General features: G+C 36.3%; 3 protein-coding genes across 7 annotated transcripts; 2 read left to right on the forward strand and 1 right to left on the reverse strand.

The window, feature by feature from the left end:
• Positions 1 to 847: 847 nt before the first annotated feature.
• On the forward strand, positions 848 to 87,933 carry LOC149417130 (uncharacterized). Of its 3 annotated transcripts, XM_089641245.1 has the most exons (23): positions 848 to 1,244; positions 53,638 to 53,736; positions 56,498 to 56,650; positions 57,722 to 57,934; positions 58,550 to 58,735; positions 59,948 to 60,088; positions 60,740 to 60,931; positions 61,381 to 61,602; positions 62,709 to 62,921; positions 63,467 to 63,609; positions 64,126 to 64,396; positions 64,920 to 65,127; positions 65,850 to 66,046; positions 67,489 to 67,670; positions 67,947 to 68,142; positions 74,083 to 74,229; positions 74,405 to 74,611; positions 74,699 to 74,884; positions 75,548 to 75,802; positions 77,396 to 77,716; positions 79,635 to 79,861; positions 80,532 to 80,705; positions 85,594 to 87,933. In XM_089641245.1, the coding sequence occupies exons 2-23, from the start codon at positions 53,664 to 53,666 to the stop codon at positions 85,849 to 85,851; spliced, it is 4,365 nt and encodes a 1,454-aa protein (XP_089497371.1). In that variant the 5' UTR covers positions 848 to 1,244; positions 53,638 to 53,663; the 3' UTR covers positions 85,852 to 87,933. The 3 variants fall into 3 exon arrangements, with proteins under 3 accessions (XP_089497371.1, XP_089497369.1, XP_089497370.1); XM_089641243.1 differs by lacking the exons at positions 848 to 1,244; positions 53,638 to 53,736; positions 56,498 to 56,650 and having other exon boundaries at positions 57,725 to 57,934; positions 85,594 to 87,932; XM_089641244.1 differs by lacking the exons at positions 848 to 1,244; positions 53,638 to 53,736; positions 56,498 to 56,650; positions 58,550 to 58,735 and having other exon boundaries at positions 57,725 to 57,934.
• A 3-nt stretch (positions 87,934 to 87,936) lies between these two features.
• LOC149417131 (uncharacterized) lies at positions 87,937 to 92,875 on the reverse strand. Its single transcript, XM_089641379.1, has 4 exons — positions 92,472 to 92,875; positions 90,519 to 91,445; positions 90,161 to 90,345; positions 87,937 to 87,989 (listed from the first exon to the last, which is right to left on the reverse strand). Exons 1-4 carry the CDS (start codon positions 92,624 to 92,626, stop codon positions 87,937 to 87,939), a joined length of 1,320 nt encoding a protein of 439 aa, XP_089497505.1. The 5' UTR covers positions 92,627 to 92,875.
• Positions 92,876 to 105,159: 12,284 nt separating this feature from the next.
• LOC149417132 (uncharacterized) lies at positions 105,160 to 131,971 on the forward strand. Of its 3 annotated transcripts, none has more exons than XM_089641247.1 (9): positions 105,160 to 106,566; positions 108,961 to 109,099; positions 109,840 to 110,031; positions 111,315 to 111,386; positions 112,644 to 112,748; positions 128,530 to 128,765; positions 130,134 to 130,253; positions 130,931 to 131,177; positions 131,833 to 131,971. In XM_089641247.1, exons 1-8 carry the CDS (start codon positions 105,716 to 105,718, stop codon positions 131,157 to 131,159), a joined length of 1,944 nt encoding a protein of 647 aa, XP_089497373.1. In that variant the 5' UTR covers positions 105,160 to 105,715; the 3' UTR covers positions 131,160 to 131,177; positions 131,833 to 131,971. The 3 variants fall into 3 exon arrangements, with proteins under 3 accessions (XP_089497373.1, XP_089497374.1, XP_089497372.1); XM_089641248.1 differs by having other exon boundaries at positions 131,809 to 131,940; XM_089641246.1 differs by lacking the exon at positions 131,833 to 131,971 and adding an exon at positions 131,634 to 131,771.
• The last annotated feature ends 3,451 nt before the right edge of the window (positions 131,972 to 135,422 follow it).

The following is a 135,422-nucleotide window of genomic DNA, read 5'->3' on the forward strand; positions in this document are numbered from 1 at the left end:
TCGAACATGGACCCGTCTAGATTGTAAGAAGTCTCACACTTTTCCCAAAGAAGCACACGACTAAGTTGTAATAAGTTTCACAATTTTCCCAAAGAAGCACACGACTAAGTTGTAATAAGTTTCACACTTTTCCCAAAGAAACACGAGCCAAGTTTCCCAAATAATCAATCAATCAATCAATCAAATACAACACGTGTACCCATATGGGGAAAGCAGTTAGTAAAACCAAAGCGCTGATTGCTTGAAATGGATATCTATGCTATGTTTAATGATCAGATCTGAATATCGAAGTTCTTCCTAACCTTTCCCTTCCCATCACGTCGCCTCACAACATACTCCAAATTAGGGATACAATAGGACCGCAGACTCCAGATTCTGTGTCACGTGATCAAGTCAGTGCCATCGAGAATGGACGATATACAAATGGCAACAATGGTTGATGGTAGGTACTGCATATTCCGCATAAATTCAATTAGTCAAACTGTCGAAATGATTAAATTTCTATGTATATTAATTTGCGATGATGCGGACTTTAACAAATTACCGACATTTTCAACGATGTTTACCAATCGAATGGCGCATTCGATTTTACAATAAACATAACGCGTACGCAACTTTTTCTTGAAATAATTTCTCCTCGTTTCGAAATTGCCTTCTACGAAAACAACCTCTCGTGTTTCTGAATTCTGATTACCGTCGGTACCTACCGTCTACACCTACCGATATTACTGCTTTTTGTGAGGTGAATCACATCCCGGAGAGCGCGGTACCACTGTATGGGCCTCGCGGCGCGGGGGTTTCAAACGAATTGGAGGGAGATTGGACAACATGGCCGCGTATAGTTTCAATTCTCCGCTCCGCCAGTTTGTATATCGACTGCTCTCGAGTTGAACGGTTGGATCGTCGGAATCTACCGAAAAATAAAAACACCAAACTGAATACTTGATTAATTAATTCAATTACTGCTGAACGAAAGCAGACCCAGTCGTATAATTTATTGCAATTAACGAACAAGTGCGCGCGAACTAGCATTAAACCTCGACAATATTCATTATTTATTGCAGTGAACAGTTCGTTGCGAAGGTACCAGAATAATAATATTAGATATTTAACAGTGTTAGATTTAAAAAAATGGCTTCAATACTTACATGATATTGTTTCAAAAACAGTTATTATTGTTGGTGGACCAGTGAATTTTTGTGTTTTGTGATAGTGTCGGTGTAAAAAGGATTTTTACTTATAAGGTAAGAAAAAACATTATTACTGCGTGTGTATTTGTATTTGTAATTTAAATGAGAATCCACACGAGTAATGTTTATTCCCGCAGTGCGTATTTAGTTTATTAATTTAATATTTGAATCCAGATTTAATTGAAAAGGTACTTACCGGAGAATGCCAACGACATGTTCTTACCATTGACCATGGCATTATAAGAGTTTTTTATCCATCAAGGTTTTCTGCATTCCTTCCTACACACTGTGTATCTACTGCATGTGAGAGAATGTCAAATCGGGTACTTATCAGTTAATTGATACGTGCATTATTGATGGTCATTCATTAATATCTGAAATAAACAATTTGGTGAGTTGCTCTGAAGACAGCTATATACTCGTAAAGATATCCCCTTTCGCTAAATAATGCTATTATAGAATAGTAGCGCTCGCATCCAAACAAATATGTTTTAAATCAAAACGAAAATTTCATCTGAAATCATAAGATTTGTACGTAGGTACTTAAATATCTACCTACCAAATTAACAGAAAGATGAAATGCCAAATGGTTGAGTTTACAAAACGTTCTCACTAAAATCATTGGAGATTTAAAAAATGTGTTCTGACCATTCTAATTAAACAACTAAGCGTGGAGAGAATGAGAGTCATGTAGCGAATTCATTTTTAAGTTGTGTGTACTTTCCTAAACATTTTAATAAGTCTCCAGAGTCTCTCTGATTAAGGTATATTTTTGCCTCAATTAAGGTAAATAATTAACGGAATAATGAAGGAGAAAGTATGATATAAATTTAATGTTAAAAGCGTTTATTAATTAAGGTTTACCTCCGAGGTTTTATCCAACTGACTAACCATCACGCCGTTTCCCCACAGCGATAGGCAGAGAGGACGAACTACCAAACAACTCGGTGTTGGCACACATTCCTTATCTTATTCACATTCATGCATTGTCTCATACTTACTCTTCTGTTATTCTGACTCTTGACATAGCCCAACTCGTATTTGGTTCACTTGATCGTGTCACGTCTTTCTTAACCATATATTCCATTTACACTCATCGTTATTTATTGTGATAAGTATGTCGACATTTATTCAAGATAAGAGAGTTCACTGGAATAATGAACTGCCGATAAATGTTTTCAATAGAACTTCAATTTCTTTCTTTATGAAATAGCCGATCAAAAAACCTTGGCAAAAAGCTCTGGAATTCGCTCAACACTGTAAGACAACTCCATCTACAGTTGTTGTCCTAGAGTTCTACAGTGAATAGGATGCCAGCACGTCTACCTTGTGTGCGATGCTCGGAGTGCACCTAACCAAATGCGCCTAGAGTGCGTTCCGCTACTTTCTTCTTTACCAATGGGTAGCATGCGCTATAATAATAAACGTCTGACCACGACTTTCTATACGCAGTCCGCATCGCTCAGTTCCGGAATATATCAACTATCAACACTTATTGTGTCATCGACACCACATTTATATCATCTGCTTAGTTTTTCCCTGAATCTACCTTTGAACTAATAAATCGTTTTATATTTCATAACTCAGAAAACGGCGTTTTATAGAATTGTAATCTTTAGAATATAGTCGGAATACTGTCATTGTAATTTGAAAATGGTTCTAGGAACTTGCGTCATTGATCCCATAGTGCATAGTCGGGAACCGCGTCAAACGCGGGACTAACCATTGGCTGACATTGCCATAAACAGGTCATTTATATGTTTTGTTCTTGAGTTCAACATCTCGACTTGGAACGACCTGCCGGAATCTCTGTTTCCCCCTTTCTACAACATGAGTTTTTCTACACTCCTTCCTTTCCTGAAACAGATGTAGCATCCTCAAAGATAACAGGCGTGGAGTTATGTGAAAAAAATTCGCCAGTTAGGTGGAAAAACTCATTCTGATATAGACAGTAATTAAATCATTTAATATTATGGTAAACTAATAAACCAGTAAAAAATCACTGACTATTATAATTATAGATTTGTGAATCAATTGCAATGGAGGATAAAATAGCAACTGTAATCATGGCGTGTGAAGTGACCGATGCAGTAATGTAGTCATGCCGTGTGAAGTGACCGATGTACTAGTGTAGTCAAGCCGCGTGAAGTGACCGATGCAGTAATGTAGTCATGCCGTGTGAAGTGACCGATGTACTAATGTAGTCATGCCGCGTGAAGTGACCGATGCAGTAATGTAGTCATGCCGTGTGAAGTGACCGAGCAGTAATGTAGTCCTCCGCGTGCAAAATCATTTCTTCTCCAAGCTTAATCTTTCTAATAAAACGTGTGTTTATCTGAATTGATCTATCAAGTTCAAATTTTAAACAAAACAAATACACATTTCAAATAAAAATAATATTGACTTTGGTACCTACGATATTATTTATATATTTATTACTCCTTAAATAACTTTACATAACGAAATTACTGATTTTTAAACGAATAAGGAAAGGTATTTGTTAATTATTTTGGGAAATACGAGTATGATGTATCATTATTATTAATTTGTAACCGCCTTTGTTTCGAAATATCTTCAGTCAGAGAGTTTCGTCTTCTTAATTTATAACATATAAGAAGTGAGTTTCACAAGTCTCTTGTGTTGAAGGTTCTACTCGTAAATGCGTCCATGAGTTGGTTTTCCCGCTTTATTTAATAGACCGAGTGACCGATGCAGGAGTTTGGAAACGTGATATATCCGGCCTGCGAGTTCTGAAAGAAACTCACCAAAGAAACCTTGCAAAGGCGTCTAGTTCAATATTTGTATTCAGTGCGCACCCTTTTCTAAAATAATAACAATAAACCTACTTGAATAAATTATACGGTGTCATTTTTTGTAAAAAGTGTCCTCAACGATGGCCATAAACAAGGTCTACGCAGACTATGCGTCATGGAATATTTTAAAAATCAGGTTAGCAAATATTGATAAATAAATTATTAGAGAGCGACTTCATTTGTAGAGCGGTGAGCTATTTGGTTTTGATCCGGTCACGGGTTGGTCGTATTAATTTTTTTTAAATTTGTATCCTAATGAAAAGTATTAAGTTGTGATGTATGCAAAGTTTTTTAAATTTTAATTAATTAAAATTACGCCAACAGAAAGTTGGCTGTTATTGAAGAATACGAAACTGTATTTATTTTACATTTAATTAGGGTTATATCACATGTAGATTTGGAATAAAGTGGACGATAATCTTAGGACTCCGAATACTTATTTTCCACCAAATTATGAAATATAACAGTGGAATACTTTTTAACGCAATGTCTTTTACATTTGGGAGTCGAAACGAAATTATATGAATTTCCCTTGAAAAAAGAAAAAAAACATTAAAAACACACCTCGTTCTGTTGTATAGGTATGAAAATACAATTTATTTAAATGCTACTTTTGATATTTTTCACCCTTATACACAATGTCCGGAAACTCATAGTACAATCGGGAAACTGGTGAATCTACACACATTGGTAGTCGTATTGCACCCTTATACACAATGTCCGGAAACTCATAGTACAATCGGGAAACTGGGGAATCTACACACATTGGTAGTCGATTTGCACCCTTATACACAATGTTCGGAAACTCATAGTACAATCGGGAAACTGGGGAATCTACACACATTGGTAGTCGATTTGCACCCTTATACACAATGTCCGGAAACTCATAGTACAATCGGGAAACTGGGGAATCTACACACGTTGGTAGTCGATTTGCACCCTTATACACAATGTCCGGAAACTCATAGTACAATCGGGAAACTGGGGAATCTACACACATTGGTAGTCGATTTGCACCCTTATACACAATGTCCGGAAACTCATACTACAATCGGGAAATTGGTGAATCTACACAGTCGATTTTTTGGTGTAATTTGTTTGATCTGAGCTTTCATTTTCATGTACATCGAGTTAAAAGTTGGAATTTTTAAAATTAAAATTCAACAACTGTCTCTAAGAGGTAATCAGCTTTTATAATGTATTTGAAAATGCGTCCAAGCATATTCTCGGCTCAAAAGTTTTTAGCTTTTAGTTGCTCGAAATGCTCAGATCGAAAACAAAAGGTTTCAAATTCCCGCTTGTACTACGACTTTTAGACACCTTGTATAAATGTTTTTTTCTATATTTCTTCTATTTATTGCTATGATACATTTTTTTATTTATTTTATCTTCGATAAAATGCCTTATAATGAACACCTTTAAAATGATATATTTTAGTTGAATGCTTTTAAAAGAGAAATATTTTATTATTGTTTGTAATAAATAGCAAAAAAGATAAATTAGGAACCACTAAAAGAATTTTTAACGAGCCTTATTGTCATCAATTATTAGTGAAATTATTGACCCGTAGCGTCGCGAATAAAAGTCAAGGCTACATTGAACGCTGAATGCAAAATAATACCTCTATTGTAATGTTGATTAAAGAAGTAGTTAAAGTCGTGATTGTATTGATAAAACTAATAATAACTAACAACCATATTCATCGCTCGCTCGCGAGAAATTTGTAATATCACTGTCCATCGTCCGGTCAGCGAACTGCGGCGTGCGTTTATAACTTATTGGAAAGTGGACTAATTGCTGCTGGCTACTTACCTTCCTTGGGCGGCGCTGGCGCTGGCACTGGTGTACTTGCCGCCCACCGCGCGATGCCTTCGCCACATCATCAGCAGGCCCGCCCCGGGGGTATACGTGAGGCTTTTACGTGGATACATTGTTATAGGCAAGTTTTACAGGAGTAAAATTATAAGCATAATAGAACATAACGTAATAATCTGAGTGTGAGCCATATAAGCAGGTACAATACAAGTTGTCATAGAGAGTTCTTTTGAACAAAGGAGTTCTATAGTTGTACTGCTCGTATATAATACCAATACTATGAAAGTAAAGCGCTCTTTGGTTTGCTGTCTACATGGAGTGTTTTAAAACAATTATATAGTGATAAAATAACTATTTTTAGTGGTAGTTTATTTGTTAAGTTAAATGTTATATTAAGCGTATAAATATGTATTATTTGTTTTATGTGTGTAACGATATGATAAGTTGTATAATTAAGATGTTTAAGTAGTACTTGGAAGGGAATGGCCGACAAAGATGTCGATGAGGTTCGCTATCCATCACATCGCCAACCCTTCGGTGGCGCAAAGAGGAGGACGGAACGTGATCAATGTCGAATTGGTACATGGAACATTAGAGGAGGAATGGAAAGAAAGATGAACGAACTGTGTGATACTATGGTGAGCAAATGTTTGGACGTACTTTGTATAACAGAGAGTATGAAAAAAGGTAGCGGTACAATGCAGCATAATGATAGGCTCGTCATTTGGTCTGGGAGACCAGATACGGAGAGGGCTTGTCAAGGTGTTGCAGCGCTACTGTCTCCCAGAATGATTGAATGTATGTTGCAGTATGAATGTGTAAGTCCGAGAATAATGTGGATCAGATTTAAAATCGGTTTGACAAGGGTGTTTCTTGTTATTTGCTACGCCCCTGTTAATTCTGAAAGCGATGAAGTGAAAGATGATTTTTGGACTGGTGTGAATGTTGTAATGAGACTAAAAAATATGAACGAAAGGATTATAATGGCAGGCGATTTGAATGGGTGGGTGGGAATTAGACGTGACGGATTTGATTCGGTCTTAGGTATGTTTGGGGATAAAAGAACGAATGACAACGGGAACAGAATGCTTGAAGTATGTTTAGAGTGGAACCTGTTTGTGTCGAATACTTTCTTCGATCATAAAGGTATCCACCAATATACGTGGGAAAGAGGAAATGAGAGGTCAATTATTGATTTTGTAGTAATTGACTCTAGGTTGAGAGCTGTTACCGAGGACACAAGAGTTTTCAGAGGGGCTGAGGTCGAAACTGACCACTTTCTTGTAGTGTCGAGAGTAAACCTCTTTCGCGGTTGGCGCTCTAAAGTGAAAACGGTACCAACTCCGACAAGAGTCAAAATAGAAAAACTGCAAAACGATAATGTGAGAAGTAAGTATGTGAATTGTGCAGAGATAAGATTGAATGCGAAGGAAATGGATGGTCTAAGCATAGACGAAACATGGAACCACATAAAAGTGTGTCTTTGTGAATCTGCTAGGGAGGTTTGTGGAATAAGTACGCAAGGTAGGAAGAAAGGTGATGCATGGTGGGATGATGAGATTAAAGCACTGGTCTCAGAAAAGAAGAAAGCATGGTTGTGTCTGATTGCGGCTGGCAGTGCTTCCAGCGAAGAGAAGTATCGAGCGAAAGAAGTATATAAGGAATGTAAGAAAAAAGTAAGAGTTGGAGTGAAAGAACGAAAGAAACGCCTGGAAGAGGATGAAGGAATGAAAATGACAAACCATTTCCAAGAAAACATTAAGTTGTTTTGGAAAGAAGTCAAAAGGTCCCGGAGTGGCCCAGAAAACGGAAGCATGAAAGTGATAAAATCAAAAGATGGAAAAATGTTGACGAATGAGGAAAAAATAAAAGAGAGATGGATGAATTATTTCGAGGAAGTCTTCGAAAGCGAAGTGAGTGACAGTGATTCCAGTGGCAAATCAGATATGAATGACGATGGAGTGAATGTTACCGAAATTAGCATGGATGAGATAGAAAGCTCGATTAAATGTATGAAGAATGGTAAGGCTGTTGGGTTTGACAATATTGCTGCTGAATATTTTAAAGGAGGTAGCCGTGTAATTCTCACATGGTTGTGCAATCTTTTTAACCAATGTTTAAAGGAAGGTTACACGCCTTTAGATTGGAGAAGGGCTGTGATCATGCCATTATACAAAGGTAAAGGGTCACGTATGGAATGTGGGAATCATAGGGCTATTAGCCTGCTTAGTTCAGTTGGCAAGCTGTATGGTAGAATTTTGATTGAAAGAGTAAGAAAGGAAACAAAGGATAAAATATGGGATGTGCAAGGTGCTTTTATGAGTGGAAGGGGGTGCATGGACCAGATCTTCTCATTGCGTATGCTCACTGAGAAGTTTCTGGCAAAAAACCAGAAACTTTTCTGTGCCTTTGTAGATTTACAAAAAGCATACGACCGAGTCGACAGGAAAAAGCTATGGAAGGTGTTGTCCAAGTATGGAGTGAATACGAATCTGATTCAGGCAATTGCGTCTCTGTATGAGGGAAGCGTTGCATGTGTTAGGGTAAACGGTGGTTTTACGGGGTGGTTTAATATCACAAAAGGTGTTAAACAAGGCTGCGTAATGTCACCGTGGTTATTCAATCTATACATGGATAATTGTATGCAAGAATTGAAAGAGGTGGGATTGGGCGCGAATTTGAATAATTTGAAAGTATGTTGCCTGTTGTATGCTGATGATGCGGTGCTGATTGCTAATAGTATAGATGATCTACAGTCTCTCGTGTCTAGGATGAACGAAGTATGCATGAAGAATGAGTTAATGATGAATGTAAGTAAGTCTAAAGTAATGGTGTTTGAAAGAGAGAGTACGAAAACAGTGTGCAATATAATTGTGAATGGGGAATACTTGGAGCAGGTGGATGAGTTTGTGTATTTAGGAAGTATGTTTACGAGAGATGGGAAGGCTGACAGAGATATCGAAAGAAGGGTAAATGCAGGTAATTCCGTTAATGGAGGACTAAACGCCGTAGGCGCTAACAAAAAATTGTCCAAAGAAGCGAAGTTAGCAGTCCACAACGGAGTGCTGGTACCTACCTTGATGTATGGAAGTGAGGCATGGAACTGGCAAAGAAAGGATGAAAGTAGATTAAATGCTGTTGAAATGAGATCCCTGAGGCGTATGTGTGGTAAAACCATGTTTGATCGTGTGAGGAATGTGGAGATCCGCAAAGAGTGCAAGGCTGATGTAAGCGTAATGAGTAAGATTAAGAAAGGGACGCTTAGATGGTTTGGGCATGTAGAGCGAATGAGCGAAGATAGGAGTGTAAGGAGGATATATGATGCAAATGTGAATGGTAGCAGAAGTCGGGGACGCCCGAGGAAGACATGGCACGATCAAGTGAATCAGATACTCGAGTCGGGCCATGTCAAGAGTCAGAATAATGGAAGAGTATGTATGAGACGATGTATGAATGTGAATGAGGCAAGGAGTGTGTGCCAAGACCGAGTTGTTTGGCGGTCCGTCCTCTCTGCCTACCCCTGCGGGGAAACGGCGTGATGGTTAGTTAGTTTTACTATGAAAGTAGTTAGAGAGCAATGTATGGTGACTCTGTTGATATTTATACAAATAAACATGAACAGTTTGTCGGGAAGCATGTTTGTATTTAGCAAACCTTTATTACGCCAGATTGGGTGCTTTACAAAACATAGCTAATTTAATACAGCGATAAATAAATAATACATCATATAGAGAATAGAATGTACATGTATGAGATAGCATACACCGTATTTTACGCTCAGATCATGAAACTTTTGTGGTGATTGATTATTCATAAAACAAATCAGTGCCCAAATAAAATGTTTATTATTTTTGTGTGGTTCGTATAAACACACATTTATAATTATTAATTCTTCCCACTCGGTCAGCTGTTCTATTTAAGATTTGATATGTGAGGGTGGCTTTCTTGTTATCCGAACACGCGCATTACTTCGTGCCACGAAACGTGCCCACATTGCATTTCTTGTTCTCATTAATTCTTTGTAAATTATAGTGTCACAGTTTATTTTTTATATTTTTGTACTGGTTAAGTTAGGTGAGATTTAGTAGGTTGGGTTAGGTTAGGTAGCTAATGTAACGAATATAAACCGCCGATATAGTGAATAAATTCTAAAAGGCCGCCTTGTTGTTCGGCGGCCCGCGTGCACCGCACTTACCACATTTACCACACATCAGTCAGTCCGTATCCTCGCTTTACTATACCACATTCTTCGCTCAAATTTAAACTGGCTAAATCGGTTGATTGAAGTGGGGAACTATAGGCCCAAAAATAATCTGCTGTCGTTGAGATTTTGATTTTGCTGTTGATGACATTAGACGGATGACGTTAGCATAGATGTATCACTCACGTAGACAGTACTTTAGTTTTACAAAGAAAAGGAAACACAGACAAATAATAAAATAATAGACAATATGTGTAGTATTGATTTATTTATTCAAACGCCATATAATGGCTTTTACAATACAGTGATAATCGAATTACAAGCGTACAGTGGTAAACAGGATAATAATAGCAATAAATTAAAAACAATTATGTGTAAACAAAAACACTATTGCAAGTGATGCAGTTAAAAATTAATATTATTAATATAAGTGCAGTAAGACAATGCATAATTCAAAATAAATATATACCAGTGTAACAATAGGATATATATATTTATTGCTGATATCTAGATTTACGACCTATACACGAATCACCTATGAAGCTGCACTAAGCTCGACATTCCAACCAAGCCGAGCTTAAAATCAACTGATATACCGGGCCTATTTACACTGTCTATGCTCACCACTTTCTAACTCCCACAGGCGAGTTGTTCTTTCTAGTGCCGTCATTGGGTGACGGGTTTTCCGTCCTTTCATAATCGGCACTACATCCTTGGAAACTAAATAACAATTAATCTATTCAGAAATCCGTATTCTATAAGTAACATAATGTATTCGTGGATGTGTAAGCACTTTCGCAACTGTACAGTTTGTGCAGAAATGAATGTCATTTTCTTTTCGAGAGATTTCTATCCCGAAGTGAGTCGTTCTTTAACTTGAATACCTATATAAAACGGTTAAGGTTGTATGTAGTAGATTTTGCTTTTTATAATTCTCCTCAAATTTCATGAACATAATTTCCCAATCGTATTGCTTTTCCCTGAAGCTAAAACCTCTCTCTGGGCGAACGTTCTCATTAGTTTTCTCCCTCAAAGCCGTGTTTCCCTTCAATAATCCACCTGTCAAAACCATCTCCATTTCTTTTGTTAAATCCACTTTAAAAATGGAAAATATTCAAATACGAAAGGGAATCTTAAAATAAGCAAACCTCTAGCCGAATCTCAGCACAGAATTATTATAAAGGTAGAGAGAAATGTTATTTATTCTGATGACTCTGTGACACTCGAAATCCTTCGGGTGACATATTTATATTTACTTACCATAGTGGTATCTACTTCTAAGCATTTCAAAATGAGGATTTCCACAATTTTATATTTTTTTGTGGTATTTTTTTTGTAGGACGTTGTTACAGAAAAAATATTTTCAATTTAAAAAAAATTACAAATATAAATGGTGCCGGGAGGAACGTCACGTGATGTATTCGTCTGTTATTCATTTATTTGTCTATCTCACTCTTGTAGCTAGAGGACTGGGACTTGGAACTATGTCAGCACTATGACAATATATTACTTATAATAACAATACTAATTTCGGTTATCTGTGCGTTAGTCCTGCGTGAAGTCTGGTTCAATGAACTCATCACTTCAGGGCAAATAAAATCTAGAAAATGCAAAAAAATATCTTCGATTACACATCTGCCTTGATGATGGATACTGTAATGCTTTTCGAAAAGTTGGCTAAAGGAGGAGGTAAATTAACCAAAAATAAATCACTAAATAGTAAAACAGTTTTTTTTAAAGATAAAATTAACACTTTATTTGACAGAATTACCAAAAATATCTTCATTTTCTTAATGCATGTTTTTGGCTGCTACATACGTGATTGCAATATAGTACTAGAATAAGTTTTTCCACTATGAAACTATTAAAATCATTTTTCTGTTCTATATTTGAAACGAGTATTACTTGGGATTGGGTCAAGGGACTACGGTTATCATTATTTTCAAGAAATCTTTATTTACTAGGTAACTGAGGAAACAAACTAGATTTCTCAAAGATAAACCGATCGACAGGTAAACTTCTGATGGTCTCTCTAATTGGTCTGCGCAGATCTATATCATTAACAAAACACTATTGTTTAGGATCGTGCTTTTCAGAAGTCCTTACTTTGTGTCTTGCTTCAAACTAACAATGTTTCTGATTTATCGTAATCGACTTATTAATGATTTGATTGCGAACTGGTCACTGATCACTGGTCACTGGTCACTACATTAACTGGTGCAATAAACACACATTAAATAACTAATAAATAAATTGTGTTAAAATGTATCGAGTGGAAAATAAAGCTCACCGGTGACACAATCAGGGTCAGTTTCTCACTACATGTTTATAGTAATACTAGCGCAGACCCGTCAAACATCACGAGATAGTCTGAAATCTTGGCAAAATATTATGTAATTTACAGGACAACCGAAATTAATGTTTGATGATCCTTTAGCGCAGACCCGCGAAAAACCATGGGATATTTTGAAATCTTAACATATCAATTCCTATTTTGAAAAAAGACAATTTGATGTTGTTGTTAGTAAAGGTAGGTACTTTACGCTTGTCTGAATTCTTCACACAATCAATTCCAATTGAAAATGACTCTTAACTTCAAAGCAAATCCGATTTCATTGGACTAGAGTTACACTAACAGACAGACCCACACCCGAAATAAGTATTTTGATGATTCGATTTAGCGCATTTGAACGATTAGGTGTCTAATTGAACTGTAGATCTCTTTTTATCTACCTATTTAATAATTCAATCTAAACGTGATAATACGTCATGAAGTACAGAGTGGAAGATACTCTCAGTATCGCCCTGGTGTAAGACTAAGACTTTGGCCGTGTTTGGTTACCAGATCTGAATAGCCAGGTACTTCACTATCTTCCTCTTCTCCTTCTCTTTCCCCGCATCCTTCTTCAGCCTTGCAACATACCCCGATTGGGGATGCCTTAATCTCACTGGCCCACTCTTGTACGTATTAACATAACAAAAAAACGAAAGCTTAGAACAAACAAAGAGGACATTTTTTTGAGAAAACTTAATTTTAAATCTGAAAAACAACATCTCCACTTATCCAAACACCTCTTTGCCTTACAATTTTCAGTAAAAATTCATATTCCATCCTCAGCAGTACCAATTTACGCCCATCAGGGTACTGATTTTCATAGTGAGGTTTTCACAAAAAAATAATATAAGGAACATCATTCATAATCTAACTTTAACAATCTGGAAAGCATTATTAGCTTTAGTAAATAAACAGAAAATAGGGACACGATTATTACGCAAATTTTATTTAAAAACAAACACTTTGTACCAGTAGGATAATAATGAGCAGCACGACGGTTGTTACGTTAAATTTAAAATCTATTTAAATATTGAAGACAATATTAGTGATTTTTAAACGCAAATCTGAAACAGAAAAATCAGAAAAGGAAACGGTCACATCTGGGACTCGAACCTAGGACCCTTGTCTTTCCGGGACAATGCTCTACCAACTGCGCTAATGGGACCCTATCCTCATCGGTCACTTTTAACTGTATCATACTTCGAATAAGAACTACCAACGTTGTCTTCATTTTTTCACCGCACATTTTTATTGGCAACTATCTTTTATGTATGATCGCAAGATTCAACCCGAACTAAATGCAATCCTAGACAGCGTCTTATAGATAAACCTATCTTATTGTTTTTATTTTTAATGTGCGACATCTATTGACTTTTTCTGCAAGTCTAGAAAATGAATTATTATTTTTCGGAATAACTTATTGAGTAAAACCTCAAATTATAATATTTAAATATTGAAGACAATATTAGTGATTTTTAAACTCCTTTTCTGATTTTTCTGTTTCAGATTTGCGTTTAAAAATCACTAATATTGTCTTCAATATTTAAATATTAAAATCTATTGTTCACTTGGCGGCTGTTGTTGTAGATGTCAATGTGAACCTATGATCCTAAAACAGGTTCTTAGTTTGGGTTTAGCAAAAAATACATAGAAAATATCCTATGTCAAAACATGGCGTGAAGAAATTAAATCAATTTATCCGATTTTTTTAACAAAATATAGCTAAATAAATGCGTTATTTTCCATTTCCGGAAATTGAAATACTTCTTACTCGGAGAAAGCTCACCGATATAAAGTATTGTTGATTTATTAAAAATCTAGTCAAATTATTCGTTTTCTTGTTAAAAACGGGACTGCAGGTCTATAACGAATGAATTGACAAATTTCATTAAAAACTATCACTATAACACGAATATGTTAAAAAGAAGTCGGAACACGTTTTCTTAAAAATAATGATATTTTCACATCTCGTCCATCATATTTATTACCTGCATGAACACGTTTCAGATATATTCTGAATGACTAATGTTTTATTAGGAAATGAGCAAGCAGTCAGATTTTTAACATACTTGCTTTTTACTGTAAATGTTATTTGCCATGTTTCCGGAAGCAACGTAGGTTGCCACTCAAAAGCTCTTCTGTAATCTGATATATCTCGTTGGTCACTGTTACCTAAAACCAACCCGGACCCGGATGCTGACCGCTGTAATGATGCCCGAAATGCCGTGTTGAAAGGTGAGAAGGAAAGATCGGCATGTAGAAACTGTAAAATGTATTCTGTAGTGTTGTAATATCGCAGCATCCGGAATAATCCGGTCCAGATGAATCACCGCTTCTTTATAGCTGGCTGCAAATGTTGCCGTAATGATCTTGTTTGAGAAGATGCGCATCACTTATTTCTCTATGTTATTGTTAAATTATGCATTTATGAAAATAGGTGTGAAACACATAAAAACCTCTGCACTAATGTTATGTAGGCTAGTTTTAATCCCAGTTACTCTAGTGTCCAGTCGCGTGTGCGGTCTAGATCACAGATTAAATCAGATTATATCGTTTTACAAGGATCGCAAGGAATGGCGTCATGGAATTTTGATAACTTATCTATATTGTTTTTGTTAAATCAAAGAAAAACATTTAAGTGAAATTACGTTCGCTGAGGACTTGTGCCACAGGAAGAACTATAATCACAATCACAAGGTAGGTACAGAACAGACTCTATATATTCACCGTTACGTCTTCCGTCTACGATTGCACTTTCGTACACTCAATTTGCGGTACAAAATAAAATGCTAATTTGTTTTTTTGCTACGCCTACACAACCTGTTTACGATTAAGGCCATCTGATTTCATCACGGATATTTTGTGATGCTAAAATCATCAGGTGGTTGTAATACTGGTTAGCCTGTTCAAAACTGCAACTGCAAGATTAAAAACGTAACATTTAAAATAATATTACATAGGAAAAACTTCACTGCAGCGTAATGTATACATTTCCCTTTTTTAAATTTGGGCGGGGGGGTGCTTGGAATATAAAATAATTTAACTAGTTATTATTATTTAGTTTCAAGTCTGAATCAAAGCTAAAATGTTTTTTATTTAAAACATTTGTCTCTAAATTGCCTAAAGTGGATACCAGTTTCCTTGTTCAAATTTGAATATAAAGATGGCGTAAAACAGAAAGAAATGCTTGAATAAAAAAACAAAATTGCATTTTGTTTTATTAGGGCAACGAAAAGCAATCAGCATTTTAACATTTCATGGTAATATTATGAAGGTACCCAATCAGTATTATCATAATATAATATTAAGTATTATATAGCTTTTATGTATTTTAAGATTACGTATTTATTTTGATTTCTAAATTTATTTAATGATGCTTACACAAATATTATACAGGGTGTATCGGCACGTACCCGACAAACTTTAACCAGCTATTCCTTAGCACATTTGGAGTAAAAAATGTTATGGGCACTTTGCTGTCCGGTAGCATTTTTTTTCAATTAAAAACAAAAAAATTAAAAATTTCCACACTACATCATTGTCATTGGCATTGCTTTTCGTGTTCAACAGCTGTTATAAGCAAGTATGTCGAAAAGCGTCTTCGCTCTTTCGCACACACTAAATAATAATAGTTAAAAATGAGACGAATCGTGCCGTGCCATTTCGTTGTGATTGTAAAAGCGCGCCAATATAGGTACACACGTACATTATTCAACGGAATTCGAATAAAATATTGCCAGATGGGTTTTCAAACTTTGACAAAGGATAAAACAGTGGTGACATGTGGTGAAAATATGAATAATAATTTTTTTATTAAAAAAAAACGTTACCGGACAGCAAAGTGCAAATAAGATTTTTTACTCCAAATATGCTAAGGAATAGCTGGTTAAAGTTTGTCGGGTACGTGCCGATACACCCTGTATATTGTCGGGTACGTGCCGATACATCCTGTATATTTATAACAACTTTTCGGAGGCGGGTTTGGGTACCGCCGCCCTGGAACCATTTATTGGACAGCCAAAACCTCTGCCGTAGGTCATCCCAAGTGATTTGCTACGTTTGGTGATGTAGTAGGGGTGCCCGGGTTCATCTGGTGAGGTGTGTTCAGGATGCGCCTACTCTATATAGATATCTAGATTCCTATCCATCCCTCATACATTTTTACTTCCCAAAACTCCTCTCCTTCCTTTCCTTAAAAGGAGCCTCCACATAGCATCCTCAAACATGATAAAGGCCCAGGGCTTCCTGTGTGAGGTTGATGTAAAAAAAAACTTAAAAAATTTTTGGAATAAAATAAAATAATTACATACTGTTTCGGGATTATTAAATAAAATCACAATTTTAACTGTGAACAGAATTAGAATTTATTTTGGGTATAATCAATTTACAAGTATGACACGTAGAAAGCAGTTAAAAAGTTCAACAGTAAGACAGTATAATAAACTTTTGCAACCACTATTAATATGTTCCCTTAACCCTTTGTTTTACTAAAAAGGTTTCAATGAGTATTTTCTCTCTCTGGGTTAACTGAACTCCCAAAGTCGACGGTTTACTAAGCGTCGCACATAGATAGATTTCAATGATTTAGGCGGCCAAAATTATTTTTGGGGTTATTTTAGTTCTAAGTTCAATTAAAATAAAGGAAAGGTATATATTTATAAAAACATACATATATTTGTCAGGTTATAAAGAACAGTAATATATAACAGAGCTAAATTCACTAAAAAATACAAATGAATGGAAACAGAATTTAACAAGTTTTCTTTAAATATAAAATTACATTAAAAATCGTTATCTTCAGGTCCAGATGTCTCTACTGACTCTGTGTTTGGGTCACCAGGTAATAAAAGTTTAACCGTTTCAGGTAGAAATGCGTTACGTGAAGGTTTTCTTATTTGTCTCAAGCAACTAATGAAGGGATCTGAACTTAACAAAAGCCTATAATATACATCTAAGTTACATTCTTCCCTAGAAAACTTTCTGGCAAAGTTTAGCCGGTACGATCGGAAATGCTTGTTCCGGGCTTCTGCAGCTTCTTCCGATAGCTGTCCAATTGGAAGGAGCCCCGAACTTTTTATGATTTGGCTTCCATGTACCAATATCTTGTGCATAGTTGGCGTCATTGGGTCCCAACCATACTGTTCTACGTACAATTTTGCTGTGTCGTACGCATACTTATCATATTTTTCAGCATCAATTTTATGGCCACTAGAAATAGTTTCTAAAATAACCTTGAATCTGTAAATCAGTTCAAAGTTAATACCTGTGATGGCTGAAGCCAATTCGGGGTTTTCAAAAAACCTCCGGCTTGTGTTGCCATCATTGGTGTTGCCAAAGTTGGCCTTTGGCATGTCAATAAGCAAACCGGTTTCATTTCGAAACCTCTCCTGAATTTCCAACTTCTTTTGGGCTTCTAATGCCTTGTCTTCTTCGGTTTTTCTTTCCCTGTATTTTTTTACTGGCAGTTTATACGAAAGGTGTATAATGCTTTCGAAAATGCGGATCCGGGCGTGTAATACTGACAAGCCGAATTCCAAAGCTTGAGGGTTTACACTATTTTTCTTCGATAGATCATTAAAGGTTTTCGAAGTAGCTCCACAGATGTAGCACTGGGATGTTGACTTTGTGTCTGTGGCTGCGTTACACACCTTTCCGTCAATCATAGTCATTTTGAGTTGGTGCCCAAACGAAAACTCCTCTTCATTCAACGTAACAACTGTTTTGTTCAGTTGCTTAATGGACTCCTGCACACATTTTATCTCTTCTTTAGTTATGTCCGTTGTTTCTTTTACAAATCGGAATCGAATCGGACGGCAAAACCTTGACGAAGAAGGAGTTGGATTCTGCCAAACAATTTTACTGCCTTCTTTTCCACAAACAATGCGCAAAGGCACAAAGGAACTCATAAAAATGTTGGCATCGGAATCAGTCTCATTATCGTAAATTTGTTTAAATTTGGATTGCTGAGAACCGTCACAACACCATTTGCAGATTATCATTAACGACTTCCTTTCTTGCTCGTTAAGCCGGATTATCACATCTTCTAGGTATTTTGATAATCGTGTTACGGTTAGATCCATTAAGCACTGTAGATTACTTTCCGCGCAAGTAGCCGTAATTCTTAGGGATTCTTTCGGCGGATAGCACTCTTGTTTTGCTTTCAAAACAAGATCATAGCAAGGAAAATGTTGTGGATTTGTTGCCCTTACTATCTCATACTGTCGTCTCGTAAAATCAGCTTCAACGAACATCTTAAGTGCTTGCAGAGGCGTCAATTGAGGTACCTCATCGTTGTTGGTAACTCTACTGTAGGCTTTTCTATATTTACTAGCCCGTGTTGGGGAGTTCGTAATATCTTTAAGCACTTTCGAGGCGGTCCTATGTCCCGTTGTCTGCAACACAGATGTAGCAGCGTGAACAATAACTTCATCACCTGCGGAGGCCCTTATTTCTTCCGTTTTTCTTCTTTTACTACGCTCACTTAGTTCTCCAAAAGACTTGGGTGGTCGACCTTGCGAGGAGGCTGATTCAATGGGAATCTCGAATGTTCCCTCTAACCATGATTGGTTTATTTTCAGGAAAACATCTTGGTGTTTATTTGCCTTTACCCATCGTTGCTTAATTTGTGATTTTACATAAGAAAATCTTTTTTTAAAGTCTTCTTTAGCCTCTTTGTTGTGCCCATAGCGCATAAGGAGAAAATTCTCATAATAGTCAAGTTTTTCATTTAAAGTTGGTAAATTTTGACTCTGTAGTTGGTCAAATATGTATTGACGAGTCACTACTTTAGTACCCGAGGTAGTAGGTAGACCTGAAACAAATATAAAAACAATTTTAATACAAAATATCGCACACTCAATATTTCCTATATTTGACAAAGAGCCTTTCAAAAGGGCTTAGCTCAAAAAAGCGCGATTTTGCGCGGCTATTTCTTATGGAATTAGTTAGTTACATATATGCACTATATAGTATAATGAAAATTAATACAGGGACGGACTCATAAGTACATTAAAAAGGCACTCGAATTTAAATATATTAAAAAAAAAAAAATTTGACAGAGTGATGTTTGTCGTTTTAAAAATGAATGACAGAGAATGTTAATTAAATTTTTCTGTAACGAAAACAAATTGTTCTTACCTGTATTATCGCAATCCATCACAGTTAAAACGGAAATATTAGCTTGAAATGAATAATGCACGTTTGGAAAGTTATAAGTTTAGGAGAGCGCCGAGACCCGACACGTACACACTTGTTCACTATCGAATTCCGACTGATCAAAGTCGACTCCCGCTCTTCCAAGGAGGGGGGAGGGGATGTTATATTGTACATAGAACTGTTGACTCGCCAATTAAATAGATACCTTACCATTATATTGATTTAAAAAAAAATACTTTTGGCCGTCTAAATCATTAAAATCTACGTATGTGCGTCGCTTCGGTCAGACCTGCCAGAGGTTGCCGAAGTTAGGCAACTAAACTTTAGCAAACACATGACCTTGTATCTGTCATCGCAGCTGTGACGTACCTTCCAGGAGACACATTTGTAAACCTGAACGGCGAGGTGAAAAACTAAACAATAGCATTCCTCTTCCTAATTAGTATGAGAAAGTATTCGAGATTGAGAGCTCGGATATCCAATAATAATGAGATGTTAGTTATAGTTCCTAATATAGATAATATATTTTCAACTCTCCATGTGGTACACCTAAAAGCCAAAAGCGTAGAACAAACCTAAATGTGGGTATATTTATTTGGGACAATCTACGAAAACAAATAATTACATTTGTAAGAACCCGTCGTCGTTTAAATTTAAACTCTTACAAAATACAGAAAATACACGCATTTAAAAACCCTTACATCATTTAATGATGCCATTTGTCATGACACAACGATGAATGATGACTCTGTACCTACAAATAATATTCCGCCTTTGTTTACTCTGTAGACTTATATTGTTGAGCTGATGTAATTCTCAAAGGAATTATAATTCTTTCATTCTGCCTTGAAAATACCAGACTCTATTTCATTGTGTCGTTGCGGGAAGACGAAATTATTGTAAATAATTAGAACTTGTGTTCTTTTTATGATTTTTCTAATATCACGGAATTCGCAACTTTCGGCCAAATAACGCGATTTTTGTATTTTACATTGTGTCGTCGCGGGAAGATGAAATTATTGTAAATAATTAGAACTTGTGTTCTTTTTATGATTTTTCTAATATCACGAAATTCACAACCTTCGGCCAAATAATGCGATTTTTGTATTTTACATTGTGTCGTCGCGGGAAGATGAAATTATTGTAAATAATTAGAACTTGTGTTCTTTTTATGATTTTTCTAATATCACGAAATTCACAACCTTCGGCCAAATAATGCGATTTTTGTATTTTACATTGTGTCGTCGCGGGAAGATGAAATTATTGTAAATAATTAGAACTTGTGTTCTTTTTATGATTTTTCTAATATCACGAAATTCACAACCTTCGGCCAAATAATGCGATTTTTGTATTTTACATTGTGTCGTCGCGGGAAGATGAAATTATTGTAAATAATTAGAACTTGTGTTCTTTTTATGATTTTTCTAATATCACGAAATTCACAACTTTCGGCCAAATAACGCGATTTTTTGGTATCATCAAAAATATTAATTTCTTAACATTACCTAAAATTAAAATAACAACACTTAACGTTGCAAAATACAACCTCGTTTCGAGAAAAAAAGCACAAAAAAAGGTAATTTCCATAATTCAAGAAATAATAAAGTACTCACGTCCGCCTAACTGGCTTATGTCTGTTATGTATACCGAGCCTTCAGGAGGGTGTGTCTCTACTTGTAAGATCAAAAGCATATCAGGAGATGTGATGGAAACAATCTCCGTAATTTTATTAAGAGGGGTATTTCGGTATTACGTGTTCTGGGAATTCGAATTTAGTATCTCAAATTCTCCGGTAGAAGGCAACATTTGAGGCTCACATTTACATAAAGCTTTTTTGTATGGATGATGCACGTATAAAGTAATGAGTATTTTGCTCGGGGATGAACTCAGTACCTAAATAAATATTATGGCGGTTGGAGTATTTGGAAATGAATTATCCTAGTAAATATTACTTATTTTATTACCAAGGTCCGTGAATTCGACGTTATTTTCTGTAATAAGGACTTTAAAATAATTTTGTTAGCTGTTTAAATCGTGCCATTCTATTTCAATAACTTATTCGCTGTTTCTTTTCTTTACTGTCATCTTGTGTAATTTTGATCAGTAGACTAGGCACAGGCAGCTAGGCTCTCTGGGTAGACTAAAGACATACCGCTGATAGATCCATTGTAACTTCTCTCTCTTTCTTATAAACGATGCATTTAACAGAAAGAGGGGTATAAAGCACGTACAGGAATGCGATCACCCACACGACTTGTCAACCTCAGGATCATTCAATGAACCGATTGTTTTTTAAATCCGTCTATAATTCAATTGTCTCTCTCATTGTTCATAGACATGAATCTAAATAACAATCCACTGATTCGTTTTGCATATATAATAATCATAAGTCGACAGCACGGCAGGTCCCACATAGTTATTTGGTTTGAAAAAGAAAATGGAGCGCATCGCGGCTATTCTGACCTGACATGCAATCTGCTTTCTCCAAATTCCTCTCCCCCTGGCAATCATTGTGTTCTATAGTTGTTGCCTCCTCATTAAATACTATTGGTGTCGTGCCAACTTTTCCCTGAATGCCTCCGACCTCTTACAACCTCCACTTTCACACACGCAAGTTTTTTCTTCGCTGAACGTTAATCGGTGCTCTAGTCCTGTTGAATATTCACTTTTATCCAACATACAAGGTCATTTATTATTAGATTAAGAATTTCCACCACCATTTCACTGATTATTGGTTTTTATGAAATTCAATACAATTTACTCATCCATATAAGGGGTGCGTAAATAGGTGTTGAATCACTAAGCCACACAATAGGAGATGGTATGTAATTCGTCATAGTCCATGAATATGGATGCGAACAACAGTCCTGGAAGGTGTGTCACGAGTCACCGAGAGTAATGTATTCCGAGGCGCTTTCATTCCATACCTGATCCCAGACCAACCTTCAGCTGTACTTGCGACCAACTAATCCACTGTATTCATATGTCATTCAGTCATCTGACTGCACTATGGATATAGAAACAATATCAAATGGATTATATTAAAGGGTTTGGAATAATATTACAACACGCCCAGTTGTTAACAAAACAGTAACAGAATAGAAAACACAGAGAGCCTATTATATTGTACGTCTAAAGCCGTATTAAACCACTTCCAAATTGAAAAGTTGAAACAAACACAAAGCGGGGGAATAACGATTGCTTAACGGAACACAAAATGGATTCCGGAAAACCACAGTAGAGTTGCAAAGATCTCAAAAAGCGAAGCCTTTAGGGAGATAAAACTCGATTAAATAAATACTTATATACGTCATGTAATATTTTAATTTAGAATGAAGGTCTAAGCTTAGCACTAGATTGAATAAGGCCTAAGAAAAAGAGACATATTATGTTCATTGTATTATTTTCGCAATTTCTTTTTTCATCGCTGTATGTTTGCATAGTAATCATATTATGTCAATGCCAGTTTGGCAAAATTTAAATAAACCTTGGATATTCTAAAAGCCTCATTACTATTTCCGGCAGCGATATCATCACAAAAACAACAGTCAAACTTCTCGGTGTCAATTTAGATTCAGACTTTTCGTTTAAAAGTCAAATAAATAGGACTGTAAGCACCGGTTTTTTCACCTAAGACAACTCAAGTCTGTCCGAAGAAACCTTCCTTCAGAAGCAACAAAACTACTTATCAACTCTTACGTAGTCTCACGTCTCGATTACTGCAACGGCATTTATGCCAGCCTTCCAAAATATCAAATTGACAAATTTCAATCAGTGTTTAATGCAGCAGCACGGCTCATAACCGGGGTTTCAAAATATTCGCACATTTCAGAACACCTTCGTAACCTTCACTGGCTCAAGTGCCCTGAAAGAATCCAGTACAAACTGTGCTGGATGGTGTTTAAATCCATCAATGAAATGGCCCCACCCTACATCTCTGAACTATGCTTCCCGGAAAACACTGGTCTGAGGCAGTCAACGCTTAGATCAGCAACATCAGCAGCTGTAGGCAGACTGATAGAACCTATGCGCAAGCCAAATACTAATTTTGGTGATCGCGCTTTCGGAGTATCTGGGCCAAAGGCTTGGAATAAACTCCCTCCGGAACTAAGATCCATAACAAGTCCAACAGAATTCAGGTCTAAACTAAAAACTTACCTTTTTAAGCTGTCGTACCCTTAAATTAAATATACCAATCCTAAGAGAAAGTCCAGTTATATTCAAGTCCTAAATCCTGTATCTAAATTTCGCCAATAAACAATTAGATAATGTTAATTAAGTGTTAATTTCAAGTGACCTACCAGGTAAGTATTGTACTGTATATTTTTTCCATAAATAGTTAAGTAATAACATAGATCACTGTAGAAATGTATTATAAGTTTGTACAGCGCCCTTGAGGTGTTTTTGCACAAAAACGGCGCTATACAAGTCATCCAAGTATTATTATTATTATAAAGCCTATTAAATAAAAACAGATATTCACAGATACCAAATTATTTGTGAAAGGCACATTTGCTTCGAAGTATTTTTATAACGGTGCTATAAAAATGTTCGCTTTTTATTATTTAGCAAATGATTTTTTTAACATTTTCTTTCATTTGCCTTTTTTCTCATTACATAGTGTAAAGAAAATATTGGTATCATTTCGTCAAATGAAACGCATTTTGATTTTTCAATTTTTAATATTTGCTCGAATATTTAACATAGTTGACTCTCCAAAAATAAAAGATTCTTTCTTGTTGGATCGACAAAATATTTTATTTGTTAAATGTATTTTCAATAATAAATAAATAAAACAATATTTTATGAAATAACAAAGACAAAAAATCCCAATTTTTAAATGACACACAACAACTAGGTATCTTTAATTTAATTAAAAAATTAATGATTTATCACATAAACAAATTACGTTATTATATTACTACAACAAACACTTATCAAAATCCATTGCACGTCTTTCGAAATATCTTTATTAATTTGGCTATGCTTGGTAAAACATCCATTTTAGGGTAATAAAGGTTTGCTAAACACGAACATGCTTTACAAGAAACTGTTCATGTTTATTTTTTATTAATATCAACAAGGTTCTACACATTGATCTGTAACTACTTTCACAGTACCTTAAGTATTTATTTTGCACTTTTGTTATTATATAAAATTTTTGAACTCCCTGGTACAATGGGAACTCGCTATTTTACCTTGTGTTGTACCTGCTTATATGGTTCATACTCAGTTTATTATATTATATACTGTACACTTATTATTATACTCCTGAGAAACTTACCTATAAAAATGTATACATAAAAACATTCAAGGCGTGAGTAAATAAATAAATTTAAAATGCATTTGGAGTGAGTTTCTCAAGTCTTTTTTTTAAACTGCTATTGTTGTACTTTTTGTCGAAACCTTTCCACACGACAGCAATCCGTCACGAGGGTTAGAGGTTTTATTAAAATTCCTTTCGACAAATCATTTAGTGTCAACACGTACTATTATTTCAATGGCCCTTTGTATGTTAATATGAACAGTTAACCTTGGATTGCCGTGGAGAAGTGTGGAGCATCTCTGCCCCAAGTTGCTGCAGTCAGTAGTGGTGTAGTGTGAAGTAGTGATGTAGAAAGTTGTGTTGGTTGCCTTCAATTGTGGGTCGATAGCCTCCAACGTGATAATATAATATGTGGATCGTAAAGTGTTCTCGTTCCTCCATTCTCAAGGGGTTACCGAAGTCGTCGTTAATGTCATTGCATCCATTCATTTTATTTAAGGTCTGGAGAAAATAATTCATTAATCATCCATATTTTTATAGACAATAGCGTAGAAAGTAACATGTATCTTTCAGATCTCTTATTGTAGCTTAACGATACTGGAATAGTCCAATCTGTCTTCTAAACGTCTTATTAATTAGGTTCTTACACGCCCGTTCAGCATTGGTGTTGTAAATCCGGCCTCGAGCCTAGTAAGTCAAAATTTACACTATTTTGAAAGGCTTTAAGTGTTTAAATATTCAACATATACTATGCCTTATTCCAGTCCTATTTTTAAGACACGGTATCATTGGATGGGGAAGTTACCTTGGAGGTACCTTACAATTGGTTGCAGAAGGAAATTATGAAAATTATTGTATGTAAGATTATTATTAATCGTTCTATATATGAATTAGAAATACTTTTATGCAAATGAGATTTTAATTGAAGCTTTAAAGGAATAGGTTAAACCTTAATATTATTCATTCTGGTAAGAATACATTATTCTCAACCCAACTAAACCATCACATCACACTTGCTTATAAAGATTTTCATTGCTTTTCTATCAAGACTCTCCCTTTCGAACTAAAAACTATTGCCAATATAGAAGATTAAAAAAATATTTAAAGATATGGATATTATTGAGACAGGAAGACGTAATATAGACGCCATGCTAAAACCAAAGAGAGGTTAATGCTCTTCTAATTAACATTTTATAATCTTTAGTTTATTCATTTTATTTTCCATTAGTTTACTCTTTTTATATGCAACCAAATTGATATTACCATTATAACTACACCAATGTCGAGTATGGCATTAGAACGGGGCTCCCCAGTAAGGCCATATTTTCTTCCGTTCAATTCTCTAAACTTTAAACATTTTGTCAACATTCCTTGGGTTTTGTCAACCTTCTTTAGATTTGTCAACCTTCTTTGGAAATAAAACCTTTGACAAAAAATAGCCACCTGATGCTGTGCGTTACGTATAGCGCAAAGTTTGTCCCTTTTGATGTCCTATGTTACGTACACGTAGAGTATGTCACGTACAAAAAACTCTGTTTTTTTACCTACTGCAACTTACTGGAATTATATGAAGCCGCGGGGAGACATTTGCGAGTAATTGAAAGAAATATACTTAAAAATTCAACCTTTTAAATGAGAATTCCAACTTCTCGTGAACTTTTTAATTGGAATCATCTTCTCGGAATAGAAAATATTCATTCAAAAAAAGAGTGAGAGAAAGTAGACCGGGTTACGAATAACCTCACAATATACGAATTCCTCTTACTTCAAACATTAACCGTAAGAGGAAAATGATGCTTGCGCAACGGTGGAGGACTTCTCAGCTAACAGAGGATTGAAACCACGATGAATTGAAACTTTTGCCAACTAGGCAACCGTTATGCTATTTAAATAAATGCTTTTTAAACCAAGCAATGACACTGAAGAAAGAAGCTTTTGAACTGTGGAATAGTCAGAAATTTGAAAGTCCGACTTTGGTCGTGAGATCACGTCGGGGTCACCACTCTAAGAGTCAGACTAATAACCGTGGCTCCATACTTTGCTGATAGCCCGGAGAACTATTAATGATATTCTTATACCTTGTAAATTACTCTCAAATGTTAAGTGTTATAAATATCCTTCCAACTCATACTAACTACATCTCATTCCAACTATAGTTTTCACTCTCCAATACAACGTTTACACAGTCTTGGTAACAAATACTTAAATAATATAAATGTATTTGACAATAATTTGAACTTGGCCAACTTTAAACGGAGTATGTGCGAACTATTTTTACATACTTTGTAAACTATTGTTATCAACTAATTTTATACCTTCTTATTAACATTATCGTTGATTTGGAGGATTTTGGCAAATTTTATATTTTTTGTCGCACTTATTTGCACTCTATCATACCTAATTTTTTAAACTCTTATATTTTATGTAACCTATATTTTGCTAAATCTGACATTTTTATATGTATTTTTTTTAATATAAAATGTATAACTAAAAAAATAAAGATGTACATTATTATATGTAAAAGCCCTATGGGCGTTTAAATGAAATAAAATTTAAAAAAAAAAAAAAAAAATTTAAAAAAATTAAAATTAAATATCCTAGTCCCTGTTAAATTTACCCGACTCCACCATCTTTTCCACTGTCACTGTCACTTCACTCCCCACCAGCGCAATTTCACCTAACTGCCAATATACGAGTATAAAGGCATTTTCGACATATTCAAATCCTCTCCGTCCTACATCAAAGCAAAAGTAATTAGTTGTGAATATAACTGATATGTTTGTAAAATTAAAAGTATTTATTGTACTGAAATGTAAAATAGTTTGTAAATTTTCGACATGTATAATGTTCATAAAATCCTTACGGTCGTTCATACATAAATAATTCAACACAGTACAGAGTTACGGAGCCATGACCGAAGTCCTATTATATACCGAAATGTCGCGATCGAAAGATCGCTTTGATTAATTTAGGAGTTATAAATTGTGTAAACAATTACATAATAGAAGAAAACTCCAGTACATGGGGATATGTGAAAATATTATTCAAAATACTCTTTCTTATTCAAAATACTTAACTCTAAATTCGACTGTTGTGAACTCCTGCAACTTATAAACATACATACACCCACAGTAACAACACGACAAAATACAATATTCTACAGCAGCACATAATATAAGCGTAACTACATTGCCCACTCTCCGATACAACGACTTCACACCATGGGAAATCATTACTTGGGTGATGTTGACATATTCAATACCAATTTGGCAAGTTTTGTGGATCATTTAAAACATTTATTTCAACAATACTCCTAAACACATCATGTAAACCTACAAATAGCTGTAATTTTCTGTTTTTGTTTCTTGTGTTTGTATGACTTGTTGCATAGCTTTTATCAAATGTAATTTTATTATTATTTTTTATGTTTCAAAGTATCTGTTAAATTAAAATTATACTACCAACCATGTAAAAGCCCTCTGGGCGTTAAATAAATAAAAAAATATGGAATTAAAAACCTATGAAGGGATTGAAATGCATTTATCATTTATTCACAAAAAAACCTCTCAGGTATTTCTCAAACAATAAATCTCAGAAATGATATAATTTTCCATTCATCACAATCTCCAGAACAGTTTATTATATTTCATGGGAATGTAAGTTCGGGTTCGCCATTGTTTATCCGCTGAAGATATATTTTTATTGCTCAGAATTTCATAATTTCCATTGTCACGTCCGGAGTTCCTAACTGCATCTGGAATTTCGCCAAATTTATCTCAATTCACAACCACAAGAATAGGTACTTCCAAATATTAACTACAGAAACAAAAAATACCACATCTTGCGACGCTCTCAATCTCATGAGAATTTAAACTTTATTTCGCTCTATTTTGGAGGCACATGAAACTGTTTTTTTACCCACGGCCACGCTTGTATACATTATTTTAAAATTAAATTTTACGAGTTCACGAGTGAGAAAATTATGATATTTATCATAAACATTGATTGATTGCATTCTGTGATAGGTATTACCCTGGTGCGCGAAGGCATTACCCGGTACGTGGGGGTATTACCCCGGTACGTGGTAGTATTACCCTGGTACGTCTGAGTCCGCAAATAAAAAATAAATCTTTTACATCGATATACAACCTTAATAGATGTTTGTTCCTTTTCCGTCCGTACCCGAATCCTCACACCACAGCCCGCACGTTTAAGAGAACATAAATGCTTTTACGATGGAAAAATAAATGTTTATACATAATAAATGGCTACATGCAGCGAGTTAGAAGATATAGTTTACTATGATAATTCTGCTATCGGCTTCATCAGAGTCAAACAAGTTGTTCTAAATATATTTTTTAAGTGAAACTTCTTTACGCGCGTTATGTATTTTCGAGGACCGGAGTAAAACCGACCCATGACCGTCACGAAAAACCGTGATCATTTCGCTATAGGAGCCTAGCTTATATTATAAACCTAGTTTAGGTCACTCTCCAAACTCAGCTTCGCGGTCTAGAGGCAGAGCGCGCGACTGTCGTCGTGAAGAACCGAGGTTCGATCCCCGCTTTAACTATTTTTTTTCTTCTTTTTGTGATTTTTTTAATACGAGGAAAAGTGATAAAATGCTCTCGTGCTGCGACTTTGTCAGGCATACATATAAGAAGATATCTACACGATTGTTGTCAAAAATGCACATTTATATATTTTTTATTGAGTAATTTATTTTTAGAATTTTTGCGATCGAACCTTCTAATTCTGTTTGAAACGATCGATTGAAGGATGCGAATTTTGTATCGTAATATAATATCATATACAAAATCCGTTATAAAAATAAGCGCGGGACAAGTCAATTGAGGAGTACACGTTGTATACGCGGTTCTCGTTGCGCGAGATACCTTTCCTCGCGGTCTAGAGGCAGAGCGTTCGACACTCGTTATGCAGGACCCGGATTCGAATCCCATATTTTTATAACTTTTAATTTTTTTATCACATGCTACTTATAAATATGTCAATATTAGGAATCTAGTTAAACGTTCATTTGTTAACAACACGCCTATAAATAAATTTATACTTTTTAAAACTATAATGTACAGCATTCTGAATAATAATAATATGAAATGAAAGGAGAGAGAGAGAAGAATACTTAAAGTTTCACTTCCTTCGTGCGTAGGCTTGCCACACACTGTATTTTTCTTACTGATAAACGATGACCGCTTAGAGCTGAAAATAGTAACAATTACTGACCGTAGACATCCTGATGTCTATGATATTAACCTAAAATTTCTAAACGAAAAACTGTTCCATTTTCACGACGCACGCGCGACGCTCTTAAGCGCCGTTCGAGCGTTTTCAACGTGACTCACAAACAGATTGTTGATTTATAGATAAGTTGTTTATACTATCAAGTGTGAATTAACTGTGTGAATTATCAGCCTTCGGTACTAAAATTACAAAATGGTTATTAGACTTAGGTAGGACAGATTCCGAAAAATTATTAAAAAACGTAGTCTGAGTAGATTTCTTCGATTTTGTATTTTGTATTTACCTAAAAAATATTTTTTTTATTTTTCTTTCTTACATTGATATATTATATTTTTATTTTATATTTTACATGTACCTATCTGGATTTTATTGTTTATTACTGCTAAATTGTATTTTCCTAAAAAAATATTTTCTTTCTATTTTTCTTTCTTACATTTATATGTTATATTTTAATTTTATTTTATATTTTACATGTACCTACCTGGAATTATGTACACGCAACCTGCCAATTTGACTGTCCTAAAACGGGAAACTTCCTAGTTGGACAGTCAAAGCTTCCTTTTATATTTGTATATATTGTATGTAATAAATATAATAATAATAAATAAATAAATAAATAAATAAATAAATAAAGTAATACTCGATGTAAGATACTGTATGCCAAAAATATGAAATTTAGATAACCAGATTGTATTCTTCTTCGTTGGTAGTTGTATCGTGGGTGTCAGAGAGCCAGTCGAGGGCCTCAGACGCCCTGTGGAACTCATAAATCCCGCCGGGGAATTAATGCAGCGGGCGTTCTTTCACCACATGTTTGATAGTCTGCACAGCACCGCATTCATAGCAGCCTGCGTGCATCATAGGGCAAGCGGCTGTGGGAGGACCTTATTTTGATGGCGGACCAGAGTATACGAGGCAGTGAGAATCCAGCCTGTCTCTCAGTGGGGTCGTGCACGAGGTGGGCATTTCTCATGTCGGCCGATTGCCGCTCAAGTTTCCATCTATCTTCTGGAGTGAGAGGTGATCGGAGGAGCCTCTCTCCTTCCATCCAGAAGGGTTTTCGGGACTTCGGGACTTGGACTCGGGGCGAGAGTGGGGTTATATCTTGTGGGGTTACATTTGCAAATACGGAGAACCAAGGGAGAGGTTCGCATTGTGGCATCAAGTTGAAGTGTGTGCGCTTCTAGCCCATACTGGGGCGCAGTATTCAGCTTTTGAGAAAACCAAGGCAGTGGATGCTGTTTATCAGTTTGTATGAAAAAATGTTTTATTGATATTTGCAAAAATTATGTTCCTTTTCATTAGTTGCACACTTATTTTTTGGACGCCCGTGAGGCTTTTACGAACATAATACAAGACGAAAATTTACAAAAATTTTATAGAAAGTAATTTCATAACCTAAATAATATAATACAATATGTCAATATGATCTTATTTATTTATTATTTATTTATTCATTTATTTAACGCCCAGAGGGCTTTTACATGTAGTTGGTACAATTTTAATGACAGTTTTAAAACATGAGATAGAAATATTAAAAATAAAAGAACATAAATTAAAAAATACAGCGATTTGACTGGCTTACAAAAATATAGCTTCCATTTACGTAATCCAAAAAATTCGCAAAGTTAATATAAAATATATCGACATCACCTAAGTATTGGTTTCCCATAGTGTGAAACCGTTGTATTGGGGAGTTCGCAATGTAATTGCGCTTATGTGTGTTGCAGTGGAATAGTGTATTTTGTCGTGATGTTATTGTAGGTATTCGTAAGTTTATGAGTTGCAGAAGTTCGCAACAGACGAATTTAGAGTTAAGAATATTGAATAAAAAGTTAAGTCGTTTATTTTACGCCTGCCTTCCAATGTGTGTATTTTTAAAGTATTTAATAAAAAATTATATTGTAAGTCTTCTAGTGGTTCTATAGATATAGATTATAGATTATATTTTTTGTCCGGGTTAAATCTTCCACATAGGAAAAACTAAACCCTTCCACACACTTTTCCACAAATGATTATCTAGTCAATCAACATTATGCAAGTGCATTATATAAGCAAAATAAATACAAAACAATACAAGAACAACAACACGTCAACTCACCAGAGATCAAATGGGAAAATGATTCACCGACTCCAGATATTTTCATATCAGAGGGTTCGGCTCGGTAGAACTTCTAACAGGGCCTATAAATCCTACTGATTCCTCAACATAAATATTTAAAAAATCTTTCGTTATCCTACATGTATTCAAAATGACCGACTTTTGCATCTTTATATATAAATTTTTTGATAGATCTAATACGCCTAAATTTTTAATGAGAGAGCTAGGTATAATGCCAGTAGCCGAAATAGCAAATGGTAATATTTTTATATTTTGAGAATGCCAAATTCTTTTTATCTCATTTCCTAGATCAGTGTATTTTCTTATTTTTTCATTAACAGATTTTTGAATATTACAGGAATTTGGAATTGCAACATCAATGATAAAAGTTATTTTTTTTAATTTTGTCATATAAAACTATATCGTGTCTATTATGAGTATTATGACTAATCGTTCGGTCTGTTAGTATAGTTTTATCATAATATATTTTATAAAATTCGTTTTCTAAAAATGAATTTGGTTCGTATTCATAATATGATATTATATTTCGGCAGTCAATCAAGTTATGTTTAATTACCAAACTTTGGTGAATTATTTTTAAAACATGATTGTGCCTAAATGTATACTCGGACGGTGCTAATACAGAACATCCCGATATAATATGTTCTATAGTTTCCGGAAAAGCCAAACATTTTCTACATAAATCATCAATTTGATTTGTATCTTTGATTATATGCTTCCTATAATTTTTAGTATTAATGACTCTATCCTGAATAGAAAGCATTAATCCTTCTATTTCTGCGCTCAACTCTCCAATACTCAACCATTCGTTTGACGAAAATTTGTCAACATACGTTTGGTTGAGATAATTGAAGTGTTTTGCGTGTAAAATTTTATTTGACCAGGAATCTAATAATTCCTGGTTGGGATTTATAAAAATGTTGGCATTCTCATCTCACAAATTTAAAGGTGTAATATTTCTATCTGCCTTGCAAATTATTTTGTGCATTTCTGAGCTATGAGCTTTCCTATGGAAAAAAGTTCTTAGCATTTCTACCTGATTATGTTTCAAAGAAGTTATTTAGACTATACCTCTGCCTCCTAAATTTCTAGGTAAATCAATTCGTTCTATAGCTGAATTTGGATGATGGCAATTAAACTTTGTCAGCGTAGTTCTAATTAATCTTTCTAAGTTATCTAAATCTGTATTAGACCATTTAACTATGCCAAATGAGTACGTTAATAGAGGTATTGCCCAAGTATTTATTGCTTTTACTAAATTTTTAGCAGATAGATTGCATTTTAAAATTTTCCTGATCCTAGTTTGAAATTTAATCCTAATATCATTTTTAATACTAGTATGGTCTAATCTATTTGATTGTGGGTATCCTAAATACTTATAAACCTCATCCCTTTTCATACTAGTAATTTGGAAATTTCTAAATATACTCTCGTCCCCATCTACAATTTTGCCTTTCTCTATATGGATCATTCTAAATTTATCTAAACCAAAAGTCATTTTGATATCATCTGAAAAGTTTTTAACTACCTCGATCATTTTCTCTAAATTTTGTTAAGAATTCGAAAATAATTTTATATCATCCATATATAATAAATGCGAAATTGTACTACTCTCCCTTGTATTACCCTTAACTTTTATTCCAAACTTGCTTTTAATTAACATTTTAGATAGAGGATTCAATGCTAAGCAAAACCAAAGAGGACTCAATGAGTCTCCTTGAAAAATTCCTCTTTTTATTGAGATGCCCGGTATTACTATTTTCTTACCTTTTTAATTGATAAGTAAATTGCTATTCCAAAAGGACATAATATTTTCCAAAAAGTTAATAATAATGGGGTTAATTTTATATATATTTAATACTTTGATCAGCCACGAGTGCGGGACACTATCGAAAGCCTTTTGGTAGTCTATATAGCAAGTATGTAAATTACGTTTACGAGTTTGAATCTGTTTTAGAATTACAGAATAAATAACTAATTGTTCTTTATATCCCATATGTTTTCTGCGACAACCTTTTTGTTGTTTAGATAAAATATTTTTTTCATCTAAATGAGTATATATTAAATCTGTCAAACAAGAGGTTAAAATTTTGTATATTGTCGGTAAACTTGTAATGGGTCTGTACTGAGAGGGATTATTAATATTTTCGCTTTTGGGCAACATATAAGTAATGCCCTTAGTTAGAAAATTTTGAGGTTGACTGACAAATTTTGAAAAATTGTTTGCCAAAAGAGGATGTAAAGTAGTCCGACGTTTGTACCAAAAAATATGTATCCAATCGCAACCCGTGGCTTTCCAATTATGAGTATTTTTAATAATTTTGGTTAAAAATTCAACCGATATATTAGAAAAACTCATTTGTTCAATGCCTGAAAAATTGAGTTCTTCATTTTCTATCCAGGGAGTTGACTCGTTATGTTTTATATCTTTACTACAAATTTTAGTCCAAAAATCGCGCATATCTGATTCAGATGGCAACGGAAAATTATTATTCTAAATAATATTTTGTTTATCGTCAAGTTCGGAATAAATTTTTTTTTCATTTTTCTGGAATAATCTATTATTTTTTTTATTATACGTATAATTATATCTTTTTAATCTACTAGCTTTAACGCCTAATTTTTTTTTAATAAATCCAATAAATCATTGATTTTATTTTCATTATTATGACTATCAATGTTATAGCAAAATTTTCTACCAGTTTCATCTACATGTCTCAAAATTTTCCTACTTCTATTTCCATTTTTATATTCTATTATTCTACTAGCTATGTTACTTCTTAAAAATACTACATCATTTTCTAATCTGATCTGCCATTCTGGTTTAATATAACTATATGATCTATCATCAGAGGATGATAATTTAATTCCTAACTTATTACAAATAGTAACAGCACTAGCATATACTACTGTATGAAGATCTAAAAGAACTAATTTCGTCAAATATGATTTTTGGTAAAATTATGTTATTTAATTCAAGTATTAATTTAGATAATTTCTCATGGTCATTTTGGTCTAACTGTTGGCTCTACATCTATATATCTGTTTATATTTTTATGAAGTAAGTTAGCTAATTCTACTACATTTTCATCAACAAAGTTTAAATTTGCAATGTTGATTTCCCTAAGATTATAAATAACGTCTAAGTTATTTGAATCTACTGTAATATCATTGGACATTTCGACTAGAATATTATCCAAACTATCTACATTCAATGTATCTGATATGACATTATCACTGGTGTTAATTTGTTCTAAATTATTTCCCCTTTGCAATCTATCTGCTACTTCCCCTTTAATCTGTTCTAATGTGACTACAGGAATTAAATTATTTTTGAAAATAGCTCGCTTTTGGTCTGCTAATCTTTGTTCGTTTACTTGGGCAATCGGATAATTTTGTGAGAAAATTAAATGTAATTTTTTCCCGTACAACAACATATCTGTTTTTAGTTTGATTACATAAAAATATTAACGAACAATGAACATATTGATAATACATATATTATTAACATATTATTATAGATCTTACAAAATACCAGTTATTATTATTTTATAACAACCAAAATCGTACAAAAACTTTTCAATGAATTTGCCATTAAATCTATTGGTAATGGGCTGCACTGGCATCAAGGGTATATGATTATTTGTTATTATTATTTCAAGGTGATTGAGTTTAAAATGTCGCCACTATAAATAAATACCTGGGCAGGCAGGTGCCTCTGGTGTAACCAGTAAAGGCAGTAAAACGTATCATGTGGATTGTGTATGATTATGTCGTAGGAAACTTTACTAATTATAGTATTGTCCGAATGGCAGGTGTCATTAGCAGGTATGATACCAGATAATTAAATAAATCTTCGCACAAATGTCATCGAAATTTCATTTTTATAATTGGGGCAGATAAGTTGTTCGGGCTTTACCCGCCGTGGTAAAAACAGGTGAAATTAGAAAAAAATATTTTCTTTTATCTTTATATGTTTTATCTTTTATCTTCATGATTTTCGGAGTCTTTTCATCTGATATTATTTCCACATGACCAGCTTACCGCAGTCTTTGGAACCTTCTGAATCCTAAGTTGGTTTCATTGCTCAATTAGATTCTCGAGTTCACTGGTTCAATTTAAACTTGTTTGATCCGTTTTAGAGTATTTTGCGTTCAGACATTGTTTATTTGTTTCATCTTGTTCCAGTTGGGTTAGGCGTCGCTCTGACTGCTAGATTTACTTTGATCTCTATTAACTAATCCGCAAGAGTTTAAGATTTACATCATCCACACTCCATCTAACATCCGCAGACCTAGAATATCAAATACATTGGAAAATTGGGAATCGTCCCCATTATAAGAAATTCCACAGCGTTCGTAGGGGCTCGAGATAAGAAGTGATGGCGGTGACGCAATCAACATTGGGGGCGCTATACAAAGTATCAAAAAGGGGTACCCGAGGGAAACATCTGTTATATTTCAGTATTTATTCAGAGTCGAATCCACTCCCAGCTGACTAGTAACTTTATCCCCATTCTCCTCTCTGCGGCTTACCAAATTTACCCCATGGAACTTGAGGGTGATTCATAACATATATGGAAATAATCGAAACAATTTCTCCCAACCTTTTTGTAATATTTTGTAATGAATTATTGTAGTGATTAGGAAAATAATATTTTGTCTATTTGAAATTAGTTGAGGATAACATTGGTAATGCTTATATTAAAATTTGTGATCGATAAAAATGACGTGAAATAATCAGGTCTCAATAAATCAGTGGTCAGAGTATTGTTTCGGTAAGACAGAGGTCCTGGGTTACATTTCCAGTTGCTACTGGGTTACTGGGTTTTGTTCTGTTCATGTTTCAATGATCGATATAATATTTTCACACAATTTGCTCGAGCAGCTCAGGGGGACCTTTTTTCAGAATAAAGTCATAAACATTCCTAATATTTTCAACCAAATTTGCATATAACCTTTAAAAATGTAAACGCTAACTTATTATTTCTGAATAATGGTCGTGCTTTGTGGGGATTCGTTTATTTTGGAAATATTATTCGCCTTAATTATTTATCATCCGAGATATAATGTAACAATGACTCGCCGCTCAAATAGTATGGCTGATTTGCATTCCAAACAAACTCCAAGTTGCATAATCTACTCATTCCCATTGTTAACATTCCACAGAAATATTGTCTGACTTTGTATTGGGATCACCTCAACGGAAGTATATTTCTATATTACTCTAGGTGTTAAGTTGTACCGCACAACTACTGCTAGGGGCGGCACCACTGCTAATTGTGCTGCTAAACAACATGTCTCTTGATATCTTCAACAACAACCTTGAAGGTTTCAAACTTTCAAGATACGTGCAAATAATGTATCTTAATTAAAGAATTTTTCACTTTGCTATTGAAAGAACGCATTATTGTATTTTTATTACTGTTCATGTGTTCAGTAAGAAATAAAGTTTTTTTACCATGCGTATATTTTCGAGATATACTAGATGCGCCATTTCTTGGACCAGCTAGTAGCCAATTTCAAACACTTTTTGGTGTGACTGAGGATTGAACCTTTCTCTCCATAGACTGGAGTGAACACCTCTTAAACCTAGGCAAAATTAAAATTGGATAGCAACATTTATTTCGTATATTCGCTGCTGTAAATTTTTAAATATAAACTGTAAATAAAGTTTTAATATACGTATAAGTATAAGGTTTACAAGAAAAAAACCTCCGGTGTGCGATTTTTAAAGATTTAGCTATGTTTGCATTCAAAATTTTAATGTTTTTAATTTCATAAATATTACATGTTTGTAATCGGCTATCAAAAACAGGTCATTTATTTGAAATTGACTATCGAGTGGAAATATTTGACAACGTGCTATTTTTTGTATGGATAGGAGGGTGAATGCTATTTAATGATCTCACCTGGCGAATTTTATTATGAACATTATTATTTTGTTTGCGCAGGAGGGTTGGTCGACGTTGATGTTCATCATTGGTCGATGGACATCGCAACTGATATTGATGTTGTTCAATCAAAAGCGCTAGTATACGAGTAATTAGGTATTATAATGCATTTTCAGTTTGTAATCTACAACTGGTAATATATTTATCCAATGAAGTCGCTAAAGTATATTTCTCGTCATGCTAATACCATCGTCTTGGGAGAAAATCCCATCTACTTATTTGTTGTTTAGTATTTCAATGAAAAGTATTTTCGTGAGCTGCAATATGCATGGAGTAATTTTACTCGATTGTGTCATTACAATAAATTATGGAGTTGATTTGAGATTTTCAGGACCCAAAGAATAATGATATATTTTTGGGGTACTTCTTTAGCCAACGTTTTGGACAGCATTACATTGCCCATGAGTGATATGTCCGAAATCACAATTACGAAGTTGTTTTAATAATAGCTTCTGGCAGTCTTTTCTTGCAGGCCGTTTAAAGTAGTCAGGAGAAATTATTTTTACTGTGGTTGGTATTTCAAATAAACTCTTTTTAAAAATATCTATTTCAAATTATTATAAGCGAAGATTATGATGAAACTGAAATACCCAATCAAATTTAAAAAAAAGGAATTAAACCCGCAGTCTTATGATAGCCGGTCAGCTTCTCTAACGCTACGTCGGCTTATCCCAAGCCCGCCAAATAATTCAATATGTACTAGTATTTTTCGTTCAACACTTATTTTTTTTTTTTTTTTTTTTACTTTATTTATTTTCATTTCTTTACATATATTATACATAATAATAGACAATAAATAATAACATAATATATATTACCAAAATTGTATACATAAGAAATGAAAACCCACTAAGGCACTGCCTGAGTGTGGGTAATATAAAACCATTACTATATTTCAAGTACCTAAGTATAATATATATAAGTAGAAAAAGTTTTTTTTGTTTATAGTTATTATAAAATTAAAGAGAAAACATTATGTACAATAGTTTATAAAGATTCAGCAAGTGAGTTGTAGAAAGGATCAATAAATTTATATAAAAAGCGTTTCAATATCTGCGTCATTCAGCCATAATTTTACCTCCTTAACATATTCTATTTTTTTATTAATCATTTGAGTTTGTAGTGGTAGAAGGTTAAATGTACGAGGACCAATGAAACTGCTATGTGTCTGCATTAATTTAGTATTTGTTTGGGGGGTGTAAAATATATTATTTGTTCTTTTGCTCATTCTGTTTTCATTTATTTTGAAATTATTTTTGTTTTTAAATAAATATTTCATTGTTTGTAATATAAATAATTTACGAATGCTAAATAATTAAGATTCTTTGTATAATAGGTTGGTCGAGAATGTTTATTGCTTATTACATTTTTTCCACCGGAAAACAACCAACTTTATTTGTGTAGCAAAGGTTTTGTTAGTGCTAAATATCCCACTAGAGGGCGTCGAGACATATTATATTACTTTATTGGTGAAATATTTTGATTTGTCAACTCGCATTAATATTTTAAATTTGAATTTCGATGTAGTTTTTTTGGTTGAATGAATAAATGAATGACATATAATAAGGGAAGTGCAAATTAACCCATTTCCCGACATCCGATCAAGCTGAAACTCGAGCTGAGACTCGTTGTCGATGACAATGCATTCTAACAACATTTTGGTGTCAACCACGTACACATACGCGGAAAATACGGACATATACGGAAATCAATTGAAAAAAATTGCTAACCTTTACCTGGTGAACTATTTGTCGGTTTTCTGTTTTATAGAATTATTTAATAGTATAAAGGAACATCTAGGGTAAACTTTTAAATGCAAAAAGTGCCGATTTTCTCCCTTTCTAAATATGTTTATATGATGTCAGACCATAATACAAAAGGAGGTATCATTTGGCGACAGATATAGCACTACGTGACCCGAGTGGTTAAGGAATGGCAAACATTCCAAGAATAACCTGACAATACTATAACCTGATAATTGTTTCTACTAGCATAATACCAATCGGATGAATACACATCAATCTTCATCAGTATTCTGATGTGACCAAAGTTTTACGGAATTAGGTCGCGTGTGACCGCGGAACTTTTCAATTCGCTGGGATTTTTTGTCGGTACGGGTTATATATTTATTTAGGGCAAGCCGCACTGTGTACTGTGTGTATACTGCCAGTAAGTACTAGCTACTGTAGTACCGAGTGTACTGAGGCGAGGATAGGGGATTCCCCTGACTACTGTTCCCGTTCCTTGATATAAATAAAATAAACACAGAGACTAAAATAGTACCACGTTTTGCGAAGAGCGTATCGACGTGAGATTTTTTTATTTTGCATTGGCACAATAATTAAACTAGTAGTTCTGTGGACAGTAGACCTCGATTTATTTTAGGGGTTTTATGCCATGTTGCGCTACCTCCTTCTTTAGCCAACGTTTCTGGTGGCATTACAGTCTCCATCATCAGGGTAGATATGTAAAACACGTCGTTTAAGATAATTTTAGGAGCGATAATCTCAAATTAGACCGCGCGTCCAAAAAGTAGGTATATTTCTAATTTACTGCATAATCTATTTAATAAATCAAAAATTATTTAATAAATTAAAAGCAGAATTTCCTCTGAAATTATAAGTTTTGTAAGTAGGTACTCAAATACCTATTTAATTTATATAAACGTATAATATTTTATGAAATATTTCAAATAAGGAATTTAAAATTTGTCCATAGAAATGTCACCATCTCAATAACAATAATTTAAAAAAACTTTATTTAGGCAAGTAGCTATTATAATATTTAAAAGATCGGTTAAAATTAGAACCTAGTCAAAGTTAGCTATCTAGTCAAAACGAGGCTTGCTCGAATGATAAAGTGGATGCAGCAGATGAAATGCCAAATGGTCGAGTTAAAACAGGACTTCGCTATGCTCCGTCAGTTGTAAATAAACTTTTGATAATTCTTAAACTAGTTTCCACGATAACTCCTCAAAATGACAATTCAACACACCAATAAAAAGTGGTATAAAGTAATGAAAAGTGATAAAACAAAAACTAAGTTAAATGTTACATATGTAACCTATTTAACCTAGTTTTTGTTCAATCACTTTTAATAACTTTATACCACTTTTTAAAGTCTATATAAAGTCTTATACCACTTTCCCTAAAAAGTGGTATAAAGTTATGAAAAGTGAGAAAATACAAACTAAGTTAAATGTTACATATGTAACCTATTTAACCTATTTTTTGTTTCATCACTTTTAATAACTTTATAATACTTCTTATATGTGTGTTGAATTGTCATTTCGATGAATTATCCGGTCACCGTTTAATTATTATTGTTTACTTTTTGTAGGTACTATGAGAATCGTAGTATAGAGTTTTTTTTAAATACTAATCTATTTGAATATCACTTTTGTTTTCGGGAATAAATGAATGCAAATCTTGGAAGCGGAAATTAATCCACTTCCCGATATCCGATCGAGCTGATACTGTCGGTCCTGCCTGATCGGCATTTGGCGAGGTTGTTAGCGCCACTCTCACTGTCACTATCATGCCTGAATTTGGTCGGGAACTTTATTCATATTGTCATGTAAAGCAGATACTTTGTTAGTGACATTATAATTTTAAGTAAAACAATAAGTTTTTTTACATCCCTTTTAGATTGTATACTATTCTGCCGCGGTAACTAAAAACACAGTGTCTTCCTTGAGAGTCTTAGGGAACACTGTGTTTTTAGTTTCAGCGGCAGTATTGCCGAACAGGTTTTGGTACTATCGTAGCTTCTTCAGGGCAGTATAAATACTCAATAAGATGGGTTTTAAGAAAGTTTTAATGAAGCCCAATTTTTATAAATTTTCCGACCAAATTCCAAACTAAACCTGATCAAATATGTAACTACCTATTGTTTGTTATTAACAAAACTTATTTTTAAGAAAACGCGAATACGCCAGCCCGCCATTAATATGATAAATTACAATAAAATCCACATTTCCCAAAATAATTTTACAATAATTTTAGCGCACAATTGTTTTGTCAATTGAATAAACATTTAATATTTGAAGAAGTAAAATAAATAACAGGCCTTTCCAGTTTTAATTGGTGCTTATTTCATGGTATGACGTTAATGACGCGATTATTCAAATTAATGATTTTCTAAAGAACTCCTTCTCGAGGTTAATGCCGTAGGTACAGTAATTTATCTGAGAAAAATATGTTTAAAGACAATTTATTACGAGAATGTTTACTAAAACTTCAAATAGTAAAACAAGAAACCTGACAAACAAAGTGTTATTTGATTCAGTCATTTTAATAACTTACACAATGTGTTTTTCGTCATAATACTAAAATAATACCCAAACTATAAATTATGTTTGTGATGGAGTAAACGAATGTTTTTTAGAAGTGATTCATTATACGAATACCTATCGCCTGAATGAACACAACGTTAACGCATCAACATCGTTTGTGGATAAAGGTACATGTCTAATTTGGTGGTCATAAGATCCTTAGAAAATATGATTTAATAAAATCGAATGCAATAGAAAGATAGTATACACATACAAGTGCAAAGGTCCATCAATCAAGTGAGCCGTTTCAGTAAACTGAACTCTGTACCTGTATATAGAGTCCAAAGAAAAAAATAGCTTGCTAATTAAATATAATCCACATTTTCATCAGCAACGTTGGGATAGAACTATTTATTTAATATTTGGATCATTTATATAGCGCCGTTTACGTGAATGAACTTTCAGTATTGCTTCGCTTTGAAATCTTATATTTTTTGCTTCTCTTTGATATCTTGAACAACTTAATCAAATGTTTTCATTGCATGTGAAATCAATGTGAGGAAATTTGTATAGAATCCGGAAGATTTGTTATGAGTTTGGCGTAAAGTCATACGCTGACAAGTTAGTGAGAGTGAACATAACAATGCGTTATACAATTTTATATTCCTCACGCATTCACGATGGACAGATAGGCGACAGAAGAATTCTTGATCGTGGCTTACTGTCGAGGAATAACCATTAGCTAGCCTGGTTTCTCTTGCATTATCATCGCAAAACCTTGCGATATGTCGTTGCGAGGTGCGTTCCAAGACAACAGAAACAATGGAATAATTATGTGTTGGTTGATGTGGTTATGTGTGGACTTTGGCTGGTGTGGTGAGGTGTGGAGTGGAAGCAGACAGCCACGCGGCGTGACCACTTTCCAATGTTACGTGTTGCCCGCGGACTGTGTCGTCCCTATCCTATACCGTATTTCACGTCTTGTTAGATTGCCCGTATACAGTATGAAGAAAACTGTATTATAAACACTTAATCGCAAGATCTTCTTTCCGACAGGAAGCCATGCTGGGAAGCCATTTGAAGCGAGACGTTGAACCAACTTCCTGTTTCCATCTCCAGCCTATTAACGCACCGTTTTATATCATGGAGTTCTTGTCTTAAAAACAGAATGTTTAAATTCTGTCAAACATTCAATGTAAAGATATATGTTTTTGCTCATTTTTCTACCCTTTTAGCGTTCAAAATAATAACTATCTTCATCTCCTACATAATAATAATTGGATAATTTATATAGCGCCGTTTTCGAGAAAAATCATCTCATTGCGTATCGAATTTTTCCGTTTTTTAGCGGCAGTTCTGTCACTTGTGTTCAACGTCTGCAATCCTGCATGTTTTTTTCAAGGAGGCCACACGATAATGGTAATACCTGGTACCTCGTATTACGCAATGGGGTTGGATTTTGAGAGGGAGATGTCCTCAAAATTTCAATTACCTACCATCTTACAGTGGTGGCACTTTCGTCGTACTATTTTATTACTTTTATTCCATCGAATTGCTGGGGTTTTTTAATGTGTTTGATTTTTAGTGGTAGGTTATAATATTATTGTAGGTACCATTCTTATGCCGTTTGCGTATTTCAATTTCACATTTCTTCGTGGGGTGTTTAATACATGAAGTTATCTCTAAATGTAAATATTACAGCAATCTGAAGAACGATAAACGAACTTAACTCAATAAATCATCGAGTTTTATAATTTTCTCGGCAAATCCATTCTCCTGCGTGGTCGCGTGCTTGTACCGTGTACTTGTACCCGTATCTACCATAATTGTGAATATTCTTGCACCGGTGCGTTTAGGTTCACCAATCCCGTAGAGATATTATGTCTGGTCTATTTCCAATCACCTGTAATTCTAAATATTTGCAGCGCATTCGGGCATTAGTCGGCATTTGAGTCTTGTCCGCAGCTCACAAGGAAGGCTTTTTGTTCAATTGCCTACCGATATTGAACATTTCCGCGGTGAATTCGTGACCGCTCGTTGCTGTGAATGGATTACCTAACGGCATTCTCAGGTAGCTATAGCCGAATCAACTTTAGGTGACTTGAGATGGAAACAGTTTTTATGGGGAATAGAAATATCCAAATCCAAATAAACAATCTTTGTCAACAAATTCCACATTTTCCAATTATGTGCAACAAGACAAGTGATTTAGAAAAAGTCTGTTAAAAAGACTAAATTTATTTGCATTTATCAAATTGTATTTTATTTCATGTAGAGTAAAACAGGTAGGTACCTACTCATCAAATAACACATTTTGAACTTTAAAACTTCGTGTTATTTTTTGACAAATTCGCGTTATTTGTGACCTTGTGTAAATTTTGAGAAAATTGACGGTATTTTCCAACGAAAGTGATTTTATGTTAACTATTGGTATTTTGCGGCAAAACAAAATGCCTTTTTTACGAAGTGTTTTCGGTATAGAGTTGTGTTCCATTTTATGGATATTCAAGATTGTCAAAAATATGAACAAAGAAGTATTTAGAATGCAAAATGTAATTTCATGTAAAATGAACTGAGAATATCTAAACAAAAAGATTGAAACAACATACCTTTCTTATTGAAAAATAGCCGAAAATCCGTGAAAACCGTGAAAAATACGAAAATTCACGTCACTTCATTAAAATACTTATTTTGCGTTAAAATTAAGAATTTCGTGTGAAAAATAGTGACATTGCAAACGTGTTTTTCAGGTAATCCACACATTATTGCAAACTCTACAAAATGATTTTTTTTCTTACTCCAATACCTGTTAATACCTGTTAATACTTGTTAATACCTGTTAAATCTGTTAGGCGACATTTTCTTTTTAGAAAGCTTTTTCTCACTCTTTGATATAATGTCGCTAAAAGGGTTCTCAAATAGAGTTTAACTTTCGTAATTTATGTATTTTTAAATGCCGTGCAAGAACTCATCATAGGGGACAATGTATTTATATGCAATACTAGACTTAAGATAAGATCAGGTACGTTCTTACATACATTGTCATTGAGTTTGCAGATTTATGTTAAACAAAAGTAATTATTTCGGTTTTAGTGAATATATACATTCATAGCATTATCTCCCAAATCAGCACAAAGAGTTGTTTGTTAAATGTTAAATGGACGAATTAAAACAAAGACTAAATAGATTTGTATTATAAATGATATGTCCAGTTAGTATGTATCTCTCGAATAACAGTATGAGCTCTCAACGCGCTGTGTTCTCTTTTGACAGTAACAGTTGGCAGTTTGAAAGAGTGAATTGTGAATCACCATTTAAATGGAAATTTGGTCCAATTGAGAACGGAAGTTCAGACGATGTCTCTATGTTGCCTTGTTGCCATGTGTAAGTACTGCAACTCGACTTTGGCAATGCTTGTGAGAGGTACTATCCCCTGAAAATGTACATGTCAATCTCTATTATTTCTAATGTTCTGCATTTGCATGTATTTTGTAAAACAGATTTCTAGAATATGAACCAAAAGGTCGCGAGTTCGGCGCCCGGCGTGGGTTTTTTTTTGCTTATTTCGCACATAAAATATAACCGCCTTTGTTCAAAAAGTTACCGAAAATACACAATATACAGACAATTGAATGATTTTTGTTTATTATTCCACCTGCGATCTTAGTTCAAAGTATGATTACCTAGTTATTAGTTACCTAGTACCTAGTTATCGATTGATTCAATTTATTTTTTATTTTAGTTTAGTGGGGAAACAAACAGTTTTACAATTTTATATAAATAAAAATAAACAAATGTTGCATTAACCAGTGAAATTTCCACATAAAACATGTATCCACTACTAAAACATGTATTTACTACCAACAATCATTCTGGAAAAAATATCCTGGACTGGATTTTATTTCAGGATTGTGAACAAGTGGCAACAATTATTTATCAACAATAGGAATCCATGGCAATGAACTGCAGTAGTTTATAGAGTATCTAAAAAAATAAATTATAAAAACATAAATTGGAGATGCTATCTCTGAAGATCACCAAGCAAACATTGGAGTTCCTCAAGGATCTATTTTGGCACCGCTCCTTTTTATTATTATACTATTAATATAATATTTCTATAGAATGTTTAAAATAGTCATACACTAGATAACACCATTAAATACATTTATTTTAGTCCATACTGATGAAAACAATGGGAAGTATCACTGATACTTTTTAGATTTTCAAAATATTTGTTTCAGCATGTTTTCCTGAAATTGACAGTTATATTTTATTCAGAAGCATCTCGCACAAACAAAGCAGTAAATATAATTCCACAGGCGATAGTAGACAGACAGTAGCTACTATCGCCTGAATCCTCTATCGGATGTGATTTGTCTGCGACTTCCCAGCGGGGCTCCGCCGGTACTAGTCCAAGAGCTGAACATTTGCTATTCCCGGTGAGAAAATAACTCATTGGGGTCGAATACTTTTTTTATAGTTCACTCCGATCTCCAGTGTAATACATTCTTTATCAATTCGATCGAATTATCCGATACTTTGGAGGGTATGGGAATGTTTTTTGTGCACAAGCTTAGTCATATTTGATATTTATTTCTATTTTCATTCCTAGTCTTATGGAGTGAAATAATTTAATTGGCTTCTGGTGCACATTAATCGAATATAATAGTTTTCCCCTTTGTGTTGACTTGCCGAAGCTTAAATCAAAATGTCATTACCGGAATAAGTTCACATCTTTATTATCCACCAACATTTGACGGCCTCTGTAGTTGAGTGCTTACGATCCTTAGCTATGAATTGGGAGGTTGCGGGTTCAAATCCCGAAAACAAAATAAAGAAGAAAAAAAAACAACACAATGAAAATGAGAAAATAACTTAAATATCTTACAGACAGCACATGCGAGGGTTCGTTATTAACAATTTGGTTTAATTTTCACCAATATAAATTTAATAAATTGACCTGAGGACAAATGGAATGTACTTTGAAGGAAGGTTTCGAAACATGTTGATATTTATGGTTACAAAGTTATATTTATATCGTTTAAATAATACATTGTTTGCTAAATTCATTCTGTTGAATTCCCCCAGGTTAATCCATTTGATTGTTTTAATTATTCAGTTTCACAAGAAGTTTGAGCACACCTTCTCCGCCATTTCAGACAATAAACCGTACAGTTTGTTATGAAGGCAGCGCGAATCAACAGACGGCCTTCAGCGTCAACTTTCAAAAGTAATCATGCTAATGTCGAGACGAATTATTTATTTTGCTAAAGTAAAGATACACGTGCAAGGATTAGGCAGCATCAGTTTACAAAGTTTTGTAGTTCATCTTTTCTTAACAATAAGTTGATTACAATTCGCCCGTCTGGAACCCATATTATAATATTCACATACAAGCTATTGAAAGAATACAAAATAAATTCTTACGTTTTTCTTAAGTTTTAAAATGGATATTCCAGCAAATTTGTTGAACTACAAAACTCTTTTAAATTGAATGAATTTATTTTTTTATTTTATTTTATTAGGTACAATATTTAATGAATATGCTTAAATTGTCGGACAGAAGGATTTTAACTAACATATTTCTATATAAAATTCTAAATGGTGCGTTTGATAGTTTAGAATTGCTTGCATTGTCAAGCTTTCGGATTCCACTACGTAATACTAGAAGTCGCGATTTATTTCTGTGCAGAAATTCTGGGACTAACTACCATATGTATTCCTCATTGCCCAGAAAACTTACGGAGGGAAAGAATTATACCGAGTCAGTAGACATCTTTACAAATACAAAAGATTGTTTCTGAGGCAGTTTAGTTTTGTATTAGAAATATGATAAATATAATATAATATTTATATACTTATTCCTTCTATTTGTTCTAAATTATGCTCCATGTCAAAATGTTACCACTTATACCTTATGTAATATCCCCGCGGACCTAAAATGAATGAAATATATATTTTTATCGAAGGAAGCAAACACTTTGTGATGTGACATTGACAAACAAAAAAAATGATGTGACAAACCTGGTTGGCTGTTAATATTAATTCATAATAAAAGTGGTGTTTTACAAAGTGTATTTTTTTCATTTAATATAAAATATATATTTTTTAAAGTCTAGCGGCCACTACATTTAACGGTTAGTGCTATAGAAGCATTCAAAAGAGACAGGTAGATTTGCATTTGACGATCGTCATTTTGACGAATGTTAGCCATGCAGGGTTAAATCAATAGGCTTTTGTTTCGTAGGAAATGTTATAGACGGAAAATTCAGCCAATGTTCTTCTTGTTAAAATGCTCTACTAAGGTATTCCTTACCTTTATAATGCAGGTCGTAAAATTGAGAGCGCATCGCCATGGCCACGAATACAGACAGGTGAATTGTATTATAAATTATAAGGTAGCTGCTACGTGTTCCTATTCCACGATGTTCATTCCCTCTAAGTAAATTTATATTGGCGAACTTCTGCGTCTTTTCCAAGGTCTGTCGTTGTTTTCCGTTCTTATCGCGTTACAAAAAACATCCGAATAAGTATCTCCTTGAATTCCTGCGGTTCTGGTACCCTTACCTCTCTCTAAGTATCCAAGAATATCATTATATATGAATTAACGTGCTTACTTGTAAGTTATTATAAAAATTACTAGTATTTTAGTGTACAGAAGACCTCGCGTCCATAAAAGTATGTTTCCAATTTTCTCATTTCATAAATCAATACTGAAATTTCCTCTGAAATCATTGCATTTGTGAGTAGGTATTTAAATACATACCGGCTTAATATCAGCTATAAATTGGCACATTTTTTCAAAACTTCAATTAAAGTATTACACAATTTTTCCAAAGAAACGTCACTATCTCAATGGCAATTCTTTTTACAAACTTTCTTTAAACTTATATTATTGAATAAAAAACATATCAGAAAGTTCAAATAACATGATGATTTAACGTTTGAAAAAATAATGTTTACCATATCATTTGCCACCATCTTGAAATGGAAACGGAACGTACAAATAAATTATAGACAGATGTAATTACAGAGTTAATCAATATTTTTATTTACTATTCACTCGCATTTTTTTATTATTTATTTTATTTAAATTTCTGTTTGGCAGTGTACCTAATAATCCATTTAATTCAAAAGATTTCTTGTAATAAAATTCTTCACGATTTGGGAAGAAAGATATATGCAAAAAAAATATTTATATGTTTATGCTATGCCTACAGAAGAATAGTATTATTCTACGGTTTCAGGCAAAAAATCTGTTAATAGATTATACACCACTGATAACTCGTATGCTAAGTTAGCTGATGTTTTTAATATAACTCTATTGAAGTATAAAGCTTTACTAATGAAGCATTTTAGGTTTTTTGTTATTGTTTCTTCTTCATTTGTCTCACTTACTTTGTACTGATGTAGTAGTCTTTTTTGTTGTTTACTTGTATAATCTTATAATTTTTTTTTAATGTTAAACTAACGTTTATAAGACAAGTTTTTATGCATAGCACAAAGGATAACAAATAATTATAAGCAATAATTAGTCATCCGAAATACTAATACAAATTGAAAACATCTCCCGAGTAAAAATAAATATGTCTCGACGCCATCTAGTGAGAAATTTAGCACTAACAAAGCCTTTCCTACAAAAATAAAGTTGGTTGTTTACAGGTGAAAAAATATAATAAGCAGTAATTGTTGATTGAGGTACTAGTACATATTGAATCATTTGGCGGGTTGGAAATAAGCCGACATAGCTCAGTGGATACAGAGCACCTTACCGGACATCAGAAGGCACGGGTTCAATTCCTGTTGGCGGCATATATTTTTACTCGGGAGATGTTTTCAATTTATATTAGTATTTCGGATGACTAATTATTGCTTATAATTATTTGTTATAATTTTTAGTTTTTTTCTTTTTCTATGTGGTACTATGACTGTCAATAAATATCATGTATGTAAATGTTTATTATAAATAAATGAAAACATAACAACGGATCATCGATTAAAATGTTGATGAAGTGGAAGAATTTGAGTGCATTTTCTCCATCGATATACTCGTAATAACCTCAGATTGATCACGCATAGTGCGTAGTGCCAAGGCCAAGGCCATGGGCTCTTATTTGGCCAAATTCAAGTGAAACTCCCGGAAAAGAAACAGCTCATTTAAATTACTCCGCTTTTTGATGAGCTCTCATTTATTGGAACTGTTAAATGTTCTTCGATATAATTCATTTTTGGGCCAGTAGGTGGACCAGTTATTACTACAAGCCGTAAGAATACAAAGTAGGCCCATCTCAAACTATCATCGTAATAATCATTTTCTATCTATCTTCTTCTATCTTCTATCTACACATTGTGTAAAGAAGAGTGCCTGTGTGTGGTTTGTGGGTTTTATATACAAAACTATAGATTTATTCCGAGATTGAATACATTTTGCATACGTAACCTTAAACAATTGTAAGATCACTGTGTACTGTCTGCATGAGATTTCTTCATAAAACCTTTCGGTAAACTGGTTTTAGGGGGTAAGCGCTTGATCTGTTCACTGCTCCCAATCTTCTGTAGCACAGAATATCGGGAGCAGTTGGGACTCTTGTGCGGTATTAACATTAAAAAGGTCTCATGGGCAAGACCCATAAGGTACGAATAGGTAGTAGTTTGTGATATGGCGTGTCAAAAATAAATTAATGCGTCTTTAGAATTGTGTTAAAATCCCAAATAAGATTGCTGACCATCAAAGTCTTAAATCTTATCTGATTATCCAAAAGATCAAATTTTGAACTTTGTGAAAAAAATAGGAAGAAAAAGGAAAAAAACCGGACGGAATATTTTTAAATAATTGATGTTATTTTCTCAAGTTGGAAAAAGTCAGGTTTGTTTTGAATAAATCTTTAAATTATGTGCTCAAGTATTATTTAAAAAAATGAATTTCATTCAAAACTTTCTGAATAAATAATAATGCTTTGCCGCGACTCTCCGCTGCGGCGATTTTAATAAAATGTACCGATTTCTAAAGGTCGTGAAGGTATTTGCACATCATAATTTATTATAGATCTATGGTAACTTATAATTAACTACAAGTCGGATATCACGTGGTGTAGAGATGCGATGAGACTTCTAAAATAGAATACAAAAGTAAACACAATGTTTGTCATGAAATCATTCGAGTGCCGGTGCATTACAAAAATAGGTACAAGAGAGGAAAGAAAGATTATTGTCGCGATCGGGAATTGAAATCGGGACTGTCCGGGAAGCCATAAATTATCGTCATTGAAAAACATTTATTTTATTCATATTTCTTATTAAAAAAACACTTTCCACATTTCTTATTTGGTAACGCCGTCCAATCGCTCCGAGACTATTTGCCATAGTCCCCGTGAGCATTCAGGCCACGCATTCAGGCCATCCACGGGGCAATTGGCACCCCTTTTCACCTCATCCCCTAAAAGTGAACCTGTTCCTTTGAAAAATTTCCCCAGGTTGGTCATTTGTTATTGGATATTTGACTTTGTCACCTGGTTCCACAATGTGTCTTCTCTGATATCTAAGCCTAGTTCTCATCGGGGTGGGACATTGGTATCATATGTGAATTGGAGTCACTTCATCCTATTTACATTTCCTGCATCTATTGGTGGTTTCCACTCCTAACAACCGCATGTGTCTCCTGAGGTGGCAGTACCACAGTGAGTTTCTGACTGTATTGAGTAGCTGCCTGGTTCGTCTAGGGTCTAGTCCGTCTATGAGTACTTTGGATTGTCTCATTTAGGGTCCCCTCTCCGATTCCTTCCAGTACTGGGATTCGACCCTCCTTTCAATATGTACTTGTGTGGAAAGCTACTGGCAAGGTGTTTACTAATAATAATAATGTATTCAATAACCTATTTGGGATAGGCTGTGGTCGGCTACAGTAGGTTTCCTGCTGGCTAGGTGCTTGCTGGTGAGGGCAGGTGTGTGGCGCACTGAGCAGTATTCAGTGCGTAGTGGGCCGGTCTGCTCCGATTCAGTTCATCAGGCCGATTGGCCCACTGACCTAGACAAGTGGCTCCGGCGCCTAATGCATACTTCATAACACAATTATAATGTTTGGACTGTGGCACTTTCTCCTACTTGACCTGACGTTTCGGTCAGCCTTGCATAGTCCATCTTGGGGCGGATGTCATCGCGGACATAATAATGGCATACGTCTTTCCGTACAAACTGTTTCATAAAGAAAAACTCGACATTCAACGATGTATATGTCCCAACTTGCTGCACTAGCTGGCGCGTGTTTATATAATTGAACTTGCATATTTTTATTATAATAAAGATAATACAGGAATAATGTCGAATAAATAAAAATAATAGAGGTAAATAAAATAAAGACAGGTAAACAGGGAAAATTGAATTTACTCGTTATGTTAAATCTAGTGATTTTAAAATTTTAATTGAATGAATACATAATGTTTAATTAATCGGTATGCCTAAATATCATCTATTTTCGGTATGCCTACATATCAGGCCATGAGCGAAGCTGTCAGAGAAATCACTATTGTCGTTATGCCTACATATCAGGCCATGAGCGAAGCTGTCAGAGAAATCACTATTGTCGTTATGCCTACATATCAGGCCATGAGCGAAGCTGTCAGAGAAATCACTATTGTCGTTATGCCTACATATCAGGCCATGAGCGAAGCTGTCAGAGAAATCACTATTGTCGTTATGCCTACATATCAGGCCATGAGCGAAGCTGTCAGAGAAATCACTATTTTCGATTAACCTTTACGACGAATTGGTTTACATTATGAATACCACAAAAATACTTAAATTGTCTTTTCTAACTAATTTGCTTTTCCTACTGTTTCGCAAGAGTAATTATAGTAAAATTGTTAATTACGGTTTTTTAACATAAGCGCAAACTACTAAACAATTATTTTCTTAATTAACCTTTTCATGCCTAAGATTATTTGTAATGGTTTCCCTCGACTTCCTTTTTTTCTTATAAAATTACTCATAAAATAAATTTAAAATAACCAATCGACCATTTCTGGACTCTGCTTGCTAAGCGATTTTGATGCCTATTATTAATATACGTGGTGATATATGACATTCTATTCTTATCATATCTATTCTTAGCTTATATATTCCTCATAAGATCCTCAACTACGAATCCAGGTCGCAGAGGTTGCGGGTTCAACTCCGGGAGTGCACAAACAAATTTTTCGACGAGAAATTAATATCACAAGTGAACGAACATTGAAAACTGTTATTTTTTGTTACAGGTGACTTGAATGAGGCAAATGCTATCATGGAGGGCTTACATCATATTTCAACCATATTAGTGGTATCGCTACTGGTGGTGCTCGGCGTTTCGGCAGATGGTGAGAATCATACAAATTTACCATTTGTTTATTAATTATTAATTAACGTTTAACCTTGTGATTTGCGAATGCTGGCCTAGATTAATCTGCGTCTGTGACTTGTCCCTAGCCCAGAGTCCTCTGACCGTTCTGCGCTAGGTGTCTTGCGCTGCGTTTTCCAAATACTCTTGGTTGTTGGTTCCAGATTCGTTTCTTTCATATAATTCATAGTTTGGCTCGCCAGTGTATATGCTCCATTATATTATTTATATTCATTATACAGCTTACTGGCTAAACAAATTTTAAAGGACGCCAAAACACAAAGTAAAAATCTTTAACATACTAGTCTTAGGACGGGTTGTTTCGGAGAATTTGAACAATTCATCAAATTTCAACGTTCATTTTCGGGTTCTGTGAAAGACTTATTCAAATTCTGTTATTATATAATTGTAGGCTAGTTGCTTGACAAAACTGAAATAAAAACAGAACTTGAAAAAATCTTTCACAGAACTTGAAAATGAACGTTGAAATTTGATGAATTGTTCAAATTCTCCGAAATAACCCGTCCTTAGAAGTTATTGTCTAATGGCTGAGTATTATTATGCATCAAAAATCCTCACGGCCAAAAGCATTTTTGTTGTTTGTTTTTGGGGTGTTATGCCGTGTTGCGCTAACTCCTTCTTTAGCCCAAGTTTCGGACAGCGTTGCAGTGTCCATCATCAGGTCGGCTAAAGAAGGAGTTAGCGCAACACGGCATAACACCCCAAAAACAAACAACAAAAATCAAAAATCCTATTCAAAATCATCAACAACGCTGTTGACAATGACTACCTTCCAGAAAACATTCATTTTGAGTGTCCACTATGAAACTCATACTCAAATCAACTAACTCATCCCGTACTAAAAACCAACTACACAAAGCATTCATTGTTCAGAAGAAAGTGCACAATATGGGTACAATAACATCTTTTCAGACGCTGATAATTTCCACTTATCTTCAAGTCAATTTACTAGATGCATACTAGAAAAAATAAATCAAATGCTGTGTGTAACATCTTTAAATTATTTTCTCATTTTCATTGTTTTTTTTTCTCTACTTTATATTGTTCATCTTTTATCATTTTTTAAACATTATTTTATGATGTTTGTATTAGTTTAATTTTACCTTTTCATAGTATACAGGGTGTTGAGGGACGTACTTGGCTTACTTTAACCAGTTATTCCTGACATTATTCGGAGTTAAAAAATAGTTGAAATGTTGGCCTCCGGTGACTCATTTGATTTTTTTTTTAATTTTTCACATCTTATCACTGGTCACTCAGCCGAATAACTACCCAACCCCTCACATCAAACCTAGCTGTCCAATTACCGATCGTTGAAAAAAAAACATTAAAGATGTCACCGGGTGCCAAAACTCCATTTAAATTTTTTACTACAAGCAACCCAGTAACATTTAATTTTATTTAAAATGTGTATTTCGAATTGTTTGTTTCCCAAATAAACTAAAATAAAAATAAAAAATTCATTCCATTCATGAGTTCTCATCGAAGCCAATAATTTACAATATAAACATTTTGTTGCACAATAATACTTACACAATATGAATAAAAATACATACCTTTGTAATTTGTATTCAAATCAGTAATGATGGGGATAAAGGATGTTTTCAAAGCAGTATAAACTAGAAATGATTATAATAAGTTATTTCTTCTTTTTGTCGACAAAACACCATAACAGTAAAATTATGTATGCAGTCATTTTCCGCGTCCTATAACTATGATTTGATTTCAGTTGTTACTTTAATAACTTATTGCATGTTACACATATATTGTGATTATAGAGTTAATCATATACTATTATTTATTTATTATTTTATGGAAAAAATTGTCTATTAACAATACAACATCATGCCAATGGGAAATGGAAATGGGCTACATTAGGAGAGGTCACTTGAGGGAGACCCTTTCACCTCTCCAGCCGGACTCTTTTGACACAACTCCTTGTACCGCAGTAGGGATGAATTCAAACGTCTGTCATTCCTTCCCTAGATACTCTGACCACCCCTCATACCTTTTTCTTTCCCAGAATCTCCTCTCCTTTAATTATTTTATACGGAATAAACTTACTGATATAAAAAACTGTTAATTTATTACAAATCTGAACAAATTGTTATTTTTCCTGTTAAAAACGGGACTGTAGGGCTTTAACGAATGAATTGACCAGAGTTCCTAACAAAGTATCAGTGAAAAGCGAATGGACGGCGGAACACGTGTTCAAACAAATATTGATATTGATATGCTGATATTGTCGCATTACGTCATGATATTTATTAGGAAAAGAACACGTGTTCTCGCTAATATGTTATAAGGAAATTGACATGCTATCACTTTTTAACAGGATCATTTTTCTCCGTGTAGACCCTCAACACAGCATCCCCAGAGATGACGTAGGTCCAGAGACAAATTATTTTCCTAGGGGCCTTCTGTGTGAAGCTAATAAAAAAATACGATGAAGAAAGAATGACAAAGAACAATGTAGAAAATTTGACATTTAGAATAATTATTGCAGTTGAGTGCATTTTGGTATATCGCTGATAACTCCTTGCGTTACCTTCGTGTACCAGAAGGAGACGTTGAAACGGAGCTCCCGGCGAAATAACTATAGATAGGTACCGTACAAAATATATTAAGAAGAAGATGAAACACATAATTCGGAGAGTTCAGTAAAGGTGACATTTAAACCATTATGATCTGTTGTTGATGATGAAATTATCTTTCTCCAGAAGAAGCCAGGAATGGGCGCTGTCCCCCGCTGGTGAAATGGGGCGTGTGCCCCCCCGGGGCTCTCGCCTGCTCGGCCGCCCAGGACTGCGGCCCGGACCTGCACTGCTGCGAGAGCCCCTGCGGAGGGGTGTGCACCAAGCCCCTGTTCACAGGTAAGTCAGCACTCACCATTTTATTTCTACTAGCCTAACTTGTTGCGTTACAGATGTTTCGACCTCCAAAGCAAATCAAACTGTTTGATAATAATTTCTATGGCCGAAGCGGTTCTCACACGACAAGCAAACTACCAAAAACGTGTTTAATACCGTAAAAAAGTCTGGTTTAATACCGTTTTAACCAAACAAATGCAATGGTAATAAGCCAAGTTATTCTTTGTGTTTTCGGTATGCTATTCGTGATTTGTTCGCTACCAGGCTCATTATAACGCATATTCATGTTGGGACAGCTCTGTGATACTGAATCATATCCTATACTAGTGCGTGTTGTGAAAAGGTTTGACGATGGTCGAATACTGATTCAAATTCTAGGCTGGTGCGTATTGTGAAAAGGCTTCACTATGGTCGAAGTCTGAGTCCTGAGTGGCGATTCCTGTTCTACATTCTATATTTCCTTATCCAAAATATTAAAGATTTTTTGCCTTTACTGCGATTCTAGTGGGGGAGATTCCGATACTACTTAAGGATAAGGAATTGTCAATGACCTTAAAAATAGTAACGACTTTAACCTGATCTGCGATTCCAGTTCTCTCGGAGGAAGGCAAAAAGTCGTTAATTTTAAGTTTAAGGACAATTTATTATCCTAAAGTAGAACCGGAATCATCCCTATGTTCTGGACAATTTTAATACCGACATTTTTCTCAACTGCGATTCCGGTTCTGTCGAAGGAAACCTGGCATCTTTAGCTTACGCGAAGGACACTTTCGGACCAATTGCAATTTCACGACGTAAGCCTTCAGAAGAAGTTACGATGCACTTCGTCCACTCGGAGAGGTTTGATTTTTTAATGATGGTCCCAAGGAAACCATCCAATAATAATGTAAAACAATGACCTTTTCGTCCAGGCTGCGAGCACCTGCAGATGGCCGCCACGCGGAGAGCGCGCGCGCTGGGCGCGGAGGGCCGCTCGGTGCGGGTTCCGCGCTGCACCCGCGAGGGGGACTTCGACCCCATCCAGTGCGACAATGAGATCCAATAATAATGTAACACAATGACCTTTTCGTCCAGGCTGCGAGCACCTGCAGATGGCCGCCACGCGGAGAGCGCGCGCGCTGGGCGCGGAGGGCCGCTCGGTGCGGGTTCCGCGCTGCACCCGCGAGGGGGACTTCGACCCCATCCAGTGCGACAATGAGATCGTGGGTAGCTGCTGGTGCGTGGATGAAGCGGGCTTCGAGCTGCCCGGCACCAAGGCGCCCGCCAGGGGACTCGTCAACTGCACAGGTTAGCTTTGATACACTTTGTTTACGTGATGGTGTGGAAATCTCAATCACTCTTAATTACGAATCTTTCAGGCGTGGAAAAGGTGATTTGGATGGTGATAATTGCTGAAAACGTATAATATCTCTGGCAAATAGGTATTTAAAAACCTTACTAAAATTAATTATAAAATAAGGGAAGATAATTTAATGTCATTTGTAAAATCCATCAAGGGGCAGTCTTTGCTACCAAACTAACTATTTCAGACCGTATGTTGTGGCTGCGTCATAAGATTTGCAAACAGTTTAACAAACCCCAAGCCATGACATAATCGACTGCATTATAAGATCCAAACTATCCTACCTTCTACCTACGCTTCTGTAGGTAGTAGATACCCTCGATCTTATTGGCCTCATACCAGAAAAAAATAAACGTATTTTCACCTTTGTGAGACAGTAGCCAATAATTTAGAAGTTTTTTTATCGAATTATCAAAAATTATTTTAGACAATCCAGGGGAAGATCGAAGGAAAACGATGTATAAGGAGACGCTAGTCCCTGTATTGCCCATTGTAGCCAATTATGTCCACGTGTTCATGTGTCCATTTGTCAATGTATTCGTGTCCATGTCTACGAGCAGCTCCCGCCGCTTGCGCCGCCGCAACCTGCCGCATGCTGTGCCCGCACGGCTTCACGCTGGCGGAGGACGGCTGCCCGCAGTGCCGCTGCAGAGACCCGTGCCAGGGCGTCAAGTGCCCCGGCCAGCTGGCCTGCCAGCTCGAGGAGGTGGCCTGCCTCAGGCAGCCCTGTCCGCCGGTGCCTACATGTGAGTCAGCAAACAATCCAATCAATAAAGTTTCCCACACATATTTGACTCAGCGTCCTATTTTTTAAATGAATTTTCTGAAATGTATCAACTTCAAAAAAGTGATCTATCGTAAATAGACAAATCAATTACCGATATATATATTTACCCTAATAAAAGAAAGGTTCTACTGTATACATACGATTAAGTAAAAAATATAAGTGTGTTTAAAATTAATAAAGTTTTAATCATACCTACGTTTCACATGTCTGCAGTCTGTACAATTAAGTGGAAAATATAGCCCTATTACCACCCTTTCAAGACAGCCCACATCTGCAACGTCCCCACTTCCCAATAGGAAGATATTTGATACTTTTGGAATCGCTGTTCTACAATGTAGAATGAAGACATAATCATGTATTATCAATGTTGGTGCTGGTGTTGTTGACTTGAAGGGGTGCAAAAGGGGATGGATGCTTTACGAAATCTCTTGTAGACAGCGAGCGACCTTTCTTTTGTTTTGAATGTTAGGTGTCAAAAATTTCATCAATCTCGGAATAAACCCGTAAATTTGTCTAAAAACACAAGGATTTTATATATGTATTAAATAGATAGATGCGTCGCTGAAGACCCCGTCGCTGCCCAGGCTTAAGCAAAGTTTTTCGAAATCAGATGTAGATAGTCATTTTCCTCTTTTTCTAACGTCAAGTGTGCAAAACTTCATCAAGAAGTAACAAAATACTTCTTTTAGGGACTGTAAAAGGGGATGGGGTGGTTTTTCAAAATATCATCTGGACAGTCACCTTTATCTTATTTTGAAGGTCAGGTGTGCAAATTTTTATCAGAATAAAGCTGAAGATTTGTATAAAAATCATATTCGCCCGCCGCAGACACTCTCCTTTATATGAATATATGACGATGTATTGAAATATCATAATAATAATAAATATGTTACTAACTTACATCAATTAACAAGTTGTTGCAATTTAATTATTTGACTACATTGTTTCCAGTATATCGTAATCTCGTTTAAGAAATTCATCATCGACACTTACATAATAATAAAACAATTATTTATTAAATGAATTAAAGTCAAATAACGTTGTTTACATCACTTTATTATTCATTATATTATTATTATCTCATCGCAAAGCAATAACCTACCTTTAGCAGAACTATTTATAGAAAAATGAATAATTTATTATTTGCTTACATTTTGTTGCATCGTTGAAGGTAAGCGAGGCAGAAGTCTAGACAATGTGTGCCCCGTGGGAGACCCGCTGATGATCTCAGACACACAGCGACCATTCCTGTGCGGAACTGACCCTGGAAAGCCAACGTGTCCTCCGCTGTACCAATGTTTCGTCCAGAGAGGTTTGTCTTTTTGTAATTAATTGTTGTATGATGAAAGAGGAAGCGCAACACGGCATGGTACCCCAAAAATAAATAACGATAAACCCCTGGTAGACTGTTCATATAAAAATTTCTCAAAAGCCTTTAAAACCGTGAATCACGATATCTTACTTACAAAACATGCTCATTTGAGTTTCTCCCTTCGAATGTTTATTCAAAAGTTACATGTAAAACGAAAAGCAATTTATCACACACGAACTTTTCCAAACGTTGAGTTTGTTGTTTTTTTTGGGGTTCCCCAAGGGTCAATCCGTAGCGTATTTTATTTTTTATCTTCATTGAGGACTTTTTTTAAATTTATTATCTGCACTGTTTATTACATTTCATTGAGAATTTTTCGATCACCATGCTAGGCACATTGCTGAAGTCATCCGTTTTCTCGCTTTCTCCCTTTCGCAGACGATCTTCAATTATTTCTACTAATTATAAATATATGGAGGATTGTGGAGTCGTCAAGAAGCTGGCGTTGACAGGGTGTAAAGATAAGGTTAAATAATCCCAGTCAAGAAGAGGAAGAGAAATAAAAATGGATAGTATCTGTACTTCTGGTAGAGGTTGGAGGCTATAACTATTATAGAAACAGATGGCTCATGCAGATTGTGTGTGTTCCAGGAAACGACTACGGGGTGTGCTGTCCCGCCTCGCTTAAGATCCAGAAGCCAGGCATGTGCCCCGCGGCCTCCAACACCACCGCTACAGAATGCGACACACCATGCGCGCACGACTTGGAGTGCCCTTCCATGCAGAAATGCTGCCAGAGCGACGAGTGCGGGAAACACTGTGTCTTTCCTGATAACCTTACTGGTAAGTAAACCATCAGCATTAAGTACCTACCTTTCACAAACATCAATGAAAAAATACTTTTTTCTGTCGTCTGGAAGGTACCTTCCAAACAGTAATCTTCATTTTAATTTTTCCCCTCCCCTCTTTCAGCCTCACAAGGTTGGCCAAATGCTTAAAATAACGTGGAAGTCTAAGAATACGAATTATTATAAGTGTATTTAATTGAAGATAGATGCACAGGCTGATAGAGATATTGAAAGAAGGATAAATGCTGGATACTCCATTTATGGAGGATCAAACGCAGTTAACAAAAAATGGCCAATGGGTGTCAAAATGGAGTGCTGGCACCAACTCTGATGCATGGCAGTGAGGCATGGAATTGGAAGGATGAAAGTAGAACGTCGCCTACCCCTGTGGAGAAACAGCGTGATGGTTAATAGGTTATTAATTTATGGAATAATTTGTTGCAGAGTGCCTGCAGCAAAAGGCCTTGGCGGAGGCTCTATCTCTGAACGAGCGCGAGGGCCGCGGCTACATCCCGCAGTGTTCCGAGGAGAACGGGGCGTTCCAGCAGCGGCAGTGCTCGCGCAACGGGCTGGTCTGCTGGTGCGTGGACCCCAAGGGGCTCAAGGCCAAGGGCTCCATGGGACCAGCCAAGGGCGTTGACTGCAGCAAGTTCCAGGCCGACAAAGGTACACAGCAAACCTGAACATTTATTTAACATGGAAAGTCCCCTAAAGAATTGCAGGGGACAGTATTTGTTGAAGAATTATACTGACATCCGTAGCCGTCTGGCTACCGCGTCATCCCTTTTGAAGCGCAGAGAAATTAAGAGGGTTTTTATTATCAGCTGAATAAAATTCAGCCTTTTCCCAGTTTGAGGGTTAAGACATGCCAAATCTGGCATGCACAAGTAAATTTTATTAATCAATCTGTGCTATTTCAAAACAAAGTTTTCATTTAAATTAATATATTTTCGAAACGTCCCAGAGCGGAAGACACTTTCAGTATCGCCCTGGTATGAGACCACAATTCAGAAACAAAACGTTGCTTGAAATGGTTCTGGCCGCATTTGGTGACCAGATCAGTATAGCCATTTAACTTCCCTCCCTCGTCTTTTCATCTCCTTCCTCTCAATTCAGCCTTCAGCCTTACAACATCCCCCTCCCCACTACCTACTCTACGCCTCACAACTTACCCCAATTGGGAATGCCATAGTTTCACTGGCTCCAGACGGTTGGAAGCAGTTGGTACTCCTGTACGGTATTCACGTAAAAAAATGAACTAGATGATCTAAATTTACGCCTGTATACTAAAAATCCCTCATCCACTACCGCCGACCAGTTTACCTTCCGTTGAACTCGAATAATTTAATCCAAACTCCAACGTCTTCTGTTGAACTTAATCGCTTCGTCAGCAGTCTGGGAAATTTCTTCATCCAGGTGATAGGCAGCATTCTATGGATGGAATTTGGTAACAATGTTGTAAGCATGTGCACCGATACTCGTTTTATCGACATTCTCAGAACTATCATGATTCATCCAAATTTAACCTTAATAACTTCAAGCCAATTAATAGTGTGACACAAATTTATTTTCTTGCATGGCGCAGAAGACGTTACTCAGAAGCTGGGTTTTGGGATAGATGTCCTTTCTTCTTCGACATAAGTCATTTCCACACCCCACAGCATCCCCACAGATGACTCAGGACCTGTGGGAAATTTTAGGCCTCCGAAAACTAATCGGTACGAGAGTGGCGATGTTGGCACTTCATCACAAAATTATGGTTTGGTTTTTAGGCCGCCCAGAGGCGCGCTCGCTTAGCAAGCCGGTGTGCGACCGCAACATTTGCGCCTCTATCTGCGAGTACGGCTTCCAAATGGACGCCGATGGATGCCCGAGTTGCGAGTGTGACGATCCGTGCCAGGGCTTCCCGTGCGCCGCCGCCGAGGAGTGTATTCCCGTCAAGGAGGCCTCTTGCCAGGATGACTTCTGCCCTACTTATCCTGTCTGTAAGTCACGCGGAATATCTTTTCACTAATCCTATATACATATTTTTCTCACCATTTTTAGAGAGAGAGAACACAACGTTCGTTTTTTTGTGTTCTTCTTGTGTCGAATGATCATTTCTTTCGGGAATAATAATACACTTCTGTCGCTGAGCTGTCAGTGCTATACTAGTATTCCTTAAAAACCATTTTATTGGTGTTTAAACCAATCTTTTACATACAATAGTGACTTCATAATACAAACCTTGTGAAGTCATTATTGTATGCGAAAGCTCTTCTTTCGTATGTTGGGGGGGTCAGAGAGGGACATCTAGGTCTGCGAACCTATCTAGGTTTGTGAACCTCATAAATCCCGCCGGGGAATGACTAGAACGGGCATTCGTTGGCCACATGTTGAGCGGTCTGCACCGGTTGGCATTAGAGATATTAGGTATATTTGTATGCATCCAGCTATCGTTGCTCGATCTTTATTGGCATAACATTGCGTTTTGGGAGCAAAATGAAGGTTTTTTAATTGACATATTTATTGAATGAGATTCTTGTTCTAGGTCGCCCCAAAGTAACTTACGTGAACCCTTGCATGCATGACGCTCCCTTGACCAACGACACCACCGGAGAGATCATCAATTGCGACCCTGACAATGATGAGGACAATCAATCCGATTGTCCTGTCAGCCATCGTTGCATCCAGGTAAGTCATTATAAATCACATCCTAAAAGATCTTTGAGCCCTCAAATTAAGTAAGCAAAAACCTGGGAAGCGGCTATGGGTATAGCCGCCCCTTTAAAAAATATGATTCCATGATAACTAAACTCAGTGACAATTCAAGACACTTTTAAAAAGTGATATAAAGTCTTTAGAAACGATATTTTTTTTAACCTAACCTAACCTACTTAACCCAGTAAGTAAAGTTTTTGTTCATCACTTTCCATGACTTTATATAATTTTTTAAATGTGTGATGATTTATCCGGTCACCAAAAAATATATATAGTAAATATTTCACTCCTAAGCTCACAAATCGCTTTGTAAAGAGTCACGTGATCAAGTCAGTGCCACCGAGGAACGATTGTTATTGATACTCGTTGTTATGGCTGATTTGTGTTGTTTGACAGCAAAGTTTAGTTAGCGATATCACTGACGTCGTAATTTGGCGGTGGTGCGTCAGCCCCATGTGGTACTTTTCAACAACAATTGTTTCCACACAGGTTGCAAATAGTGCGCAAGCTGTCTGCTGCCCCTCCGAGGACATGATGGAAGAGGAGGACGAAGGCGAGGACTACTCCATGAAACCAGGACTCTGCCCCTTCAGCGTCAGTCAGCTCTGCGGCCTCAACGACACCCGCTCCTGCGTTGCTGATGATGAGTGCGATGGAGACGCCAAGTGCTGCCTTACGTCCAGATGTGGATCCGTTTGCGCAGAACCAGAACTCAAAGAGATCATTAATGACGATTCAGACTTTGACAGATCGCCATCAAGTAAGTTTTAAAATATCTACAAATATTGTTATTAAGAGATTCCGATATGATGCAACAAATTTCTAAAAATTTTGTCCTTTTATTACCAGTTTCCACCTGTTGCGGGCATCTAAAGATTCTAACTCTCGATTGAGTACTTTTCTTTGCATCGATGCGTAATCTTTCTATCTATCTTCTATATAATATATTTAATGGAAAAGAGTGTCTGCACCGACGTAGCTTTATTTTTTATACAAATCTAAAGTTTAGTTCAGAGTTTGCACACTTGACCACTTTGCACCTTGACTTTTAAAGGTCAAGTGTACAAAAGAAATTTTGCACACTTGACCTTTAAAACAAGACTGTTTTTATGATATATCGAAAAACCACCCCGTCCCCGCAGAATTTTGATGCTGTTTGGTGAAATTTCTCATACTTAACGTTCTGAATACAAGGAAAATCACTATCAATATGTGATTTAGAAAAACTTTGCGTAAAGCCCGGGACTTAAGATAGTTAAATAATAAAACTATTTTATTTTTAGTGTGCGAGTACCTACGCGATTTCAACGATAAGATGGAGGGCACAGACGATGGCATGAAACTGGCACTTCCCAAGCCAGAGTGCCACACCAATGGTTCTTTCACCTACAAGCAGTGTCTGACTGGGGCATGCTGGTGCGTGGACAGCTTCGGTACTGAAATCCCTTCCACCAGGGCTAATGGAACTGAGGCAGCTGTGGATTGTGCTCTGTAAGTATGCAATGATATTAACATCTTGAAACAACTATAATTTTTTTAATTATTTTATTCAGCCTATCACGAGCCTATGACCTATCACGTCAAAACTAGAAATTCTGCGAAAATATGCAACGATAGTTTAAACTTGTGTCTGACCATTCCATTCATATGGGCGATAGAAATTATTTTTCAGTAACTATTAATTAAAGCGGTCTTGCCAGACTGCCATATCTGGCTGGTATTGTTGACTTTAAGTGACAGAACAAGACACCAATGCATGATGATGTCGTCTCTCATCTTGCATGGCACCTGAAGATTGGAAAACATTTCTATAGGAGAGAGGCTCTTTTGATTACCTCCAGAAGATAGGTGGAAATTTGAGTGGCAATTGGCCAACTTGGTAAATGCCCATCTCATACACGATCCCGCTGAGAGACAGCCTGGGATGACACTGACACCTCGTTAAACTCTAGTGTTCCATCGATAGGATAAGGTGCTCTCACAGCAGCTGTGTCTACATGATGCATAGGTGTAGCCATAAAGAGTCGGCTTGGGGTGAATGCGGTGCACGTTAACTTATGCCCTCTACATACATTCACTGGCGGGATTCAAAAGGTCCACAGGGCGATGCCTGAGGCCCTAGCCTGGCTCACAGTTCTAGATGTCCCCCTCTGACTCCCACACTTTACGAAAGAAGAAGTGATTCAATAACAAGGACCTTGTATTAATTGCAGGTTACGAGAGACCTCCGAGTGTCTGGAGTTGACCTGCCGCTTGGGCTGTGACTATGGGTTCGTTTTCAACGCCGCCACACAGTGCCCGCTCTGCCAATGCCGCAATCCCTGCCAGGACGTTACGTGCGCCGCGGGCCAGGGTTGTCAGATGGTGGATGTGGCCTGCGATAATGACTACTGCCCTCCTGTGCCTGCCTGTGAGTCTAAATTTTACAGTAATTCATTCACACGCTTACCCCCTCCCCCTCTGTATATGAGCCATACATACATATTTATTCGCACGCCCACCTCACCCTCCACAATAATTCAGACCATTTCGATGGCATGGTTCACAAGAGAAACAACACGAATTCGTTTACTACTGCATAGCGCATCGTTCAATCATTAAAGTGCTAAGAAGTAACGTTAGTTTTTCGATATCTCCAAAAATGGTGAAGTTATGGGCTTTCAAAAAGAACTTGGGTAATTTCACACCAGACACGATTCAATACAATTAATTATTGAATGGAAGTGCTGCTGTACCGCCTCGCATGTGTACCGTGATGTCACATGCTTTTCGGTCCTTTTTGATTATTGACTTTTGAAATATCGGCATACAGAGCTCTGGGCCAAAAAGGCCCCTTTCTCTTTCATCACGATTTTAAATATTGGTTGTAGGATAAATAGATTTTATTTTGGTTGAGTTAGAAAATATTTTTGCTAGGTAAGATGGCTGCAATGTGGGAGGATTTAAACTTTACGAAGGATTTCTTTAGGTTTTTTATGAGTCGTTATTATATTTTCATCGTACTGTTCGAGGCAGTTGATGGACGCGTTTTCATGGATGGGAATGCCTGCATAAAATGTTTCCGCGAGACTTAAGATAATGATCTTTAAGGAGGGGAAATTCAGAGTCCCGGTGTAGTTGAGAAACCCTCATCCAATTAGGAGCTCCCAGGGCAATGCGAATGGCTTTATTTTGATACGTTTGTAGTTTTTTTAATTGAGACTCTGAAGCGTGGGCCCAGATAGGGCTTGCATAGGTTAGTTTAGGCCTTATGGTGGATTTATAAATTAGGAGTTTGTTTCTTGAAGATAATTTATTATTTATAGATGTGATGTATGGTAATAAGTTGGATATTCAAGCGACAGATGGCACTAGTCAGAAAGCTTACTCCAGAGTCCGACAGATGTCACTAGTCAGAAAGCTTACTCCAGAGTCCGACAGATGTCACTAGAGTGTAGCAATTGCCTGTGGGATATTATTGTCAGACAACAAGCTTCTAGAAACAGAGAATTACCAACCCTCGGGTAGTGAACAGTGTAGCTAAATCCAGACTTATTAATTGTTACGTAAATACACAATTAACACAATTATCATAGTAAAATAACCTTTTACTTTATCAAAGAGTTCCCAACACAGAAATCTGCAAGTAAAGCAGAGATATAACAATAGATATTGAAGGGAGCTGCGCTTTTCGGTCCGACGCAAACATCAATATTTTGACGGCTTATTTCTTCGGTTTTACCCGTGATTTCAGAAAATTCATAAAGTTCCGGTGCTCAGTGTGCTCTAATTAATATGATACATTTGTAAAATTATGATTTTTTTGTATGGGACAACCTCATTGCACCTTTTGCTGATACTATTTGGTTTTAGGTTTACCTCAGAAAGCTGGCGAATGCCCCTACTTGGTGCCCAGTGAGGGTGCGGGTGCGGGCTCGTGCGACTACGCGTGTCAGTCGGACGCGCAGTGCGGCGGGGAGCACCGCTGCTGTAGTAACGGCTGCGGTACCCACTGTGTGCAACCCATCATGAAGACCGCCTGCCAGCACCAACGGGTAGGTTTTATAATATATGCCGATCTGACAGTGTTATCGTTAATCAAGCTTCTTCTTTATAATTTTTCCAACATGTTCGAATTTATATAGTTCTTGAAAGTTCTCCTTGCGAATGAGCTTTTTGGCATGCAGAGCTTTGGCATAGGCCTTCGTAAAATGTATCTAACTGAGAAGATTCCTCTGATGTTCAACCGGTAGTCTTTTTAAGGTCGGCAGACAAATGCCTAGAATGAGGAAACAGTGCAGTTATAAATATTGACTGATGTGGTTTTCCAGGCGATTGTTCTCCACAAAGCCTCAGATGAGGGTATACCGGGGCGCCAGCTCTACGTGCCTGCCTGCAGGGAGGCGGATGGGGGCTTTGAACTGGTGCAGTGCCACGAGCTCAAGGGAACCTGTTGGTGCGTCGATGAAGCGGGCCAAGAGATCTCAGGCACCAGAACCAGTGGCGACAAGAAACCACAGTGCCAAGGTAATACAGGATATCCGGGGGTCAAGTCCGCCAACTTTGGGGGGGTGATTCTACATGGTAGTACAAGTTAAAAAAAATTAAAAACTTTTTTTCGGGTTATGAACAATGGGTTTCGGGGCAACAATAACATTTGGCTGTCATCAGTTGTTTTGTTTTGCTCTATCTAAAATTAATTTTTTACCATTCTTTTTTGTTTTCTGGCAAAAAAAAAAGTGTAGTGTGTTGTGCCTTGAGGTTTCTTCTCCCTCCTGATCTTCCAGGAGTCACTTTTCGCTGCTGATTTCCAGATATTTATAAACTTTTTTACTTCTGTCATTTTTCATACTATTATTGTAGTTGTTTACTGTTGTGAATAATGGAGGAAGATTTCCCCCCTGGAGCCCCTACAAAGCCCCCAGATCCCTCTCCAGACCCCCCAGACGGGGAAAATGTAGAAATTTCTGACAGTGATTCTGTCATCTTGACTTCTACCAAAAAAAGGAAATTTACTCCTTCTTCCGCAATAAAACTTGACTTGCCTTCGACTTCACTGTCCCACCAGCACTTTCTCAACTTCCTCCAACAAACTTTTATTCTCCTCATTCCCGTGGCCCATTCATAGCATACGCCCAAAAAACTGAGCAAGGAAAAACCATCCACCCTCTTGAATTTGGCAAATTCCTATCAAATAGCAAGAATCTTTCAATCAAATCTGGAGGTGTAAAAGCCGAGGGTCGCTTCCGAATCTCCGTCGAATTCCTCTCAGGGCCAGCTGCCAACAGTTTCATCAAAAATATCTTCATTTCATCTAATTCAAAGTTCAAGGCATATATCCCTACTTTTAATGTCACTCGCATGGGCCTGGTCAGAGGTATCTCGACCGATCTGTCCATCGAAGAAATTCTGTCTTCACTTTCAACCCCCCAACATATTGGCAATCCCATAAAAGCCAGGAGGCTAAATTACAAGGACTCCTCTGAGGGTATAATTACCTGGAAGCCCTCCCAATCTGTTGTTATCACCTTTGAAGGTCAATCTCTTCCCTCCCATATATATTTATTCTTCAACTCATTACCAGTTGAAATGTATACATATCCCACCACTCAATGTTTCAATTGCTGCCGTTTTGGTCATACCAAAGCTGCATGCAGATCTCAACCCAGATGTTTTAAATGTGGAGAAAACCACGCAGCTGACCAATGTCCTTCTTCCTCCTCACCTAAATGTTTTAACTGCTCAGGCTCACATACAGCTATCAACACATCTTGCCCAGAACAATCTCGCCAAAAAAATATTAAAATTTCAATGGCCTCTCAGAACTTGTCTTTTCTGCAGGCTTCTAAATTATTCCCGCCTGTCAAAAAATCATTTGCTGAGGCTTTATCCAGCAACTCCTCATCCAACCCTCTTCCCTCCACTACAACAACTTCTTCTCGTTCAACTAAATTCACATACAAAAACGCTATCTCTAAACCGGCTCCTGGATACGATCAGCAACAACACAACTCACTGCTCTTAAATCCCAATGGTTCACCTCTTTCAAATACCACAAATGGGTGTGCAAATAATTATAATCCGTCCTCAATGAACTCACTAAACTTTCTGAAAAACTCTCCCAAGACAATTCTTCATTTATCCAAACTCTTATTATGCTTCTAATTGACCTTATTTCTTCTCAAACTAATCTACCGTCCAACGCTGCTACTATTATTTCCACATTAAAATCATTTATTCAAAATGGCTCTTCAGGATGTCAGAATACTTCAGTGGAATAGCCGAAGTGCTATTTCTAACAAATCTGATCTCCTTAACCTATTAAATTCCAACTTTATTTCTTTGGCTGCTATCTCGGAGACTTGGTTTACTCCATCCACCCACTTTAATGTGGGAGGGTATTCCTGTCTCCGCGACGATCGCCCGGAAGGTTCGGGCGGCGGTGCTGCCCTTTTTATTAAAAAATCCATATCATTTTCCCCAATAAATAATATCAAACCCCCCAATGCTGACTTCCAAATGGTTGCAGCTAAAATAAAGGACACATCCTTTATTTCAGTCTATCTTCCCCCAACAGCCCACTTCAATAAACAAACTTGGTTGCAAATTGTAAGTCAACTAAGCCCTCCTTTCTTTATATTAGGCGATTTTAATGCCCATTCCTCCGTCTGGGGTTCTGCTTTCTCCGACCGAGATGGTCGAAGTGTGATGGATTTCCTAGATCAATCCAACCTTTTCCTTTTGAATGACGGATCTCCTACTAGGATCTCACGCCCCAGCACAAACCCCAGTGCAGTGGATCTCTCGATATGTTCTACTAGTCTGGCTTCTCTCTCCTCGTGGGTGGTGTCCCCCGACCCTTGCTCCAGTGATCATTTCCCGATCATCATTACTTATCAAACTTCTTTCCAATCGGACAAGTCTCATATTTCGACAAAGATTAAAACGAAACACACCAAATGGGATGAATTTAACTCTCATATGGACAAGTTCCTACTAAATTCACCCGCCACCGATATATTTTCCGTCAAAGATGATTATAATAACTTCAAATCAATGCTCATAACTGCAATAAATAAATCAAATCCTCCCCCTAAAACTAAATCTCTCAAAAAACTCCCTCCAACTCCCTGGTGGGATGAGGAATGTTCCAAAGTAGTAAGAATTCGGAAAGCTAAATCTCTTTCCTATCGTTACAATATGACTATGGAGAACTATCTTATATACAAAAACGCTGAATCCAATGCCAAAAGGGTATTGAGGTCAAAAAAAAGATCCGGGTGGTACAACTTTTGCAGTTCAGTATCTCCAAACACTCCAATTTCGGAAGTTTGGTCTATGATCCGAAGATTTCGATCCTCCTTCAGTTCACCATCTCCTCGAGCGTCCCATTCTAAATGGATAGATGAATTCTTGGACAAAATTGCCCCCCCTTCTGTTCCTAACTTAGATGAAATAACGCCCATCTATAATACTCCCATGTCTAATCATTGGCTAGACTCTCCATTCACCTTAATTGAGCTAAAAAATGGTTTATCAACAGTCAAGGACTCATCTCCAGGCAGAGATGGTATACCTTACAGCATAATCAAAAATAGTAATGATAATGTTCTAAACCACTTCTTAAGCATCTTAAATAAAATCTTCCAGACTGGTATAATGCCTGATGACTGGAGTTCTCAAATAATCATCCCTATTTTAAAAACAAACAAATCTCCAAATTTTGGATCCAACTACAGGCCAATCGCTCTTTCATCTACCCTCAGTAAACTTTATGAAAAATTAATTAAAAACCGATTAGAATTTTTTGTCGAGAGTAAACAGCTTCTCTCTCCATCTCAATTTGGATTTAGGAAAAAAAATCCACTCAGGATAACCTTGCCATCATCAGCACTGATATTAATTTATCAATTTCTAAACAGGAAGTTTGTCTTGCCGTCTTTATAGATATAGAAGGCGCCTTTGACAATGTTTCCATCCCAATCCTGAAAAAAAAACTTCTAAGCCTTGGCCTTCCCCCCATGTTTGTCCAATCAATTATTAATCTATTTCTAGATAGAAAAATTTTCATTGAACTTCCAGATATTTCTCCTCAAAGTAGGTCTATTTGGAAGGGTTTACCACAAGGCGATGTATTGTCCCCCTTACTGTATAATATATACACATATGATATGCATGTCACTATTCCCCCACAAATAAAAATTATCGAGTTCGCAGATGACATAGCTTTCTTCTTATCATCCAAAATCATCCCTCTCGCCGTCAAATATCTTAACGAAGCCATGAATGCCCTTTGCACATGGCTCACGTTACATGGTCTTGAACTTTCAATCCAAAAGACTCAGTGTGTCACCTTCTCAAACCGCCATAAAAACCCCCCCGTTCAAATTTTATTTAAAAATTCTCCAATCTCCAACGCTTCTGAAGTAAAATTTTTGGGAGTAACATTTGATAGGAAACTTAAATGGTCTTCCCATATTAATAATTTAGTTACTAAATGCGAAAAAAATTTAAATATCATCAGATCATTATCTGGCGTTTGGTGGGGAGCTCACCCTACTTGCATTAAGTTGCTTTACAATGCACTTATTCGAAGCCATCTCGACTATGCCTGCCCACTTTTTAGTACCGCCTCAAAAAATGTACTTAATAAATTAGACAAAATTCAATCTAAATCTTTGCGAATAATAACTGGAGCGATGCAATCGTCACCCATCAATTCCCTTCAAGTAGAATGTTCTGATCCTCCTCTTTATTTAAGGCGTCAACTATTTGCTGACAAATTTGTTCTTAAATGTTTAAATTCTAAATGTCATCAGGTTATCCCCAGCGTCTCGTTGTTCATTGACTCAAACCATTCATCTACAATCAGAGCTTCAACTAAACCTATTCCTGACATCTGTAAAAATTTTAAGTCTCTCTCAGAGCTCCACATCATCCAAAATGATCTACTTCCCTTATACAAACTAAAATATAGTCACGTCACCCTATCCCCAACAATAATAGAAGGGATCGGAATCTTTAAAAGTCATTCCAATCTCCCGGCCCGAACTGTCAATAATATGTTCAATGACATTATTTTATCTAAATGGCCCAACTTTTCTCTTTTATTTACTGATGGATCCAAATCTCCCGACTCTCCTAACTGTGGTATAGGTATTAACGTTTACCACAATAATTCTAATGATAGAATATTTCATTCAATTTCAAATCAATTTTCAATATTTTCAGCTGAGTGCATTGCAATAATAGAATCTCTCAAATATATAATCAAAAATAATTTTGAACATTCCCTCGTTCTCTCTGACTCTCTCAGTTCCCTCCAAAAACTTAAATCCAGTCCTCTTCTTCATCCTGATGATCATTTTGTATGCCTTATTCGAGAGATGATAGCATCCATTCAAAGCTCTGGTAAATCTGTAACTCTGATTTGGATTCCTGGACATGTTGGTATCATGGGTAATGATATTGCGGATGCCTTGGCAAAACAAGGAGCGTCCAACCCTGTTGTTACCCTCGTAAACCACATTCCCTTATCTGACATTTTTTCCATCATCAAAGAAAGATCCCGCAATGTTTGGTCAGAGTATTGGCACATTGCTAGTCAATCCAAGGGAGCCTGCTATGCCTCAATACAAAGGACTATTCCATCAAAACCGTGGTTTCAGCAATTCCCTCATTTTTCCAAAAAAGAAATTTCTTCACTCATTCGAATGAGGATCGGTCATTGTTCCGTTCCTTCCCATCTTTTTAAAATTCACGTCCTTGACTCCCCAGAATGTACATTCTGTGGTCTAGAAGTGGGAACTTTAGATCACATATTTTTTGGTTGTCCCTCTCTAAACAAATATCCTCTCTTCTATCAAGCCTTAACTAAAATTGCCTCCCCTCCATTCAACATTTCATCTCTTTTAAGTCTGAACTCGACTCCAATTTTCATTATAATTTTGAAATTTGCCTATTTAAATAAAATTAATATTTAAATTCAACTTTCAATACATCTTTCTCAATAATTTTAAATGATGGCCAAGAACACCCTTGAAGGGTGAAAGCCAGAAATAATGGAAAAAAAAAAAAAAAAAAAACAATGGGTTTCAATTCTTCCTGTTCTCATCATACAAAAACTGAATATGCAATGATGAAGAACTTACTTTGCAGAGGACTGAAGCCACAATATCTGGATGCAAAGTACTGCTGGTTTTACAAGGTAACTCCCCTGCTTTCTGAGCAGGATATGGTCACAACAGAAGAAGCAGTGTTTCTTCAACCCTTTAACATTGTCTACACCTTTAGGTGGTTTTCAATCCCAAAAGTCTCACATGGCTCCTGAGTATTAGTCATAATAGAAAAGTGAGGGTCATCTGTGAATACTTAAAAAGTTAAATCAAGTAAACATTTAAAACGTTTAAAATCATTGTTGTCTGCGTTTAAAGGAAAGGTTTCAAACATTGATGTTTTCGTGCTCAGCTCCATCAACCTGCCCCGCAATGGAATGCTTCAAGGAGTGTGAACACGGGTATGCCCTGGACAACCAAGGATGCAGCACTTGCCGCTGCAGAGACCCGTGCGAAGACATCAAGTGTCCCAATGAGGGGGAGGTCTGCAAGGTTGTCAGTGAGTAGTTTTACATTTAACTTTCAGAACTCCAACATAATTTTATTTACACATTATTATTAAGATTCTTATTATGAACAATATATAATTTCATAATATTACAAAAAATGTATAGAAATAATTTTGACTTTGGTAGAGACTTTCTTTGGTCAAATATAAAGCAAAAACATTTCAGAAGTGGAATGCGTGAGCGACCCTTGCCCGCCCGTGGCACTGTGCGTGGGCTCGGGATCCGAGGGGGCTCCGTCCTGCGGAGGCGCTGACGGTGCTCCGGCCCGGCGCTGCGGCCCCAGTGAGCCCCCGTGCCCCTCATCTCATAAGTGTCACCTACCGCCTCTCACGGCCGCCGGTGACAACCCGCCGGTCTGCTGTCCCAAACCACGTAAGTAAAATAGCAAACGAAGACATAATAAAACTTATTCCGTACCTATATGAAATTTAATGACATACCATTATTTGTTGATTGCAGGTTCTGTTTGCTTCGACCCCAAGGACGAGGGAATGTGCGCGCGTCCCAGCCAGGAGCCGCGCAACTCCACCGTGAGATGGCACTTCAGCCCCGAGAAGAATCAGTGCCTGCAGTTCAAGTATGACGGCTGTTCTGGAAACCACAATAACTTCCAGACCGAACAGCACTGCAACACCGTCTGCCCGGGTAATTTCATATTTTTAGTCCTATTTTACAAGACCCCAAGTATTTGTCTTGTCAAACTATTTTAAGAATTTCTATGAATGCTGAACGCATTATTTGAGAATCCTAAACGGTGAAGCTGCATAGTCAAAAAACAATGTACCTGCTGCTAATGGAAGTTCATCGCTGGAGAAGCCCTTATTTTATATTTGCGTAATCAAGTGGTTAATCTCTAAATAATGTTAAAAAAATGTCGCTATCCGCGTCTGTTTGTGCGCTTAGTTATTCAAAACTACGAAACGGATTTATACTATAGGGTTTGTACTACATTTTCTTCCGAATTTCTTCAGGAAGGTTTATATACATATAATACAGAAAGTAAAGAAAAGTCTCTGAGCAACGCCGAGTACACGTCTTCTAGTATTTTTATAGATCAACATTTTTCAATGTCCTCTTTTACCCTTGCCACCTTCGTTTTCGTGTTTCCTTTGTGGCCACCAACACTTTCCCACTGGATCCCTCGAATGCCTCCCGAGGGGCGTTATCGCTTACTTTGGGAAACACTGTTTTAGACTAAATTAACAATGAAAGTTTTCCATTTGAATTCCATGTTCATGTATATTGATCGTTGGAAGATTTCTTGAATTTATATTATAATGTGGGGTTGTTTGTTTGTTGAATCGGCAGTGCTCAGTCAGTGCGAGCGACTCCGCGAGAAGAATCAGAAGGCGGCCATCCGCTACAAGAAGGAAACGTTCATGCCGCGCTGCCGCCCCGACACGGGCGAGTGGCAGGCCGTGCAGTGCATGGAGCACATCGGCGTGTGCTGGTGTGCCAGCGGGCGCGGGGAGCCGCTTAAGGGCTCGCTGGTGCGCGGTCAGGAGCCAGCCTGCAACTTTAGGCAGGCGAGACGTAGGATGGACTTCGCCAACAATGATGATGGTAACTACTAAATATTATTATGGTCCTACCGATTATTTTAATCTCTCCCTCTTCATTACCTACGCCACTTGGATAGATTTGCTGGCTGCCTGTTTTTTTTTGGGTGAGGTATTACCGGCGCCTTGGCTATTTGGCTCCTTCGTAAGTCAGCGCCTGGAGTGGACTGCTCGAATTGCGTACCGTCTACAACCCGTTTTGGGTGTGAAATAGACCTCGTCCCTGCCTAATCAGACGCCTCCCACACCGGACAAGTGTTCACACAGAGTCGACTGTACCTCCCCCACCGCCGTGTGCGGGCTTGAAGAATGGCAGAGCGAGCTCGGCAACCTTCCTCCCACCCTCCGAATGCCTGACGATCACTTAGTCCCTGTGGTCTTTGGGCACCCCCCCAACCTTCCCACATACTTTTTCTTCAGGGCATAATCAGGTAATCTGGCGGAGGGGCGCGATAGTCGTTCTTTATATACGGACAGACCGATCGCCATGCACATTCTCGATGGGACTGCCAGTGGACGGGTGTAATACTTTCCGGTAAAATTTATATATGTTTAAATGTAGATTCATACAATATAAACATGAATGTATGTAATGTGTTTTCTTTTGTTTTTTCCTTTTTTTTCTCTACAGATGGCCTAGTCTTTAAGCAGGTATTTCGTCCTTTATTATTTTTAGTCTTATTTTATTTTAACTATTCCTGTACATATTTGAATACTGTTAATTGTGTTTTTGTGTATATTGTAGGCATCCTGTAGCCTAACCACTACTCTGGGACATTGGGGGTCTAGATTATTTTAATAATAAATGTCTTGTGAGTCCTTGTGAGAGCCCTGAAGGAGTAACCATCTGTTACTTATACAAGGGCGGGTAAGCGGTGGATAACCTGCAGTGCTCGAATTGCGCCTGCATAGTACAAAAGCTACAGTAAACACTCTCCCTTGTTGATTCACTTTATTCTTGTGGTTAGTTCAGCATGCAGTTCAAGAGAAGAGAGTCGTCATTATGTGTTTTGTGATGCCTTCTGGTTCCACAACTTGATTCCCCAGCTCAGCTATCTGAGCTGTCTTCCTGTCGAGGCGGCACATTAAATTTAACGTATTTGCTCCGTAGATTCGATGTTTCTTCATTCTCTTCACATTTCTTACAGTTGTTATTGGTGCTTTCCACTCCTAATTGCTGCAAGTGTCTCCTAAGGTGGTAGTATTACGTCAAGTTTCTATTATTCTTCTTCGTATGGTGGAAAATAGTTGGTGGAGGTCGAAGTAGAATGCTGAGGTTATTCAGCCAGTCAACGCATCTTGAGTCACTTGGTTCAACCAAGCTGTGCTCAGCACAGACGTGCCTACGGGAAACTAATGAAAGGGACATTTTTCCACGTAAAGTTTCTGTAAAAATTGAATATTTGCCTGGTTTGTAAGGAGTGTAAACCGTTTATCAACACTTTGGTGGACTCCCATTAAGAAAAAAAATATTACTGTTTAAAATGTTATGTTAATACCAGATCAGAATATTCCCATAATTGGGGATTTATTAGTCCCAAATTTGTTTCTTATTGATTAGATACTAAATGTTGTTTTTTTTTATTTTTCTTGCTAGTGTTGGAAGAGCTCGTTCGCCATATGACTGACTACAACTTCATAGATTCCATCGAAGAAACTGATATAGAACCTGTTAGCAGACCAAAAGCCCAAGCAAAGGCGACCCAAAAGTTGACCTTTTTGAAAAGCCGCTGCCTATCGACCCAGGAGAGGTTGGCCGGATCCTCAGCAGCATACGAGGTGACCTGCGACTCCAGCGGAAGGTTCAACCCGACTCAGTGTGAGAGCAGCGCAGGGGACGCCAAGTGCTGGTGCGTGGATGAAGCCGGTAACCAGCTCTCTGGAACTTCGACCTTCTCTAAGGGCGATAGTATTTGCTGTGAGTTTTGATTTTAGTATTGATTATCTTTACACAACATAATAAGCACATACGAACTCCCAAAACATTTGTAAATTTTAGACGGAGGCACAACACATATTCCAAAATCAACGCATATCTTGTTACCGGTGTCAACCGGCGGAAATACATAGCAAAGAAATTACAAATAACCTATTTACATGTACAAATATATTTTTTAAAGTATGTTACCAGTGTCGGACACTGCCTCAGTTATTTTTGCGAAAACTTAAATTTTGCATTATATAGTGTCAAGTGTGGGCAGACTGTGAGAAGAGCCAATTTGTCAAGGAAACAGGATAACAATGAATGTTATGAGTAATTGTTATAAATAATAAGTTTTAGATATATTGTAAAGGAGGCCATTGTCATTGAAATACGTTGTTAGTAGTTTGTAAAGGTTTATTTATTTATTACAAGATAATACATTACAAAATAATAACAAAGTTATAATGTTTTATTCCCAGTGAGTTTACAAAACTCATTTCGTTTATACTAGTATAATTTTTAATAACTAAAATCATATAAAATTAAATATATAATATAATTGGGGAAAAGAAGCCGGTTCTTCAGAATATTTTCGTACCCAGGGGAGGAAGGAAGGGTGATGTCAAAAAATAAAAATTCATTCGGAATCTTTTTCTTTCACGGTGTGTCAGATACATTTTTTATGATGGTTTAAGAGCTTTTCCGCAAAAAAAACATATTGTGGTAAACGTGGGGAACAATAATATTATGATAAGCTGTGCTTTATGATATTTACATTTTTACCACATCATCACACTTCTGCCCATTTAAATGGTTAAATAAATATTCAAAAAAACATCTTCGTATTCCGTGCGTAGTTATGAAAATTATGTTGCACACTATATGTTAGGTTATACTATGTCCTAAGTTAGCAGCGAAACCATTAAAGTATTCTGAGTACTCAGTGATGAGTACTGAGTAAGGTAATGGCGGACTCATTTGCAGATTTTTCATGTTAAAACCAGTCTCGTATTTAGAATGCAACATAAAATTCCCTTTACGAATTCATCTGCTGATGAATTTCGAAAGAAAAGAATATTCCTAGTGTAGTAATAAAATTATAGTTGCAGACTATGGCCGCAAAATTTTAGGAAACCCGTTCATGTTCTGAGTGCAGTTTAGTTAAAGATAGGACTCGCATTCAGATTCACTTTTGGGTTTAAACCAGTTTTGTTTTCACGTGTTCTAGTTGCAGGTTCATCAGCTAACGCATTTTGAAAAGAACAAATTCATGTTCTGAGTGAAATAAAAGTTCTAATTGCAGATCGTAATGCTACAAAAATCGGAAAGAAATCATTTGCGTGTTCTAAGTGAATGTAAAAAAATACTTTCCCGTTATCGATTCAAGTGCCTAACGTATTTCGAAGGAAACCATTCTCTTGTTGCGAGTAAAATTATAAAATTAAAATTTATAAAATTCGGATGTAAAAAGCAGTATTAGCACAAACTCTCATCACACCATTTTAAAACGAGACTGTGATGGTGGCGCTATGTCTATTTTTAGCCAAGTTATTGAAGTTTGAAATTACCCCGAAACAGAAAATACTTTCGTTCATTCGGGAGCAATTGCATCTTTAAAACCGATGCTCCACACCCAGCATCGGATTTTAAAGATGTTACACCCCAAAAGGCTAAAATGTCCCTACGTTGTGACAACCTAACATACATATCCTTATCTTACCTATAGAACCCAACCGTTAAAATCTGTAATATTGGAATCTCAAAATGGGAAGAGCTTCCAATGACACCCATGTTTTTATTTGTTTATTGACATAAAATAAAGTAATCTTTCTAGGAATCCACTTGAATGTTGTGAATTTGATAATAAAAAATGTGTCTAGTGTATTGAATGTTATGCTATTGACTATTCCAGTGCCCACACCGATCGAAGCAGTCCACATAACCCTCGGCTTCTTCGGTGACTTTTCCTCGGAGATCAGCGGCATGATGAAGTCCCAGCTGCTGAGGGACCTTACCAAGCTAGGCGCCATTTTACAGGACAAGCAGATAGAGCTGCTCAAGGAGCCAGGGGTGACCTACATACACTTCACCGTCGTGGGGAACAACAAGGTGGACATTGCGTACCACCTGGAAGAACTGGTAATTGATGACCTCTCTTTGAGCCTACATTTAATTTTAAAATTTCGCCAATTTTTTTTTTTCACTGCCATTGCTGACCTTCAATACTTCGGTCCTCCCTCTTGCCCCTGAGACTACAGTAGGGTTATGGTCAAACTATGTATTTTTCCGTTCTTATTACATCCGCTCTCTATCCGTTATACTGCAACACCCACAGTTGATGTCAGCTCGGTGAGAACGGTGGTTCATTTCATTGACTCTTTCTTGTCGAGACCAAGAATCTGTTTTCCTCCTTCATCAAATATTAGCCTTTTCAAGAGCATTAGCAAATTCTCCCCACAACTCCCTTCTGAACTCTATAAACTTCCAGAGAATCCCAGATGACAAATAGTTGCCTCAATTGTTCAAGGTACAAATACTGGAGTTCTTGTGAGATGCCATATTATAAAATATTTGGGAAAATGTGTAAATTGAAATCTTTTTACTGTTAAATAATGCACTAAATCCCTTTTAATTACCAGTTCAACTCCTTTTATAATATTAAAGCACAACGACGCTTTGGTCACAAGCCGTTTGAAATGGTTGCTATCGTATTAAAGTCACATCTGTTGACCATATATTTTACATATATACATTTAAAATTAAACGGAAACCTATTTCCACAAATAACTTGGTGTTTACTTGAATACAGGTGAAGCAGGAGGAGCTCTCGCTGAGTAAAGAGCTGGTGCAAGGTGGGGTCACCATGGTGGCTGACATCAGGAAGTCCACCTTCCACCACAAGCTGGGAGCCATGAAGACCAAGAGCATGGCCGACAACAAGATCATTGCCCTTCAGCATCGGGAGATCCTCTCTGAATCTACGGTGAGTTTTCATCTAAACTCGCTAAATGTACACAAGTATCTTCAAAGATACAGTAGAATCAAAAATCCATTAAAACTAATATTATAACTCCACGATTGAAATGCGACCATTTTATTATCTATCTTAGTGGCGATGACGTCACCGAGGGCAAAAAACAAATCACTAATGGTTAGTTTAATCTTCATACAACAGATGTGAGCACAATAATTGATATTCTACTTCCCCATACCAAGAAGCACATCGCATCGAGCCAATAAATCATTAACCATTCAAAGGGGGAAAATAAATTAGTGTATGAAATCAATTATGGCTGTAATAATGTAATCGGGCTTTCCCATCGAACAATTAGCCATTTTGACGGCATCATTCAGTTTCCAAAAAGTATATTATTATTTCCATTTGAAACACCCCAGCTGCACTAATAATAATTTTTTTTATATATTCAATAATATTATTATTGGGTTTATAAAAACAGTTTACTTTTAAACAAGTTCTGCTGTGTAATTATTATTGCGCGTGACAGCTGTTTCGCCCTCTGAAGGCATTATCAAACTATGGGTAGCCCACTTACAGACGAGTTATTTATATTATTTGTAGATAGGTATTTTAATTTCAATTACTGAGTCCTTAATTGATTTCTGAGTAAAATGTTAGAAATTATTAATGGTTATTACCCCAGTAAATTTTCCCCAACTACTGTAATGTTTAAATTTGACTGAATGTCTTTATGTTAGGTATTCCAAAACGATGACTCATAGGGTTATTTTAATAGCATAATTGAGTACTTCATAGTGCACTCATATTTACACTAGGTTTGAAGATATCTAGTAGGAGTGAACGAATTATATTTGTTTGTTCACAGTTTGATAATGCCTTCAGAGGGCGAAACAGCTGTCACGCGTAATAATAATTACACAGAAGTACTTGTTTAAAAATAAACTGTTTTTATAAACCCAATAATAATATTATTGAATATATAAAAAAAAAATTAAAATGGAGTTCTAAAAATTAAACTTAATAACAATAAATAATAAAAATTATTCATTCATTTAAAGAATGTGAATTTTTTTTTTTTTTTTTTTTTTTGTAATTATTTTTTATTTTTAATAATATGTTTACATGGTACATAATTCATTTTACATCTTGTATTTTTTTACTACTCTTCCATTGAAAGCATTTGCTTGTGTATGGAAGGGGAGTGTACAAAAATGTTGTTGTTAGTTGGTACTTAAATAATTCTTTTTACATAAATGTATGTTTGCTGTAGTATTTTTTTTGATAGTAGTGAAGGATAATATATTAATTTATTAAATTTAAAAAAGAAAGGAAGTTATGGAAAACTAAGGATATTTGTGAGATTAATTAAGTGACAGTAGTTTTTTTTTTCAGAATATTTTTAAAATGTCTCTTGACAGAGAGCAGTATTCGGGTTTTATCATTAATGCTTCTGATTTCTTCTGGTAGACGATTGAAAAAAGTTCTTCCCTGATAAGTATAATGATGTTGTGCAAAAGACGTATTTAGTTTTGGGCATAGAAAAACATGTCTAAGTCGCGTTCTGTTTTCATTTAAAAATTGATATTTATCTTTTTCTTTTATAATTTGGATTAATGAGTTTTTAATATATAGGTCTTTAAATGTAGGTACTTGAAATTCTTCAAACAGGCGTTCTGTTGGGTAGTCAAAGGATTTTTTTAATATAATTTTAATAATTGTTCTTTGTATAATTTCAATTGGAAGAAGGTTACATTTATACGCGGATCCCCAACTAATAATAGCGTATTGTAAAGTGGATTGAACTAAGGCATAGTAAATTAAATATAGATTTTTTATCGACAGAAAGTTTCTAATTCTTAAAAATATATATATTAATTTTCTAATTTTGTTTACTACTTGACATATTTGTTCCTTCCATTTCAGATTTTTATCAATAATTACTCCTAGATATTTAATTTTATTTGTTGTTTTTAGTACTGTACAGTTTGATTTGCAATAGTTTTGGCTGTGAATTTTAGTATTATTATGTATGACAATGTTAAAATTTTTAGGAGTATCATTTGTATGGATTGCAAATGGAATTACAAATGTCTTTTCTTTATTAAGTGACAGTAAATTAGTGTCGAAAAAATTCTTGAGCGTGTTGATGTCTTCTGTGGCCTTTAATTCTACATTTTCCCAATTCGTATCACTTATTATTAATACTGTATCATCGGCGTATGACGTAATTTGACCATGTAAGGGTTGAAAAAAAATATCGTTTACATATATAGTAAATAGAATTGGTCCAAGCACTGTACCTTGGGGGATTCCAAAGCTTGTAATCTCTTGATCACTATTAACACGATTGATTTTTACTACTTGAGGACGGTTTTTTAAGTAGTCGGTGATCCATTTAATTGCGTTGCCTTTTATGCCAATATTATTCAATTTTTTTAATAACATCTCATGGGATATGCTATCGAATGCCTTTCTAAGGTCAATAAATATACCCGCACATTTTTTACCTTTATCTAATGATTCGTAAATGTATGAAGTTACGTTAGCAATAGCATCTTGTGTGCTGAGTGATTTTATAAAGCCAAACTGGTTTTTGTGTAATATTTTATTATTATCTAGAAAATTTACCAATTGTTTTTTTACTATTTTTTCAAAGATCTTTCCTATATTAGAAATTAGACATATTGGGCGATAATTCGTTGCTTGATGTGGATCTCCGGATTTGTAAATAGGTGAGATTATTGTGGTTTTGTAGTTCATTGGAAAAATTCCATTTGTTAAACTTAAGTTTATTAAATGAGTGATAGGTTTTATTAAGTGAGGTTTCATAGTTTTTAACATGTGTGTCGTAATAGAATCAAAACCGGGGGACGAACCTCCTTTCATATTTTCGAGATTTCACATTCTGTTGTTGTTTCAAACATTGAAAGTATATTACGTTTCTGTATATTTTTATTTTTATGGTTTTCTTGGTTTGAAGGCTTATGAATATTTTTCGCAAGATTTTTCCCAACATTTGCAAAGAAGGAATTAAATATGTTTGCACATTGTTTAGGCTGTATATTGGCATCTATAATTTTTTTATCGTGTTCAATGTACTTAATGTTTTGTGTTTTTTTTGTATTTTCTATGGCGAAATTAACAGTTTTCCACATTTGTTTATGGTTATTTTCTGAAGATAATATTTTATTTTTAAAATACTCTTCTTTACTTTTTTTAATATAAGATGTTAATTTATTTTTATATTTTTTATAGAAAATATATGCTTTTTCATCTCGGGGATTTTTTAAAGTTATTTTGTAAAGTTTTTCTTTATTTCTGATAGATATAATAAGTCCTTTGGTAATCCAAGGTTTTAAACATCTTAATTTTGATTTTATGTATGTTGTTATCTCAGTTGTCGAATTTTTAATGTGTTGTGACATAATATTTTCGAAGTTAGTCGAACAAATTTCAGTATCATCACTGTTTAAAACATTATTCCAATCTTCCTTTTTTAATTTTTCAGAGAGAATAGTCATATCTATTGTTGATTTTTTGGTTATTAAATTATGTTTTTTATGTTTAATATTATTATTATACAGAAGTAAGCATGAGTGATGATCAGTTATGTTAGTTTTCCAAACAATTGATTTTATTTTGTGAAGATCTTTAATGTTTACATTTGTCCAAATGTGGTCTAAACAAGATGGAGTATGTTCTTTTATTTCCCTAGTATTTTTATTTATGCAAGATATAAAATTTTGTTCAGTCATACAATTGATGTATTCATTTTTGTTATTATTTTCTATTTTTTCATTAATATTAACGTTAAAATCTCCTACGACAAAACAAAGTTTATTTTTTAATTTTAATAATATGTATTTGAGGTCATTAATAAATGTAATAATACTCGAGCCATGCGTTCTATAGATAGCTATTAGATGGTATATGGATTTGCCGAGTTTGAAATGTACTTCGATGCAGTTTACTAAGTGTATTGGATGTTCTATTATGTTAACAATACTAAATTTATTGCTTGCAAATATTATTATTCCCGAATTTTTATTGATGTCTACTTTGGTAGAAATATAGTTGTACTCAGGTAAGTGATAAGGCGGTGACTCAGCGTTCGTAAATGTTTCGGATAACACTATAAAGTCCGGTTTTTTAATTAAATTATTTATTTTTAGAATTAATTCATCTAAATTTTTTTGAATTGAACGGATGTTTATGTGCATAATAATTATATCATTGATGTTTTTAGAAATAATTTTGTTACACGAATCGGTACATATACATTCATATTCTTGAATTTTAATATTTAAATCTAATTCGTTACTTAAGAAATCATCCATTTAATGCATTTTCGGTTGTATTTTACAAAATTATTTAAAAGATTTTTATTCAATGTCGTAGTTAATTCTTTCTTTGGCTAATTTAAGCATGTAAGATCGGAACTTACATGTTTCGCTGTTTGTTCGGTGGTCTACTTCATTCATTTTACTGTTCAAGGAGTTTATTTCTTTCTTCTTGTTAGCTGAGTTGCAGTTAGCGCATTTGGGTGGCAGTTCCAGGGATTTACACTCGGAGATGGGATGATCTTCTGAACAGTGCTTGCATGTTGGTTTATTCATTCTATTGTAGCATTTTTGTGCTGTGTGTCCAAATCTTTGACAGTGGAAACATTGGGTAAGAGGATTGCAGTCTTCTACATAGATTCTCATGAATCCTAGATGAATTTTTTTTTTATTAATAAGATGTAGTCTCATTTCGGGATTTGTTTGTAGTATTAAGTTTTTGCTGTTAGTTTTTTTGTTTGTAATGATGGCCTTAACTTGTAATATTTCTTTATCTTTGTATTTTTCACATATCATTAATTATCATCTTAATATTTTTGTAATTCTTCCAGGTATCTGTATTGACCTCCTACCACACTGCCATCATCGTGCTGGCCGCCGCATCCGCCTTCATCATCAGCACCATGAGCGTTCTCCTCATGTTGTACAGGAAGAAGGTGTCCAGCCTGGGCAGCCGCAGTAAGGTGGCCACCTTCAGTGACAGGTTCCTGCCCTCTGAGCCGCCGGTGTACGTCCTCTCCAGGCAGGAGAAGCAGGACCTGGCGGAGGCCATGAACACCAATGACAGCACCGAGAGCATGAAGATGTAGGACTGCAGAATGTTTATATGCCACATTACCGATCACAGGAGATACTTGATGAAACTTATCGTGAATTAGGAAAAAAGGCGTGTGGTTTTGTAGGAAACGAAATGTAGTTTAAAATGTTGTGATGAAACGATTCAGAGCTTTGTGGCAATTATGTACCTATAGTAATACTGCTGGAACGGTATTTTTGTAGGTTGGGTTTAAGATTCACACAACCAAGAGAATTGTGTCATTTTAATTTTGGGGCATGCGCCCTAGACATAGACCCTACTTGAGCCAACGTATCAGCCTTCATTGCATAATATTATGTTGTATCGTGCAAACCTGTGTCCTATGATGATCCTATCTGCCCTGATGCATTAGTTCAACACAACTCAGTAGTTATCCTTGAAACCATAAAAAGTGAGCTTTAGAATGTGTCCCGTAACTTCCTCAGACCTAAGACCAAGTAGTTTTAAAAAGGTTTTAGAGGTCAGCGGATAAATACTTATTTAGAGCGTTGTATTCCAGACTGCTTAGCTATGAATTGTTCGTTAATATAAATATCGAGACAGATGTTGTTTAGACTCTATAATAATACTCGTATCTATGTCGATGTCGACATTTTGCGATAAGGTTGTAAATATTGTTGTACTTTTAGTCAAAATAATAAGAGATCTGAGTCACGTCCTTCGGGATTGTGAAACTAATCAAGTACAGAGAACTCCCGTAAAATGCACTGAATTGAATAATAACACAAAATAAATCTCAAAGTTGTGGGAGGCTAGATTATTTTATCTGTTAAAAAGTATTTCCTACTTCGCGTAGAAAAACGATGCACATTACCTTAGGTCGATTCAGTGTACTTACCTATTTATTTGAAATGTAAATAAAAACTTTCAAAATATTTTTAGAAGTAAGATTTTTCTTTTAATCTTTAAAATGAATAGCTTTACTTTGTTGCAATATTTGTAATTTCCAAACAACGATAGAGTAAGGAATTACCATACGAATATCTAAACAGTCAACTCTAGTAGAGTGCTAAGGGAATTCTAATAAGGTGCCCACTTATATTGTGTTTATAAGAGTGATTTTATATAGTATTTTTTATAGTTTCGTTTTGTGTTTTTGTTATTTTGTCACTTACTAAACTGTTTGTTTAATTTGTCATGCAGATATTTATAATATCTCACTTACATGTAAATTGTAATGCTTGTACATAATATAATTAAGATTCCACATGTTGTAATTTGTAAAAAATCTCATTAAAAAACTTTTAAAGACTTTGTGTAGTTTGTAAAAACTTACGCTGAACTTTAGTTCCCACCTTTCAAACTATGTAAGTAGTAATTCCTACAGTCCTTCTGACTGTTTATCAAAGTAAAGTAAATAAAATTCTCGACCAAGGGACAATATTTATTATTACAATGTTCATGGCGTTTGACGAGTATTCATTTTATTTGAAAATAACAAGGATAAATCATTGTCTGAAGGGTAGAACCAAAAATAGACAAAAACTATTTAAATAATGCGAGTGTGTTCTGATAATTCAAGCTTCGATCTTCATTGCTGTATTCTCATTGTTCGTTTTTTCGTCTGCAGCTCAACTTCGTAAAGAATGATTTGAAACGACCTTCCTAAAATGGCACAAAATTCAAATTACGGCAATTTTTTAATAATAGTATATTTTAATATCTTTCTCGAGAAGCAGCTGAACAATGGACACATGAAGATATTCTTCACAGACAGATCCTAATAATTGTTTTGCGACCCATTCAAAGATTCTGAAAGCAATGATATTGCTTCCTTGAAAGTGATAATATTTATACATAACATAATAAATAACCTGTTACTAAAATACTTTCAGACAAAATGATATATAGAAAGGACGTTCACAGACTTACGCACTACCAAAAAAGACAAAGCCAATACGCAAAACAGTTTATTCTACAAAGGGGTGAAATATAATAGGGCGCTGCCGGAAAACATCAAAACTACACCAATTAATACATTTTAAAATAGATTGCAAGAACCACATTAAGTAAAATAAAATGTAATTCATACGTCCGTCACTCCTGGACACACTGCCCCCCAGATTCCTACCCACCCCTAGTGCCCCTTTCCTTCCCAGAACTTCCTCTTCTTCTTCTTCTTCTTCTTCCCTAAAACGAACCACCACACAGCATCCCCAAAGATGACATACGTTTTATTTTTTCTCTCAGTCTCAATGAGACTTTATTATAGGCATGATGATATATTTTCCATGTGGAAATCGGAATTATTTTAGTTTGAAAAAAATATATTATAAGGCCTTTTTCTCGTGACCATTTCTATAAAGAAAAGAAATCGTACTGCAGGAGATTTATTGCGATGGATAATTCTTTATGCGATATGACTAGCGCCGTATCATCAGCAAATACATAATTTTATTGCAATGGATAATTCTTCATGCGATATGACTAGTGCCGTATCATCAGCATATACATAGTTTTATTGCAATGGATGATTATTAAATTATCAGCATGTACGTAATATTTAACAAAGGTGAATATTTTATTCATGAGTGAAATGAATATTATGTATAATGCTGGGCCGAGAATTGACCCCTGTGGGACTCCTGGTGACATGTGTAATTCCTTGCTATAAGTTTGGAAGAGTTTCACTTTAATTTGTCAATTTTTTAAATAGTTTTTGAGAAGTTCTAGTGATTTTTCCCTAGTGTCTATCGCCTCCAATATCTATAATAGTTTTGTCGAATCGATAGTTTCATAAGCTTTAGAGTTGTCTGTGAATAAGACCAGAATAATGTTTTTTTATTATTGAGTTCTTGATTTACGTAATTGGAAAAGTCCTGCAGTAAATTTTCGCTGCTTTGTTTTTTTGAAATCCTTATTGGTTGGGATCAATAATGGAGACACTTTTTAGGTATTTTATGAAATTTACGAGATGTATTTTTTTAGTATTTTTTTAATAGCTGGCAAAATATTAATGAGTCGTATAGAATCAAAGGCAGAACTATCCAAAAATTTGACAAAACTAAAACTAAATAACCCATATTATTATTTAGGTCACGACAAAATGTTAAATTTGTTATCTAAATCGTATTTATGTAATATTAAAAATAATTTTAAAATCGTCTTTGGTGTCAAAGTTAGAACGAAGTTCCTTCACGAAGTTTATTATCAAATGCAGAACTGTCTGTCTGGATAGTTGTGCCTTTGATTCTAAACGACCCAATTGGTCTATATTTTTCTATTTCAGTGTGTTTTCCCTTTATATATTGGCCCAATAATGCTACATTTAAACTCATTCGGTATAACTTGCTTGACACAAGAGTTTATTCATTAAATGAGTAATTCCAGGACATGGAATAGATTTTTTTTTAATGTCGAACATTCGAATATTGTCAATCCCTGGCGACTTGGAATTGTTTAGCTGACTGAAAATCCAGCAAATATCTTCACAGGTGAATAAGCAGGTATATGCTATGCGGCAATTCAACGGTAGCTGTGTTAGACGCTTTATAGTCGCATTTGTGTAAAGTCGAGCTGATGGTATCGGAGAAGTAGTCAGCGAATTTATTTACAACGATTTTCTATATTTGGCCATTATTATTTAATATTTAATTAAAAATAATTTAATTTAATTCAATTATTGACAGGAATATTGCTAATAAACTCGGCTATAAATTCCAGATTGTTCAGTTATGTGCTCTTCAAGTTCACAAAAGACCGTATGTTTTAATTAATAAATATAAAATGTGTCTTTGAAGCACATGGTGACTTGCAAGGTCCTATGAATTGTGTATGACTCTCGGTTAACATTTCATCCTCATATTGAAAAGATCTATAAATCAACTAATCAACCACAATTTGTTGGATTTTGTCAGACGCAATTCAAAGGAGTTCAACGACAAGTACTAATAATGGTCGAGAAAATACAAAATAAAAGTTCATGATACTTCTACATAAGAATTCAGGTACTCAATACTCATGGCTGTTTCCAACATCCTTTATCTCGGAAATGCTGGGTATCTGCAGCCATAGTTCTAGTAGGGATGTCGCATTACTGTTGATGGTTTATAACAAAATAAATCAGTAAAATGATATCGTACCTTAGTAAAAGTAGAAAAGGATTGAAGCACGATTAGAAGGCCTGAGGACCGGAGGCGATTGGCTAGGTGCAGGAGCAGCAAAGAACATTACTTGTGAAGGAGGTCAAATCCCACCCCGGGATATACTGTAGACGCCTCGATGATCTTGAATGTCATCGCATTAGAGGTATATTATAATTAATTAATAAGAACAATAAGTTGTCCGTATTACCTTTTTACGTTTCTTTGCTTTATCTTGCGCTTTTTTTGCGTTTGCCTTTTCCTCTTCCTCGAGATCCTGGCCAAAGATTCCGGATTCGTTCAGCTCCTCGGGCTCCACGAGCCCCACGGACTGCTCGATCTGGTCCCCCATGATGCGTGGGGCCACGTCCTGAGAGGAGCAAACATGCTTGTTGAACATCTTTCTGCAAAGGAACAACTTCTTTTAGAAATGGGATATCAAATACAAGCCATGTAATGTACGCATTAATATTTTAAAAACAAACAAATATTGAGGTGGGGTGTGTTTGTCCACTGTTCGACATCCAAATATATCCAATTCGATAGGAGTTAATAATAATGTAGCTAGACCACTTACTCTCTGCAGTATTTAGAACAATCCGTATAGAAGGCGGGTGAAGAGGATGACTCGTACATGTTATTCGGCAGACAAAACCTCTCTTTCACGAGATGGTGGAAGTTCTCCTTGGTGTTGGTCGACTTCTCGTTCATCCGCGGTGACATCATGGTGTAAGTATTGATGTAGTCGTCCACTGAGGGCTTGGGCTCCAGCTCCGTCTTACATTGGGAATCATCAGCTATCGTCTTGACCAGAGCACTCGTGGTGTAAGGTGGCTTCACACTTTCCCAAGTCAGCGTCTTGGTGTGAGAACTGTGTCCGTCTACTTCCTTCTTCGCTGAGAGTTGAATGGTTTGAAGCGGACTTTCTCTGTCCTCGTGTTTATGTTTTAATTTGAAAAGATTCCCATCTTTATGCGGTTGTGTGTGAGTAAGCACCACGGCCTGCGATAAGTTTGATGATTGCCAAGAGCAAATATGGTTATGAGGCCCTTTGTTGAATTTTTGAAAAGTGTGGACGCGATGATTGTTTTTGTAACTGGTGTCGGATCTGGATGCTTGCCCGCCAGCAGTGGAACACAGAGTGTCGCTGATGACCGGTTGCTGTCTCGGTGAGCGATCAGTATTGGTGCTCTCCTGGGAATCCATGTTCAGCTGACACTCGGGAGAATACTTGGTGTACGTGTGAGAGTTTATTTCCCTGGAGAAGCTCGTAGAGGAGCACTCATCACAGACACACACATATGTCTCAGATTCTAAGAAATCTTTCACATAACTCGACTGCGCTTTTGTTGCAAGTTGTCTCTTTTTAGAGGAAGGTTTCTTCTTGATAGGTATAGTACCAGCTCTTTTAGGAAATCTCTGGTCAATCTGACTAAAGGTACTGGAATTCGGCTTTATCGAACTTTCACTGAATTTTCCGTTTTTCTTTTCTATACTTTTAACTCTAAAACATTATTGGACAATTAATTATACAACCAAAGAAAGTAGAGTGGTACCGATTTAAATTATTCCGCAATGTTTGTAAAAATGTATAGATAATGAATTTAACATCCCAACTTCCGCAGCATTGGCGTGAATCACTTTGCATACCGCTTGCTGAATTCCCACTTGAGAACGAAGCTCAATATATCATTGTATCTATTGTTATCAAGTTTCATTTGTAAAACTCTGTCCCAAAAGAAAAACTTTTTATTTTATCACAACTTCGCTACGAAGATATTTACTAAAGCAGATCCGTGAAAAATGGAATTAAAATATAGGATTGTAAAAAAGAGAATTTGTGAAGCAGAAAGTTTATGTAAAGAACAAAGAAAATTGCTCCAGAATTATGAATATAAAATATTCACTAAAATGTACTGATTAATAAGTACTTTCTCGCTTGAATTACGAATTCTTGACACGTCAGTTTCAATTTTGAAAATGGAAATAAAAATATATTTCTGTTAAAATACTATATTATAGGTAGGTTAACGGCTCTATTGACGGCCGCCATGGTCGAGGGGTAAGGCTCTCGACTAGCAATCCGAAGGTCGCGGGTTCAAATACCTGCGTACGCAAGTAAATTTTATTTGATTGAATTGTGTTATTTCACAATTTTATCATTTAAAACAACAAAATGTATATTTTTATTCCAAAGTGCAAGATACTCTCAGTCGCTCTGGTGTTAGAAAAACAGACTTCAGAATTGAAACGTTACTTGAAATGAATTTAGCCGTATTTGGTGACCAGATCTGAATAGTCAGGTATTTCCCCACCTTCCACTTCTCCATCTCCTTCCCCTCTCCACTACCTTCAGCCTCACAACATACTCCAATCGTTAATGCCATAGTCTCACTGTCTCCATGCACTTAAATTCACAATTAAATACAAAACAAATACGAGTTCATTGAACCGGAGTGACACAGCACCGAAATTAATGAAATTGGTATTTTAAATGAATGAAATTACATAAAAAGAAGAATTACCTTACCCCAAGAGCTGTATGTTTACGATTTCATAGTCGTTTTTGGGGTTGTGGGAAAGGCGGTACTTCTCGGCCTGCGTCAGTTTGGCGTAGTACATGGGGCTGCGCTGCTTGTCGTACACTATGGCGTCTATGAACTTGGCCTGGGAGTCGGTCAGCATTGTGGGGACCTCAGAGCCATTTATCTATTAGGTATATCACCCCCAACACCTGCAACAGGACTTTAGTTATGGTCAAATAGTGATCGTTTATTTCGACTTCAATCGACATAAACCAAATACTATGTAAGACCCTGCGCAGACCGTCACTTTACTACAACGAACTTAATTTCATTCGGTTTATGTCGATTGCTTACCGACCCGTGGGACGATGGACTTATACCTGACGAGGAAAGCCTCAACAAAGCAGTAGATGACCTCACAAACAACATCAAATCAGCACTCAGAAAATTTACTACCGTCGTCTTAATTGACAAACCGAGACCCGACCTACCCAATGATCTCAAAGACCTAATAAGACAAAAAAAACGAGCAAAGACGAGATGGCAAAGATACTGCCATCCCATCGACAAAATTAAATTAAACAGACTTACTCACGAAGTTAAAAACGAATTAAAAAAATACCGAGACCACCGCTGGCACGGCTTCATTATTTCACTAGAAGACGATAAAGGAGGGTTTTGGAAACTCTCCAAAAACCGACGGAAACCAAAAACAAAAATTTCTCCAATGGCACTGTCACGGCAGAAAAAGCCGGAGCTTTCACCGACAGCCTGGAAAAACAATTTTACCCCTGCAAAACATACGACGACCCCTCGTTTATTTCCATAGTAAACAAACAAGTATCCGAAATCACAACAAACCTACCAACAGGCCCTCCAATTAAATTCACTACCCCCCAAGAAGTCATAAAAATAAGAAAATCACTTGTGCCCAAGAAGGCCCCAGGCCTTTTTGACTTTTGAAATACTGGCATACAGAGCTCCGGGCAGAAAAGGCCCCTTTCTCTTTCATCATGATTTTAAAATAGTGGTTGTTGAAAAATGAGTTTATTTGGTTGTTTGTGAAAAATTATTTGCATAGGGACATGGCTGCAATATGGGGAGGTTAAACTTTACGAAGAATTTGTTTAGGTCTTGTATATGTGGTACGTACGTTTTCGTCGTACCGGGCGAGGCAATTTATGGGCGCGTTTTCATGGGTGGGAATACCCGTATAAAATGTTTCCGCGAGACTTAAGATGAGGGGATTTCAGAGTCTTTGTGGAGTTGGGTTACCCTTAACCATTTGGGGGCACCCAGGGCTATGCGTATGGCTTTATTCTGAAATGTTTGAAGTTTTTAAAAAAAAACTGAAGTCTGGGCCCAGATGAGGCTTGCGTAAGTTTGTTTCGGCCTTATAGTTGATTTATAAATTAGGAGTTTATTTTTAGTTGATAGTTTTTTATTCTTTTTGCTTAGCATGAGGTAAAGGGCTTCAAGGATTTTAATTGCCAAAGCTAGGATTTCATTTATGTGCTTTTTCCAAGTTACTGTCGAGGGTTACTCTGAGATATTTAATGTTTTTTTTCCACGAGACGTGAACAAGTAAATATTAGGTGGCCTTTTAGGGAATCTACGTGTGAAAATTCAGGCGGCGCTTTTAAGGGGATTTATACTAATTCGCCATTGTTTAAAGAGAGTTTCTAGTTTGGATACGTGGGATTGAACTTTACGGGTAGTTTATTTTCATTTACCGAGGATGAAATGACGTCGGTATCGTCTGCAAAGTTTCCTATTTTAGTGCGGATGTCTTGGGTACCGGGGCGGGGGATGTCGGTTAAATAAATGTTGAAGAGAGCTGGTGAGAGAATAGAACCTTGAGGGAAACCGGCTCTTATCAATCTCACTGAGGAGAAGATGCCATCTAGTTTGATTCTAAATTTACGGTATTCATTAAAATTTGCTAAGAGTTGGGTCATTGAGAGGGGAATACCTAGGAAGTTCATTTTATAAATAAGACCTCTGAGCCATACTTTGTCAAATGCTTTGCAGACGTCTAGGGAGAGGACTACCGTGTGTTGGCGATAATTGAAACCGTTAGTTATTTCTTCGACCATCCGCAAGAGTTGGTGGAGAGTGGAGTGGCCCGATTGAAAGCCGTGTTGGAAATCGGGGATGAGCTTAAGTTCGTCAACTGATTTTTTAAGCCTGACGAGGATAAGTTTTTCTAGAACTTTTCCTGCGCAGAGAAGAAGGCTGATCGGTCGGTGGTTTTGGGCTAGAAGGGGATCTTTACCGGGTTTGGGGATGAGAATAACGTCAGCTGTTTTAAAGTTTTGTGGAAATGTTCAAAGTCTAAAGGACGCATTGCTGATGGCTGGAAGAGAGCAGGCGGCTTTGGAAGTGAGGCATTTTAAAATTTTACTAGAGATTGAGTCCGGACCGGGAGATCATTTCGTTTTGAGAGTTTTAATATTTTTTGTGATTTCCTGAGGGGTTGTGAATGGGATTGGATTGTCTGTGGGGATTTCGGCCATGATAGCTGAGACTTTTGAGTCAACGGTAGAAACGAATTGGGGGTCGTCGTAGTTCGGGGAAAATTGTTCTTCGAGACTGTCTGCAAAAGTCTCGGCTTTGTCTCGAGAGAAATAAACTGTGCCTTTTGGGCCCGTAAGGGGACTTATTATGGTGGGGGGCCTCAGGCCCGGACGCCATAAAAAATTAAATCCTTAAATGCCTCCCACTAAATGCCATTACAAATACCTCCTTCCGGCTAGGCACCTTCCCAAAAGCATTAAAAAATCAGATGTCATCTTAATCCCCAAACCGTGGAAAAATTTACTATTAGCCAAAAATTACCGCAAAGTCGTGGAAAAAAACATCGTCGCTAGAATCAACGACACACTCACAGGAAAACAACTCATCCCAGATATTCAATATGGCTTCCGAGAAAACCACTCAACCCAACACCAGGTTCTCCGTGTGGTTGAACATATAAAGCACGGTTTTAACACCCGAGTCCACTCAGCAGTTGTTTCTCTCGACATCGGCAAAGTCTTCGACAAAGTCTGGCATGAAGGCCTTATCTTTAAAATGTACAAACTAGGCTTTGAGCTCGCTATGATACAATTAAACTAGACGGCCACCGCTCCACAGAAAAAAAATCAAAGCCGGAGTCCCACAAGGTTCACCAGCCGCCCCAATCCTCTACAAAACGTACACATGCGACGTACCTGTCCCCAACGATAGGTACTCCGTACTGGCACAATTTGCCGACGATACCCTCCTCATTTCAAGCTCAGAAAGTGCCTTAAGCTGCACCCGCCGAGTGCAATCACATCTCACAACTCTAGAAGAATTCTTCAAAAAATGGAGAATCTCAGTTAACTCCACTTCTACATTCACCAAAAAGAACCCAAGACATCCACTGAACCTACGTCTGTTCGGAGAAAATGTGCTGTGGTGCTTGGCGCCACCACATCCAAGACAAACTCACATCAGCCACCCGCGCCCTACACGCTCTTTACCCCATGATGTGCAAAAACAGTAAACTAGCCATGAAAAATAAATGACTAATCTACAAAGCCATTATCAGACCCATGCTCTTTTACGCAGCACCCATATAGGGAAACGCTACTCCGTCTCACATGAAATAGCCTTCGGCGCTCCCCATCGGATGAGGATATCCCAAATCCACAAAGACTGGCATCTGAAAGAATTATTCAATGAACAAGCAGAGCGTTTTTACGCTGGCATTCCCAACCATAAGAATAACTCCATAAATAAACTCGCCCGGTATGACAAAAGTGTCCGAACAAAACATAAAAAGCCCAAACAAATCTTCCGGAAGGATCAACCCAAATTGCAGCCATCCCCGCAAAACTAGCGACTACAACTAATCAATTAAATAATTATCCTAGAAAATCATTTTCCGTCATTAGAAAGAAACTAGAGCTTGTAAACCAAGCTAATATATATTTTGAGCTTGTAAACCAAGCTTATACTATATTTGCCATTCTATCAACGTCAAAGTCAAAGTCGATGGGCTTATACTACAAAAAGCAACTATTTACGTCGGGGGAGATAATAAAGGATTCATTTGAAGTTTTTTTTATAAAAAACAAAATCTCCAACGTTTTCAGCAGTTTTGGCGCCATCTTTGATCTAGTCAGTTGTGATGACGGATAGTTTCGTTTCAATATAAATATGCACAAAAAATTTCAATAACCGAAACTATGAACCTGATAACCTATTTTGTGATGGTTTTTCTATTTTCCCCGACGCAAGTAGTTGTTCTTGTATTCTCTAATTCTAGAATTTTATCCAACCTATTAATGAATATGTAGCGGTTATGTCACCGCTCCTAGGGTCATAAAATCATAACCAGACGGCATGTGTTAAACAGCCGAGACAGCAATTATTCTTTCGAGACTTCAATAATAATATCGGTACCACCATACGTAGACTGCTGACTTGCATATAGGGTGATGCAAACGCCCAGACAATAAACCGAGTCAGCGGTCCTGCGGGTTCGAAGTCCAGACGCTACTCCAACCCGTGGCAGACGAGAACAAAGAAATCAGCAGCTATATAAGCGGTGGAGGACCTAAATCAGTAGTCAGTAAGTCATCAATCTGCCGCCAACAATTTACTAATCTCACGAGTGACAACTGGGGGGCCCCGCGCCCCTCCGCGAAGGACATATACCCGGCTTCACCCGTACCATCATGGACTCTATCGGGACATCATCATAGCGCCTTGTCCGGATCGCCGTCCCTGGCAAGCGCTACTCGGATTACAAGCGCCCTGGTTCCAGCGTCTCTGACCAGCGCTTCTTCCACGCATCATGACCACCACGAGGACACGCAGCATCCTCACTGGTCACACCACGCCCGTTCAACCGCCTACAAGGTCCACCGCACCTTTGGCCGTCTCGCCAGCACTGGAGTGCCTGAAGACCTACGTTCTTCGCCAGTACCTGACCTTCGTCGAGTCCCGGTCACCAGCGCCCGGCGTCGACTCACTGACCCGCGCTTGACCACCACATCATCGCAGCAACCGGAGTATTCAACATCTGTCCTACATCATCTCCTTGTCACGGCAACTGACTCAATAAATGTATTATCCTGACTCTTAATAAACACTGCAACAACAACATCTTTATCTTGCATTGTCTCTCATATTTCCCATAAATATAATAATGCCTGCTCCACGATCTCAGCGCGTTTGAATCTAAAACCGCAAGCCTTTTCGAATCGCCACTCACGGTCATTAAAAGGGTCGCCATAATTGACGGCACAAATGACGACCGATGATGTTCCGTCCACACGATTTTGGCACAACGCGCCGAGCCGCCCCCTTACTTGCGAGTAAACGAATACATATTTGAACTACATTTCGTGTAATGATTAGAAGTTTTAATTAATCACGCATTAATTGTCTGTGTTCGCCCATTACCCGTGCGCCTTCCCCACAATTGCCCCCTCATGCTACGTATACATCCGCGAGCCGAACTGCCTAACTGAACCTCAACTTATAGGAAAGAAACGAAGCAACCGCAAATGGCGCAAAATGCCGCTTACAGTTGATTCGTTCCTTTCCGTTAATTCGTGGTACGGTTCGCAAGTGTAGACGTACCCTAAGGCATTCATCCGATACGAGTCTAGTGAACCGAGCTTTTCGGCTAGTCTCGCCGAGAGTGCGGAGCAGGCATAAGATGTTTGAGATTTCAGGATTTGTGATCTGTGTGAAGAGAAGGAATGCACTCACAGACAAGGGCAGCGATGGCTCGGGAAAGAGGGCAATGGCTGCGAACACAGAGGCGGGATAGAGTCCAAAGTTTCTCTCCGTGAGAACGAATCCCACAATCACGATAAAACAGTAATCCCAACTATAATAAGGCATAGGGTAGACCGGGGTCAATTCTACCGATAGTGTTTTCCTTTATCTGCATCATAACTATAAGCATTCTTATTTTTATATTATTTATTACTATTATATATGTATAGTTTGGTCTACCTTACTGGGTATTTGACTTGTTCTGAGGATACATTACAATTATTGTTTTACATTATTCTATGATGATTTGAATATCTAACATAAAAAATAAACCAAGAGTATATATTAGCGTGTTGGTTCTGTTGGTTGTGTTGTGTTTGTGGTTGGTGTATATGTTATTCTTTATTGTTTTTGATGATCTATTTCCAGTTGATTTGATTCAGTTTTTTATTTGTTTGTGAAAGCTAATCTTGCTTTAACTAAACAATCTGTTTATTTTGTGTTTCAATTAAATTATTTAATGTTGGTCCTATGTAGTGATGTGTTCTTGGTCGGTTGAACAGAGAATAAGAGTTTTATTTATAATAGCTTATTAACAGGAATTGTTACAACTGTCCCCCTCAATCATTTGTGCCAGCAGGGGAAATTAATCAAAATAGAAAATTTAGGCAGAAAATTGTTCGGCGAGGATCAGATTTTTATTTTTTAAATACAATTATTGTCTAAAAATAATATTAAAAGTTCCCATTGTTCACATCATAACCTGACAACACTTGAATTCCCAACCCTTTTAAGCGGAAAATATGGGTTGTGCAATGATGGAGGACCTAGCTAACAGATGAGTAAACCCAAGACATACGGTTGGGAACTAGGAAACCGACACTTTGCACCACTACGCTACTAACTGACTATAAGCTGAACTCTTTAGTATCGTCAGGTGAATATGCTTACATCATAAACGTTGTTTATTGTTATTGCTATACAGGGTGTCCGGGGATAAAGTGCGCTAACTTCGGGATATGTTTTTAGAAGTAAAAAAATGAATAACTTTTTTCGTAATTTTAATTTTTTAAAGGTAAAAAATGATGAATTGTTTGTAAGGGAAAATAAATATTCTTCTGTGAAAAAATATTTTAGTATTGGAATTTCGAAAAAAGTTATTTATCTTTTTTACTTCTAATCATGTAGAATCGCCTCCCGAAGTTAGCTCACTTTACCCCCATATACTCTGTATAAAGGTGTTATGAAATGATAAAAAAAATAACATTTTTTTTCGTTCAATGAAAAAAACCGTTTATTTTTTTTGTAGTATATTCGAGTGCGATAAATAAATTAATCAATTTCCAACCGCCAACGTTTCGCCAGTTCTTGGTTAAAGTTCTGCTGCATGTGATCTGTTATGCATTAACATGCCTAACAATTAACAATTTCAAGCTTAAAATTCCAATAGAAAACATTAATTATGTAAATTTGATGAATGGACTTAATTTAATTACGCTGTCTGACAGAAGAACCATTTCAGACCTAATTTTATTATACAGAGTCATGAACAACCTTATTGACAGCCCTGCCATCGTTGCTGCTATTAAACTCTATGTACCGACAAGAAATACTAGACAAAATACAACATTCTTTTGCGACACATATAAAACCAACTATCAGTCAAACTCACTTACCAATAGGATGCATGATTTGGGCAACAAGTTTGGTGGTATTATAGATATATTCCATGATTCCCTTTATAATCTTAAATTCAAATTAAACCAACACTTTGTGGAATCATACAAATTATTGTAATAGATTTAACGATTAGATATGTTATTGTAATGTTTTATATTATATTTTGTTCTTTGTTATTGTTAAATATTATGTTGTTTAAAATGTTTCTTTACGCCATATTCTTCAAAAACTACTTGTATATTTTTTTAAAATTCTTCACTTTTATAACTCTTAGTATAAATTCTAACTCGATAACTTATGTAAAACTTATTTATAATCTATGTAAAAGCCCCTATGGGCGTATAACAACAACAATAAACAATAAACAATGCCTTCTATTCGCTATGTTTCTACTACCCTCTGGTACAATTGACCCCGGTCTACCCTCTCCCAATAACTGACTCTATGCAACCGGATGCGTTAATCTTTCGATTCAAAATATACAAGAAAATTATTTCAGTGGAAAGAGCCTGGATAGAAAACAAATAAGTGGACGATAATTTGGAGTGAAATGGCATTTTACATAGCTAGATCTTGTCCGTACTATAAATGAAATTGATATGTAGAAAAGAATAATAAAAACCAATTTAAGAAATATCGTATGCAGCCGAATTCAGAAAAGAACCAATGGCGTGCAATTAGATTAGCCACAGTCTGCTGAAAACTAAAACTGCTATGGATGAATAGATTACTGGTAACCTTGGCATTGCGCTGGGGGACATTTTCTATTCGTTGAAGCTGAAACTAATTAGAATGAAATCATTTTAGTAAAGCCAATGTAATCGATTTCACGAATGATGCTAAAAAATTTCACGGAACTCAATGTGTGTTGTGATGTCTGTCATATTACATATACGTATTGAATGTGAGGTTCTCTAATCTGGAGTAACTCATAAGATATAGTACCGCCTGGAGTTATTAATCTGGGGTTAGCATGTCTCCCACTGCGGTGCAAGGCGATGCGATGTGTCGAGAGAGTCCACGCAGCTGGAGGGCAGACGCATGCTCCGCCAAGATCTGAACAAACCTCACCCAATAAACCCAACCACTTGGGGTGACCCATAGGTAGATGGCAGAGGTGTTGCTTATCCAATAACTGGCATCCTCAATTTGGAAAATGTCGTAAGGCTGACAAAACGTAAGGCTGGCGGTGGAAAGATGGAGAAGGTAAAGTTGTCGAATTCCGCACATAAGTAAAGGCTCTTTAAAAAAACAAAACTTGTTTCCAACTAACGAAAACAATGTAGAACATGCACAAAATAGATTTTATAGATATTTTGGTTGTTAGTTTAGGTAAATTGAATAAATTATTACGTTTAATTATTAATTGTTTGAATGTTAGGACCTAACCTAACCTAACCTAACATTCAAACATAACTTTGATTGAGAAAGAAATGAACTTTAATGCATCTTTTACCATCTCCTCCGACATAAATAGTTTATTATAATTAATTGACACCAAGTGCTATTTATAAATTGTTTGCGTATTAAGTGTGAAGCGCATTGATGTATTATTTTAGCCAATGGTGAGGCGGAATCAGTGTATAATTTTAGTCAATATTGAGGCGGTATTATTATATCAGTGTATTATTTTAGGGAATGGTGGGGCGGAATCAATGTATTATTTTAGGCAGTGGTGAGGTTGAATCAATGTATTATTTTAGTTAATGTTGAGGCGGAATCAGTGTATTATTTTAGGCAATGGTGAGGCGGAATCAGTGTATTATATTTTTGCAATGGTGAGGCGGAATCAGTGTATTATTTTAGGGAATGGTGAGGTGGAATCAATGTATTATTTTAGTCAATGGTGAGGCGGAATCAATGTATTATTTTAGTCAATGGTGAGGCGGAATCAATATAAACCGCTGCAGCGCGCTGTTGTGTTGACTTTTTTTAGCTTATTAGGTTCATGTTTTTAGCCAAATTAACTATACAGTCGTTAGGCAGGGAGGATGAACCATTGTATTATTTATAGTGTATATTATCTGGTGTTTTGTAGGTATACTAACTACAATGAATCAAAATTAACGAATATGTCAACTTACAGAGATACCATAAATCAGATTAGGGCATATGATAGAAATACAAACTATTAAAAACGCGGGATAATTTCCAGCTTTCAGTTTTGTCGCAATAGATACAAGAATTACCACAACGCAGTACTGAAAACTCATAACAAAACTGGTCAGTAATTAGTATAATAGTGTACACCAAGTACCTACATTACTTTAAACTCAAGATACAATTTAAAACTCGTTGTTAAAACTGAAGATTTTCGCAAATTTAGATAACGTTTAACTGAACTTTAAATTTTCTGGTAAACAAACTCTGTACCGAATGTCAATTTGATGAACGTATTTATGTATGACAAATCGAATATGGAATTTAAAAATTAGATTTTTTATTTTATTGTTTGCGATTACAAAAATACTGCGGTACTTATTCATGAGTATTTATACATGTAAGAGAATGATCGATATCAATGTGTCGGTATAATAATAAACTCGTTCTAGGGAACGTGCAGGAACACAAATTAATATGTGTACAATAAGTATGTGCTTAGACAGGGTTGTGTGACGGTAAATTAAATTAATTTCGTGGACGACATCGACAGAATCTCCGGGACTCCAGTTCAAATACCAGGCAAATGGAATAACAAACATTTAATTAATATTGGTGTTTCACTAATAGAAAATAAATTAAGTACCTACCCTTACCCGTCCCAACTCCAATTCCGGTTTTACAGTCATAAAAAATACGGATACGGATTTCCCAGTGTATCTAGGTATAGTTATAAATACGGTCACAGATCTCCAAATCTATCGAGGTTTAATTATAAATAGTAATCCGGATTTCCCAGTCTATCGAGGTATAATTATAAATAAGGATACGGATACGGATTTCCGAATCTATCTAGGTATAGTTATAAATATAGACGGCCGGCATAGTCCAGTGGTAACGCATTGGACTGCCATTCCGAAGGTCGCGGGTTCGAACCCGGCGTGCGCAAATAAATTTTATTTGATTAATTTGTGTTATTTCACAATTAATTAATTAAAATAATATAAAGTATATTTGCGGCACGTTCCAGAGTGGAAGATACTACCAGTATCGCCCTGGTGTAAGACCACCATTCAGAATTGAAACGTTGCTCCAAATGGCTTTAGCCGTGTTTAGTGACTAGATCTGAATAGCCAGGTACTTCCCCACCTTCCTCTTTCCCTTCCCACTTACCTTCAGCCTCACAACATCCCCCAATTGGGGATGCCATAGTCTCACTGGCTCCAGACGGGAGCAGTTGGGACTCTTGTGAGGTATTCACTATAAAAAAAAAATAATAATTACGGACACAGATTTCCCAGTCTTTCGATGTATAATCATAAATAGTTTTACCGATTTTCGTTGAAATTGAACATCTTGTTGTAAGCTGCTTGATTGCCAACGGTATAGTACTTTTGAGGAAGAATACATAAATAAAAGTAATCGCACGTATTTTTGTGCAATGTATACATTGAGGTAAATAGATAGAGCCAGCTTTGGCGTTCGAAGTATGGGCCACGCATATCGGATCATTGTCCGATGTGAGATCTCGTCTCGGGCATCACTCGGTTACAAGCGCTTGCCGGGCACAGGTCTACGGCGATAACTTCAAAATGCTGACATGCACGCTGAGATATTGGTACAAGTCGTACTGGAAAATATAAGGAAAGCAAATAACCTTTCATCGGTAAGTAGGGTTTTACGATAATCAGTAGTCGTGTAAATTGACTTATTTTTGTTAAAAACTCGTGGAGCATTTGCACATTTGCCGCCAGTCACCTTCGACTCGTTCGTTCGTTGAGTTCGTTCGCGGTCGGAAGGATTCGGGCGACTTCGACAGCCACCACACCCCAATTCCTACCTCCCGCACGGGAACAATATTTCACACTGATATTACAAGGAATTATTACGTTACTATTGTTGAATTGCTATAAATACGTGTCACACTTGCAAATTGACTGTACACAAAATAAAGATTAATTATGTTCACGGTTAAAATTGTGCATTTATTTAATAATCCGGTTAAAATTTAAATTTCCGAAAATTAAAGAGATTTTTTCGTTATTTGGGTAGTGATTGAGATTGGATTCACTAGCAAAAGATAACTAATCTGAAATGATTCTATTTAGATTAACAATATTCTTTGGTAAAATTAAACAAAACTAAATATGAACAAAGAAATGACGTACCAAAGTCATTACTATACAATTCTGTAAATGTATTATCTGTTCGTGATATATTGTGGCTTAAAATTGCGAGTCAGCATACATCTCAATCTGAACATAATAAAATAGTGACACATGTTCATAATACAAGACTAATTGCAAACGATGGACTTGTAGTTCCCAGATACCTGAATAAATACGGTCAAAGAATTCTAGAATACCTCGTTCCAATAATTTACAACATGTTACCAAACTCATTAAAAAGCTGTGAATTGACTCACAGAAGGAAATGTGTGTTAAAAAAAATGGTTATGTGAAAGAATTTTTTTTTACTAATGTAATTATTTGTATATTTTATGTACTTGTTAAAATTTTATATGTATTTAAAAAGTAATTGTTAAAAGAACCCGTTGACAAACTGATATCAATCAGTTTAACGGGACTTAATAGTAAAAAAATGTATTTTTGAAAGTTAATAAATGATAATAAAAGATATCATTATTTGCAACGTTATTGGTAGCCAAGTTACCACTAAATCATTTGATTGACACTAGTTGTGGTCTGCCTAGAATATGACACTTGGCATGTATTTGAAAGTGACATAAAAATAAAACGGAAATTTCAGTTGAAATGTTGTGATGGTGAGTACAGCACAATCGACGTTTTACTTTAAATTCTATATTCTATACAATGGTCCTGCCAACGAGAGCTCCTTTGTAATCTATATTTACGTCACACATTATACGTATGTATTTAAGAGAGATTTTAAGGAAAGATTACAAAGCAACTGCCAGCAGTACGCCTACATATTTACGCACGCTACGATTATCACAAAAGTGTGCAAAATATTAAAAAATAATCCGAGTGACAGTTTCATAATAATACGAGCTATTCCTTAGAAATAAACATGCAATAAAAATTTTCAACGCTCTCTACTTCGTGACTTCGTGACTTCGTGACTCCTCGCAGATAAGCGCGCCTATGTGGTAGAGTCAGAACGCGGTTTCTGCTTTAAAAATTATAATTATTGTTAAAATCGACTATTTTCCGCGTTTTAATTATCACAATGCCACCGGTTGACATTTGAATATTTACTTAATTTGCGAGATTTCATAAACGACTCTGTGTTCGTAAATAAGATTGGCATTTCGGTTCAGGCAGCGAGTCTAGAAGCCGGGGATTCGGCCGCGGTAACACGGTGGGATACTTACCTACTTTAGTTTGTTAATCTCCATATTTTGGAGAGAAGTATTGGATAAATGGAGGAAACAATTAATGCGGTCATATCCGATCAGGAGATTGAAGTGGGCGGAGTGACTGAACCGAGGAGTTCTCGTCTTATCAGTGTAACTGCGCGAGTTGTGATATTAGAACTATAACAAGTAAAATGTCTTATTACAAAGATAAGATACGGAAATACAGGCGGAACCATAAAATTCTTATCTATTTTAATTTACTAGTAAATCGAGTAGAGCGCGACGCATCGTCTTCGCATGATAAAATCACAAGTTTTTAATGAAAGCGAGATAATAAAATCACATGGTTTCTTTGTTATCTAAATTCTAAAAATGCAAAGAAAGAGAAGTTACGTAGAGGCCATGGAGGACGGATCGATTTACGACCTCCTGGAGGCGAGCAACACGATGGTGACAGGAGCCTTCAACGCAAACCTTAACCCGAATAACGTCAACGTGCCAGTGAAAAGTGCAAGCGCCGAAAACCTGATCGATCCGCGAATCAGTGCCACACATTTCCTTCGATCAGAAAGCCTGAGCAGTCCGATGTACAGTGAAAACAGCGCGTCCATAGATGGCGTTCATCAAGATTTAAGTGGTCAACATTATGGCGGCAATTTGACCCGCCACAATAACCAGAGTGACAAAGATTTGCGTATTCACATAGAAAATGATGATGCAGTGGTAGAACGCAGACACCCAAACAGGATTGCTAACGATGTTAATAAACTCGACGAGGTGTATAACAACTGCGCGGAGTACATGCTGAATGAGGAGGTGATTCCGAGGAAGTCTGGCTTCGTATCGGCTGATCGCATTCTGAGCTTTAACTCCAGTGATTTAAAGAATGTAATATCGCCAGGAGGGGGCGACGGCGGGCAAGCCGGAGGCATCGAGCAAGCCCGAAGAGGATCGTCCAGCAGCGAGGGCTCGGCGACGAACCGGCCGTTCAGAAGCAAGGACGAGGAGCTGAGCGACGATCAGGTGTCCCGGGAGACGCGTTACGAGAGTGACGACAACATCCTGGAGTTCGATGGGGAGGCCAACGAGATCGTGGAGACCGCGCAGAGAGGGATGCACCGAGTCAACAGTCTGGTCATCCCGAACAACGCCATGAGCGACCACAGCGGCTCCACCATCGTCCCTTGCCTCTACACGGGGAGGAACAGTTCTAGGAAGTTCAAGTGAGTTGGCTTTGTTTTTTTAATTTCTTTATTAATCGATACTAGTATCCCATTAAACTACAATTAAGCAGTTTGTCAACAGGATTTATATGTTATAATGTTACTGTTCAGATAAGATAAGATATTCATATTATTATTATTAGCACACATAATCTAAAATAACCCTAAATCTACGTGCTTATAAATAACAACTATCGATTGATAGTGATGAACAGTACAATTGTAAATTTAATAGAGCAACGCTCGTGTAAAAAAATAAAGTTTTAATATAAAGTTTTCAGTGACTTTCATCAAGAGCAAGAGAATAAAAAAAAAGATGTAGCAAATAGTATAAAATAATATTCAAGAAAGAGAAATATTATTATTGCTTCATTATCAAACATACTAATTTCGTGATGTGAGTTATTCCTGCGTGAAATTAACTCAGATTTGCTTTGAATTTAAGTGTTGTTCTCAAAATTGAAAGTGCTCGTGTGAAGAATAATTCATAAAGGTGATAAAGACCAATTGTCTTTTTCATAATTTCAATCACAATATCCCGCGATTTTTCATGGGTCTGCGCCAGTAGGTAATATATAAAAGTAATGGAATCAGTTGTGACAAATAAATTTTGTGTTAAAATAAGTATATACACATAAGGAACCAATGATTTTTAAAATATGAAAATAATTGATACAATTTAAAAACTTACCTTTTTTTCAAAAAAATTATCGATTAGCGCCCTAGGACAATCTAATCTACAATATGGTCTTATCGGATGGGGAAGTTCATGTGATTCCACTACAAAACCAGTCCTCTAAGCAAAAAAGGCAATTTTGAAAATTATACTCCATCAGAGTCCCCATCAGAATTCCCTGCCCTGAATTTAATCTCTCTGAAACAATTATATTTAAAAGATATTTGAATTTATTAGAATAACTTTGCACATACAAACTACCTCATACTTTCCACCAACCTACAACTAACACGACTTTTGGGCAAAGAAATTTCCAATATTTCTCTATAAATCTATTAATTTCCTTCCTCTTACAATAAAAACCTTTACAAAATATGCTAAAAATATCAAAGATTAACGCTGTGATATGTTTTTCTGTTATAATTTTCCTCTTGCTCTTTTTAACACACTTAAAAAAAGAACATACTTACAAATAACTTGACCTAATTTACAGTTGACTCACAAAACCATGTACAATGTAACTTTAGAACGGGGTACCCCAGTAAGGTACATTCTTTTCAAAATTTGTACAAAAATATAGAGTTGTTTAGACTGTTACATTATTGTATTATACTCATCGACGTTAGTAGAGGAAACAAAATGAATGCAGAAACATGCCACAAAAGTATATTATTTTAATTATTTATCAACATAATTGTATTTCATAATGTTTTAACCAATTGCTGAGGAAGACATTTTACGTTCTCAGTAGGTTTTATTATATTTAATTAAATTTTAATATAATCTGATCTAATGTAATCTATTTATTTATCTCACTTCAATCAGTCTGCATTTGGTTGCAATGTTCTGCCAATTTCTTGTCTCCCTGTGTCCCGAGTCCATTTTTTTATGAACGCTTTGAATATATGGACATTTGTTTATTTTTTGTAGAGTGGTAATTTGTTATGTCGTAGTAAATGAAATTTATCTGTCCAAAAGTTGTCTTCGTTTTTGCTTGTTGGATGTATTTTTGATTTAAGGATCTAGTCATTTTGTTAGGTATTTTCGTTAGAGATCAAGTGTATTTTTTGTTAGTATAAATAAGTATAGTTTTAGCATAGAGTTGTTGAAGTGGCATGATGTTTAGATTATTAAAAAATATGGTCAGAGCAAGTTCTGATAGGTACTTTGAGTAGTATTTTCAAGGTGGCTTTTTGCGTTATAGTTAGGGGATTTAAAGTGGCGTCATTTGCACTTCCCCATCCAATTATTCCATATTCTAATAAAGATTAACATATGGCCATATAGATTCTAAAGAGTTCTCTGTTGTCAAGAACATATTTGATTGTAAAAATACATCACCCACTTATTTTTTATGCAACGAAGAAAATGCAAAAACTCAAAAAAAGTACCCACCTACCCAATGTAAATTAAATTTTCATAATACACACGGGTAAGAGGTAAGAGTACCTACTTAATAAATATTAACGGAGCCGAACTGTCATGATTTGAATTTTTCACGGCCAAGAGTAGTGTCGTGGAAAAAACATTTATTAATTTTAATTATTATTTTAATGTAAACGAAATAAAAGAGATTTATAAATAAGTGGTTTAGGATGGGACTGATGTGAGTGTTGTACGTGTAAGTGCAGTCAAGTGATTATGATTTATGCTCCAATCGCGAGTATTACTGACGATGACTACAAGTTCATCACAGAATATTGTATCTGAAATTACAGAAGGACGCAAGAGAATGGTGGCTTCAGGGCGAGGAGATCCAAGAGGGTGGTGTTCAAGAACGGGCAGACCAACATTCCCAAGAGGCAGCACATCAGGGGCCTGGTCGGCAAGTTCATGAAAGACATCGTCACTACTTTGGTAACATGCATATACCTACCTATATATTCTACAGTTCAGAGTTTAGGATCGAGGTCCTCAAACTGTTTAGGCCTCTGCTTTCCGAATATTGATTTATCAGACCGAAATTTCCCTAGATTTCAGAATGGGTTTGTATGTATAAGGTATTCTCGATTTATCAGTACTGGATTCTCCACAATATTTCCGAAACAACTAATTCCACAATTGCCCACAATATTTTCAAATCAATTGGATGAGGGGGTGACTTCGATTTTCTAAATAATTGTAGCCCCACAAAATTTTAAAATTTTCTCTATTTAGAATACTTTTACCTTAAAAAATAACCCATAAAAATGTGGCTTTAAGGGCTCTCGTGGACCCCCATTTACATATCTTGTACCCCCAATTTAATTTTTCATTGACATGGACACCCTTTGGTTGAGGTTTATATAGATCACTTTGGGAATGACTGGTTTAGGATCTAAACTAAACGATGTTTATTTTGTTTCGAGTCGATGTCGTGCATTCATAAGCAATTTAGTTACATTTTAGCTTAAAATCAAACAAACTAACTCAACTTTTCACACCGGTTTGAAATTTCCCGCAGCGTTCCACAAGGATCTTACTTGAGTCAGCTATTGTTTTCGGTGTTTGTAAAGAATATAATATAATAAGTATGACTGCGGTTTTTAAATGAGTTGTGATAATTTATACTTAATGAAAGTCAAGAACTGATTGTTTGCCCGCATGTGTATTTGCAGATAGAGAGCCGCTGGCGATGGGTGATTCTGCTATTCGCCGTGGTGCACTTCCTCCTGTGGCTGTCTTTTGGGCTGATGTTCTACCTGGCCTCCTACGCCAACGGGGACATGTCCGACAGCCCGGGGGACATCCCCTGCATCGAGAACGGCAAGACCTTCACCGGCATCTTCGCCTTCAGCGTCGAAACTCAGGCGAGTCCACTACATAGAGATACAATAAATTAGAGGCGCTACTGAGTACTAATACGTCGTCGAAACTTGTTCCACTATTCCACCAGAACGCGATAAGTAGTGCGCGTAGATCGGATTCGGTAGTTCTAGTTAGAGCGTTGGGAGAGTTGGAAGTAAAAGTAATCGTTTCATGTCTCACTTATATACAATATTCCAATGGTCCATAATTATTATTACCAATACCATTTAACAGGTGCGATGGGAAAGCTGTGTTTTTACTGCAGCTGTTTCAAATGAAGGTCCACTAGGTACATGCCAAGCCGGGAGGCACGTCAAACGCATGGGGTTGAAATACACCGAATGACAAAAACGACCAGATTTTTACGATTTTTTCATACAAAACTTAATTTTGGATTTGATGACAAAATACCCAACCAAACTGAATATTATTTTTTTAAATCAAAAGAAATGGCAAATATCTAATACGGATGAAAGCTATTTTATTTATTTGTGTTTTAAATTAAAAGATATGGGCCATTAAAGACTTCTCTTTTGTTTTTGTTTTTTGATTTTTTTTCATTACAAGAATACATAGTACCTAAGTTCATGGCAATCTCCGTGGTCGAGGGAGTGGTGGTAAGGCCCTCGCCTAGCAGGCTGGAAGTCGCGGGTTCAAATCCCGGCGTGCCCATATAAATTCAATTTAATTAATTTGTGTTATTTCACAAATTACTCATTAAAAATTATAGTATATTTGCGACACGTCCCAGAGTCAAAAAAACTTTCAGTATCAACTTGGTGTAAGATCACCATTCAGAACTGAAAAGTTGCTTGAAATGGCTTTGGCCGTGTTTGGTGACCAGGTCTGAATAGCCAGGTACTTCCCCACCTTCCTCATATACATCTCCTTCCCCTCCCCACTACCTTCAGCCTCACAATACACCCCAATCCGGGATTTCATAGTCTCACTGGCTCCAGACGGTTGGGAGCAGTTGGGACGCTTGTGCAGTTTCAAGTATTAAGTAGCTCAAATCCGTACAAGATATTTGCTGTACTTATATTGCATCATTTTTTTAAAAATTGAATTTATAACCTCACCACTCTCACTAGGACAAGCCTGTGTTCAGCTTGGTTGGGTTTTGGCACCAAACTCAAAATGAAGCTTTATATCAAAAAGGCCGCGCGCGCAGCCGCTCTTGATTTTCTTCTCCATTTTCGTAATATGACATTAAATCAGGTAAATACGCAGGTACTGTAAGCATCAAGATAACAGCTAACAAATAATAATAAGTTTTATTTTCCAGGTGTCAATAGGATACGGAGAGAAATCGCCGACCGAGGAATGTCCCGAAACCATTTTCATAATGGTCATGGAGGTATGGATACAATTCGTAATTATATTAATTTTAGATTTAAAGTTATTTTTAAATAGCCTAGGATCCCTGAAAAATTACGGGATATTATAATTGTATGAATTGTGAGACTGAAAGTATTTATAAAAAAAATATTTGCCTAAAGATGCCTTTCAAAGACGATCTGAAATTTACCTTTCGAATGAACACCATTAGCAATCTTGAGAAATGACTACACTCTCAAAAATGTAAACAAATTAAAAACACAATTTAAATGCAGAATAATTGATCAATTATTCGGCATTTAAGTACCAGGCACCTATCTACTTTATCGCTTGTTTGAATGGCAATCAATTTTAGTTTTGAAAATCAAATTCAAATCCCAGTTCCAGAGAGTTTCCAATGGTTATAGAATAAGGAACATTGAACAAGGCATTGGCCACGAGGGTGTACAAATATACAATCTCCTTCCAGATAACCTTAAAACGGAGAGTATAAATGTATTTAAAAAAAAAACTTTTTAATCTTAAGTTATTAAAACAAAATTATAAAACTACTTATTTAATGTTGTATGTACTTTTGTAAGTTAAGAAAGTGAAATGTAATTTTTCTTTTAACTTAATAAATAAAAAAATAAATAAAAAACATTCCGAAGAAATGCAATTTGGCGTGTTTCGAGATACAAAAGTCAGGGCATAAATAAACCACTCATCGTCAGGGCCAATCGGACCTTCAAATTGAAATACAAAACTTTGTTTCATCGTCATTATGAAATTCAAATGGGATGTCGTTATTGTGATATCAAGCAAGTTAACGAGAGACAGAGCGCGTGCTAAATGAGCTAGAACCATAAGGTAGTGTTTTTATGGGTTTCTATTAAAAATTATAGAGAAGGCATTTCTAGTCCTGTGATAGTATTATCTCAACGAATGTAGTTTTTAGTGACGTATCCATCTCTATGAGAAAATGTCAAAAAGAAAAATGACAAAACTTTTGTAATTTCTGTTTATTATTTTATTTGTGTAGAAAAATGAATAGATACAATTTCTAATAATTGCTGATGGACATACGATGCGCGACGGGGCAAAACTCTGCTATCAGCTACTTTAATAAATTGCCTCAAAAAGCCGCCTGTAGTCATAGAAAGATATATGTAGTCAGCATTGCCTGCAGTGGCAGCCGCAGTGGGTTTATTTCTGCTAGTAATAATAAATAATAATATTTGGATGATTTGTATAGCGCCGTTTTGTGCACTAACTGTTTGTTTGTCGTCGTGTCCAGGTCGTGGCGGGATACGTCGTGGTGGGAGGAATGGTTGGAATCGTGTACGCGAAGATCGTCCGCCCCAAGAACTTGGACGGAGTCGGCTTCAGCAGAAGAGCTGTGGTGAGTTTATTTTTACCAATTCTCCGTGTATATTCTATCAGGTCCTCGACAACACCTCTTCCGTGGGTCATCGCAGGTGACCTCTCGAATGACTCTCTACCCCCAACGCCCTGCATCGAAGTGGGGATGGACAATCCTGGGCACACTAACCCTCAGCTTCCTACCCGCCCCTCATACCTTATTGTCTTCTCAGAACTTCCTCTCCTTCCTCCCCTTAAGAAGCCCCAAAGCAGTATCGCAGCATCCCCAAAGATGACATAGGCCCTGAGGGATTTTATTTTCCGCAAGGTTATTCCAAAATTATTTGATCCTTTTGGAGACAGTCCGCTAATAAACGATCTATTCACCTGTTGACATCGATGAGAACGGAGGAGTGTTTGGGCTTAGTCATGGGGCGGCGAGGGAAATAAGAAGACGCTAAATAAATTTGACCAGCTGTTCTCCAACATTCTTCCACTACACTATAGAGATATTACCGGCATGGATTGTCGCAAGAATCATACATAAAAATCGATTATGCACGCATTAACATGTTTTATTATCGAATATAACGTACCAAATGCTTAGAATCTCAATAATCTGACACTTCACAGGTTCAGCACGTCCAGTATTCCGGTACTATCGGAGTCAAGGTTTGAGAAAACAATCGTCGCGTCGATAAGAGACTATTTTGGTAAACAACAGAAGAATATTATGTTACTTTTACAAGAAACGAGGCAATTTGAAGCCGATATGAATGATTAGCAAACGGTTACGGTAAAACCAGGCGTAGGCGTCGGCAGGGGGAATTTGCCCCAATTACGGTGAACAAAAAATTAAAGAAAAAAAAAAACACTTTACATGACAAAACAAACTATCAGTTTTTTTAAATAAATGTGTCAGGTTTACTGCCAGATGCAAACGTAACGCGTCGTATCGGTCAGGGCCGGACTTCCACTTAGAAAACGATAGAAAGAGGACACAAGACTTGGAAAATGATATATTAGATTTTCCACGGCTAGGATTGAAAATGATACGCAACCATAGACATATGAATATTAGTAGACCTGCCCTAAGTGATTAAAAGCGTATTATCCCCACTCCCCATACCGGTTCCATTGAGCCGGCTGGGCTCGCGTACGGCCTCAAGTGAAATTTGAAAACGTGACGTCATCATTCTTGTGCGAACTATGGTCGAGGCATCATCGGTTCATTTTACGAAATAACACGGCAAAATGTTTACTTGTACTATGAAAACTGGTAAAAATAGATGCGAAAAAAGAGAATAAACCCAATTGTCGTATTACATTCCATATATAAGCATTATTTTATTTTATTTTAAGCATATTCACATCGTATAATATGAATCAGTTGTTACTATCACATCGAGAAACGTCTGGACGCGAAACACAAAGCTGGTTGGTTGCTGGGAAGTAAATTATGAACATTTATAAAAGTGTCTTAACTAAATACTCTGAAATTAACTACGACTATGAATATAGAAGCTGCCTTACTTTGCCGAATTTGGACTTCGCAAATTTGTTCATAACGTGGCGAGTAATTTGCGCTCCCATGTAAAAATGTCTATTCATTCAAAGCAGATTTTACTTTTAAGAAGTAAATGGTGATATTATAATGCGAGATGCCTATTTACTGTCAGATTGATTTATTGACGAATCACAGTCAGCTTCACTCCCTTCGGTCTTCAACAGTTGATTTTACCCCTCGCCTTTATCTTCTCGTCTATTAATTCCTATGTCTGTGTACGCAACGTATGTTTAGTTTAAATATGAGATATTTCCATTATTGAGTAGTTCGGCTAGAGTTGATAGGTAGTTAAGTACCTGCAGACTAAGGGAAATGAGACCATTTTTCTTAAGAGGCCTTCTTCATACAAAACTTAAATTTGGATTTGAAGCCAAAATACTTGACTAAACTGAATAATTACTTTTTTACTCAAAAGGTGAAGCAAATATTTATTTATTTGTGTTTAAAATTAGAAAAGATAGGCCATTAAAAAATCAATGATAATTATTAAATAAATAATATTTCCTAACCTACTATGTAAATATAATGAAATATAAATTAAATTGTCACTTTTCGTTGATGACTTTTGGTGATCATCTGGTTTGTAAGATTGCAAAGAACATCAGGAAAATTCAATTCCCTATATAAAAAAGGTTGATTGCAAAATTCACTCTGTACAGGGGGCGTGAACAAATATTGATCCATCAAATTACCCAAATACATAAAAATACAGAAGACTTACTGAAGATATCATCTTTCAAATAATCAGCACCAAATCCACCACTTTACACCATGAAAAGAACAATATTTCGCAGCCAGCTCTCAAGAGAGTAAAATTTTGAATGCAGAATCACACATTGCAATTCAAACAGTCCCTTGCAACAATAATTGTATTGTCGTGATATTAAAAGTGACAAGTAACGTTTGAATTTGTCTTGCGAATTTCAGTTAAAATAGTTATTTATAAGCATCATTTAAACAATTGGTTGTGTGAATCACATTATAAAAATCCCTCTAAACACTGTGAAATATAATTATACCATAATCGTAGTGATCCAAACGTATCAATCGGTTATTCACTAAATTCTATAAAATATTATCAGACATTACTGATTCCAGTGCGTGTGAGCGGTGCGACATCATAGTAGGTCACTATCACCCGTAAGTGCAAGCAGCGCAGAAACACTCCGGACGCAGTTGAGTGTGCAGGGTGCAGGGTCATCACTCACTTCCTAACTTAATATTACGAACCTCTAAAATAAAAATGGATGCTAATCAATGTATGGCGAAGGCTCAGGAAATTATTAACCAAATACATTTAATAATTACCGACTCATCTAATAAGTTCAATAAAGAACAACTTGCAAAAATAATGCCAAAAACTACCGAGTTACTGGGCGTCGCGGGACAGATGGCAGTGAAGATGGGGACTATGGAGGGTGAACTATCCGCATACAAAAATATTATTAATAACCAACCTGCAATAACTGGAACTACTCAATCTACTTCAATGGAAATATGTGACGCAATTACCGAGATAACAGAAAGGAATTTACGTTCGAAAAATCTAATTCTGCTGAACGTACCTGAAAGTAGAGACGAGAATCAAACCAACAGGATATCTGATGACAACAACAAAGTATGTTCAACGTTAAAAATTATCGATGATACACTACAGATAAATATTTCTAAAATATATAGGCTTGGCGTAAGAAAAACTGACAAGATCAGGCCAATAAAAGTAGAACTCCAAGATTCATATCAAGCTAAGCAAATAATCATAAATAAATATAAACTGAAAAATGGCATCAAAGTTAAACAAGACCTCACGGAGCTGCAAAGGAAACAAATGACGGATGTTTGGAAAGAGTTTGAAACGAGAAAAGCGGAAGGGGAAACAAACATAACAATTAAGTACATAAACTCTGTTCCAAAAATAATAAAAAACGTGCCAAAAAACTTAAACAGCACCTAAAATTGTTTGGGTACTACCAAAATGTCCGCGGAATGAGAACTAAATTACAACATCTTAAAATAACTTCTCCCACATTCCCACATGATATTTTGTTATTAACAGAAACATGGTTAAATGAGGACATCAATTCATCGGAATTAGGTCTCAATAAATACAACATCTATCGTCTTGACCGTGACCCCATTACAAGCAACAAATCAAAAGGAGGAGGTGTAATGGTGTGCATATCTAAAAACATTTCATCTAAAAAATTGCCAGTTAAACACAAAAGCGTTGAACAGATGTTTGTAATGCTAAATATCTCATCCACAAAAATCATTATCGCTTGTACTTATATTCCACCAATGTCAGATCTGCAAATATACAAGAACCACATCGAGGATGTAGAAACACTAAAATATAAATATCCTAAAGCCAAATTTATAATTGTAGGCGACTACAATCTTCCGAAAATCGACTGGTCTTTCGATAAGAACAATGAAGTGATTATTAACGAAACAGAAGTGCAGTGTGTCAAATCTAAGGAAATGCTTGATATGTCTTTTTTCCTAGGACTAAAACAGTTAAATAAAGTGCATAATTCTTATAACCGAATGCTTGACCTAGTATTTTCTAGTGACTTAAGTACAGTGGTAGAACAATCGGATGAATTGTTGTTACCTTTAGACCAACACCATCCCGCGTTAGATATTATTATCACAAATGAGTCTAGAAAATTGCAGAAATTAAAAACTTCATCGTACAATTTTAAAAAAGCTGACTACCCAAATATAATTGATTATCTTGACCATTTAGACTGGTCATTTCTAGAAGATGAAAACAATATTGTGAATCAAGTCCAACAATTTTATTCAATCCTAAACACTTCAAAAGAACGTCATGTTCCAAAAGTTAATTTTATTGCATCCCTTTACCCTACATGGTTTTCAAAAGAATTAAAAGAATTGATTTATACTAAAAAACAAACTCACCGAATATATAAGCAATCTAGAAACGTCGATGATTATATAATGTTTACTAACATAAGAAAGCAGTGCAAAGAATTGTCTAAAAAATGTTATAATGATTATATTAGTTTAATAGAAATGGAGGTTCATGATAATGTTAAAAAATTGTGGAACTTTTCTAATGCTCAGCGTAAAAATGATGGTAGTTTACCAAATATTATGTATCTGAATAACAATTGTGCGGATAATACCGAAGGCATTGTCAATCTTTTTGCAGATTTATTCAAAAGTGTTTATGATGATAATATTACCGATAATGAAATCCCAAATGATATATCACTTGAAGAATCACTTAACCTAAACCATTGTTTTATTGAAATAAACGCTATAGAAAAGGCTATAAAAGCATTAGATACTAATAAATCCGCTGGACCGGATGGTTTCCCTCCAATATATTTAAAATCTTGTGTTCGCAGTTTGACTTATCCATTATTTTTACTATTTAATAAGTCTTTGTCGTCAGGGTGTTTTCCAAAACAGTGGAAAAAAAGCTATCTTACGCCTATTCATAAAAAGGGAGATAAAAGCGATGTATCGAACTACAGACCAATATGTATATTGTCCGCTATTCCCAAACTATTTGAATCGTTAGTCCTAGATGTAATATGTAAACAAATTAATAATATTATTGTACCCAACCAGCATGGCTTTATCACAGGTAAATCCACCCTAAGTAACTTGATCATATACGAAAATTACATAACTGATTCTCTTGCCTTGAAGCATCAAGTGGATTCAATATATACTGATTTTTCCAAAGCATTTGACAAAGTTAGGCGACATATCCTAGTACAAAAATTAAGTATGTTGGGTATCAAGGGTAATCTGTTAAGTTGGATTGAAAGTTATCTTAGTAAAAGAGAGCTATGTGTCAAAATAAAATCTGTGGAATCTTACATTTTCGAAGCCACAAGTGGGGTCCCTCAGGGGTCTCACCTGGGACCAATTCTTTTTTTGTTATTTATTAATGATATTGTTAGCATATTTAAAGATGTAGAAGTTCTTCTTTTCGCAGATGATTTGAAAATATATAAAACAATACGCAGTTTAGACGATTGTTATACTTTGCAACTTAATTTAAATAAACTATATCGTTGGTGCATCATCAACTCTCTGTTTCTTAATATTAAAAAATGTCAGGTCATTCGTTTTTGTAAAATACGAAATCATACAATTTATGAATATTCGCTTAATAATGTAAAATTGACAGCTGTCACTCAAATCAGGGACTTGGGTGTTATATTTGATGAACAGTTAACATTCAATCCGCATATAAATGAAATCACAAATAAAGCCCTAAAAATGCTTGGGTTTATATGTAGAACCGCATGTGACTTCAAGTCACTAGAATGTTTGAACACACTGTACACATCTTTAGTAAGAAGTCAAGTAGAGTATAATTCGCCTATTTGGTCCCCGTTTTATAAAGTACATTCCAACAATATTGAAAGGGTACAACACAAATTTTTAAGATTTATTAACTTTAAACTAAATATTCCAATCCAAAATATAAATTATATCCAACTCATGCATCAACTAAATTTGATTACGCTATCAGATAGGCGAATTATCTCCGACCTTGTTCTACTAAATAAAATTATTAATTATAGAATCGACAGCCCTGAAATTCTTGCCACAATAAAATTATTTGTACCTTCCAAAAATACGAGACAAAATTCCACCTTTTTCTGTAACAATTTCAAATCTAATTATCATGCGCACATATCGTTAAATCGAATACAAAATTTTGGTAATAAATTTGGTAATGTTGTTGATATATTTAGAGATTCCGTAGCAGTGCTCAAACGAAATCTACATAAACACTTTGCTGAAATGTATGACTTCTCCACTCCATAGTAAAAAACCCATTTTTTAGCTTCTGTTTTTTCACTCTTTTCTTTTATGACTTCTTTTATGACTTCTTTTATGACTTTTTAACTTTAATATATATGTTTTAACTTTACAAATTAATATTGTAATTTAAATAACAATTCGAATATGATTTTAAGTCCCTATAAATGCTGATTAATTTCAATCCATTTATTTTTCTAAGTAAGTAAAAAAAGAAGAAAAAAAACTGTTCTCCATAATGGTATTCTGTATTATTTGTAAAACATTTATGTACTACAGATATAATAACTATTTTATTTATATACGTACGTAAACTTTTCAATGTCACATAGTTAATGTAATAACACTAATAACAATGTATGTAAAAGCCCAATGGGCGTTTAAATAAATAAATAAATAAATTATAACTCGAAAAAATCGACCAAAAAACTGGACTAGCAGTGCCATCTCTTGGCAAACAACATCATCCAAAATAAATCCTACCGCACGTACCCAGATAAATGGATTTCATTAACACATCCCTGTGAATGGCAACAATAACATTTGGCTGTCATCAGTTGTTTTGTTTTGCTCTATCTAAAATTAATTTTTTACCATTCTTTTTTGTTTTCTGGCAAAAAAAAAGTGTAGTGTGTTGTGCCTTGAGGTTTCTTCTCCCTCCTGATCTTCCAGGAGTCACTTTTCGCTGCTGATTTCCAGATATTTATAAACTTTTTTACTTCTGTCATTTTTCATACTATTATTGTAGTTGTTTACTGTTGTGAATAATGGAGGAAGATTTCCCTCCTGGACCCCCTACAAAGCCCCCAGATCCCTCTCCAGACCCCCCAGACGGGGAAAATGTAGAAATTTCTGACAGTGATTCTGTCATCTTGACTTCTACCAAAAAAAGGAAATTTACTCCTTCTTCCCCAATAAAACTTGACTCGCCTTCGACTTCACTGTCCCCACCAGCACTTTCTCAACTTCCTCCAACAAACTTTTATTCTCCTCATTCCCGTGGCCCATTCATAGCATACGCCCAAAAAACTGAGCAAGGAAAAACCATCCACCCTCTTGAATTTGGCAAATTCCTATCAAATAGCAAGAATCTTTCAATCAAACCTGGAGGTGTAAAAGCCGAGGGTCGCTTCCGAATCTCCGTCGAATTCCTCTCAGGGCCAGCTGCCAACAGTTTCATCAAAAATATCTTCATTTCATCTAATTCAAAGTTCAAGGCATATATCCCTACTTTCAATGTCACTCGCATGGGCCTGGTCAGAGGTATCTCGACCGATCTGTCCATCGAAGAAATTCTGTCTTCACTTTCAACCCCCCAACACATTGGCAATCCCATAAAAGCCAGGAGGCTAAATTACAAGGACTCCTCTGAGGGTATAATTACCTGGAAGCCCTCCCAATCTGTTGTTATCACCTTTGAAGGTCAATCTCTTCCCTCCCATATATATTTATTCTTCAACTCATTACCAGTTGAAATGTATACATATCCCACCACTCAATGTTTCAATTGCTGCCGTTTTGGTCATACCAAAGCTGCATGCAGATCTCAACCCAGATGTTTTAAATGTGGAGAAAACCACGCAGCTGACCAATGTCCTTCTTCCTCCTCACCTAAATGTTTTAACTGCTCAGGCTCACATACAGCTATCAACACATCTTGCCCAAAACAATCTCGCCAAAAAAATATTAAAATTTCTATGGCCTCTCAGAACTTGTCTTTTCTGCAGGCTTCTAAATTATTCCCGCCTGTCAAAAAATCATTTGCTGAGGCTTTATCCAGCAACTCCTCATCCAACCCTCTTCCCTCCACTACAACAACTTCTTCTCGTTCAACTAAATTCACATACAAAAACGCTATCTCTAAACCGGCTCCTGGATACGATCAGCAACAACACAACTCACTGCTCTTAAATCCCAATGGTTCACCTCTTTCAAATGCCACAAATGGGTGTGCAAATAATTATAATCCGTCCTCAATGAACTCTCTTAAACTTTCTGAAAAACTCTCCCAAGACAATTCTTCATTTATCCAAACTCTTATTATTCTTCTAATTGACCTTATTTCTTCTCAAACTAATCTACCGTCCAACGCTGCTACTATTATTTCCACATTAAAATCATTTATTCAAAATGGCTCTTCAGGATGTCAGAATACTTCAGTGGAATAGCCGAAGTGCTATTTCTAACAAATCTGATCTCCTTAACCTATTAAATTCCAACTTTATTTCTTTGGCTGCTATCTCGGAGACTTGGTTTACTCCATCCACCCACTTTAATGTGGGAGGGTATTCCTGTCTCCGCGACGATCGCCCGGAAGGTTCGGGCGGCGGTGCTGCCCTTTTTATTAAAAAATCCATATCATTTTCCCCAATAAATAATATCAAACCCCCCAATGCTGACTTCCAAATGGTTGCAGCTAAAATAAAGGACACATCCTTTATTTCAGTCTATCTTCCCCCAACAGCCCACTTCAATAAACAAACTTGGTTGCAAATTGTAAGTCAACTAAGCCCTCCTTTCTTTATATTAGGCGATTTTAATGCCCATTCCCCCGTCTGGGGTTCTGCTTTCTCCGACCGAGATGGTCGAAGTGTGATGGATTTCCTAGATCAATCCAACCTTTTCCTTTTGAATGACGGATCTCCTACTAGGATCTCACGCCCCAGCACAAACCCCAGTGCAGTGGATCTCTCGATATGTTCTACTAGTCTGGCTTCTCTCTCCTCGTGGGTGGTGTCCCCCGACCCTTGCTCCAGTGATCATTTCCCGATCATCATTACTTATCAAACTTCTTTCCAATCGGACAAGTCTCATATTTCGACAAAGATTAAAACGAAACACACCAAATGGGATGAATTTAACTCTCATATGGACAAGTTCCTACTAAATTCACCCGCCACCGATATATTTTCCGTCAAAGATGATTATAATAACTTCAAATCAATGCTCATAACTGCAATAAATAAATCAAATCCTCCCCCTAAAACTAAATCTCTCAAAAAACTCCCTCCAACTCCCTGGTGGGATGAGGAATGTTCCAAAGTAGTAAGAATTCGGAAAGCTAAATCTCTTTCCTATCGTTACAATATGACTATGGAGAACTATCTTATATACAAAAACGCTGAATCCAATGCCAAAAGGGTATTGAGGTAAAAAAAAAGATCCGGGTGGTACAACTTTTGCAGTTCAGTATCTCCGAACACTCCAATTTCGGAAGTTTGGTCTATGATCCGAAGATTTCGATCCTCCTTCAGTTCACCATCTCCTCGAGCGTCCCATTCTAAATGGATAGATGAATTCTTGGACAAAATTGCCCCCCCCTTCTGTTCCTAACTTAGATGAAATAACGCCCATCTATAATACTCCCATGTCTAATCATTGGCTAGACTCTCCATTCACCTTAATTGAGCTAAAAAATGGTTTATCAACAGTCAAGGACTCATCTCCAGGCAGAGATGGTATACCTTACAGCATAATTAGAGAGTAATTCCTGAGTCACGAGTTAAGACGCACACAGTTTCGTCGCGCGTATTTTGTTAACGAATAATAATAATAAATATGTCTAATAAGCAAAGCATCGCAGTACTGGATGATTGCTACACGCAACTATCGTCAATGAAAACTAAAAATCTCGAACAGGAGCGAATAATTCGGCAATTATCGAATGAAATAATCACTCAAAATAATATCATTTCGCGGCTCGTTACGAGTATTGAAGTCTTTCGGAGTACCTACAGTGCGAATGACAAGGTGATTACAACGCGATCGAAAACAAAAATCAACCAAAATTCAAACTCAGGTGAGAATATTGATACCATCTCTCTCACACCTGCAGTCAGCCAGCCTCGTTTGGCAAACAGCAGTGAACCAGTTACCGTTTCCCCTGCGCCCGCCCCCGCCTCCGAGTCGGTTACACAGGCTGAGAGCAGCGGCGTTAACGTCAAGCAAACCCCCCGCACCGAGCCGCCCTCCTGCCCATTGTTATCATACAGTGCCGCCTTACGCAATAGATTATCGGGGACATAAAGACGAAGCTTGTATACCATCGACGGTGGAAACGATCAGGTTTGGATAGTGAACACGAGTTATTCAAATCCTATCGTACAAAAATTAAACATAGCATTTCAATAGCACACAAAAAATATATTGTGGAGGTAGAGAATAATGTTAAACACGATCCAAAGTCATTTTGGAAATATGTTTCTGACAAAAAAAATGACAGAGGCCTCTTAAATCATATTATTCTGAATGATTGTACTTACAAAGGAACTGACGTACCGGAAGCTTTCGCAAAATATTTCCAATCTGTCTATAATCCAGAAAAAGCTGATTTTGATTCTTACGTACCAGGACAGATTGGATTGACAAAAGCTCAAAACATATCTATAGAAAACGTTAATAACATGGATTTCAGTTTAGCAATAAGAAAATTGAAACCAAAAACATCATTTGGCCCTGATTTCATTCCACCCTTCGTCATTAAGGGTTGTTCTGAACCACTGTCTAATCCACTTCTACATATATTTAATCTTACGATTAAAAACGGAATTTTTCCTAAACTGTGGAAGCTGTCAAAAGTTACCCCTCTACATAAAGATGGTGACAAGTGTCAGGCAACCAATTACCGTCCTATAGCAATTCTTTCCGCACCTGCCAAGTTATTCGAAATAATTATTCATAAATATGTATATGCCAAGGTTGAACCATTCTTGATCGAACAACAACACGGATTTCGACGTGGCCGATCAACCACTACAAACTTGATGGCATATACTGATTACGTGGCGAGAGCGCTCGATAATAATGAGCAAGTTGACACGTCATACCATGACTTTGCGAAAGCTTTCGATAAGGTTGATCACTTAGTGTTCTTAAGTAGGCTTGAAGAAATTGGTTTTTCCGAAAACTTAATTAAACTCTTTGCTAACTATTTAAAAGAAAGGGAACAATTCGTTTCCTATGGTGGTTTTAACTCTAACGCGTATCCTACAAACTCTGGTGTGCCGCAGGGTTCCAATTTAGGACCCTTATTGTTTCTAATTTTTATAAATAATATTCGGGGAAAAATCAAATTCGTCCGTTTTTTACTTTTTGCAGATGATATTAAACTGTTCTTAAGAATAAGATCATTAGAAGACTGTAAAAAGCTCCAGGAAGATATAAATGCAATTATTGACTGGAGTATTGACAGCAAACTCGGTTTCAACTTCCAAAAATGCTCAGTTATGTGTTTTACGAGGTCACAAAAGATCGTATATTTTAATTACAAAATGAAAGATACATCACTAAAGCATACGGTGACTTATAAGGACTTAGGAATTGTGTATGACGCTCGCTTAACATTTCACGCTCACATTGAAAAGATCTGTAAATCAGCTACAAGAATGTTAGGTTTTGTCATACACAATTCAAAGGAACTGACAAACCTTGCAGTCATAAGGCTGCTTTACTTTAGCTTAGTGCGTAGTATTCTCGAGAGTGGATCTCAGGTATGGGGGCCAGAGGACACTGTCTATGTACTAATGGTCGAGAAAATTCAAAAGAAATTTTTACGATACCTCTATATGAGAGAGTTTGGTTTTTACCCATGGCTGTTTCCAACAGCATTTATCTCGGGAATGCTGAATATCTGCAGCCTTAGTTCCAGACGGGACGTCGCATTATTGATGATGGCTTACAAGCTTCTGAATGGTTTAGTATCAATTCCAGACATTCTGTCAAAAATAGGACTTTATGTCCCGGATAATTTCACGAGAGGCCGCCAACACAGGCTTTTAATTCTTCCCAGGTCCAGAACTAACTTACCAATGGTGATGCCCCTGGGAAGACTCACTAGGTTAATTAACTCCCTTCCAGCTAACTTGGATATTTTCCATATGTCCTACAACGACTTTAAGCGCGAAATATTGTATTTGTTTTAACTGTATACTTATGTATAATTTTTTTTCCATATTTTGTTTACCGCTTTTGCATATGTTTTAACTGTATACTTATGTATAAAATTTTCTTCAATAATTTGTTTACCGCTTTTGCAATGTATTGGTTTTTGTACTGTTTTTGCAAATAAATAAATAAAAATAAAAAAAAAAATAATCAAAAATAGTAATGATAATGTTCTAAATCACTTCTTAAGCATCTTAAATAAAATCTTCCAGACTGGTATAATGCCTGATGACTGGAGTTGTCAAATAATCATCCCTATTTTAAAAACAAACAAATCTCCAAATTTTGGATCCAACTACAGGCCAATCGCTCTTTCATCCACCCTCAGTAAACTTTATGAAAAATTAATTAAAAACCGATTAGAATTTTTTGTCGAGAGTAAACAGCTTCTCTCTCCATCTCAATTTGGATTTAGGAAAAAAAAATCCACTCAGGATAACCTTGCCATCATCAGCACTGATATTAATTTATCAATTTCTAAACAGGAAGTTTGTCTTGCCGTCTTTATAGATATAGAAGGCGCCTTTGACAATGTTTCCATCCCAATCCTGAAAAAAAAACTTCTAGGCCTTGGCCTTCCCCCCATGTTTGTCCAATCAATTATTAATCTATTTCTAGATAGAAAAATTTTCATTGAACTTCCAGATATTTCTCCTCAAAGTAGGTCTATTTGGAAGGGTTTACCACAAGGCGATGTATTGTCCCCCTTACTGTATAATATATACACATATGATATGCATGTCACTATTCCCCCACAAATAAAAATTATCGAGTTCGCAGATGACATAGCTTTCTTCTTATCATCCAAAATCATCCCTCTTGCCGTCAAATATCTTAACGAAGCCATGAATGCCCTTTGCACATGGCTCACGTTACATGGTCTTGAACTTTCAATCCAAAAGACTCAGTGTGTCACCTTCTCAAACCGCCATAAAAACCCCCCCGTTCAAATTTTATTTAAAAATTCTCCAATCTCCAACGCTTCTGAAGTAAAATTTTTGGGAGTAACATTTGATAGGAAACTTAAATGGTCTTCCCATATTAATAATTTAGTTACTAAATGCGAAAAAAATTTAAATATCATCAGATCATTATCTGGCGTTTGGTGGGGAGCTCACCCTACTTGCATTAAGTTGCTTTACAATGCACTTATTCGAAGCCATCTCGACTATGCCTGCCCACTTTTTAGTACTGCCTCAAAAAATGTACTTAATAAATTAGACAAAATTCAATCTAAATCTTTGCGAATAATAACTGGAGCGATGCAATCGTCACCCATCAATTCCCTTCAAGTAGAATGTTCTGATCCTCCTCTTTATTTAAGGCGTCAACTATTTGCTGACAAATTTGTTCTTAAATGTTTAAATTCTAAATGTCATCAGGTTATCCCCAGCGTCTCGTTGTTCATTGACTCAAACCATTCATCTACAATCAGAGCTTCCAAAAAACCCTTGACTCTGTGCAGAAACGGGCGGTCCGTTTGATAGATTCCCCAATCTTAACAAACGGACTGCAATCTTTAGAGCACAGGCGTCAGGTAGGTATGCTGTCCTTGTTCTATCGGTATTACAATGGAAGATGCTCTGAGGAACTAGCGTCATTGATCCCTTCGGCACCGGTGCGTAGTCGGGATACACGCCAAACGCGCGCCCAACATTTGTACACAGTTGACACTTGTCACATGAGAACGGGTCGCTTCTACGATTCGTTCTTAAGTTCAACAGCTCGGCTGTGGAACGAACTGCCGGCCTCTGTGTTTCCTCCCTCCTACAACATGGGACTCTTCAAGACCCATGTTCACTCCTTCCTCTCCACAAAAAGACCCTCCACACAGCATCCCCAAAGATGACATAGGCCCTGAGGGAAATTATTTTCTTCAGGGCCTCCTGTGTGGAGTAAATATAAAAAAAAAAAAAAAAAGCTTCAACTAAACCTATTCCTGACATCTGTAAAAATTTTAAGTCTCTCTCAGAGCTCCACATCATCCAAAATGATCTACTTCCCTTATACAAACTAAAATATAGTCACGTCACCCTATCCCCAACAATATTAGAAGGGATCGGAATCTTTAAAAGTCATTCCAATCTCCCGGCCCGAACTGTCAATAATATGTTCAATGACATTATTTTATCTAAATGGCCCAACTTTTCTCTTTTATTTACTGATGGATCCAAATCTCCCGACTCTCCCTAACTGTGGTATAGGTATTAACGTTTACCACAATAATTCTAATGATAGAATATTTCATTCAATTTCAAATCAATTTTCAATATTTTCAGCTGAGTGCATTGCAATAATAGAATCTCTCAAATATATAATCAAAAATAATTTTGAACATTCCCTCGTTCTCTCTGACTCTCTCAGTTCCCTCCAAAAACTTAAATCCAGTCCTCTTCTTCATCCTGATGATCATTTTGTATGCCTTATTCGAGTGATGATAGCATCCATTCAAAGCTCTGGTAAATCTGTAACTCTGATTTGGATTCCTGGACATGTTGGTATCATGGGTAATGATATTGCGGATGCCTTGGCAAAACAAGGAGCGTCCAACCCTGTTGTTACCCTCGTAAACCACATTCCCTTATCTGACATTTTTTCCATCATCAAAGAAAGATCCCGCAATGTTTGGTCAGAGTATTGGCACATTGCTAGTCAATCCAAGGGAGCCTGCTATGCCTCAATACAAAGGACTATTCCATCAAAACCGTGGTTTCAGCAATTCCCTCATTTTTCCAAAAAAGAAATTTCTTCACTCATTCGAATGAGGATCGGTCATTGTTCCGTTCCTTCCCATCTTTTTAAAATTCACGTCCTTGACTCCCCAGATTGTACATTCTGTGGTCTAGAAGTGGGAACTTTAGATCACATATTTTTTGGTTGTCCCTCTCTAAACAAATATCCTCTCTTCTATCAAGCCTTAACTAAAATTGCCTCCCCTCCATTCAACATTTCATCTCTTTTAAGTCTGAACTCGACTCCAATTTTCATTATAATTTTGAAATTTGCCTATTTAAATAAAATTAATATTTAAATTCACCTTTCAATACACCTTTCTCAATAATTTTAAATGATGGCCAAGAACACCCTTGAAGGGTGAAAGCCAGAAATAATGGAAAAAAAAAAAAAAAAAAAAAACACATCCCTGTAACAAAGTTGAATCTTGAATCTATACAAAGACGACCAGAGATGTCGGTACTATCAACTATTTGTAATTTTAAATTTAAAATATTATTAAACAAAAAATAAATTAATTAAATATCATCCTAACTACAAAAAGTCTACAGCGCTTCTCCAACTTTTGTATAAAAAGGGAACTATATTATCTGAAAACGAGCTAGGCTCTTAAGGGGAGGCTACCGAGCAATGTCAAGAGTTTGTCTTTATTGATTTTTAGGGATATTATGCCGTGCTATGCTTCATCCTCTTTGAGCCAAAGTTTCAGAAATCTTTGCCATTGTCCATCGTAGCGCAGATGTGTAGATTGTGGAATTGTTTACAGGTGTGCATGCGAGATGGGCGGCTGTGCTTGCTGTTCCGAGTATGGGACGTTCAGCAGAAGCACGCGGTGGGCACGCAGGCATCGGGCTGGCTGGTTCAGCACTCCGGGCCGCGCAGCACGTCGCTGAAGCTTAGCCCGCAGAATCCGCTCGTGCTGTGGCCCACCACGCTGGAGCATGTCATCGACCACACCAGCCCGCTCTACGACTGGTCAGCCAAGGACTTCGTCGACCAGAGGTGAGCAACAGATATTTATGGGCCTAGTACACATTCACCCAATGCATTGGGCCAACGTGTGCACGCTGGCTAATGTGCACAGGACCACTTGGCTGTTGCATGCGTTGGCCGCCAACGTTGGCCGGTCAACCCGATTATAGTCAGTTTTTGTGCATTCATCAAATCAAAGGATCTTAGCGCCAACCCGCTAAACGGCGTTGACACGTTAGCCCTGTCTCCAGTTCGCAATACATGTTCAGCGGAGACAGTCGTGGTGATTATTGCGAATTCTGATGATTAATAATTAAAGGTGCTGTACAAATAATTTGCAGCAGCTGCGATAATTTCCACAACTTGAAGGCCTCTATGATCGAGGGGTAAGGCTCTCGATTAGCAATCCGAAGGTCACGGGTTCAAATCGCAGCATGCGCAAGTAAATTTTATTTGATTAATATGTGTTATTTCACAATTTATTTAAAAATAATATATAGTTTACTTGCGGCATATTCCAGAGTGGAAGACATCGTATATACTCTCAGTATCTCCCTGGTGTAAGATCAGTATGCAGAAACGTTGCTTGAAATGGATTTAGCCATGTTTGGTGACCCCAATTGGGGATGCCATAGTCTCACTGGCTCCAGATGGTTGGGAACAGTTAGGACTCTTGTGCGGTATTCACATCAAAAAAAGGAAGATCAAATGGCCAACGCAGAATAGGGTACTCGTATTTCCATTGTTTTTTTTACTCTCCAATAAAAAATTATAGTAAGGTATATTTATTTTATTTTTATATTGATGAATAAATTTTCTGATTTTTTCTGAAATTAACGATTTAAAATGTGCCATTTTCAATTTTCCCCCTAAACGAAATGACTGTTTTTAACCGGTTAACGTTAACGACGGCGTTCACATGTTGGCCCAATGCATTGGGCCAACATGTGAACGCCCATTCTTTAACGATTTTATCAATAAATTTTTTTGTTATTATATTTTACATTATTTTAATTGAATTTTATGCAAAAAATATTAATTGATTTAATTTGGTCAATACATTTTATATAGTTGAATGCATTCACATACAGTTGAAGAGGGTGGGTGGACAGAAAATTCCAAAATTGTTTTTGGGCTCCCCTTTAAGTTTATCAAAATGATGAATTTATAAAACTAAAATAAAAATCGTGGAGGTAATGGATTAAAGGTTCGGCTCAAAGCTGAAAGATCAATATCAAACATAATGCAGAAATGCACTACGAGTTGATAATATAAACATCATATGACAGTAGTGTGAGTGACAAGGGATAGCTCTGTCCCCTGAAAGCACAGAGCAGATGACAAATATAAAATTTATTTTTGAAAGATTTCAATAACACGTCAATGTAACTCTTCCAGGTTTGAGGTGGTCGTCACCCTGACGGGATCCTCCCGGCTGTCGGGGCAGATGACGCAAAGCCGCACCTCCTACCTGCCCTCCGACATCCTGTGGGGGCAACGGTTCAAGAAAGTTCTCAGGTCAAATTTATTTCTATTTTGCAATTCCACGACTCTTGGAAAATATGTCTTTTCTCGTAATTCTTCTTTAATTAATAAAAAGTTTATTTATAAACAAGTTCTGCGGTGCACCTAATTGTCAATACGCGCGATAGCTGTTTCGCCTTCCGAAGGTACTCAAAACCAGTAGACGCCGGTGAGGTAGGTGATCACTAGGAGACGGAAAAGCTGGGGCAAAACCAGTGCCGTACTCTAGGGAAAAATACATACCTATTAACCCTTCAGACCCATGGCGTATTGACCGTTATATTTCTTAAATATGTTGTCAGAAAGTCGGTGAATTTATGTGTATTTCAGCTTCTCGATAAAATTCGCAGCTGCAAAAACTACACCGTGATTAAAAAGAATTTAACCCATTAAATAGTGATTTAATTGTTTTGCCTTTAATAATGAGTGGTTCTGAAATTCTTCATTTTGCCACAGCTTTCCGTGTATTAGTGATATGTATTTTATGATAGTAAAATACTCTCAATGGCGATGTGTTAGGTATTATCAGCACCCGGAACAGACTGCCCCAATTGTGCCCACTTAGCGCCGGCCCTGTTATTGATTACCATGTAAAGTTTCCCCACTTAATGTATTGTTCAAATTTGACTTTAAACTTGAAAACAATGAAGTATTCTTTTATGTTTGAACAGTTACAATGCCCAGAAGGGAGTGTACGTGGTGGACCACAAGTCCCTGAATAAAGTGACGCAGGTGGACAGTCCGCTGTGCAGTGCCCGCCTGCTCCGGGAGCTGACGGCGGAGGGGCCCACCTCCCCGCTGCTCCGCTCCACTCCCTCGTCGCCCCCGTCCACCCTCACCAGCCCCGGATGGAGCTTTCGGAAGCAGTTCAAGCCGCTAGTAGCCAGAACAGCATCCTGATTTTTAACATTTTTACTCGTAAGCAGCTATTGCATAAGTTTATTTCATCATTCATGAAGTTTTCAGTGGTTCCGTGATGTACTTGACTGACCAACATCTCGGAAATTCGTCAGACCCTCAAAATGGTAAACTGCTCAAAGAGACCAAATTAATAAGCTGTGAGATATTTCAATGGAGCCAAGATGGGTTAAAAATTAATAGGTTGATTTTATGACTTCTTCTTGTGCTCAGCATCTCCGATGTAGGGCGATTTAGCGGCTTTTATGTTTCCTGCCTCCGACAGTTCACCTCTTTCTTTTGTTGTAAAGAACCTCCTCAAAGGACCCCCAAAGATGAGAGGTTTATAAGGTTTCCCCAAATTTCTTGAGGGAAACGATAAAAATAAATAATTATTGTATTCACAATTAGTCATATTTTAAGTATAAGATCCTTCTTCCACAGTGATAAACAAGTATCCGATACTTATGTTTTCAGAATACTTATCGCACACAGTCCTTACACGCTGCTACTGAAACCACGAGACCCGCGTCAACACCAACCGAATTGAATTCTCCAAATGTCAAAACTAGAAGGCTTTCATAACCTCACTCATAAACAAACCGTGTCATTTTTATATCCCTTCATTCCTTGTTGACTTTTTTGTTCCCAGCATTGATATTGACTATTTTTAAAGTCTGGACGGCGTGAGTGGGAACAAGATTGCCCGGCTGGTTGCAGGAGAGTGGCATCGCCGACGAGTTTACAAAATGCCAGCAATGTGTGCCTGCGTACAAACCTCCGTGCAGATGTATCTCGAATCTGTGGAATAGGAACCTAACCTAATTAGTTGTGTTTTGGGTGATGAATCTAATTCAGTGCCAAAGTGTGTTTTTGTTAAAAAGAAAACTGTTTCAAAATAACTTTATTTATAAAATGGTAACACATACAAACAAACAAATACAAGAATACCTTGTATGTACATAGTTCTAAAACACAATACAATCACAATATGTCAAATAAATCTTTATAATATAGTTTTAAGTACACTTGGAATAAATGCATGAAGGCTTTAAAACTATTTAAGTTATAATCAATTGTGCAATAAAATATTTAGTAATTTTGATGATCTCTCTCTACCATTAGAGATCCTACATAACATTCCCGTATTATTTAACTAAACTATTAGAATAAGTAGACAGGTGAATGTACCATAGCATGTTACTATGTTTTAATGTAATACTTCTTATTTCGAAATGTTCACTCGTGTACTGAATACATTTTATTTCCAATTCCATAACAACATGTTTATATTCTTTATTGGCACTTATGTCACCATCTACTGCTAAAATGTGTTAATCAATTACTTGAATAGTATTGTATCATCCTCAAAGCAGTATATATTATTTCATAAATCTTTCTAAAAACAACCTAATCATTTTATGTTATTTCAGTGACATTTATAACCTCATTTTATAACTAAGTGGTAATATTAATATTGCTATAAACAAATTTGCTTACTGAAGATATATTTTTTTAAACTTATTTGAAATGTAAAAGCTATTAAATGCTGAGATTCATTAATATAAAAGCAAAGTTCATATAGAGACATAGTATATTAGTAACCTAATATGTATACCTATATTAGTAACTATGGATTAATTAATCCACCTTATTACTTATAAAGTCTATAAGCTGCTCAACTTAAGTAAGCTAGTTCAAAACTACATAAAGAAAATGGACCGTACAGAAAGAGAGCCAGGATTGGTTATTCCACTCATTCACTCCCTTTAAACAGGACAAGACTTTTATACCACCGCATATCTCTCTTACCAAAAGCTGTATAATATAAAACTAAGGAACTTATCTGATAAAATGTGTTTGTAAAAAAAGGAAAAACGACAAGAATTGTGACTAGCAATGAATCGATACTGAGATAAAAGTTGTTAAAATAAATACATAAATGCATTAAGTAGGACTGTTTTATATAATTAAGAGGTTATGTAAGTAAGTTTTCAGGAACATTAAAAATATATTATTCACTACATTTTATGTACGCAGTTAATAAAATTTAAAAACAGCTAAAAAAATAAAATGTGTAATTATTATTATTGTAAATTAATTTTTAAAGTTTTTGTTCGACAATAATATACGACAGAACAAATAAAAATTTTGATGCAATCGTTGAAATATTATTTGAGTATAATATATGGTATCCTATTGTAAATTGACGAGGTTCGGGGAAATTAATCTCCATGTCTCGTGAACTGAGGGTGTAAAGTACCTGGGGGATGGTTTTTTTCTACTCGATGAGTGGGCTGCCTATAGCAACTTATGGGGCTGATATACTATCTTTTTTTGTATTTTTTTTTTTTTGACTATAGGTAATGATTGCAATATATATTTTTTTAAATTAAGGTGTTTGTAAATTTATACTATATTTTTTTGTATATTTGGTTGCAATTTAATTTTTTATTTGAGTCCACTCATCAAGGGGGGAAGGTAATGGAGACTGGGAATGGATAGGTGGGTTTGTCGTCGGTGTTTGAACGCCCGAGACATGCTATGCTTGGATTTGTGTGCATAGGAAGTTTCGCATAGAATGTTTTGGCTAATTCTACCACATGGGTTTTAAATGGGGGGATTTTCGTGCCTGAATTAATAATGTTATTACGGACAAACCAAGGGCTTTTGGTGTATCAAGTGTGGCATTCTGGAATGAAGCAAGACGATTTGTGTTACCAGTGCCCCAAATAGGTGAGGCGTAAGACATGATGGGGCGTATTTGTGTTTTGTAGATGAGTAGTTTGTTTTGTATGGAAGTTTTTGCGTTTGAGTGAAGCAACGGGTAAAGGGCGTTGGATGTTTTTTTAGCGTTTGTGAGGGTGATATTTATGTGTTTTGTCCATGTGAGTCATCTGTCAAGTGTAACTCCAAGATATTTGGCCGATTTTTGCCATGGTATAGTTTGGCCGTACATCGTTATTTCCTCTCACGGGGCCGGGCCGCTTTTTCTACGAGAGAAAAAGACGGCCACGCTCTTTGAGGGATTCACGTCTATACGCCATTTATCGTACCAATCTTGGAGTAAGTCTATGTTTTTTTGCAGTCGGTACGTAATCATCCTGGGTGAACAGTATCTAACCATAACTGTGGTATCATCTGCGTACAGAGCTTTGTGAGAATTAGAATTTTCAGAGAGGGGAATGTCGTGAGTGTAGACATTGAAGAGGATTGGAGAAAGCAGAGACCCCTGCGGGACCCCTGCTGTCATGAAGCGTTTTATTGAAAGAGCGCCACCGTATTGTACTTGAAAAGTACGTTGGCGTAGAAATGATTTGAAGGCACCGAGTAGTTGGGGATCGATGCCTGTTTCGTGGAGTTTGAGAAGCAGGCCGTTTATCCATACTTTATCGAAAGCTTTGGCTATGTCCAGGAATATGGCGCCAGTTGATCGCTTGGTATTGAAGCCTTCGATGATAATTTCGGAGACTCTGAGGAGTTGGTGGAGGGTGGAGTGATTTGATCTAAAGCCGTGTTGTCCTTCAGGTAATGTTGAAACCTCGTCAATGTGCTTGAGGAGCCGTGTCAAAAGGATCTGTTCGTAGATTTTACCAAAGTTTGATAGAAAGCTGATTGGACGGTGATTTTCGCAGAAGAGGGGGTCTTTTCCCGGTTTTGGGATAAGAATGACGTGCGCGTGTTTTCAGTTTTTCGGGAAATAGCGCAGTCTGAGGGCTGTGTTGATGAGATTTACTATCGCTAGTATTCCTTTTTGGGGAGGGCTTTAAGAACGAAATTTGTGACGCCATCGGGGCTGGGGGCTTTTTTATTTTTCCGGCTTTTAATAGCGCGGATGACCTCGGCCGGGGTAGTAAAATGTATGTTTGTATTGGGGAGATTATGTAAAATATTATTGATTTTGCGGTTGACATTTGTAATGTGAGTAGTAGAATTCGTTGAGAGTTAGCAACACGGGTTATGGTCGGAGGAGAGGTCGCAGATGGTTTCGATACTGTATGTCCAGGATGTTTTGTGAAAAATGGCGATGTCTAGTACGTCAGGTCTGTGTCCGATGCTAGAGAAAAAAGTTGGCTCTACGGGTCCTGCAATGTTTATGTCGGGATGAGAGTTGGCAAAGTCATGTAGGATACGTCCGTTTTTGTTGGTGAGCCTACTATTCCAGTCGGGGTGTTTTGAGTTAAAATCCCCCGCTAGAATAGTAGGCGTTTGTCCATCGAGAAGTAATTCAAGATCCGACTTTTGTAAAGTCTGAACAGGTGGGTT

This window comes from Hesperophylax consimilis, chromosome 16 (assembly GCF_061612785.1).
Source record: "Hesperophylax consimilis isolate HC1 chromosome 16, BYU_Hcon_1.0, whole genome shotgun sequence".
Classification (NCBI taxonomy): domain Eukaryota; kingdom Metazoa; phylum Arthropoda; class Insecta; order Trichoptera; family Limnephilidae; genus Hesperophylax; species Hesperophylax consimilis.

Coding starts and splice junctions, on each gene's coding strand:
- LOC149417130 (XM_089641245.1), top strand. CDS start 53,664: ATGGAGGGCTTACATCATATTTCAACCATATTAGTGGTATCGCTACTG. Junction 61,603..62,708: donor CAAGTTCCAGGCCGACAAAG/GTACACAGCAAA, acceptor TTTGGTTTTTAG/GCCGCCCAGAGGCGCGCTCG. Junction 67,671..67,946: donor CCGCCTGCCAGCACCAACGG/GTAGGTTTTATA, acceptor GTGGTTTTCCAG/GCGATTGTTCTCCACAAAGC.
- LOC149417131 (XM_089641379.1), bottom strand. CDS start 92,626: ATGCTGACCGACTCCCAGGCCAAGTTCATAGACGCCATAGTGTACGAC. Junction 91,446..92,471: donor GTAAACATACAGCTCTTGGG/GTAAGGTAATTC, acceptor ATAATGTTTTAG/AGTTAAAAGTATAGAAAAGA. Junction 90,346..90,518: donor TGTTCTAAATACTGCAGAGA/GTAAGTGGTCTA, acceptor GTTCCTTTGCAG/AAAGATGTTCAACAAGCATG.
- LOC149417132 (XM_089641247.1), top strand. CDS start 105,716: ATGCAAAGAAAGAGAAGTTACGTAGAGGCCATGGAGGACGGATCGATT. Junction 128,766..130,133: donor AAGGACTTCGTCGACCAGAG/GTGAGCAACAGA, acceptor TAACTCTTCCAG/GTTTGAGGTGGTCGTCACCC. Junction 130,254..130,930: donor CGGTTCAAGAAAGTTCTCAG/GTCAAATTTATT, acceptor ATGTTTGAACAG/TTACAATGCCCAGAAGGGAG.